The sequence below is a fragment of the Muscardinus avellanarius genome, assembly GCF_963383645.1.
Source record: "Muscardinus avellanarius genome assembly, chromosome: 13".
Classification (NCBI taxonomy): domain Eukaryota; kingdom Metazoa; phylum Chordata; class Mammalia; order Rodentia; family Gliridae; genus Muscardinus; species Muscardinus avellanarius.
In genome coordinates, this window is record NC_137799.1 from 23095167 (window position 1) to 23239345 (window position 144179).

General features: G+C 45.6%; 1 protein-coding gene across 1 annotated transcript; it reads right to left on the minus strand.

The window, feature by feature from the left end:
• Nucleotides 1–3275: 3275 nt before the first annotated feature.
• On the minus strand, nucleotides 3276–120294 carry SNX30 (sorting nexin family member 30; the record flags this gene model as incomplete). Its single annotated transcript, XM_080709366.1, has 9 exons — nucleotides 3276–3335; nucleotides 6121–6273; nucleotides 22743–22829; nucleotides 35829–36028; nucleotides 37705–37900; nucleotides 40868–41026; nucleotides 52880–52990; nucleotides 64574–64765; nucleotides 120139–120294. 9 exons carry the CDS (start codon nucleotides 120292–120294, stop codon nucleotides 3276–3278), a joined length of 1314 nt encoding a protein of 437 aa, XP_080565492.1.
• Nucleotides 120295–144179: the final 23885 nt, after the last annotated feature.

Genomic DNA, 144179 nt, shown 5'->3' on the forward strand with positions numbered 1-144179 from the left:
CTGGTGAGTTCAAGAACAGCCTGGTAAAATACAGAGCTCCCCACCCACACTTTTTAAGTTCACCAGAAATCATTACTGAGCCATAGCAAAAGATGAATCCAATCCCAAACTGGGCAGAGTAGAGTGACCCTTCATTTCAGAGCAGCGACTCCTTGCTTTGAGCTGTGATCCCCCCACACTGATGAAGAAGTACGTCTACAGCCGCTACAAGTCATGGCTGGGCTTTCTTCAACATCATTTGCATCTCTACAATCTGCCCATTTCCTAGAAAGTCTCTCCTCTGCCTTCACCTGGACTCCTACCCTGGATGAAGGATACCTTTCTCTTTGCTGAACCTGGGTGGTTTCTAAAGACAGACAACTTTCCATTCCACTGCTCTATGCTCAAGCCTCAGACCTTGTCTGTGTCGGTCTTCCTGAAGCAAAGAACAGTCTCAAACAAAAATCTCACGGACAGTAAGTAAAAGAGAGGAGTCCTTGATCTCAGAACTGCAATTCTGCGGACTCAAGAGGGATGGGTGATGAGGCCTATCTGAGATAGTCTTTGGCACAAAAGTCTTGAAGTCGTGCTTCTCATAGTGAATCTCCTTTATGCCTGCCCAAGTCAAAAAGGCCAATGCTTGGGGTCGCTGAGCCCGAGGGCAGGAGGGAGCCACAAGAGTAATGGAGAGCTGGAGAACATCCTACACTGCTTACTGCCCCTTCCACCTGGGCCAGGCCCCTCACCTTGTCAGACGCCACCCTGAAGACTGGGACAAGAGTCCCTTCTTGGGAAGGACCATCCTTCCATGGAAGTCTGTAATGCACATGGGTTTTCCTGGCTCTGCTATCAACAGCATACCTGAAGGATGGGACATTTGTGATGCTGAAGCTCTTTCTGGTGTTTAAAAGCATAGCGGCATAACATGGGGACCAAATAAATGGAGCAAGACAAAAGTCTGGTGTCTGAATCCCTTCAGAGCCAGTCCTCTGCCTTCCACAAAACAGGAATTGACTGTGGGTCCCACCCCCTCCCCACTTCTCCCAGAGAACAACCTGCTGGGTTTTTTTTTGGGGGGGGGTTGTTTTGTTTGTTTTGTAGGGGGAGTATTTGGTTTTTATTTTTTTAAGGATTGCCATCTTTCCCAAGTGACCATTACACAGGAATGACTCTGGGCTTTGGCAACTATCAGGTTGTCAGATTCTAGTTTCCCTGAAACTCTTTCCACAATTCTTTCTAAGCATTCATCACCCTGGACATATTTAAAATGCACATTCTATGAAGCAAAGCTTCATGTGTTCCAAAGATGAGTGTTCACTGCTGGGTCAGTCTGGTGTCTTTTGCCAGATATCAACAGGAGGCTGTCAAATACTTGAGGCACACCCCGATTCCACCAGCATACCATCAGGTTGGCCCCAGACATCCATAACCACACCAATACGATGGTTTAGAGGTAGAATGAAATACTGAATCACCGGAGATGGTGAAAGATGGATTGTTCTTACCATTCTGCTTCAATGAGTCATTTCATGATTCTATTTGTACCAGATTCTACTTGTAAAATTCTATTTGTACCAAACTGGAAATTCACATCAAAGGATTTTCATAGATGGAGCTTAGCAGTATAGACAAGTACCGTCTCATGTACAAATTACCATTTCAACTGCGACTTTGTCAGACATGATGAAACAGAACCACACTGTTCTATGCTGCCCAACTGTGGCCCCAACAGAATCCCAGCCGTGGCCGAGACAAGGTCATCTCTGCGGTGAGAGTGGAATGAAGTGACTTCACGTGCTGTGCACTGACCGGCATCTGCAGGTTAACTTGCACATGGAGCAGTGTCTGGACTGCTCCATTTAAAAAGCAAAAAACAAACTACCGCTTAGTTGAAGCTCAGATTTATAGGTTTATAAAGATGAGCCACAGGTGAAAGAACACAAATATATGTAGCTGGTTTTCAGGAGGGGAAAAAATGAGTTGGAAGATAAATCCTTTGACTGTTGGTTTTGTGGTGATTTTGAAAAGTAAACTTGGTAATAGTTTGAAATGAAGGCTTTACACACAGCCAGGCATCCCAAGGAATTTGGTTGCAAACTGAGATTTCAGCATAGCTAGAAGTAAAGAGCTGGCTGTTAAACTTGTCATCTTTGAAGCCCCTGCAGAATTGGCCCCATGGAGTAATGGCCGGCACTCTGGACTCTGAGGCCCGCAGGTGCTGACCTTTCTTCCTGACCAAGAAATGTTAAGGGTTAAAGCACTTTATGTGGAACATTCACAATGAGTATCATAACAATACAACATACCAGCCCTGTCCCCAAAACGTCGCCTGGACACTCCGCAGACATGGTAGGAAATGTTAAGCTAGGTGTTTTTGGTGAGGTAACAGCAAATTGCACAAAGCAGACGCTGAAGGTGGGACTCGGTGCACGCCCACCGATCTCAACAACAGGGGAGACAGGAGATGCTTCCTGACGTCTACTCCTGACAGAGATGACGATTAACAAGCAAAACAAGGTCGAAGACCTTCACAGAAGAAAAAAAATGCACCTTTTTTTCATTTTACACAAAAAGTTTCTAATCTATTGCATTCTGATATCAAAAGCAGGACTGGGGAGCACTCCCCTCCCCTTCCCGAGGCATCTCGTAAGGATGGGACGCTGGCCTGCTCACTCAGGCCTGGGTGCAGACAGACACTGATTGCAATGGCCCTGAACCAGAAGCAAGACACGAGTCACTCAGCACGAGCAGCAGCAGGCCGCACTCACGGCTACAGGCCACTGTAATTAAGGACTTTCCGTGGAGGTACTGACACCTCCTCTCGGCCGAGGCAAGTCCCTGCCCACAAAGGCGACCGCAGAGCCGCATGTCCCCACGGCAAGCCACCGCGGTCTTTCCTTCAATGTCTCCTTCACGTCCTTGAAAACAGGACCCGGGTTCTCTCCTGTGACAGGCCACTCGCTGCCCCAAAGGAGGAAAGTGTCACGAGACATCACCACGGCAGCTGTGGGTGCTGGGTCCCCCGGGGTCAAGTCTTCGTAGTGTTCATTGAGTGAGATCCTTCACAATATGGAGGTATGCTTCTTTTGCTGAGAGATGATTATATCCTCACAGACTCCACCAAGGAATAAATACTAACTGAAAATAACTGTAGGGTGAAGGGGGGCAGGAGAAAAAACACAAACGAGAGGTGCTTCTGCGTTGTTTCCGAGGCCACCTCTCGGGCACTGCAGGGACATTCCAGTACAGGGCGCCGGGCCCTGTGTGGGCAGAAGAGTCTCTATCCGAGAAGGAACCTACTTGGCCTCCTGTTTGTCCTGCAGAAGTGGAATAATCGACTCCCACGCCATGAGGCACTGAAATGACAACAGGCAGAGTTTCAGCATTGAGTTTCGGATGTCACGGTCAGCGTCTTCATCCTGATCTGAGCTACCCTTTCATTGTCAGTCCTGCTGGGTCACCTTCGCCTAATGACGCCTGTAAGTGTTATTCGTAACTGGTATCAACAGGGGAGGTAACAGGTGTTTGTTTGGAATGAGTCACCCCCGTCTTTATGGAAGACAGCGGTGTGCCTAGTAGGCTTCTATGCATTCATGATGGTGCATGAAGGAAATGGACTCATTGGTTTCCCTTGAAAAAGCAAAAAAGAAACCAGGCAGAAAGCCTTAAGGAGTCCCTACATTCTTGGCATGATGAAGACGCTATTCCAGGTATGGATGGTGCTTGCACCAGTGCACAGTTCACTGCTAGAATTGGCTGGCCACCTCAGCTGAGTGCTGGGAGACCTGCTCTTCTTCACCAAACTAGATTTGCTTGTTTGGGCCACTCCTGAATCTCCCAAAAGGGAAAATGGGGGAAAGAAACCCAACAATTGAATTTTATAATGTCTAAACACTGTTGTGTATTTTACATTTCTTATCACCAGTCCTCACAACATCTCCATGAGGTAGGCGTCTTATTTATTACACATGCACACAGCTGTTTCATAGATGAGGAAAATGAAACTTGGTAAAATCACTGGCCTAAGACGCACAGCTCACATGTGGCAGTGTGTACGGCTCATGATTCTAACATGATGCTCATTCCATGATGTCAATTCCTTGTGCCAGGCCAAGAAGGTAGCAGACTCAGGCACTAGCCGCTGAGTTCAGGCTGCTCAGCAGAAATGATCCCGCCTTTGAGCAGTCTCACACAAAAGGAAGGACGGGTCCATTGCACCGGCCATTTCTTAGAAGGAGCCCAGGCTGAAGGAGGGCTTTGTGCTATGTCATCTGGGGAGAGGTTCCCAGGAGGTGGGAGGAGAGAGGCATCCTTAGGTCAAGCAGGAAACAAGAGTGGTGAAACTGCCCCATGATTCCTTCCTTGGTGACTCTGAGGGTAGAGAAGATGCCAGGCTGGGAAGCCTGACCTAGAGAAGGAAGGCCAAGGGTCCTGAAGGAGCTTGCTTCCCATGAGGCACCGGGAGTGTGGTCGGGGCATTCCAGACCCTACTTTCTCTAGGCCATCCCCTCAAGATCTGGAAGGGTCCCTAACTTTTGTTTCAGTCCCCAAATGTGCCAAGCTCTTTCCTACATTGGGAACCTTGCAAATATCATTCCCTTTACCTGGAATACCCAATCCAAGGCTCACAATAAATTTCCAGGTCAGCCTCACCTGCCAGCTCCATCTGCTCCTTCCTCCCCTGGTCTGAAGGGTACTCCCTACTACTTTTTCCTTTTTCTTTAGAGCATTTAATTGACTCTTGGTTGTGGGATTTTCTTTTCTTTTCTTTTCTTTCTTTCTTTCTTTTTTTTTTTTTTTTTTTTTTTTTGAGTGTGTGGTACTGAGAATGGAACCCAGGGGCATTCTACCTCCAAGCTATATCCCCAGCCCTATTATTCTTTATTTTGAAATAGGGTCTCACTGAGTTGCAAAGGGCTTCACTAAGTAGCGGATTCTTTTATTAATGCATATCCAACAATAGACTCAGTGTGCCTTAAGGGCACCAGCTCTGCTATTTATCAATTTTGTATATACAGTTCCTTGCACACAGCAAGTACATAAAAAGTATTTGTCAAATATATATTGGAGCCAAGACATGGCCCCAAGGTGATCATGGTGGGTCATGGGAATGAGGTGATATGCTGGAATACCAATGGTGGTAATACTGGGAAGATACAGACATAAGACCAGGGATTGAGTCCTGGGGCTGGGGCTTGGGGGATGCTGGAACTTATTCCCACGAAGAGTGATGGAGACCTAGGACCTGGTTAGTCTTAGAGTAGTGCGAAGGCCCTTCAACAGCAGAGAGGTGAGTAGGTCAAGGAAGGAAGTAACATCTTGTGAATGCCTACCATGTGCTGTGTGTGTCCTAGGTACCCACACGTGCTCTATATAACTGTATTTTCAAAATCATTTTAAGGGGAAGGACCAGTCCCATTTTATACACAAAGAAACAGAGGCACAGAGAGACACCTTACCTAACAGTGCAGTGAGCAAAGGAACAAGCCCTCGACTTTGTATGGGACCTTTCTATGGGCAGGCGAGGCTATTCCCGAGGGCACAGGACCACTACTCCAAGGCTGGCAGTGGACCCATCATATCTACAATCCTGGCCCATCACCCACAGGCTGTGTCACTTTGGGAACAGAGTTTGGTGGTACTGGGGAATGAACCCAGAGTCATTCTAACTCTGAGCTATATCCCCAACCCTATTTTATTTTTCCATTCTGAAACAGGATCTCACTAAGTTATTAAGAACCTCACAGAGTTGCAGAGGCTCTCCTTGAACCTGTGATCCTCCTGTTTCAGCCTCCCAAGTACTGGTATAATAGGCGTGTGCCACCATGACAGACCTTGGGCAGAATTTTTAAAATCTTGTCGAGCCTTGGTCTCCTGAGCTTTAAACTGAGAGTACTTGTATAAACCCTCTTGACAGTGTGATGGTAAGGATTAAACGCAAGGAAATGACAGGAGGCATCCACCCAGCACCTGCCCAGAATCACAGCCAGCACAGATGGGTGAGCACACGCCGGGGAGCTAAGGGCAAGCAGACAGAATAGAGGAAGAATGGGGCCAGGTGGGGTCCCTGCTTCTGGGTTTCTGGCAGGCCCTTGGGAAGGCTGCGGCTGTTAGAAGCCATAGTCTTGCTGGGCCACTCACCTTCTCGTAGTACTGGATGTTCTTGTCAGCCAGCCCCATGAGCAGCTGCCTGAAGTCCTGTCTCTTGTTGTTCTGCCACCGCTCCATGTCGGCCTTCAGGTCGGCGTTGAAGCACTCCATCCGGTCCTGACACTTCTCCACGTCGGCCGGCACCTGGAACAGGAGGCACACGTGGGGCTCTGTACGTGGTACTGGCTTCCCCCGCCCTGAGCTCCTCGGCTCGTGCATTCGTGGAAGGCCAGAGTGCCTCAGTAGAGCGTCATGGGCACGCTCTCTCCTCTGGAGGCGTCTACTTGAAAGCAGAGACCTGAGGTTCTCGGGTGTAAGGAGGAACCCTGAGAAGGAGCTGCCTAATCCAAGTCATCAAACCCATTCAAGCACAGCAGAGACTCGTGGGGACCCTATTTACACACAGGAAGAGACACCTGCAATTCAGAGTCAGGTGTCTTTGGTTCTTTTCAGGACTCATCGATCCATATTTTTAAAATGTACGCAGACTTTGCATACACACAGCAGTGTAGGGTACTGCCCTGCTCTTCTCCTGTGTCCCTCCCAGGGTACTGCCCTGCTCTTCTCCTGTGTCCCTCCCTCCTAAAACTAAAACTAAAAGTCGGTCTGTCCAGATCACTTGAACTACTCATTACTAATGGTGTTTGGTAGTGCCCTTCTTCATTAATCTGAGAATTAACCACAATAAGGTAACAGCTTGCTGGCTTCCTAAGCTGATTCCCACACTATAAATAAGCTGTAAACTTGTTTCTGCTTTTCTATATAGCTGATTAAAAAAATGAGAAATTACAGTTAGATTAAGTCTGAGAAAATGGGAAGGGACCTGTGTGTATATAAAGATTCTGAAATACACAGGAGATGATGTTATGTTCTTAAATAGGTTCAGAAAACATCCTCAAAAGGGAACTATGGCCAGGCACAGTGGCGCGCGCTTGTAATCCCTGCGCTTGGGAGGCGGAGACAGGAGGATGGCGCAGGTTCGAAGCCAGCCACACTGGCTTAAGAGACTGTTTCCAAATTAAAAAAAAAAAAAAAGGTCTGGGAGTATAGCCCGGAGGTAGAAGGGCTTCCAGGAACCCCAGTAACAACAAACAAAAAAAAAGGGAACTATGTCATGTGAATGTCACAGCTTTCACTTTGCTTTGGTGGCATCCATCCACAGAGAAGCCTCCTGGTCACAGTGGTTCCCAATATGCAAAGCTGACTTTTCCCTCCTTACTCAACATGATGGGCCCTCATGGATCAACGTGTTCAAAGCTTGCTTGCTTATTTTGTATGTGGTATTAGAAATTGAACCCAGGGACATTCTACCTCTGAACTACACCCCCAGCCCTATTTTTTATTTATTTTTATTATTATTGTTTTTTTGGTGGTTCTGGGGCTCCTGGAAACACTTCTACCTCCGGGCTACACTCCCAGACCTATTTTTTATATTTTTATTTGGAAACAGGGTCTCTTAAGTCAGCAAGGCTGGCTCCGAACCTGTGCAATCCCAATCCTCCTGTCTCCACTTCCCAAGCGTGTGTCACCATGCCCAGCTCCTATTTTTTTTTTTTTTTAAGATAGAATGCTGCTGGGCATGGTGGCGCACGCTTGTAATCCCCACGCTTGGGAGGCGGAGACAGGAGGATCGCACAGGTTCAAAGCCAGACTCAGCTACTGAGTGAGGCTCTCAGCAACTTAGTGAGACCCTGTTTCCAAGTAAAACATAAAATAGGTCTGGGAGTATAGCTCGGAGGTAGAAAGCCTCTGGGTTCCACCCCCAGTACCAAAAAAAAAAAAAAAAAAAAAAAAGATAGGATGCTAAGGGTCTTGCTAAGTTGCTGAGACTAGCCTTGGACTTTCAATTCTCCTTCTCAGCCTCCCAAGTACTAAGATTACTAGCATGCACCACTACGCTCAGCTCCAAAGCTTATGATTTTGATAACACATTCCATGCTTGGGACTGAAGAATAGGAAGGTGCTTAAGTCTCAACAGGCACATTTTGTCTCCAGTTGCCTACAGTCTAGTTGAGAAGACAAGGAACTAGCTGCTAAGGTGAGAAGTCAGGCGTACTTTCACCTCACGCTGAGGAGGTGCTGACATGGAGTCCAACCTGGGTGAAGGGCCCGGCTTGCTCGAGGACAGAGCCCTGAGGTGACCCTTTCAAGATTTCAGCAGCAGGACATGTGCCGATGGAGGAGAGGGCACTCGGGTGAGAGTACCTACAAGTGGCAAAGATGAAAAGACACGCCCAGACCCACCCAGGGAGCGGCTTACCACCAGCCCAGTGTGCACAACGGGAATATCAGAGGGGACTTGATGCAGTGAGACAGGGTAGGGATTAGAGGATGGGAAGCCGGGAACTCTTCCTCAAGGCCAGGTTTTTTTTGGCCCATTTAACTCATGTTCCCTTCTGGAGAACAGAAAAGGCCTGTACTTGCCCCAGCTGTAGCTGATAGCGCTAAACCGAACCATCGAGGGTTAAATTCCTCATCTACCACTCATCACATGTGTGGCTTTGGACCTCTCTGCTCAGCCTCTTTTTTTTTTTTTTTTTTGGATAATAATACTGTCTACCTTATAAGGTTGCTGTGAGGTCAAATGAGAGAATACTTATAAATCACCTGGTGCCTGGCATATATGAACCATGCCATAAACGCTGTTGATTTATCTCAGAGACTCTATCATTTGCACAGTTCTGCACGTCAAGAACATCTTATTGAGCTTTATTCTGGATTGCACAATAAAGGGTTTTTTTTTTTTCAGAATTATAAGTTATATTGTTAAATATTTTCTTGCAATCTTTAGCCACCCTTTGCCCATGCGACCCCACCCTGAGGTTTCTCCAGACATTAGAGATGAGTCAACACTGTGTGTTGGCATGAGTTTATGCTGGGCACCCTGGAACCAGGGCGGTGGCCATAACACCGGAAGGGGGAGGGTGAAATTGAGGGAGGTTAAATCAAGCTGCGGGGGACAACTGAGATTTGGAAACCAACTGCTCATGCGAAGTAAAATACAAGGAGTCCAAAAGGAGCCTGCAGCTTCTAGTCTGGATGGCCAGGATGATAACAGTGCCATCCAGGAGCTCAGGACAGGCCCAGAGAGCAGAGCAAGGAGGGCGCTGGACCCCTGGGAAAGGAGAGGCTTCCCTCCACAAGGAGGCTGAGATGACTGGAAACCAAGCAAAGGACCCAACGACCCAATTTAAAAACGGATTAAGGACTTGAACAAACAGTCCACCTGAAAAAATGCTCAACATCAATAGTCATGAGGACAACCCAGGTCAAAATGATAACAAGATACCACCTCACAGTCTTAGGATGTCTACTATCAAAGTAACAGAAAATAACAGGCGTTGGCAGCAACATGGGAGAACAGGAAGCCTTATGCACATTAGTAGAAATATCAAATGATACTGCCATTATGGAGAACAGTATGGAGGCTTCTCAATTAAAAATGAAGTTACCATGTGATGCTGCTGGATTCTACTTCAGGGTATATATCCAAAACAACTGAAAGCAAATTCTCAAAGAGATAGCTATACCAAGTATGGTGATGCATGCCTGTAATCTCAGTACTTGGGAGGCTGAGACAGGAGGATTGCAGGTTAGTGGCCAAATTCAGCAACTTATTGAGGCCCTCTGCAACTTAGTAAGACCTTGTTTCATAATTTAAAATAAAATAGGGCTGAAGGTGTAGCTCAGAGGCAGAATGCCCATGAGTTCAATCACCAGTAACACACACACACACACACACACACACACACACACACACACACACACGATATTCATGTTCATACCATCATTATTCAAAATAGTCAAAGGGACCAGGCATGGTGGTGTACCCCTGTAATCTCAGTTCTTAGGAGGCTGAGATAGGACAATCGCAGGTTCAAGGATAGCCTCAGCAAGTAGTAAGACACTCATCAACCTAGTGATACCCTGTTTCAAAATAAATAGGGTTGGGGGTATAACTTGGAGGTAGAATGCCCCTGGGTTCATTTCCCATTAGTACACACACAATAAATAAATAAATAAATAAATAAATAAATAAATGTAAAAATAAAAAATAAAATAGGGCTCAGGTGTAGCTTAGAGGTAGAATGTATCTGGATTCTATCCTCAGTACCACTCTCCCTCCAAAAAAGTCAAAGGGTGGAAGCAGCCCAATGGATAAACAAAATATGGTCCTGTATATACAATAGGGTATTATTCCTTAAAAAGGAAGGAAATTACCGCACATGCTACAACATGGATGAACCCTGAAGACATTATACTAAGTAAAACAAGCCAGTCACAGGACAATACCGCATTACTGCATGATTCCATTTACATGAGGTACTTAATAGTCAACGGAACCGAGAAGCTTACATTTGTAGAAGGCACTAAGGATTCTGAAAAGATCACTGAGAAAGCTGAGCACGGCAGTGGTGGACAAAACACACAGAGCAGAGAACTAGGGATGGAGGGAGTCAGAGGGAACCAGGGACAGGGTGAGCTGTCTCAAGCAACAAGCTTGCGAGGCCACCTGCTGTCATGGAGAACTGCTGGCAGCTGATACTCAGGCCTGCATTCTTCTTGCATTGGTTTCTCTCCGGACAGCATCTCTGTGACAATCAACTTATGACTAGTAACAGCCGCCGTTCCTTCTTCTCTCAGTTCTCACTGGGGGACTAAGCGATTGCTGGAATCAGGCTTCCTGTCTGGAGAATCTTGAGATGTTAACGTCTGGTGCTAATGGTTGTCAGATGGTTCTTATCACAAGGCACCAAGACAAAAAGATGATTCACCATCTAGGACCTCAAGAGACAAGATCTTCCAAATTGAAGGCATGATCATGAGGTTCCCGCTACAGAATGCGGGTTGTTGGAGGGCTGGGAAAGCCTGGGGTGGGAGAGGACTGTGTGGCTTCTGAGAGCAGATATATATGGTTTTTTTTTTTTTTTTTAGTTTGAACCCAGGGGCACTCTACTCTGAGCTACATCCCCAGACCTATTTTTTTAATCTTTATTTATTTATTTATTTATTTTTTGGTGGTACTGGAAGCCCTTCTACCTCCGGGCTACACTCCCAGACCTATTTTTACATTTTCATTTTTGGAAACAGGGTCTCCTAAGCCAGCGCGCACGGCTGGCTTCGAACCTGCGCGATCCTCCTGTCTCCACCTCCCAAGCGCGGGGATTACAAGCGTGCGCCACCACGCCCGGCCTAAGTAACTGAGGCTGTCCATAAACTTCGATCCTCCCATCTCAGCCTCCCAAGCACTGAGATTACAAGCATACACCATCACTCCCAACTTCAATATTCATTTGTGACTTCCGGGAAGATGGCGACCGAGAAAAGCGGGGCTTAAGAGTCCCGCTAACAACCAATCTCCATTACCACAAAATCAGCGCCTTTCATAGCCAGAAAACACCATCACCAGAGAAACAAAAAAATCACCAGGCTCCAGAGAGAAAGCGGACTGAGAACAGAGCTCAGAGCCACAGAGGAGATACACCGGCCCTACGCCCGAGGACGTGGCAGCAGCGCCATACTGCCGGCGGCAGCGGCGAATTCACCCGACGGCTACAGCAAGCTGAGGTGAGCCGCTGCGGAACAGCCAGGCGGGATCTTTCGGCGCAGGGAGCATCTAAAGCTCCCAGTGGCTGAGCTCAGCACACGCTGCAGGGACTCAGTGTGGAACTCAAAACCAGAGAAGAAAAAATACGCCAGCCTCACGGCCGAGAGCATAGCAGCGGCGCCATATTTCCACCGGCGGCAGCAGCAGCAAATTCACCGAGTCCAGTACAGCTACATCCACGAACTCAAGAACAGTGAGTCAAATTGTGGGCCACAGAGGAGAAATCCCAGTACTGTACTCCCTGGGACTTGACCCAGTGGGGGAGTGGCGGTGGCAGAGATATCACACCATAGGAGAACGTGCAACCTGGCACCCCCCCATAGTCTAAAGCAGCCTCTATCGACTCCCTGGGTTGGAGACTCTGTGATACAACCCAGTAAAGGAGTAGTGGGGTCAGAGATACTACAGACTCGAGATCCAGAGCACCTTAAGCGAAGTCATAGTGACCCAAGGGAAGAACCCAGAGAAGGCACAAACTTCCGAAATCATGGGAAAGAGGAATAACACTGGAGCAATGAATGCCCACAACCCCACAAAATCAGAACCTGATAAAACAGAAAATCAGAGATTTATAGAAGATCAAATCAGGAAAATAACTGTAGAAATAATAGAGGTGCTTCAAAAAGAATTCAGAGAGAGCCAAAAAGAGATAAAGGATGCAATTAATGAAGTAAAGGCCTCAATTCAAAGCACGAACAACCGATTAGACCACATGGAGAACAGAATCTCGCTCTTAGAAGATGATCATTCCAAAAATGAACGCATAGTTTCTAATCTAGAAAAAAATATCCAACAGCAGGAATCTGACATTGAAGAAATATGGGCCCATTTTAAGAGAGCTAACCTAAGAATAATTGGAATAGAGGAGGGAAAAGAAAGTGAAACCAAAGGGATCAACAATCTCTTCAAGGAAGTAATAGCAGAAAATTTTCCAAACATAGAGCAAGAGGTTGATACACAGGTCCAGGAAACTTATAGAACTCCCTTTAGACAGGATCGGAGAAGAGGATCCCCACGCCACATAATTGTCAAAATGACCAATGTGGAAGCCAAGCAGAGAATCTTAAAGGCAATAAAAACAAAGGGCCAAGTGACATTCAGAGGCAAACCAATTAGAATCACTCCAGACTTCCCAAACCAAGTCATGAGAGCCAGAAGGGCTTGGAGTAACATATTCCAAACTCTGAAAGAAAACAACTTCCAGCCAAAAATTTCCTACCCAGCAAAACTTTCTATCAAAATAGATGGAGAAATAAGAAGCTTCCATGACAAACAGAAACTGAAGGAATTTATGTCTTCAAAACCAGCGCTAGAAAAAATACTCAAAGAGATTAACTACAAAGAAGAAATAGGTAACACACACCAGAACCAGAGAAACAAGAGTTTCCATCCAACAGACAACTAAGATTGGTTATCTGTGGAGATTCATTATTTATGTTAGTCTTTTACCTATCTCTAAATTGTATTGTTTGCCTTTATTGTTGTTAATTTTTAGGATGTCTAGTTGGAATATTAATATACCTTCAGATATAGCATTTGGAAATATTTTATCCCATTCTATTAGTAACTTTTAACTCTGTTTACATTGTCTTTGGATATACAATATTTTTTTTATTTTTTAGGGAGTTTGTATGCTCTTCTGTTGCCTATGCCATTGAAATCATATCCAAGAAATCACTGCCAATTTCAATGTTGTGAGGTTTTATGACTCAGATTTTTTTCTAAAAGTTTATAGTCTTAAGATTTATATTTAGGTCTTTTATCTATTTTGAGTTAATATTTGTACATGGGATTAGGTAAGGGTCCAATTTTATTCTTTTCCATGTAAGTATCATTTTTCAACAATATTTAGTTAAAAGATTATTATTTCCATCACCAAATGTTCGTGGAAACCTTGTCAAAAATAACTTGACAATATAGGGAAGAATTTAGCTCTAGGCTTTTATTTAACTCCAATGGTTTATATATCTGCCTTTAGAACAGTACTGCACTGTTTCAATTATTGTAGCTTTATATGGTTTGAAATCAGAAAATATATATCTTCTAGCTTTGTTCTTTTTCAAGATCGTTGTGGGTATCTAGAGTCCATATTCCATATTAGGATAGATTTTTTTTCTGAAAAATAAATATATAAATATATGATAGTTTCACCTAAAAAAATAGAAAAAAAATATTCTCTGGTAAGAAAGAAAGCAAAAAGAAATATTGAAATGTTATCTTTAAGTCATCAAAAGCTTGGTATCAAACAAATGAAACTGTTACGTGAAATTATCATTTTTAATTTTGGATAAATTGCTATAATACTAGATGTCAACCACTAAGCCAAGCATGGGAAGGAGGGATGGGGAGGGAATGGGTGGGGATCGGGTAGGGGCTGACTGGGCGATGTGTGCATGTATGTCTACAAAAGTTTGTATCCCACTATGATGTATGAATACAGTGCACCAATAAAAAAAATTAATTAATTATAAAATATTCATTTGTACGTATATATTTTAGCTCTTTCCACATGTGAGGTATTTCCAATCTTCACATATAAATCTCTAATTTCCTTATTTTGAAGCTAGGCTAGGGATATCACGTTATCTGTTCCCATGATGTCTGTACGTTAATAAAATCCCCAAGACTATACAAGACAGACAAAAACCCTAAGACCTAGGGCAAAGGGGAGCTCAGGATTTCTGTGGGACAAGTCCCAGGACCGAGCGCAGCTCTGGTCTAAGATGGCGGTCTCCTCAGCCAGCGGCTCTGAGTGAGCAGTGGTTGGAGCTCGATTTGGTGCATCCGGTGTGGCCTCTGGTCACCACCAGCCCCAAGCAACTCATCAGTTTATCCCGGGGTGTCATGCAAACATTGCCCATTTCTATGTGAGCAGTGAGGTGGAGAAAGAAGTTGAGACAGCCCTGAGACAGGGTAAAAAAACAAACTTCAGAGTGAGAAGGTGAGAAGGAGAGAGAAGCAAGTGCCTAAGATGAGTCAAGGGAAGATACAATGGAACTGGACAGCAGGGTGCTCATCTGCACCACGGCCAGAAGAAGCTGGGAGACACAGATACCGAGGTCCCAAGAGAAGGTCCACGGTCCCTCTCCTGGTCCCTCCCGCATTCCTCTCTACACGCTTACAGAAGCCAGAGCCCTCCCTAAACCAAGCGAGGACTGCTGGAGCCCAGGTATAAGGGGGAAAGGATGCCAGCCCCACCGTTGGTTAGCTTCAGCACACGGCTAATTCCCCCAAGTCCTGGCTCTTCATCTGTAAAATGGGAATGACCATGCTGACAGAAAGCAGGAATTAAAGACGATAAAGGAGGAAGACAGAGCCCTGCCCTCCCATGGCTGGGCATGTCTGGCTTCCTAACTTGGGCTGAGACCTGGCTGCTATGGCAAGAACTGGGAACAACAAGAGTCTCTCTCTCCTTGCTGGCCAGATGCGTCTGGAAGTGACAGGCACCCTTGCTTAGCTCTCCATCCATAGAAACTCCAGATTAAAAAGTGTTCCTGTTGGCACCTGAGAACTAGAGTTCTTGCTATCTGCCATGTCTTCTCCATTGCACAATATTAGCCATCAGGTGGTTCTAAGTGTATAGTTTGTTTTATTTTTGTTTTTGTTTTTGAAATAGGGTTTATGTTGCCCAGGCTGTCCTCAAATGCCTGGGCTCAACTGATCCTCCTGCCGCTGCCTCCCGAGTAGTTTGAAGGTGCACAGCTTTCAAGAAGTTTGTCCAAGTGAGCCCAATTCTGACTTTCCTTCCTCACTCTGCTCAACCTGGGAATCAATGCATCTTTTTTTCCAACCCCATTCATCTGCATTCAGCCCTGCCCTCCAATGCCATGCCCACTTGCCTCCCCATGACACATCTTCTCATCCCCATGTTGATGGACAGGGCCACACATGGGTCAGAGCCTCAAATAGCCCCTTCTTGCTTTATTTTTCAACTTTTGAAGGTGATTATAAAAAAACTTTAGAGCCTCTCCTGGCATCCTTTGTTGGTTCTTTATTTTTTATTAATGATACATAAACACATTAGTACTGAAAAGCACCAATGCAAACTAGAGAAGAATATGAAAGTTCCCTCCACGGCTTACCCTTACTGTTCATACTAAGTTATGTGTTCCTCCAGTCCAATTTTATATGCAATTCCTCTGTCCCTCCTTGTCTCCTGTATTAAGAACTATGGTATCCTCTCAAGTTTCCAGAGAGAGTCAAATCCTAAGATGTACACAAGTCTGTAGCCAGCCCCCTCCTAAGGGCCTATAATTTTTTTAACTTCAAAATTAAAATGAGGAGCCAGGTGTGGTGGTGCACACTAGTACTTGGGAGGCTGAAACGAAAGGATTGTAAGATCATGGGCCAGCCTCAACAACTTAGAGAGAACCTCTTCAACTTAGGAAGACCCTGTTTCAAAATTTAAAAATAAACCAGGTGTGGTGGCACACACTTGTAATCCCAGCACTTGGGAGGCTGAGGCAGGAGGATTGCAGCCAGCCTCAGCAACTTAGTGAGGCCTTCAGCAAAGCAGTGAGACTCTGTTTCAAAATAAAAAATAAAATTGGGCTGGGAGTATAGCTTGGAAATAGAATGTCTCTGGGCTCCAAACCCAGGAAAACTAAATCTTAATACCCTAAATGAGGAAGGGGCGTGTTTGTGTGCTTTACAACTAAGTCTACACAATGCACAGCTCCATTTGCCTGAGACTAAATCACCTCAAGGTCTACTGAGTTTTCTCAAGCCTAACTGTCAAGCAAGACTTTACAGTTTATGCTTCTTCTCTTTCCCTCAGCTTTAGCAGCCCGTCACCACTGCCCTTGGCAAGCTTTGAGAAGCCACAGGGCTCCCAGATCAGTGTTTGGAGCATGAGGTTCCCTCCTTCCTAAAATTTCTTCCTCCTAGGACAATCACACCTGCTTGGAATTTGAGACTTGGTTGGGGTGACCCCGAAGGCCACTTCCTTCTTCTGGGTTAGAGAAAAGTGATCCCGTTTCAATGCCACTTTGTGGTTTTACAAAAATCAACCTTCCTTCGTACTCTGAGGAGGCAACTTTTTCAAGATTTCAGTTCAAGACGAGAGAAGCCCCTGGACCGCCTCAGACCTTCTATTAATATGCCCAGACTCAGGGCCCCTCATCCCCTGTATCCCTGCCGCAGACCTGTGATCACTGGAGCTCCTGCCATCAGTTACCCACAGAACTGGCAGAGTACTTAGAAAAGAGTCAACCCTAGCCCACTTCCTGATGCCTTGGCTTTTACCTCATCAATACCAGCTCTGGTTTCCTGAACTCAAAACCACATCAAGCAGAGTGTAGCAAAGCCCAGGCTGCTATCCTCCAGCTGATGGGCTGTCGGGGGTGGGGGGATATGGGATCTGGGAGGGTGAGAAGCCTGGAAATTGTGAGGGCACATGGAAACGTCTAAAACATCGTGGTCTGAAAATGCAAACAATAATAACAAAAATACAAGATTTTTTGGTGGTGGTGCACATCTGTAATCCCAGTACTTAGGAGACAGAGACAAAAGAAACACTGGTTCAAGGACAGCCTCAGCAACTTAGCGAGACTCTGTTAAAAAAATAAAAATGCCACCATGCTGGACATAGTGGCTCACGCTTGTAATATCAGCATCTGGGAGGCTGAGACAGAAGGATCACTGTTTACAGACAGCCTCGGCTACTTAGTGAGGCTCTTTGCAACTCAGTGAGACCCTGTTTCAAAATAAAGAATAAAAAATAGGGCTAAGGGTGTGGATCAGAGGTAGAATGCCCCTGGGTTCCATCCCCAGTACCTCAAAATAATAATAATGATAAAAATAAAAAATAAAAATATAAAAGGCTAAGGGTGTAGAATGCCCTTGTGTTTAATTCCCAGTACCAATCCTCCCTCACCTCAAATGTAGGTGGCAACGATGCCCACTAGCATCCCTACTGGAGCTACCTAGAGCTAGTAGGAGTAGCAAAGGCTCATCTGCTCCTAGATCAGATACCATACAGAGCACTTTATATCATCACAATCATTTTGTATAAGGGACAACTGAGACCCACAAAGGCTAATGTGCAAACTGGTCCAAGCTGGGGGACAGATCTTTGAATGCAGAGACATCTAATTTTACATCCTTTTCTCTTTTTACCACGCCAACTCAGTTGGACAGACTGCCAACTGAGCCCTCCTCTGCCCACCCAGGTAGCTGATACCCCAGAGCCAACAGATGCACAATTTTTAAGACAACACTCACTGGTACACCAGTAACTCTTTCATAAGTAACACCCATAACTCTTCCATAAGTAACATTTGGCATAGCTCAACATCCCTCTAGAAAGCAGGAAGATAAAGACAGCCTACCGATGGTATACAAAGAAAATACAGATGTGGGTGGGACCTATTATGGCCATTGGCTGGAAAGAAAACCTTCCCTTCTTAGGAGAATTTGTGTGGCTGAGGGAATGAGCCATATGGGTAAGAAATCAGCACTGGAGGGAGAAGCTAAGTTTCTCACACCAGCAAGAATACAAGACCCAGGAGTTTCCACGGCTGGGCTGGGTGGTCCATGGACTGCCCCTCAGCCTGAGAGACAGCAAGAGGGGGCACAGCCTTGACTTAATCAAGCCCATTATTCCTTGGAAAGGAGTATGTCCAGGATAGGGCTGAACATATTACACCAGCCTCCAAAAGATCTCGCATTCAGTGCTGAACACATACAAACCTTGAGAGAACTGTGTCACCTGTACAAGCATGATCCTGGGTTTCTAAACTAGGCCAGCAGCGGGACTTGCTGGCTCTCCTGCCCCCCCCCCCGCCGCCAGAGAAAGTGGTATCAAGATCTCTTAAATCTTGTGTAATTGACAAATAAGGACTATATATATTCAAAGGGAATGATTTGATGTGTATATGCATTATGTGATAATTATCATAATCGTTAAGAAATATTCATCACCACCTATTGTGTGGATTAGATCTCCAGAACATGTTTTGTGTTTGAAACTGGGACTCATTCTGCTGCCCAGGCTTGTCTTGAACTCCTGGGCTTCAAGTGATCCTCCTGCCTCAGCCTCCCAACTGGGACCACAGGCTCATGCCACCACATGCAGTTGAACATGCTCTTTTATATTTTTTTAATGGTACTAGAGATTGAATCCAAGGGCATTCTACCTCTAAGCTACACCCCAAACCCATTTTCTTGCTATACTGTCAAGGCTGGACTTGAACTTGCAATACTTCTATTTCAGCCTCCCAAGTACTAAAATCGTAGGCATATGCCCCCACACCTGGCCACCTTACCAATGAAGGTTTGTACCTTTTGACCAACATGTCCCTGGCAAACCCCATTCTACTGTTACAAGGCCAACTTTTAAAATTCCACATATAAGTGAGATCATACAGTACTTGTCTTTTTGTGATGTCTATCTCATTATTTGGGAATACATTGTGAAAAGGAAACACTTTAAATATAGAAATAGAGCATTCCATGTCATTACTTTCAATGACACCGAGACACGGGCTGGCTCAGCAGATGGCCCCAACCAAGTTCAGAGCATCGCAGGGACAGCTAGATAGAAACTGGCTGGCAGGACCAGCAGCTGGGCACAGAGGACAGCTGTGTGCCACTGCATTTTCACAGAGCCCCCCGCATGGAGGGTGGGGAAAGGACAACACAGGCTGCAGCAAAAGGAGGAAAAGGGAGAGTCCTAGCCACCCGCCCTGGGCCAGTGAGGAGAGTCCCCATCGTATCTGTGCTTTGCATTAAGATGTGGGTGGCCTTCACGCTCAGGTGCAGATCACTGTGGGGGGCACACACATCAACCCGACTAACATGCAGTATATGCCTGCTGTACACAGCACATCATCTGTATCACATGCCTGCTGTACACGGTACATTACATGAAGAGACACTGGGTATCAAAGAAGCTGGGCGATTTAGTGAGCTGCTTTGTAACTCAATTCCTTACTCGTGAAATGTGGGGAAAACAATGCCTTTCCCTTACACCACAAGACCAGTGTTCTGGTGACCATGTGACATAATTATATAAGAAAAGAAGGACAGAAAACCAGGAGTGCTATTTCTGAGGTTTGGGTTTCAAATCCCCAAGCTGGTTCCTTTCCAGGTATGTCTCAGCATAGTAGCAAGAGCTGAGACAGAGGAAGGACAGAGGAGTGTGTGTGGGGGGGTCTATGTCAGACTGTTTCCCGAAGACTCAGATCCCCACTATTATCTTTTAAATAACATTCTCTATCCCCATCTCTTCTTTGAAAACAAACACACCTTCCAATTACAAATAAAAAAAGAAGCAGAAGGGTCTACGGTCACACTGAAGGGTGCAATCCTGGCTCCACCAGCTATGGCATCTTGGTCTCGGTTGACTCATCTCTCCACTGGGAATAAAAGTACCTAAACCAACACGACCGCTGTGTGGAATAAACGAGATTTTATAAACTAGGTGTGGTGGCGCATTAGAAGGACTGCAGGTTCGAGGATAGCCTTGGCAAGTAGTGAGACTCTCATCAACCTAGCAAGATCTTGTTTCAAAATAAAAATAAAAATTGAGGTGGGGATGTAGCTTTGTGCTAGAATGCCCCTGGGTTTAATTCCCAATACCACACCAAAAAAAGTAAAATAAATAAATAAATGAGGGTATGTGTGTGCGTGCGTGCATGCGTGTGTGTGTGTGTGTGTGTGTGTGTGTGTGTGTGTGTCTAGCTTAGCAAACTGTAAAGCACTTGCACATGGGCTATTCTCACTCTTGTTTATCATTTGAATGAAGAGAAAAACATCAAATGGAAGACCCAAACAACAAATTGTGATCCTTCATCTCGAGCCAGAGGCGGCAGACACAAGTGAGACCAGAGCCTCTCCACCTCTGTGGGGTGAAGGACTACTTTTTGTTGGCTTTTTCCTCCTCAATCCAACCCAACTGCAGCCCTACTATGCACATCTAGCAGGCAGCATGCCCACTTTCCACACCAGACCGACAACACACATCTGAAAACACACATCTGAAGTGTGTGACATGACCTGGCGCACTGGGCCTGCCACACTGTCAGAGCGCTGCCAGTGTTTACACTCTCTCTCAGCTCTGGGCCTTTCCCATCATGGGTCAGTATGAGCTTGTGGGCTCCTGTGTGAACCTCACTTTTAAAGTACTGATCTCGCCGGGCGTGGTGGCGCACGCTTGTAATCCCCGCGCTTGGGAGGCAGAGACAGGAAGATCACGCAGGTTCGAAGCCAGCTGCGCGCGCTGGCTTAGGAGACCCTGTTTCCAAATAAAAATGTAAAAATAGGTCTGGGAGTGTAGCTAGAAGGGCTTCCAGGAACCCCAGTACCACCACCACCACCAAAAAAAAAAAAAAGTACTTGCAGATACCAGCTACAGCCACGCCCTCTCGGTATCTACATGTAAATTATTCATGCAGTCCATAGGCAGAATCTCAAAGTGAGAAATAGCCCTGAGAGAAGGTGTGCTCGCTGGCCAAAAGCATTCTCCACTCTTAGATATTCTTTCATAACTATTATTCTTTTAATAATGATTCTTTTAACTCTCCACATGAATTGCTCCGGTGGTGTAAGATCAGGACTGTGAGAGAAACTGAGTCCGTGGAAAATAAAATTTCTGGTAATTTGTCCAAACCTCTAAATGTCCTTGGCTTTGTTCAGATGGTAAAGAACTTAGTTAGAGATTAGATGCAGTGGTAGCATTCCAGTCAGTAATTACAAACGCAGATTTCCTCTCAATCTTTGACCTTCAACCTAATCAATAACTAACCTAGAGGGGGAGGCGACCCAATGCCTCTATTTACCTCTCTTTGTGATCCTGCCCAGATACGGGAAGACAAACGTTGGGTGTAACATCAAAGCAACCCAGTTTATGAGCAACTAATACTGCCCGATACAATGGAGCTGAAGGCTAGGAAGATTCTTGACCTTTACACCCAGTATGAGCCCTGCCTGAGATGGGAGAGGCGCCACGTGGCCAAAGAAAGGATATTGCAAAGGGTCTGAGAAAGGAATATGGATTAATTTTAAGATAAATAGGTTTCTAATAAGCCTATCGTCTGGGGAAAAGTGTTTCACAGCTAAGGAAGTATATCTGACAACTAAATCTAAAAACTACATGGTATTTTTGGTGTTTGTCTGCCAAATTGTGTTGTGAGTTTGCTTAAGCTTTCAGATTTTAGAAAGTAAGACGGCAACACCTGAGAAAACTCTATCACATCCACCTGAATCACCACATCTCCCCATGCCTGCCATACGGACTGAGCCCAAAAGATGGAAAGTTCCAAGAAAGTTCAAGAAGATTCCCCGAGAGGCCTCCAAGCCTTGGGCGTGCCCATTTCTTCTGGGAGATTACCCTTTGGAACTGCTTGTCTGCAAGATCCGGGAGAAGATCCAGAGTTAATCTCTTGAAAGCCGAAAGCCCAGACCAGTTTTTTTTTTACCTTTGTTTACGTGTTATTCACTATTGTTTCACAGTGATTGCATTCACCTCCTTTTCTCTTATTATTAACTTTACTGGTGAAGGGTATAAATTTTTCGGGGTTCTTGTAATAAAGTGTCATTAGCTCAAGAAGCTCTTGTCCATATCAGATTCTTTCCAGAAAGCGCCGCCAGTAGGAACTTAAGGAAATTTAGTTCCTAGAAGGGAAAGAATCGCTGCAGATAAGAGGCTGCAGTACGTCACCCTATCCTTCCCCATCTTTTCTGAGATTCTCGATCGCGAGTGGACTCGCGCCCCATTTAGACTGAGCAAGGTTTGCGGCAAGTACTGATCTCAACAGTCCTTCCCTCTCTCCACACTGCCATTTTAGAGTGAGGAACTGCCAATAAATGGCTGCAAGTATTTTTATTTTTTAAATCTCAGGAAATAGCAGAAAACTTCACCCCAAGTGCCCATTAGGAGATCTCAAAAGAGGAAACAAAAATAATGGCGCTGACCAACTCAGTCACAGATCTGAAGAAGAGAATGACTGAGCGCCAGCAGGGAGACTGCACCTTCCAGCCTGGCCCTTGCAGGGACTCCCCTGACCTTGGGGCGATCTTCCTTCCTCAGTGCCACGGCTTCCAGTCTGGCTTCATACTCCGCTTGAACTTGGTCCCTCTTCTTCAGCACATTCTGTGGGAGGCATAGAGGAGAAGATTGTAACGTGGAGTCCACAGAGGGGCCCCCAACACCCCAGCAGTAGACTCTTTACCCCAGCCCTCCCCAAATCACAGCACCCCATGGCCCAGCCACGAGCTCCAGGACAGTCTGCTCATGGTAAACTACAGCATGACACGTGACCCCGATTCTAGAGGAAGCAGGAGAAAGGGAGAAGAAAGGATGGAACTCCACAGACAGAGCCAGCTGAGAGCCAGCTCTGCTGATGCCAAAGGTGAGAGCAGTCTGGGGAAGGGTCAGCAGGGGAGACGGCGTCCACCTATCACCATGCTCCACTACTGTGCTGACAGGAGGACCAGCCTCACTGCGCAGAGGCTCGGCCCTGTGGAAGAACACAGCTTCACGGGTGACTGTGGGAAGCTCTCAGAACTCAATGGAAAAGTCTATGTCAATCTTATTCTTAGCATTCATTTATTTTAATAGACAAAAATAGCAGAGATTCATTGTGTGCGACATATTATTTCAAGATATGTATGACTAAAATAAGCTATTTAAAATATGCGCTACCTCAATTACTTAACTTTTCTGTGTGATAAAAACACTTAAAATCAGCCGGGCGTGGTGGCGCGCGGAGGATTGCGCAGGTTCAAAGCCAGCCTCAGCTACTTAGTGAGGCTCTCAGCAACTTAGTGAGACCCTGTTTCCAAATAAAGTATAAAATAGATCTGGGAGTATAGCCTGGAGGTAGAAAATCCCCTGGGTTCCACCTCCAATGCCACACACACACACACACACACAAAAAAAAAAAAAAAAAAAAAAAAAACCCAGAAAATCACCAAATAACCTAATGATACACCTCAAGGACTTAGAAAAGCAGGAACAGTCTAATCCCAAAGCCAGTAGAAAAGCAGAAGATAATTAAAATCAGAAAATCAGAGCATAAATCAATAAAATGAATAGTTTAAAAAATATAAAGGATTAACAAAACTAAAAGCTGGTTCTTTGAAAAGACCAATGGAACAGAATAGAAGATACATTAACATGTCCACACATTTATAGCCAATTGATTTTCAACAAATGCCAGACACATAATGGAGAAAAGAGAACCTTTTCAACAAATGGTATTGGGAAAACTGGTTATCCATCTGTAAAGGAACTCTTCTCACCCTGCACAGAAGTCAACTCAAGATGGACAAAAGACCTGAAAGTTAGACCAGAGACAGTGAAGATACAAGAGGATGGCATATGTCCAACACTCCAGCACAAGCTCAGGCAGAAACCTTGTCAACAAGATCCCTAAGGCTCAGGAATTAAAACAAGAATTAATAAGTTGGATGGCATTAAAGTACAAAATTTCGCCGGGCGTGGTGGTGCACGCTTGTAATCCCCGCGCTTGGGAGGCGGAGACAGGAGGATCGCGCAGGTTCGAAGCCAGCTGTGCTGGCTTAAGAGACCCTGTTTCCAAAATTAAAAATAGGTCTGGGAGTGTAGCCCGGAGGTAGAAGGGCTTCCAGGAACCCCAGTACCACAAAAAAAAGTACAAAATTTCTGCACATCAAAGAAAACCATTAAGAGTCTAAAGAGAAAGCCTATGGAATGGGATATCTTTGCCAGTTATCCTTCTGATAGAGGACTAATATCTAGAATATACAAAGAACTTAAAAGATTTTAAACTAAAACAAACAAACAAACAAATAACCCAATCAAGAAACGGGCATCTGAGTTGAATAGACACTTCACAAAAGAAGAGCTACAAACGGCCAACAGATCCATGAAGAAGGGTTCAACATCATTAGTAATAAAGGAGATGCAAATCAAAACTACACAGATTCCATCTAACCTCAATCTGAATGGCAATCATCAAGAAGTCAAATAACAATAAATTTTGGTGAAGGTATGGAGAAACTAGAATTCTTTCTATACTGTTGTTGCGATTGCAAACTAGTTCAGCTGCTATGGAGATTAGTGTGCAGATTACTCAGAATACTGGAAAGGGATCCACCATCTTATACAGCTATACAACTCCTAGATCTCTTTCAAAGGAGCCAAAATCAGAGAAAAACAGTAATAGATCCATACTCATGCTTATAGCAAGCAGCACAATTCGCAATAACCAAATTTAAAAACCAATCTGGGTGTCCATCAACAGATGAATAGATTATAAAATTATGGGAAATACACACAATGGAATTCTACTCGGCAATAAAGAACAAAATTATGTTATTTGAAAGGAAATGGAAGGACCTGGTGAACATTAATTGAGATGAGCCATTCACAGAAGGGTCGTATGTTCTCTCTAATATGTGCAGGCTAGGGAGAACTGGGATACAAGAGGGACTCCAGATAATGGAGAAGAATTCAGTGGAGCCAGGGAGGTGGGCTAAGGGAAGAGGAGGAGGACTGAGGTTCATTAATGGAAATACGACCATCGACTGTGTGCACATATGTGACTATAGCAACATCAATCTCAATACTTTGTGTTGGGAAGGGGATAAATGTGGAGGTGGGGGACACCCAGTGCTGTGTGCGTGTATGTCACTGTCAAGACACATTATGATGTGGGACTATAATGCCCCAATAAAAAGTATATTATAAAAAAATAAAAATGTGTTTTACAAAGGAGGTTTTTTTCTCTTCTTTCTGGTAAAATCACAAATGGCTAACCATGACTGATAAGAACATTTCTCCTCGCTAACTCCGAAGTCATGTAAAACATGGACTGTCGACCCAAGGGAAAGAGAGACACAAAGCTACCCACTGGGGCGATGAGACAGCGAGGGGGATGTCCTCCTCCACACCCCAAGCCACATTCTTACCCAGACTATGCACTTCCCTTCAGAGGCCACTGCACACTTTACTGGAAAAGGCACACATATCCAGTCCAGCTCTTCAAAGAACAGAGTGACATCCGCTGTTGGTGGGCAAGAGTCTCCTAACCACAGCCAGGAGGGCTCTTTAGACAATGCCTTGGCACGTGGCCAGCACAGTGTGGGGCTTTCTGTCCCTTGTTCTACTTCACTTCATCCTGCTGAGGTTGCCAAGGTCCCTGGGGAAAGCAGACAGCAACCCCGAATAGCTAAAACAGTCCAAATGTGTCTCCTCTCCCCACCTCCCAAAAGTGGTAAGGGGGCCTCAAGATACACACACAATGCCTTCCTCCATACTCTGAGTCACCCGCCTCGGCCTCTGCTGCCCTGACCTCCTCTGGAGTGGACACAATGCCACCCTCTACTGCCGGCTGACCAGAGGTCAGAGCTAACGTCCCTGTGACCATGCACAGCATAAAAGGTTTACGACAACCCTGCAAAGGCGAAGGCCACTGCCTGTTTTCCAGACATAAAGGCTTGGTACAGTGACAAGGGCACGACCTGGTTAAGGTGACACTGCTGGCTGACTCGTCCAGGCGCCTCCTGCTACATTCCAGCTTAGGGTTTCACAATCTGAGCATAACACAGCCATGATAAAGGATGGGAGGCAAGCTTTGAAAGGAGACAAACGATTCAAGGCAGCCATCCCTGTGGGGAGCGCCTCCGCACGCTGCTGGCTGCAGTCCAAGAGGATGGGCCTCCCACCCCCAAAATGAGCTCTCCTCATAATACCGGTCAGACCAGCCTACGACAGAGATGGTGCCAAGCCTCCAACTGGGTGAAAGGCCCAAACAGGAGAGCTCTGGGTCTTATAGAGAAGACCCTCCATCTTCTAGAGTTTCTTTTAGATGAGCAAATAAGGAGGTCTAACTGGGAGTGATGGGAGATAGGGAAGAGAGAAATTCCTAATGTATGTGATGTATATTCACAAACATATCAAAGTCAATCACTCAGCATTCGGGAGGCTGAGACAGGAGGATCGCGGTTCCAGGACAGCCTCAGCTACTTTGTGAGGCCCTCTGCAACTCAGTGAGACCCTGTTTCAAAATAAAGAATTAAATAAAATAGGGCTGGGGGTGTGACTCGGAGGTAGAATGCCCCTAGGTTCCATCCCCAGTACTGGAAAAAAAAAAAAAAAGTCAATCACTAAGCCAAACATGAGAAGGAAGGAATGAAGAGGGAATGAGGTGGGAATTGGGGAAGGGCTAAATAAGTGATGTGTGCATGTATGCCTCTACCATCTTGTACCCCATTAAGATGTATGACTACAGTACACCAATAAAAAATTTTAAAAAAATAACAGCTGGCCGTGGTGGCACATGCTTGTAATCCCCGCACTTGGGAGGCAGAGACAGGAGGATCACGCAGGTCTGAAGCCAGCCGTGCTGACTAAAGAGACCCTGTTTTCAAATAAAAATATAAAAATAGGTCTGGGAGTGTACCCCGGAGGTAGAAGGGCTTTCAGGAACCCCAGTACCACCAAAAATTTAAAAAAAAAAGAGAGAGAGAGAGAGAGGACCCTCCATCACAGAAGGACAATCACGAGACATTTCCCTAAGCCTCGTGGCACCTTACAGGAAACACAGACTTTAAGGGAGCAAAAGGATGGAGTTTGTGGAGATGCTCCCTCTTTCCTCAGCCTTCCTCGCTGCTTCTTCCCCTAAAGCATCTTCACTCATCTGTCTGGGCTGAGGGGGCAGCAGAGAATGACGCGTGAAACGCCTGGCTTGTAAAGACAGTTCTGTGCCGGGAGGCAGTGGGCAACGAGCAAGCAATACACACAGCACAAGTAGTTCTGGGCATCAAGAAGGAAAACCCAAAGAAGAAAAGTGGCTGTAAAAACCCACAGTGCGGAGTTCAGGAAGGGCCTCCCACTCACAAGTGCCTTTTCATTAGAGACCTGGGATAAACTCCTCTCGGACATGACGTTTTTTAAGGTAGAGCATTTCACCATGATTTCAAGTGGTCCTAGTAACCTGGAACTTCCCTCTTTCTCTTTGAAGAAGAGAGACAAATGGCTCAGTCTCTTTAACAAATGCATTGCATGGAAAAATAGATAGATGAAAAGATATTTTAAAATATTTAAGAAACCTATACATGTACAGCTCTTATTTGGATCCTGCCTGGAAGTGAATATTAAAAAAAAAAAAAGTGTCTGAGATAGTTGGGGAAACAGTGTCTGAGACAGCTTGAGCACTAACTGGATATAAAACCATGGTAGGAAAGTGATTTTTGTTTTTATAGATGTGATGTAAAAGTGTTTCCTTTTCCTTGTTAAAAGTACACTCGCATTTCAGCCAGGCGTGGTGGCGTACGCTTGTAATCCCGGCATTCGGGAGGCTGAGACCGGAGGATCGCGGTTCGTGGCCAGCCTCAGCTACTTAGTGAGGCCCTCTGCAAGTCAGTGAGAGCTGGTTTCAAAATAAAGAATAAAAAATAGGGCAGGGGGTGTAGCTCAGAGGGCGAATGCCCCTGGGTTCCGTCCCCAGACACACACACACACACACAAAGTACACTCACATTTCAAAGTTACCTGCTAAATATTTTTGTATGAAATGACATGATGTCAAGGATTTGCCCTAAAATAATCAAGGGAGAAGGATCTTGGGCATGGTGGGAGCAGAGGGCATGATGGGTCGTGAGTGGAAGCTGGCTGGAGTATGTGGGGGCCTGCTGGACTCTTATTCAACTTTGAGCATGTCTGAATTTTTCTACAATAAAAAGGTTAAACAATGGAAACATAATACCTGTCATCCAAAATGTTTACAGCAAGCTAATAAGAGCCACTAGGAGGCCTATAACTATGTCACTCATAACAGATTCATGGCACACAGCCTTTACCCCACAATGACAAAGCTGTCTGGAAGGGTCAGATCACAGGTGCGTTCTGCGGCTTGGCCCTCAGCATTGCCACTGGATTTCTTCCAGGAAAACACCCTATGGGCAGTATCTACAGGAAAGCTTAATAGTCCTTCCCCAGAGCTCATGCCATGTCTTCCCCTGGCAGGGCTGTGGGCTCACACCTCAGGGAGGGGGAAAGCAGCCCAGAGTCAGCTCAGGCAGAAGGTCAGCTGCTGAGGAACCACCTCAAGTCCTCCACGTTCACAGGCCTCCACTCTGTGTAGGAGGGACATGGGCTGCAGGGCTGGGAGAGCAGGTAAGGCAGCAGGACAGCCAGAGGCAGGCAGCCGTGGTGTGCCCGGGGCTGACAACCTCCAGGACCCAACAGCAATTTGTGTAGAATAATGAGTGTCCAGGAACAAAGAAAGAAGCTCAAGTGAGAATCAGACCAAAGCACCCAACGCAGCCCAGTGGCCTATTTAGGTTGACTCTAGGAAGGGATCTTCCCATTGGGAAAGGGCACGGCTGGGTCCTGGGCCGTCACGATTTCGGAATAAATGATGGAGTTCAGGCTGCCCCTCTAGACACGCTCTTTTTACACATCCACTTCCACTGAAAACTGGGGCCACCTGTGAGTCCAATGTTCTTATTTTTTAAGACCTTCAAGATCATTGTGCTTATTTCATATCCTGGTTCTTCTCATTTTCACCTTAAAATGCAAGAAATCAGCACCTCAATCTATAATTACTGTTGTTCAGGAAGAGGACTTTTTTCTTGACAATTCAACCTTGGTGGGGTAAGTGGGGTGGCTCCATTTCAGCCTATCAAAACTGGCAATTTCCCTGTGGTTTGGCTCACTAGCTCCACCTGGTGGTTCCTGAGAGGTGGGCCAGCTAGGGGAGGCTGACAGACGCACGTGTGTTTCGGCGTCTTTGCATTGGCTTGTCCCTCTGCCTAAGATGCTCCCTCCCTACCCCCACCCCCAACTCTTCCGTGCCAATCAAGTTTCTGGAAGCCATCGAAAACATCTCTAACTCAAAGATAAACTTTGTCACTGAGCCAAAACTTCTGTGTTCAAATCTCACAGCTGAACTTGCATTTTATTAAGTCCACTGGTCACTGTTTATCAGGCCCTTTCTCCTTAGAGAATTTTTTAGAGAACCTTAGAGAACCACTCTTTCTCAGGAGAGAGAGAGACAGAGAGAGAAAGAGTGTGTGTGTGTGTGTGTGTGTGTGTGTGTGTGTGTGTGTGTGTGTGTGTTTATACTGGGGACTAAATCCCAGGGGTTTTCTACCTCTGAGCCACAACCCTAGTCCTATTTTGTCTTTTATTTTGAAACAAGGTCTCACTAAGTTACTGAGGTCCTCCCTATGTTGCTAAGGCTGGCCTTACACCTGTGATCCTCCTGTCTCAGCCTCCCAAGCACCAGGATTGCAGGCATGCACCACACGCCTAGCTTACTTGTTCTTCCTTTTAACTGAGTGCGGGCCAGCTAAAAATCATCGTGCCTCTGGGCATGGGCCTGGACTTTCTACTCACCTCCATTTCATCTCCCCATGTGGTCTCCCTCAGTCTCATGGATTTAAAACCCATTCATACATAAATGGCTCCCAAGTTTCTATTCCTATACTGAACTATAACTTGCAACTCCTCCACTGTTATCACGAAAAAGCATTTTTGAACTTAATATGGACAGAACAACTTGATTCCCAATTGCCCAATCTTCCTCCCAGACCCTCATGCCAATACCTCAATTCAAATACTAAGTCCAAACCTCAATCCCCCCCCCACCCCTTTTTGTTGTACTGGAGACAGAACCCAGGGACGTTCTACCTCTGAGCTAGACTCCGAGCTGGTTTTTGTATTCTTTATTTTGAAACAAGATCTTACTGAGTTGCAAAGGGCCTCACTAAGTAGCTGAGGCTGGCTACAAACCCAGATCCTCCTGTCTCAGCCTCCCAAACGCTGGGATTACAAGCATGAGCCACCACGCCCGGCTCTCCTCTCTTTCTTACTTCATACCAACCTCTTATGTCCTATTGTCCTAAATATGGGACACTTAGAAAAACAAAGCAATTAAATGAAGCAATTTTATAGGTGTCCTATAAAGTTTTGTATGTTTTTGTAGGTGTCCTATATATATAAGACAATGGGACATAATAGATTAAGACAGCAACAAGTCTATTTGGTCCTGCATCCAAAATATGCCCCCAATCTATCTGCTTCTCTAGCGCCACTCAGCTCCACCACGCGTGGCTCCGTGACCACCTCCCAAATGGTCTCTCCACCTCCACTCTTACTCTCTACCATCGGGTCTGTACTACAGCTCTAAGTTACCTCCTGAAAGTAAAAGTCCTGCCATTCCCTGCAGAAAACCCAATGGTTTCCCTCCTATTTCTCAGGATAACATCCAGACTCTTACCAACTGTGGCCTTGACCCCAACCTCTGACTTTACCAGTTTACCACCCGTTTCCAAGCTCCCCACTTACAGTAGCCTTTCAGATCTGCAAAGACACCAAGTCCATGTCTGCCTTAGCACCTGTGCATTGGCTGTTGCGCTGCCTAGCATGCCCCATCCCTGGATCTTGCAAGGTTAACTCCTCCGAGCCATTCAATCCTTAGCCAAGGACACCTTCTCCACGTGGCAGCCCACGCCCTCTCAGCCCAGCTGTTCACCCAGACCTCTCAGATTAGCATACTTTTTAACTTACAGATAAATATGATGTGTGACATTCAAGTTATAGATTTGTAAATGTTCTGAATTCACTGACTGAATGCAATTAAATACTTGCAAACTACCTTCAACAGACAAGGCAGTTTGGAAGTAAGATGCTCCTTAAATAAAGCATCTCTACCTCTTGGCCTGGGTAAAATGACCCCAGTACTCAAAAGGCACTGCTGGGGTGCTGGGCGTGGTGGCACATGCCTGTAAGCCCAGTACTTGGGAGACTGAGACAAGAGGATCATGGGCTCAAGGGCAGCCTAAGCAACTTAGCAAGACTGTTTCCATGTTAAAAAAAGAAAGGACTGAGGGTGTAGCTCCGAGGTAGAATGCCCTTACACACACACACACACACACACACACACACACACGTCTACAAGCTATGAAATTCCATACAAGGGCTCACATTCTGGTGTCTGCAGGGTGTTTAACTTGACACTCCTCCCGCTCAGGCTCCCAACACTGACTCTCCACGCGTCCTTGGAATACAGGCCCTCAGCCATCTCTCGAGGACAAGCTGTTCTCAGTGTTTATCGCCTGAAAAGTCTCCCTGCTCTGTTTGTCCATGTGGCCAGGCAATGACCCCACTTTTTATATGCTCTCTCAGACTCCAAGGGGAAGAGAAGGTAGCCAGCCACAACTGTACTGAAAGAGAGGCCACTGGAGACCAGCCTCAGGAAGCCAGCGATCACCCAGGGTACTCTAGGTGAGCAGTGACCACAGAGCTCCTGGGGGACTGTCACTAGGAAGCTTTACCTGCAGGTTCTGTGTCTTCATCTATAAAGTGAACGGTTTGGACAGTATAATCCCAAGGGCCCTTTCAAACTCAGAGAGGAGGCCCAGCCACAGCCCTGTTAGGACAGGGCTCCCAGGAGCCACAGTCTCCTCCCCCAGGAAGAGATCAACCCTCAACTAGCCAAATTCCTAAAACAGAGCCCACTGATTTCAAATGAAATACTCTGGTTCACCCAAAGCCAAGATAAAAGAAGTAGACTTATGAAATACCACACCAATGGCTCTCACCAAAACATCTCCAGGACAGTCCTGAAGCCCATCCAGCAGGTGTGGAGGGCACGGCATGCCCAGGCCTCAGCAAGCCTGCCCTTCCAACTGTAGTTCTCACAATAGCAAGGTCTGTCTCATTATGTTGAGAAAATCAGAACATTATTTTGAAAATGGAGGTCAAGTGGAGTGCCTCATGCCTGTAATTCCAGCTCCTTGGGAGGCAAAGGCACCAGGATCAAAAGCTTCAGGCCAGCCTGGGCCACTTAGTGAGCCCGTCTCAAAAATAAAATATAAGGGCTGGGGGTATATCTCAGTGAGAGGCTTGCCTGGCATGTGTGAAGCCAGTATGGAAGGAGGGAGTTTCCTGGAGGAATAAAAGTAGTTCTGTGTGTGAAAAGTGAGAAATTTCCCAGGTTGGCCTCAAATTTACAATCTTCCTGCCTCAACTTCCAGTCACTGGGATTATAGGTGTGTACCACCACACCTGACTACAATTCAAAAAAATGAAGAATTTTGGGGGCCCTGGGGGTAAGAGGAGCTACTGGGGATTGAACCCAGGGGTGTTCAATGTCCAAGTTATATCCCCAGCCCTTTTTATTTTCTTATTTTGAAACAGGGTCTTGATAGGTTCTTGAGAATCTCGCTAAATTGTTGCAAAGACACCAAGTTCATGTCTGCCTGGACTCAAACCTGTGATCATCCTGTCTCAGCCTCCCAAGTACTAGGATTACAGACATGTGCCACCACACCCAACTGTAGTTAATGGTTCTTACAGAGCCACAGTGTTCCAAAGTAGGAGAGCCCCTGAAGACACTGCCAGTGCCTCAGTGACTCTAGTCCTGGGCACGCGACCCCAGACACTCCCTCATGCGGTCTAGGTGTGGCTGTCAAGTGCTCTGGAGAGATGTCTTTCTGTTCTTAAGAGCAGCAGCAGGTGGCTTCTTTTCTTACTAAGTGCCTTAGCTCAGCACACCATGGGGCAGAGTTCAGGTTTCTGGGAAGGCCAGCCACCCCTTTCTCTACCATGCCCTTCCCCAGACACCCCTGGGTACCATCACCTTCTCCCTGCCTCATCAACTGGCTATGAACTTCTCAGGCCCAGGAAACAAGAAACCCAGTGCACATGACTCTCAGCTGGGGTGAAGAAAGAGAGCAAAGAAATGTTTCTTTGATGTCCACCTTCAATTACTCACAGTCTATGTCTCACAGTGTAATAAAGTTTTAATAAAGATGCCAGATAAATCTTTGCTAAATGGCGAGTTCTGCTTCAAGTACAAATATAAATTAAGTACGAACATACTTGCCACACGTAAGAAAAAAGTAATTAGCTAGGCGTGGTGGCACACGCTTGTAATCCCAGTACGTGAGACAGGAGGATCGCACAGGTTCGAAGCCAGCCTCAGCTACCTAGTGAGGCTCTCAGCAACTTAGTGAGACCCTGTTTCCAAATAAAACAGGTCTGGGAGTGTAGCCTGAAGGAAGAAAGCCCCTGGGTTCCATCCCAGTACCACCAAAAAAAAAAAAAAAAAGTAATTAGCACTATAATATGGTAACACCCTACATGCACTAGGGGTCATTTTGATAAAGGATGAGTCTATATGATACAAATTCAAGAACACCCACCCCCAAGGATTATAAAAATTTATTTTTTCACAAAAACAGACTTTATTAATTTCAGAAGTAAAGTAAAATATTGTGGCTCCTTTTAAGCAAGTCAGAATGCCCTTCTATACTTGTTTCAGCCACAGGATTAAAAATGCAAGTGTGTATATCTCAGTTTTTTAAAACAAAGCAATGTTAGTAGAGGAGAAGGATCTGTGAATTTGGAGCCAGGCATTTTGGGTATTTGGCCTCAGTTTCAATAATTACTTTGAGCTTTATCCTCTCACCATTTCTACCCTACAGATAAGGAATTTCAGACCATTTTCTTGACCACTGTGAGATTCAGACACAAGCCTATCCTTGAAAGTATTTTATTAGCAGCTTCATAGGGCATATATGAGACTGTGTCTCATCCTACCAGGAACAGCTTCTCCACCGTTTGCAATTCAGCATGCATCAAGAGCCTTACACTATTCCTACCTGATGGGACGAGACAGGAGCAAAATGTCATGTCTGCGGTGTTTGCCAGACTAGTCTCTCTGCTCTTGTGTACCCTTAACATTTTCCATAATAAATTTTTACTTCTCTTCTCAAGCTATAGAATATTTTCATAATTCTGTGATTTTTCTGGTTTTCTGTTTTTACAACCAGCGGACTTGACACACTGCTCACTAGACTTGCATCAGTCCCTAGAAGGTCATGCTGAACAGGATATCCTCGCTCTACCCCACAAACAGATAATTCAGGTTTCCTTTGGAAGTAGAAAGGGGGCTACTCGGAGTTCCGGACGCTCAACACTTAGTTGCAGAGGTGTTGAGCCTCTCCTTCTGCACTCTACCCTCCTCTGCGTATCACTGGAGATAGAAATCTTTTGCCTTCATATTTCCTCCGTCTCCTCTCATCCACTGCTGCCAGAACAAAGCCATTCTGATTCTTATTCTTTTTGTATTTCACCTCTCTCTCCCTCTTTCTTTAAAAACTTTCACCAAGCGTGGTGGCACACGCTTGAAATCCTATTTCTTGGGAGGCTGTGACAGGAGGGTTGCAGGTTTGCAGCCTCAGCAACTTCGTGAGGTACTCTGCAACTTAGCGAGAACCTGTTTCACAATAAAAAATAAATAAATAAATAAAATTGGGCTGGGGGTATAACTCAGAGGTAGAATGCCCCTGAGGTTCAATCCTCAGTAATCCACAAAAATAAAATAAAAACTTGCACGATCATATCACTTTTGTTTTTCAATTTCGCAAGGGTCTGCTCTGGGTTGCTTCTCTTTTCATTCCTCTGTAGGCAATTAGCTTGTCGTTTTCATAAGAAGACTGTGTCTTTAGCTTTAGAAGATTTTCATCTCTATTGTTTCTCAGTCAGGAACTCTTCTCAGTCTGATTCTGAGCCTTTGGGATTAATACCTATGTTTCTTACATTTCTTTCACACTTTTGATATTCTTGCATTTTTATTTTACCTTCCAACTAATTTTTTATTGTTATTTATCTTATTAAGGTTTCCCCAGTGTCATCTTCCAATTTAACCACTTGATTTTACTGTATTAATCCTATATCAACTCTGAAGAGCTCTAATTGTCTAGTCTTTTTTCCATAGCGTTCTGTTCTTGCTTAGTAGCTGTGTTATCTTTTTGAACTCTTAGCGTATGCTATTAAGAATTTCTCAGGCTGGGAATGTAGCTCAGTGGCAAAACATTCACCTAGCAGGTACAAGTGCCTGGGTTCAATCCCCAATGCTGCAAAAGGTAAAAGAAGATCATTTCTCCCAAATTATTGTTTTTTCCATTTACTTCACATACTCGGTTCACCATGTGATCTATTTATAGGTCCGTGATGTCAGTCCACATGACTGATTGCGACCACCTAGGATAAAGGGACTTGTACCACATGCAAACGGGCAACAATCCATTACGTTTTTTGATAATGACTATTACAAAGGAAGCACCTAAGTGAACAAGAAGCAAGCTGGTTTACCTTCATGGAGTCGGAGTATAAAATATATTCCCTGAGCACAGGTAGAAAGTCCTCTGTCATGTCATCCGTCAGCTCTTCCAAGGCTGTAGAACAGTTCCCGATGCAAGCGGACACTCCCTCCAGGGGCTCAGCCAGCTCCCCTTCCAGGGCGCTCCACGTAGAGTACACAGGCCCGTATTCTCTCAGCTCTACGAGGTATTCTAAGGGCAAGAGAAATCAATTTTGATCTGGCTGGGCAGCAATCACTGGTATTCCTGACTTAGTAATCCCCACAGCCAAGAGCTCTCCATCCTGAGATGTGTTTCCCTAGCCGCTCACCCACCCGAGCTCACTCTGCTATAAGCCCAACACTGCTGCTTTTAACATAATGTTTTAAGACCTCTAGAAACCGATGTTACACATCGATATCAGGACATCTGGGCCAAGGCCAGGCGTGGTGGCGCACACTTGTAATCCCTGTGCTTGGGAGGCAGAGACAGGAGGATCGCGCAGGTTCGAAGCCAGCCTCACGGGCTGGCTTAGGAGACCCTGTTTCCGAATAAAAATGTAAAAATAGGTCTGGGAGTGTAGATCGGAGGTAGAAAGGCTTCCAGGAACCCCAGTACCACCAAAAACAAACAAACAAACAAACAAACAAACAAACAAAAACAACATCTGGGCCTCTAGATAACCAGACCCATAATCCCTTATGAAGAAAAATGGTAGGAGCCACATCCTTCAAACATCTTCATATATATATATATATATATATATATATATCCATTCACCTACCTATACTGTGAAGTAGCAATCTTTTGGGGGGGCTTGGGGGGAGTGGAACTGGGATTGAACCCAGGGCATTCTACCACTGAGTAACACCTCCAGCCTATTTTATTTTGAAATAGGGTTTTGCTAGGTTGTTAAAGAGTCTCGGTATGTTGCTGAGGCTGGCTGTGAACCTTGGGAAGCAATCCAGCTTCCCAAGTACTAGGATTGCAGGTGTGCAACACCACACCTGGTTTTGAAGCAGTATTTTAACTGGCAATGAGGACAGACTTTCACATAGGTTCAGGGTTTGTTTGTTTGTTTGTTTATTTTTGTGGTACTGGGGATGGAACCCAGGAGTTCCAAGCTACATCCCCAGCCCTATTTTTTTATTATTTATTTTGAAACAGAGTCTCACTGAGTTGCCAAGGGCCTCACTAAGTAGCTGAGGCTGTCCACAAACCGTGATCCTCCTGTTTCAGCTGAGTGTTTATAAAGAAAAAGAAAAAATAAAGAGTCAGTCACAATGAGAAAACAATGGAATTTTAGAAAACATTTTGCTGAAAGATATCTGGTCTTCCATGGGCTGACTCATTCAGTGGTCATCCCAACACCTCATTCCCATCTGAATTTATTCCACATGGTATAGGTGTGGGTGGTACTGATATCATTTCTGCAGGTCCCACTGGATACTACCAGTGGGGAAATGATGCGAGACACACAGGAAAAGAAATAAATGTTGATTGTTTTTCTCTCCCATACAAAGAAAATATTCCCCTTCGCTTGTCATTAGAGAAGAATATCTCTGCCATTGTTTAAAGACCAATGAATGGGACCCACGGAAAAATCCTTTCCAACATGGCTGATGCATCAGGTGGCCGTTAACCAGGAGGCTGAAAAGCAGTTGTCTGGCAGGGTTTTAAGCAAACACAAGGTAAGATGCAGGACAAAGGATGAGGTGCAAAATTACATCCCAGTCACAACTGGCCCTGTGCTCCCTGTCTTTGTTTGTTTTGCACGTAAACTATGGCCTCGTTCTACACTGCAGTACTCCGACAGCTTGAGTCTGCTCTGCACGTACGAATGCCACCCCTGGCACGTGGTCCCTGGGCACCATCAACACAGAGCGCACCTATTTCTTCTTTGATGATCCGCTGGGCTATTCGATCAATGGTTCCCAGTTTGAGTGCGAAGGTGTCTAAGTATTCACCGATGGCTGCGAACTCGAGAGGCCGACTTCTCAGCTTGTAGCCGCCAGTGACGTGCTTGACCGACTCGCCGACTCTGGTCAGTAACGCCATCCCCTGCTTCTTGTAGGCGTTCAGGTCCTAAGGATGGCACAGGGACACAGAGCAGGACTCACTCCCACAGCCAGGACTGGGTGAGCAGCTCTGAGAGGCAGCCCCTTTTTGTAAACAGAAGACTGAGACGACAAAGAGCTGAACCAGAGAAGAGCGGGGATTCTGAGCCTCGTTTGATTCATTTATTTATACCCCATCTAAAGCCGCCTAGGAGAGCCGAGAGCAGGGAGCAGTGACGGACAAGGACTGACGCTCTGAACTGCACCGCACTTTAACCTAAGTTTCTTGTTGGTCCAGGCAAAAATGGGAAGTACGTTGAAGCTTAGAGTCCTTCATATCTAAATTTAAAAAGCAGATTCACCTGCCAGGCAAGACAAACTTCTTCCTATCACTAAACGGTAAGAGGAATATACACTATCTTTAGGCTGTAAAATGCTTTTATAGAAAATGCTGCTGTCTGTTTCTCATATCTGTCTGTTATACAAGCAGAATTAATACTGAACTAGGGTTAGAATATATTCTGGTTAAAGGTACCTCTCTCCTGCATTCACGCACATGAAGAGGTTTTTTTTTTTTTTTGGTATTACTGGAGATTGAACTTCTGAGTATTCTACCTCTGAACTATACTCTAGACCTTTTTTTTTTTAAAAAAAAACAGGACCTCAGTAAGTTGCAAACGGCCTCATTAAGTTGCTGAAGCTGGCCATGAACCTGAGATCCTCCTGTCTCAGCCTCCCAAGTACTGGGATTACAAGGGTGCTGCCATGTTCAGTTTGAAGTAGGATTTTGATTGAAACATTGAAAGAACTATACATTGTGTGTGTGTATGCATGTGTGTGGGGGTACTGGGTACTGAACCTAACTAAGGGAACTCTACCACTGAACTACACCCCCAGCCCTTTTTATTTTTTATTTCTTATTTTGAGACAGTGTCTCTCTAAGTTTCCCAGGCTGGCCTCAAACCTGTGATCCTCTTGTCTCAGCCTCCCAAGTACTGGGATTTAAGGAGTGCGCCACCACACCCAGAGACCTTACACACTTTTTAAAGCCTCTTTATACTGCTTGACTCATAAATAAACACTCCCCCCACCAACACACACATTGTAGGACCAAAGCGGAGCCATGACAGGCTTCATCCATACAGCAAACACGCTAGGCCTAAGGTTCAGTTCCCCAGGAATACAACTGACACTTAAGTGCCAGATTTGTCACCTGGGTCAGGATGAAAAACTCCCAACCAACCCCAGGAGGCACGAACCAAATGGGAGGCACCAAGTATCCTGCCCATTGCTTGTGATGACAGCAGCAAAAATTCCTCTTGGTCTAAAGATAGCTCCTTTGTAAATCACAGCCCGAGTGACTGAAATGTATAAAACTGCCTTGGAACAAAGACTCGGGTCCTTGTCAAGACTCCAATGTGTTGGATGAGACTCAGACCCAGCTCGAGCTAGTTCCCCAATAAACCCCTTCCTATTGTTTGCATTATTGTGTGTGGTGGTGGTCTATGTCACCCTGGGGTCCCGGGCTTTGAGTATAACAACATACCCTCCACAACCTTTCCCACTTATTCTTTATACCGATTCCTAATGACCAGGGGTCCAAGCAGCCCTACTTCTTTCTCCTTTGTGCAAAAGAGAAGATAGCTAAAGGACTCTCTGAACAATGGCCCTGCAACTTGAGTGACAAGGTGAATCGCCTTTTGGAGAACAGGAGGAACTTTACTTAGAATACAGTGTGAAAGAACTATACCTGAGGGGTTACTTCACCAGGAAATACTTGTAAAAGTGCACAATCTGTACCTGTGGGAGAAAAGGCTTGGTGGGGGTTGGGGGGGATAATGAATGGGATTTTATCAACAAGGCTAAATGCCAAAGGAGGTTAAAAAACAAAAGGAAAGGACTTTGCCAGGTGGTTTCCACTGAGTAAAGAGTTAAACCCTCTCAAAATCCTTAAACATCTACTGATGTTATCTACAAATATTTCACCGTTTTGAAATTTTGATAAAGAAAATGGGCAGTGCGTGGATCTCAGTGTCATTGCCACTTGAAGTGCTCTGCATGCGCCCCAGACACGGGAACATGACACCCAAAGCTCAGCCCAGGGCCGGGGAGGAGGCTGGCATGCGCATCTTGAGAGGAGAGCCCCCGGGCTTTCTGGCCCATTCTTCCAAAAAGGGAAAGACAGAGAAGAGCCAGTGAGCAGCTGCCTGTGGTGGACACACAGGTTGCTCAGTGTGGTGAGCTCCAACCGCACTCTGGAAAGCGCCCGGAAAACACACACAGCTAACAGGAACAGGGGTGCGGGCAAGCAGCGACTGGGCAGTACGGCAGAGGAGAGCGTGGCCTCAGGAGCCCACGGACCTGACATCAAGTCCTCGTGATGCCACTTGGACAAAGACGAACACTCTGAACTCCAGGGTCCTTGTCTGTAGAGTAGGGCTGTGAGTAATTACTTCTAGGGTTCCTGTTAGGAACACCTTAACCAAATTCAATAAATACACTTTCCCTCTTGTGCCCACTAATGGTAAGGCTGGCCTAGCCCAGTACTAACCACCCAGAAGTGTTTAAGGAAACACTTATCTCTGCTTTAGGCAAGTAAAAAATATTCTAACTTCCCCTGCCATTGCAAGGAGGTGAAGAGGATGGCTTCCTACTGAATTCAAACACACAAACCATGCTAATACAAAGTGCACGCCTCCAAAAAAGAAAAGAGCGATTATGTGAAACCTACTGCAGAGAACCATTCATGCAGGTGGCTGGTGAGAGATCAAGACAGATTTTATGAAAGGCATGTCTATAATCCCACTACTTGGGAGGCTGAGGCAGAAGGATTGCAGGTTTGAGGCCAGCCTCAACAACTTAGCAAGATCCTGTTTCAAAATCAAAATAAAATAGGGCTGGGGTATAGCTCAGAGGTAGAATACCCCTGGGTTCAATCCCCGGCACCACCATGAATGATAATTTGGGGAAGGAATATACAAAATTCTGTCTTTACCTTAGCAGTAAGAAAAACATTGAAGTGTTCATTGAAAGAGAGCACAGGATGATCCGTGATTCTTTTTAGGAATTTATCCAAAGCTTTTCTTCTGGTCTCCACAAACTCTTCTGAAAAACGATCCACGACACCTTTTACCACAAACTTTTCAGGAAGTGGCTATGGAAACATGGAGAAAAATATCACAGTGAATGGTGAGACGGTGTAAGGAAAAACCACCAGGCTAGCAAATAACTCCTACTGCCCATCAGTCCAAGTGCACTGCAGAAGTGCTCAGATTTTTCTGTAATCACCAGTATAAAGATTTCTGGAAAATATAGATGGAGAGAATCACAACTGCCCTGTTAACTGTGTAATGCAGGGAATACAACACTATATCACAGCCCCTGAAATATAGCGAGGTCAACACTTATCTAGTAAATGGAATACTACGGTCAGCTTTACACTGCTCATGCACAGATGGTGTCATGGGAAAGCTGCAACAAGATAAAAAGATACTCTAAGGAAAGAAGACAGGCAACCCTGACCACACACCAAAATAACACCTAAATATCTTAAGATTCTACACCCACACCAAAGGGTAAAAGAATTTAGTGAGTATCCCAGCGTGGTGGCGCACACTTGTAATCCCCGCGCTTGGGAGGCTGAGACAGGAGGATCGCACAGGTTCGAAGCCAGCCTCAGCTATTTAGCGAGGCCCTCAGCAACTTAGTGAGACCCTGTTTCCAAATAAAGTATAAAATAGGGTTGTGGGTATAGCCCAGAGGTAGAAAAGCCTCTGGGTTCCACCCCCAGTACCATAAAATAAAATAAAATAAAATAAAATAAAATAAAATAAAATAAACTTAGTGAATGAAGAAATAAGTATCCAAACGCACATACCTGAAAATAATTTTGCCAAGACAGCATTTTTTGTTCTAGGTTTACACTCAAAATGTAATTTCTTTCACTCTCCTTCTGAAATTTCCCTATCATACTTTAGTCCGATGCGACGGGCAACTTAAAACTATGCCCACCAAGGGATCTTTGAGCTTTAATCTACTTCCATAGAATCCTGTACCAATGATCTGATTAAAGGTCTTCTTCCTTACTACTACCACACGGGGAAATATAACTGCTATGCACAATTTTTGAATGTTTGAGTTTGGAAAAGTTAAAAAGAGAATTTGTGCTTAAAAGAATGAGCAAGTTATCTGATAGATACTTCTCCCAAGAAGATACATAGTGGGCAAAGAGCACATGAAAAACTGTTCACCGTCACCATGAGATACCACTTGCTATCCAACAGGATAGGGAATGCTCTGTTGGAGAGCATTTGCTTCCCACATGCAAAGCCCTGGGTTCACTATAAAAAAAAGTGTTGATGAAGACGGAAGAAATTAGAACCCTTCCACATAACCGACCATGTGACGACTCGCCCACCTCCTCTCCTAACCGTGCACACGTGGCTGGTATACAGCTTTCTGGCACCACGCCAATAGCGAAGACTCAGGTATATGTCTCTTGGGGGCATACGCAAGTCTCTCTAGAGAATAAACCACAACGAGGATGGCCACGTCAAGGAGCGTGTGCTTTCTTAGTTCTATCCAGACAATCATATGCTTTTTCCTTAATATGGTCAGTGGTTAATTCACATACGTTTCTAATGCTAAACCCATCTGGCAGTTCAAGTTCAAAGTGGGAGATTAAATATAAACACTTAAGTCTGAAATATCCTCAAACCCCATAAAATGGCAACCAAGAGTTTTTTTGTTTTGGGAGTGTGTGTGTGTGTGTGTGTGTGTGTGTGTGTGTGTGTGTGGTAATGGGGATGGAACCCGAGGACATCCTACCTCCCAGCCCTATTTTTTATTCTTTATTTTGAAACAGGGTCTCACTGAGTTGCAAAGGGTCTCACTAAGTAGCTGAGGCTGTCCACAAACTGATCCTTCTGGCTGAGCCTCTCAAATGCTGGGATTACAAGTGTGCACCACCATGCCAGGCTAAGAGGTTTTTCTTTTTTTTTCTTTAAAGTTATAAGCCCTTGAAGACAAAAATAAGTAAGTAAGTAAGTAAGTAAGTAAGTAAGTAAGGAAGGAAGGAAGGAAGGAAGGAAGGACGGACGGACGGACGGACGGACAGACTGGTGGACTTAGCCAATCCCCAAAGTAAAATAGAATGACACTTGGAATGGAAAAGCCAAGATGTACCTTAGCTGTAAAACTCAGAACTATGAAAAGATTTACAGCTTGGTAACACCAGAAGCCCTGGAAATGAAGAGCTGGGGAACGAGGGACTGGACGCCTTGACTGGAAAGAGCTTTAGAGGCCCGTGTGTTCCCATCTCAAGTGTGAAGACTCCGCTGCCTTGCTTCCTGACTCATCTTCTACCTCTGCCGCCTACGAGTTGGCCAAACTCTATAACATCTTGGCACCTGTTTCCTCATCTATAAACAAAAGTCCAGGTGACCAAAGCACCAACCTTAAAGGGTGGTGTTGTAAGGATTAAATTAGTTAACATGCTGAAACATGCTTTGAATGATTCCCACCACAGAGAAACACTTCCTAAAGTCTGGATGATTTTATTGTAGCAGGAACAGTAGCTTCAGGGACACCCAGTGTACATTAAACATGTTTCAAAATAAAATATGGCTGGGGGTGTGCCTGGAAGGTAGAATGCCTCTGGGTTCAATCCCAAGAACCACAAAAATGAAAAAAGAAAAGGAAGGAAGGGAGGGAGGGAGGGAGGAAGGATGGAGGGAAGGAAGGAAGGAAATCAGGCATGGCTGTCCTGTAGGCTAACTGCTTCATTCTGGTCAGTTCTTCTCCCACTTCCTTAGGCAGCCACTCTAATTCCCCAACTTTTCATTCTAAGCAGATCGCCATCTCTCTGAAGCAGGAAGCAGGTGTCAGAGCATCACATGGAAATGTCACTTCTCCATAGACACCCCTCTACTGGACGCCTCCCTCGCCCCACTCCTCAGGTCCCCGTGGACAGCATGGCCTTCCACACTGCTGAAACGTGTTTCATCTGTGTCCCTGAAGCATGAGTTCACTGAGATACACCTGCCAGCAACTAATTATACCTCTCCTCTCTGTATCTTCAGTATCTCCTGCTCATCCAGTCTCAGTCTTAAGAGCCTACAAAAATACGGTCAGTTCTCTACCTGAAAAAACAAACAAACAAAAAATCCAACCACCCCTCGACCATGCATCTTCTCCACTCTCCTTCCTGTCTTTTTATGTTTTTTAAAAGAACCACTTGACATTCACTCTTCCCACTCATCTCTCAACCCCCAGGCTTCCTCCCACCACAAAGCAAAACTGGCTTCAGTACTGCCTTCAACACCACATCTCTCTGCCCCGTCCCCACCCCGTGCAAAACTGCTCTTTCGGATGACTACCATGACGTTCTAACTACCAAACCTAAATACCAAACTTCTGTTCTTAAGCCACGAGTGTGTTCACCGAAGTCTCACTTACTTCTGCTGAATAGGAAGGGGACCTCATGAGCTAGTAAGTGGTTCGGGGGCCTCATTTCCCCAACAGATGACTCCTGAAATAGTTGCCCATTCTTCAGATTTAATACACTGAATGTATACTTAATGAGCGTACTATTTAAAGAAACCCTACGGTGAATCCTTCTGCAAACAGAACAATGCTCCTGTAATAAGCATTATTATTCCCAAGCATATATGGCTTTGGAAACTTGTTTCTTCTGCCCTTAATGGGACACACCAGCTCTCAGCCTCGCAGTTATTTTCCAGGTTGTTTCACCCACAAGAATCTGGGTTGCTGATGAAATCAAGTGCATGCATAACCTGTATGTGAGACTGTGAAGAGCTCAGCGCAGCTCTAAGCACACAGCTGATGCCCAACGAGTACTAGGTTATTCTTTATTACTTTGCAAACATTGAGAACAGAAGCAGAAAGGAGAATAGAATATAGAGTAGAAATTTCATCTATCTTTTAGGCCAAGATGTTTTCAAAATTACTCTGGGATACCACTTCACAACTACCAGGATGGTTATTTAAAAAATAGAAAATACATGTTGGCAAATATATTTTTTTAAAAAAACTAGATCCTCGCACATTGCTGGTGGGAATACAAAATGGTACAGCCACCGTGGAAAACATTTGGACAGTTCCTCAAAAAATTAAACATAGAACTGCCATATGATCCGGCAATTCCATTTTACAGTATATAGCCAAGATAACAAGCAGCAAGTGTTCAAACAAAATCTTGTATATAACGAATGTGCATAGCAGCATTATTCGTAATAGTTGAGCTAGGGAAGGGGGTACAGGGAGTGATTGTCTAATGTGACTGGGATCGTTTTTTGGGGTGATGAAAATATTCTAGATTAAATAGTGGTGATGGTTGTGCAACATTATAAATGTACTTAAAGCCATTAAACTATACATTTTTAAATGACTAACATGGTGAATTTTATGTTATACAAATCATTCATTCACTTATTTTTCTGATTCTGGGGACTGAATCAAGGGACATTCTCCCTCTGAGCTACACCTCTAGCCCTATTTTATTTTGAAACAGGATCTTGGTAAGTTACTGAGCACTGGCCTTGAACCTATAGTCCTCTTGTTTCAGCATCCCCAAAGTACTGGGATTATAGGGCTGTGCCATCTGGACACCTGGCTTACCTCCATTTGTTACTGTGTTGGTGGAAGCAGACATCAGAGAGAGGAGACGATGCTACAGTGCTGGCTTGAACACAGAAAGAGGCCACAAGCCAAGCAATGCCGGTAGCCCCTAAGAGCTGGAAACGGCAAGTGCACAAATTCTCCCTGGAGACTCGAGAAGGAACGCAGCCCGGGCCTGCACCTTGAGACTGATTTTGAACTTTTTACCTACAGAGTGTTAGCTAAATAAATATCTATTGTTTAAGCCACTTGTTCAAAATATCACTTGGGATGGGGGCAAGACAGTGAATAGAAATGAAACGAGACGGGTGATACAGCAGTGAGCTGCACAGTGGGGTCTGTTATGCCCTCTCTCACTACTTGCATATATTTGTTCTTTTCCCCGATGAAAAGAACCAATTTGTTGTTGTTGTTTCTTCTGTTTTATTTTTTGCTTTTGGTGCTGAGAATCGAACCCAGAGGCATTCTATCTCTGAATTAAACCCACCCCCACACACACACTTTTTGCAGTACTGGGATGAAACCCAGGGCATTGTATCTCCCAGCTACATCCCCAGCCCTATTGTTTAGTCTCTTTATTTTTGAAACCAGGTCTGACTGAGTTGCAAAGGGCCTCACTAAGTAGCTGAGGCTGTCCGCAACCCATGATCCTCTGGTCTCTGCCTCCCAAATGCTGGGATTACAAGTGCCACCACACCTGGCTCCCTTTTTTTTATTTTGAAAGAGGGTTTCATTAAGCTACCATGTGCTGGCTTTGAACCTGCAATTTGACTGCCTCGGCCTCCCAAGACCAGGATTACAGGTATGTGCCACACTTCCTAATGAAAACTTCTTAAAAAAAACTATGTGAATAAATCAGGCATGGTAGCACATACCTGTAATCCCAGGAGGAATGCCAGTTTGAAAACAGCCTCAGCAATTTAGTAAAGCTTTCAACTTATTTTATTTTTACTTAAAAAAGAAAATAGGACTGAGGTTATAGCTTGGAAATAGAATGCCTCTGGGTTCAATCCCCAGTAACACACACACACACACACACACACACACACGCACGCACGCACACACACGCACATGCACATGCACACACACATGCACACACATACACACATGCACACACATACACACATGCGCACACACACGTGCGCACGCACACGCACACTCACACACACACACACACACACATCAGGTGTGGTGGTGTACACTTGCAATCCCAGTACTTGGGAGACAAAGAGGAGGATCGCAGGTTCACATCCAGCCTCAGGTACTTAATGAGACACTGCAATTTAGCAAGACCCTGTTTCAAAAATAAAGACTAAAGCCGGGCGTGGTGGCGCACGCTTGTAATCCCTGCGCTTGGGAGGCGGAGACAGGAGGATCACGCTGGTTCGAAGCCAGCCTCGCTGGCTTAAGAGACTCTGTTTCCACATAAAAATGTTAAAAAATAGGTCTGGGAGTGTAGCCCGTGGGAGTGTATCCCGGAGGTAGAAGGGCTTCCAGGAACCCCAGTACCACCAAAAAAAAAAAAAAAAAGACTAAAAAATAAGGATTGGGGTGTATCAGGAAATTTGACACAGGGGGGGGGTCACAATTTTGAGGCCAGCCAGGCCAGACACTTGTAATCCCCACGCTTGGGAGGCCAAGGCAGGAGGATCACGCAGGTTCGAAGCCAGCCATGCTGGCTTAAGAGACCCTGTTTCCAAATAAAAATATAAAAATAGGTCTGGGAGTGTAGCCCAGAGGTAGAAGGGCTTCCAGGAACCCCAGTACCACCAAAAAAAAAAAAAAAAATTGAGGCCAGCCTGGACAATTTAGCAAGACCCTGTCTCAAAGATAAAAAAAAAAAAAATTAAAAGGGCTGGGAGCTGGGTGTGGTGGCACACACTTGTAATCCCAGTACTTAAGGGGCTGAGACAAGAGGATCACAGGTTCGAGGATAGCCTTAATAAGAAGTGAGACTCCCGTCAACCTAGTGAGACTGTTTCAAAGTAAAAATAGAAAATAAGACTGGAGATATAGCTCAGAGGTAGAATGTCCCCAGGCTCAATCCCTAGTACTACAAAATAAAAAAATAAATAAATAAAAATAGGGCTGGTGGTGTAGCTTGGAGGTAGAATTCCCTTGAGTTCAATCTGAAGCACCAAAAGAGAAAAAAGGGAGGAGGGGTGCTGGTATGTAGGGGATGTAGTTTAGTGAAAGAATGCTTGTCTAGCAGGCATTAAATCCTGGGTTTAAAAGCCAGCACAAGAAAGGCAGAGACAGAGAGAGATAGGGAGAAAGGATAAAAGAAAGAAAAAAGAACACTGAAGGAAAAAGAGTCACAATAAAGACTTGCCAGTGGCTCCAACTATTACATAATAAAAACACAGCAAACGGCCTTAATGAGATGACAAACACACTCCACACGCTTTAGTTTCAAGATGGCATTTTAAGCACATATGGTACTTTTTTCTGCTTTAAGAATTCCAGAGGAACAAAGTAATATAAAAAGAAGATAAATCTGTCACAGCCCCATGAAACATAAAGGGTGCTGTTCTGGGCTGAAGGTGCGGCTCGGTGGTAGAAGGCGTACTTAGCATGTGCAAGGCCCTGGGTCCAATCCTCAGCTCCAAAGTGGGAGGCACTGTTCAACAGGCCAGCGTTTGTTAAGACAAAGTAGAAAAGATTGGATTGAGAGAAAATCCAATCAATATAAACCATCTTGAAATTCTACTCAGGCAAAGGAAAGGTGGGTCTAGGAAGCAGAGCGTTGGGTTTCTAGTAGAGTCCAACAGCAACTAAGTTCAGAGCCACAGGGACTGGAAACAGGGCAGGTTACGGCAGCCCTGGGGAAGGTGGCCAGAGCCACGGCTGTGCGGGGTCACTCGCAACCTCACACGGCTGCAGCGAAGCTCAGGCACAGGGGGATTTTACCTCCATGCTCTTAGCAACATAAGCAGGACTGGGAAGCTCAGTAATTCTCATAGATGACTTAGAATGGCAAAAACAAAAACCCGGAACTCATCGCCATTCCCACAAATATCCTAAATCATTCAAAAAGAAGTTTTGAAAGTGATAGCCGAGGTTTCATTCTGGGGTGACAGTAAGGTTCTAAAGCTGATTTGCTGGTTGCACAACCCTAGACATATTAAAAGCCTGTGAACTGGCTGTTTATTTAATTATGGTATTAGGGGTTGAACCCAGTGGCATTTACCTCCAACCTACACCCCCAGGGTGTTTTGGTTTTTTTTTCATGTTTTATTTTGAAATAGCTGTTGAGGCTGGCTTCAAACCATCAGTCTCAGCCTCCCAAGTTCTGAGACTATAGGCATGTGCCACCCTACCTGGCTGCAAGGTAATTTTAAATGAGTGAGTCCATCTGACAATAGTTCCAAGGGCATGTGTCCTTTGTCTACATTATAGCCCCTCGCCCCACCCTCTGAACGTCCCCTAAGTCATTTACCCGGCCTAGGAAAAAGATGAACACAAAGCTGATGCTTAATAACAAATAGAATTCTCCTGGGGCGCAAAGTGGCTGTAAAATTATTTTTGGGAGCCAGGAACGGTGGCACATGCTTGTAATCCCAGTACTTGGGAGGCTGAGAGAGGAGGACCACAAGGTCAAAGCCAGCCTCAGCAATTTAGGGAGGCTGTCAACAACTTAGTGAGACCTTGTTTCTAAATAAATAAAAAGGGCTGGGGATGTAACTCAGAGGTAGAATGCCTCTCAGTTCAATCCTGAATACCACCAAAAAATACACACACACACACACACACACACACACACACACACACACGGAGGAGAAAAAAAAAAAGATTTGTTTCAAATTTAAATCAGAGATGCAGGCCTGCATGGTGGCACATGCTTGTAATTCCAGCATTTAAGAGGCTGAAACCAGAGGACCATGGTTCGCAGACAGCCTCAGCTACTTAGTGAGGCCCTTCACAACTCAGTGAGGCCCTGTTTCAAAAAATAAAAATACTAAAAAATTGGACTGGAGGTGTAGTACAGAGGTACAATGCCCCTGGGTTCCATCCCCAGTACCACAAAAGAATAAAAAAATAAATAAATCAAAGATGCTCTCTTAAATTGCCTTTTACTTCAGCTGCATATCAAGAATTTATGAAGAAGCTGGGTGTGGTGACACACACTTGTGATCCCAGTACTTGGGAGACTGAGACAGGAGTATTTCAGGTTCGAGGTCAGCCTCAGCTACTTAGTGAGGCCCTCAGCTACTTAGACCCTGTTTCAAAATAAAGATTAACATAGGTCTGGGAGTATAGCTCAGAGGTAGAATGACCCAGGTTCCATCCCCAGTACCGCAAAAAAAAAAAAAGAATTTATGAAGAAACTTAAGTCTCTGCCTGCTTCTAAGTACCTCCCTACTCCCATTTCTACTCAGAGCATAATAAATCGTACTTAAGGATGCCCTAGATCCACTCAGGCATCCTGGAGACCTCCATCTGCTGGAGCTAGCTTCAGGGTTCAGGCAAGTGCCGCCCGGCTTCACCAGCAGGTGTCGCTCTCTAGCCTTGAGCCTCAAGCACCAAACCTCAAACCCTGTAGCTGCCAGGAGGGGGAGCAGAGGGGCTCTCTACGTGCAGACACTTCCTTCCTAGTATTACTCAGTATGGAGAGGAAGAAAAGAGTAACCGTAAAGAGAAGGAACAGAAGGAGCTCGTGCTCAGGTGACCTGGAGTGACCTCAGGTCAGGTGATGGCGGTTAATAACAGAGATACAGTGATAAGAAAGATACTTTACCTCTGTGGTTTTCTCTCCAAAACACATTGCTCCAGTCTAAACCAGGAGAAACACATCTGACAAATGTCAACTGACGGACGGCCTACAAAATACCTTGCCAGTGCGCCTCAAAACCGTCAAGGTCACAAAAAACACACGGACAGCCCAAATGTGAACTGTCACAAGTAAAGAGAACCAAGGGGGCACGACTACAAAATGTCATGTGTCGTCCTGTACGGGGACCTGGGAATGGGAAAATGACCCTACGCCAAACCACACATATCAGAATGAAGTACTCGCAGTGAATAACATTCATTGGACAATAACCGTGAAGATGACAAGCTCAGAAATGTGTCCTAGGAATGGAAAATGTTAGTGGTCTGCAAAACTTGGTGTGGAATGCACAAGCACTGTCTGCTACCTTTACAATAATTTTCTAATTCTAATATGGTTCTAAAATAAATTTTTTATTTATTGTGTGTGTGTGTGTGTGTGTGTGTGTGTGTGTGTGTGTGTGTGTGTGTATAGCAGTGGGAACTGAACCCAGGGGCATTTTACCTCTGAGCTACACCCTCAGCCCTACTTTTTTTTTTATTCTTTATTTTAAAACAGGGTCTTACTAAGTTGAGGAGGGCCTCACTAAGTAGCTAAAGCTGGCATGAACCTGCAATCCTCCTGTCTCAGCCTGAGTACTGGGATGACAAGCTTGTGCCACCATGCCTGGCAATTTTATTTCAAAATATTATTCTTGAGCTGCCAACTTTGCCATATTAAGATTCAATTTTAAGAAAAAATTCCAAGTATTTAAAAATGACTGTAAACTTTTTTTGGTGCGGTGCTATTATGTGATAGTACTAGGGACTGAACTCAGGGGCATCCTACTTCCAAGCTACACCCCCCAGTCCTATTTTATTTTTAATTTGAAACGGTCTCACTAGGTTGCTGAGTCTCACTACTTGCTGAAGCTGTCCTTGAACCTACAAGCCTTCTGTCTCAGCCTTCCAAGTACTGGGATTCCAGGTGTGTGCAACCACTCCTGGCTCAGGCACATTTTTAATTGGTCAGAAGGCAGAAAGGAAAACCTCAGGCTTGGTGAGCAGAGAAGACATGTGACAAGAAAGAAGAAAATTTCCCTGGGAAAGAATGGAGTCCCAGGGAGTCCCATCACGTCTGTCCCAGCACTAGCAACATGGCTCTTTCCACCTTGAAAACCAAGATACTGCAGTAGGTTCGTGACATATACAGCCTCTGCCAAACACAGAGGGGAAGAAGGCTGGAAGATACAGTGGTAACAGAATAACTGGTAATGCCAGGAGTTATCCAAACAAGGTTTTTGCTGACAGATAAATGACCTCTCTGAAGAGTTTTATGACTCAAGGTGCTCTGAAGCCCTCAAAATTCCAAGAAATAAATGGGGTTTAAATAGTTATTATTTCCTGAGGAGAAACTCCCGTGGAGCCAGGAGGTGGTCTAGGGAAAGGAGGGAGGGAAAAGGGAGGATCAACGAAGGAATCATTTCCATCAACCTATGGGAGAACATCAATGTCAATCTCAACACCCAGTGTGGGGAAGGTGGGGAGGACGGGGAGGGAGCCGGGGAAAGCCCACCGAGTGCAGGAGCATGTACGTCTCTACCACTGTGAACCGCATTAGGAAATGAGACTGCAATGCACCAATAAATCGATAAAAATAAAAATAAATAAATAGTTATTATTTCTACATTCTTAAAATGTTGTCAGAAATACGTAATATGTACAGTGATTTATGGGGGGGGGGGGAATTAGAGGTTGAGCCCAGGGCATTCTACCAAGCTATACCTCTAGACCTTTTTTTTGTTTTGTTTTGTTTTGAAACAGGGTCTTGTCAGGTTGCTGAGAGCCTTGCTATGTTGCTGAGGCTGTCTTTGAACCCGCAATCCTCCTGTCTCAGTCTCCCATGTACTGGAATTACAGGCATGCACCGCCATGCCCTGCTCCGTGTTTTGGCTTTTCAGGGGCTTTGGGAAGTTTTTGTTTGGGGCAGTGCCGGGTATTCGAACCCAGGGCCTCATGCAGACTAGGCAATTTATTGGTCTCTGAAATTTTATTTGCTCTGGTTCTGTAAAAACATAATGCTATAAACAGATAAATATTATGCTGCATCAATAATTGAGGTTAGGTGGTTTTTCTTGTTTGTTTTATAAATTTAAAAACTGTGGTTGAAATGAATTGTGTGCTAGATTCCTGAGTTGCCCATGTCCAAAGAAAGCCCAGCCAGCCAATCTGAGAAGGCACCATCCCTCACCCGGTGGCTGCTCTCCAAACCTCATAAACAGTGTCTACTGAGGGGGAAGGAGACACCTGGGGTACGACTTACACTTCCAAACCTCGACTTTTAAAGAGGCAGCGAGTGAAAACTAACACTCTTCATCCCTCAAATAATCAGCACAGTGAAAGTGAGAACCTATCCCACCCACCCAAGGAACTGGTGCGCTGCTCAGAAAAAAAAGCCAGAAACCAAAACCCAAAGGCGAACATACTCTGCCTGCTGTCTGACTTAACCTGACGGGTGAGTCTGGTATACAACACGCTGCCTGCGAACCGCACCCGGAGGAGCAAGGCCGAGTGAGCGTCCCGGGAGAAGGGGGCAGAGCGGTAAGGAGGCACTACCTACGGGAATGAGATGAGTGGGCTGCGACTCTTCCAGTTTGCTCCTCAACCAGTCAAAATCCTGGTATCTTCGCCGAACGGAATATTCTGGCAAGTCAAACTCCACCCGAGTGCTCTGAAAATAAGAAGAGAATGGAAAAAAATGAGCATAAGGGAATAGTCGCATATCTTGGCTGAAAGGAAGGAAAAAAAGCCCTCTTAGGATAACCACACAGGGCAGGAGCACACTTTCCTTCCCCGACCTCGCAGCCAAGTGGCACTTTACCAACACGCAACCACCGGCCTGGACGAGGCCCGGCCAGAAGCTCCAGGGGCTAGGATGAAACTGTCAGGTTTTCGGGTTTCTTGTTTTTGTTTTTCCTACGGTCAGAAAATGGAATTCAACTATCCCTCAGAATTGTTTAGAACATTTGATTCATTTCCTCCACGTTTAACTGAGAATTTCTAATTTCTTTTCACAGAATAATTCCACTTAGGGTATTGCTACCGAATCCAAATCCGTGGAAAGAAATTACATCTCCACGTTCTGCTAAGTATGCTGACAAGCTCTGTCAAAGGCAGAGCGGAAATAAACAAAAAGGCGAGATAACGAACCATTGCTCATTTAGGAGGCAGGTTCAACGAAAATAGAAAAGGTTTTGCTTAATCTGCCATATTCTGCCAGAACCATGACCCTGAAAGTACATTGTATTTTAAAGGCATAAGAAAGTATCTAGAAGAAAATAATCACATCGTAACACAGTGCTAGCCTGGATGGTGGAGCACACCTGTAAGCCCACTATTCGGGAGGCTGAGACAAGAAGATCCCAGGTTGGAGGCTAGCGTGTAACTTAGTGAGACCTTGTTTCAAAATAAAAAACAAAACAAGGCTGTGGTTTAGCTAGGTACTAGAACACACTAGTAAAAAGCATACACAAACACAATGTAATGGAGAAAAATATTAATAACTTTATCCCCTTTTTTGCAGTACTAGGGATGGAACCCAAGAGCATTCTACCTCCAAGCTACACCCCCAGCTCTATTTTTTATTTTTTATTTTGAAACAGGGTCTCACTGAGTTTCAAAGGGCCTCACTAAGTCATAGCTGAGGCTGTCTGCAAACCGAGATCCTCCTGTCTCAGCCTCCCAAATGCTGGGATTACAAGTGTGCGCCACCACACCCTGCTTACTTTATCCCCTTTCTGAAATGTGATTGCAGCACTTTTAATAATCAAGCTACTGTTAAACAAAATTAAGCTGACTTATACCAAAACAAGAATTTTGCTTATTAATTAAAATCTTGTCTCAAATAACGCCACTTTTTCTGTAGGAGGGTCCAAATGGTGACTAATCTCTGGAGGTAAAGTACAAGATAAAAATGATTCACACTACATTTTATAAATTCACTCTTTCTAGCCAAAAGTCTGTTTTAATACAAGACACCAAGAAAATTTCAAAAACACATATGGAAGAGTCATCCACCACAGAAAAAGCTGTGAAAGCTTTGGAGTTGAAAATTACGATCTCATCCTCCCCAGAAACTGTGCTCACAGTCCAAGCAAGGCAGTGAGGGCTCCAGCTTGGACTGACCCCCAACTAACTCTTTCTGCCTCATCTCTCCTTGTCAAAGCCCCATCCACGCACCACACAAACCCGTGAAACCCAACCTCACCCCAGGGAGAGCCACTCAGCTTAGCTATTTGTAAGTTTTTAGAAGACTCCCCAAAGGAACTGGAATTGCAGGACTGGGGCAGGGGGAGGAAGAAAATGTTTAAATCCAAAGAACAAGTGCTGCTGATGGCTTTTCAGGCACAGCATGATAGAAACGTGGGGGACAGGCTGCCTGAGTCCCCGAGGGGCACCTGGGAAGAACTCTACTGCATTGTCCCAGCACCACACCAGGTCTCTCAGATGCCAGCAAGCCTCCGCAAGCCTCCGCAAGCCTCAGTTTCCCCCACAATAAGGAGAGACCTGAGAACTAAAAAGGGCATTCTTTAAGACCTCTCCCAGTCCACAGGCTCCAGCAGAGGACCCACTGAGAGCTGCAAATTTCAGTCATGAAAGGTGGATTCTGGAAGATGACCTGGACTGAAGGCAGCTCCCCCTGCCCTCTTAAATGTTACGTGATCACCTGACCATTTCGCTCTCTTAGGCTTTTCAAACTCATTCCATAAATTATAGTTTCTATAACATTTCTACTCTAACTCTGAAATTAATACATGGTAATTACAAGATGTAACATGATAAAACACAACTTTCAGCCGGGTGTGGTGGTGCACGCTCGTAATCCCAGTACTTGGGAGGCTGAGACAGGAGGATCTGGGTTTGCGGTCAGCCTTGGCTAAGTTAGAGAGGCCTTCTGCAACTTCTCAAGACCCTGTTTCAAAATAAAGAATTAAAAAAAATAGGGGTGAGGGTGTAATTCGGAGGTAGAATGCCCCTGGGTCCAATCCCCACTACCAAAACAAAACCCACAACTTTATTTTGGGGCAACCAATTTCACATCCGGGAAACTGCCCCCCCTTCTACTTCTATTTACTCAGGCTAAATATACTATTTTTTCTTTCTAATTTGTTTTTGTGGTACTGGAGACTAAATCCAAGGTCATCCTTCCTCCAAGCTACACCCCCAGCCTTATTTTTCGTCCTTTATTTCAAAACAGAATCTCAATAAGTTATGAGGGCCTCACTAAGTAGCTGAGGCTGGCCGTGAACCTGGGATCCTCCTGTCTCAGCGTCCTCAAGTACTGGGATCATAGGACTGTGCCGTCACACCTAATTTATATGTTTCATTAACTTCAGAAAAGGATAGCAAAAAGTTTTAAAAAAGAACCATAATCCTCTAAATTAAAATTAATACCAAGGTTTATATCTTCCCATATTTTTCTATTCATATTCATCCAGTTAAGTCATTTTCTGTCAGTTAAGTCATTTTCTTTTTTTTTTTTTTTTTTTTTTTTTTTTTTGGTGGTACTGGGGTTCCTGGAAGCCCTTCTACCTCCGGGCTACACTCCCAGACCTATTTTTACATTTTCATTTTTGAAAACAGGGTCTCCTAAGCCAGCGCGTGCAGCTGGCTTCGAACCTGCGCGATCCTCCTGTCTCCGCCTCCCAAGCGCAGGGGATTACAAGCGTGTGCCACCACGCCTGGCAGTTAAGTCATTTTCTGACTCACTTTACTACCTCTTGGACATGTTTCTATGTTAGTAAATTCAGGTCTACATAAACATTGTTAACACATACAAGCTGGGTATGGTGGCGCACACCTGTAATCCCATACTTGGGAGGCTGAGATAGGAGTATCGCAGGTTTTAAGGACAGCCTCAGTAAGTAATGTGACTCTAACCAACCTAGCAAGACCCTGTTTTGAAATTATCAATAAAATAGGGCTGGGGGGTGTAGCTCAGAGGTAGAATGCCTCTTGGCTCGATCCCCAGTAACACACATACACACACACACACACACACACACACACACACACACACACACACAGAGTTTCATTGAATGGCTAGACTATAATTAAATCTCAACTTGTCTCCAATTTTTCAACCAATAAGCAATGTTTATTGATTGGGCACGATGGTGCACATCTATAATCTCAGTACTTGGGTGGCTGACAGGAGGATCATAGCTTAGAAGCAAACCTCAGTAACTTAATGAGTCTCTCAGAAACTTCGTGAGACCTTTTTTCCAGATAAAAAATAAAATGGGGCTGGGGCACAGCCCGGAGGTAGAATGCCCCTGGGTTGCATCCCCATTCCATTTTTAACTAACAAACTGCTTCCAAAAATAAAGCAATTTCTAAGCCCAGTGTGGCGGCACATGCTTGTAATCCCGGTACTCGGGAGGCTGAGACAGGAGGATCACAGGTTCGTGGCCAGCCTCAGTAGTTTATGAGGCCATCTGCAGCTTAATGAGACCCTGTTTCAAAATAAAGAACAAAAAAAAAAAAATTGGGCTGGGGATGGAATTCAGAGGTAGAATGCTGTGGGCTCAAGGTCCAGTACCACAAAAAATAATAATAGTAATATAAAATAAAAATTAAAAAGCAATTTTTATTCTTACCACAAATTCTCAGGAACTAATTATCTTTGATGGTTATATCTCTGAAAAGTAACATATCACCTTTCTTTGATTTCTCTTTCTTTAATGACTATAAGCCTGAAAATCCTTTCAAATGTTTGTTGGTCTACTTTTTTTTTCTTTTGTCAAGATTCTCATTCATTTTCTCTCTCTCTCTCTCTCTCTCTCTCTCTCTCTCTCTCTCTCTCTCTCAGGTACTAGGGATGGAACCCCGAGGCATTCTGCTACACCCTCAGCCCTATTTTTTATTCTTTATTTTGAAACAGGGTTTCACTGAGTTGCAAAGGGCCTCACTAAATAGCTGAGGCTGGCCATGAACCACGATCCTCTGGTCTCAGCCTCCAAAATGCTGGGATTACAAGCATGTGCCATCATGCCTGGCTTCTCTTTTTTTTAATTGTGAGACTAAATGGTTTCTGATACTGAATTTTCAGTTGCATGAGCAATTTCATCCTACCACCCCTTTTTGGTATAGGGGAGTGTACTGTGGGTTGAACCCAGGGCCACTCTACCTCAAAGCTATACATCTCAGTACATCCCAGAGTCTGGCCTATAACCTGCAATCCTCCTGTCTCCGCCGACCAAGTACTGGGATGAAAGGCATGTGCCACCATGCCCAGCTTTTTTTCCTTTGAGGTAGCTGCTGTGGTGTCATCAATCAGAAGGCCACCCCCACTGCAAGCTTGTAAGCACATTCACCTGCAACCTCTGTTTATGGTTTTCTTTTATACTTATGTGTTTAGGCACTGTTATTATACTGCTAGGAATTTACCATTGGAAAATAATTTTTCTTTTGGTACTGGGGATGGAACTCCAGGGACATTCTCCCTCCGAATGGGCATGCTACACCTCTAGCCCTATTTTTAATTTTTCATTTTGAAACAGGGTCTCACTGAATTGCAAAGGGCCTCACTAAGTAGATAAGGCTGTCCTCAAACCACAATCCTCCTGTCTCAGCCTCCCAAATGCTGGGATTATAAGCATGCATCACCATGACTGGCAGAAAATGAGCAGGCACCTGTAGTCCTAGCTCCTCAGGAGGCCAGGGCAGGAGGATTGCATGAGCCCAGGAATTCAAGACCAGTCAGGGCAACATAGCAAGACTATGACAGACAGACAAAAACTTGTCAGGGATACTCGATAGGACCAAAGAAGAATCCACAGAGGGTGCCAGTGCTCAGCCTCCAGCACTGTAAACATGAGTATTCTTCATGCAGACATTTTTCTTTAGTTACCTATTCTTAGACCTCATCTCAAAATAAAAACCAGCAAATATAATTGTATAATGAGCTACATTACAATATTAATAACAAAGGAATCAAAGCAACCTAAATGTTCAACAAGAAAAAATTATGGCATATTTATTCTGTGGTTGTCAGTAGTTACGTCTATAAGATATTTTTAATGACAAAAAATGCTTCAGTAGTGTGTGTGTGTGTGTGTGTGTGTGTGTGTGTGTGTGTGTTACTGGGGATTAAACCTAAGGACCTTCTATCCACCTCTGAGCTACACCCCCAGCCCTATTTCTTTTTTTTCTTTTCTTTTTCTTTCCTTCTTTCTTTCTTTTCTTTTCTTTTCTTTTTTTTTCTTTCTTTTTTTTTTTTGTGGTACTGAGGGTGGAACCCAGGCCCACTTCAAACCCTTCCCTCGCCCTGAGTGGAAGACCTCATCATTTATTCCCAGAGAAAACTGCAGCTATCTACAAAGAACCCCTCAACTTCCTGCCATGAAAAGAACTTCCCTTCTTTTTCCAGAAACAATGTGAAGTGTGCCTCCCCGGCTGGCAGCCAGGCCTCCACTTGTGCTCTGAATACTTTCTCTTTGTACCTCCCGGAGTTCCCATCCTACTCTCCAATATCCAGCCTAATGTCCCTCTCTCTACTCAAGCTGCCCACTTGGAACTGAAGTTTCCTTCATTCTTTAAAAAGCACACACACAAGCCAGGCGTGGTAGCACACACCTATAATCTCAGGATTTGGTAGGCCGAGACAGGAAGACCGAAGCTTTGAGATCAGCCTCAACAACTTAGCCAGGCCCTCAACAACATGGTAAGACCCTGTTTCAAAATAAAAAATCAATGCCGAGCATGGTGACACATGCTTGTAATTCCCGTGCTTGGGAGGCAGAGACAGGCAGATCGCGCAGGTTTGAAGCCAGCCTTGCTGGCTTAAGACACCCTGTTTCCAAATAAAAAATATAAAAATAGGTCTGGGAGTGTATCCCGGAGGTAGAAGAGTTCCATCCCTAGAACCACCAAAAGATAAATAAATAAATAAATAAATAAATAAATAAATAAATAAATAAATAAATAGGACTGGGGGATATAACTCAGAAGTATAATGTCCCTGGATTTAATCCCCAGTACAAACACACACACACACACACACACACACACACACACACACACACAGCCTCTCCCACCTCGAGTCCACACTTCACCCCTACTCTAGCTACTGCTCTTGCTCTGTGCTTTATTCTTGCTTCACCGCCACACTACCAACATTCATCTCGTCTCTTGCTTACATCTCCTTCACTCTAACCCACTCTGGACCGGGTGTTGCCTCACCACACCAATGAAACTGCTCTTACCACGGGCATCCGTGACCTCATCTTTAAATCTAACATCCACTTTGTGATCCTTACATACACCCTGAACTCTGGGCGGCATTTGTATTCTCCTGTCCACTGAGCCATCTGAAAAGACGAGCTAGTCAGAGGACAAGAGCTGGTGATGACTGTCAGGCTGACGGAGTTAAAAAGTAAGTTTCTAAGGAATTAAAAACCTTCTGTGTTTCCACAATCTCAAGTCTACTTCTACAACAACCGTTTCAACAGCTGGGCCATCTTATCGGTGCCCGTGCTGGGTGAGAGCCATCCTACTCTGGTAAAGCATGTCCTCCGGGACTGTAGAACACAGTGATTTAGGGAATGAACTCTGGAACCAGACACTCAAGCTCTCGTCCCACCACATATTAGTAACATGTCTTTCAGCAATTTCCTTAATGTCTCTTGTGTCTCAATTTAATTTGTAAAGTAAGAACAGTACCAGTATTTATTGCACTGAGTACAGAAATTTATAAAACACTTAAAGAACTTAGCACAAAATAAACGATGGTATAACCATCCAAAAGAATGCCACTGTAGTCTTATAAACAATGGCATGGACATTTGCTTGCTGGTACGTACTAACAAAAAAAGATACCTGCAATGTCTTAAAGTGACTTGGTCACATTCAAAATACTTGCTTTTAACCAGGCGTGGTGGCACATGCTTGTAATCCCAGCATTTAGAAGGCTGAGACTGGAGGATCGTGGACAGCCTCAGCCACTTAGGCCCTCTGTAACTTAGTGAGACCCTATTTCAAAATAAAGAATAAAAAATAGGGCAGGGGATATAGCTCAGAGGTAGAATACCCCTGGGTTCCATCCCCAGACATGCAAAAAAAAAAAAAAAAAAAAAAACACTTGCTTTTATAAAAGAATAGAGAAAAACAGTACAGATCATTATCAATCATTATCAATGATCATTCCTGGCTCCCGAGCTTATAGGGATTATTTCAATTTATTGCTTTAGCTTTTGTACATATTCTAACTTTCCTACAATGAACATATATAAAATATTTTTACATAAAATAAACAGCTTCTATTGCAAAAAAAGTATAGCACATAGAAAGTGTCCAATAATTAGCTATTATAATAATGTTACTTTCTAGGAGTCCAGAGAGGAAAAAAGCCAGGAGCTGCCTGCCCTGAGAAGACCTAGGTTGGCTTCCACCGCTGGTGGCATTGGGTGGAGCCCTCTCTGCCTGCACCAGATCTCAGCCTTAGGCTCATGTCTGCTCAGGCAAATAAAGGTCTGTACTCTGTCCAGCTACAGCCATCAGGAATCTGACTTAGGACTGGGGAGTCGAAGCCTCAAAGTAAAAAAGCAAACATTTGTACAACCTCATTCCCTAACCATCAACTTTGCCTGAGGACCTCAGTAGAAGTACAAGTCCTAGGACAGGACTACACGTGGGACCCTGTGTCCCAGTGTGCCCTCCCTTTCACCACCCCCATGCCCCTACATATCCTTTAACGCAGCTTTCAGGAAGAAGGCTCCAAATGCAGCACCAAGATAAAAAAAAAAAAAAAAAAAGCCTGGTGCTGCTTTTAGAAACAGGAAAGGCAGACAACTCTGGAACCAGAAGTGGGAAAGAAGAGATGGTAAGGAGAGAAGTCCCCAACAGGTTCATCCTGAGACGCTGGTGCTCCAGCCTCATGAATGTGGGGCGGGAACATGGAAAAACTTCAGACATTCTCTCACTTACAGAAAACCAAATAATCCCAAGAGAAGAGAAATAAGAACATGAAAGGAAGGGGTAAGGGAGGAAGGGAAAAGAAGCCGAGGAAAGACTGGTGAGGTTTTAGCAGGTGCATGGGCCCAGGACTCAGTCAACAGAAGTCCTGTGGGGTTTGCTTTCTCAGGGGAGGTGGGGGGTGGGGGGCAGGTGAGCTGCAGAGCAGGGAACTGAAACGTCCCGTCCCGCAGGCAAGCATCGCTGTGCCAGCCAGCTAGTCACCTTGTCACCTGGGCGCTTACAGCACCAATTCCAGAAAAACAGGTTTTGCATTTCACTGACTACAGGGTAAAAAGTAAGTGCACCCTGGGGGAAAAAAATAAATGAAAATAATTCCTGGAAATATGTATACCAACCCAAGACCTCTGAGGAAAAAATACACATGCAGGTGCCTGTCTAGGGTGGCGATCAGGGAAGACACATGTGAAGAGAAAGATCTTCAAGTGTGAATGAGGTGAGAAAAGACAGAGCAGTAGCTTCAAACGACTGAGAGCCAGACGGGCATGGTGGCATTCGCTCATAATCCCAGCATTCGGGAGCCTGAGACAGGAGGATCGTGGTTCACGGACAGCCTCAGCTACAACATAGTGAGGCCCTTTGCAATTCAGTGAGACCCTGTTTCAAAATAAAGAATAAAAAATAAAGCTGGAGTATGGCTTGGAGGTAGAATGTCCCTGGGTTTTATCCTCAGTACCACAAAAATAAAGAATAAAGAATAAAAATTAGGGCTGGGGGTGTAGTTCAGAGGTAGAATGCCCCTGGGTTCCATCCCCAGTATTGAAAAAAAAAAAAAAAACTGAGAGCAGGCACGGTGGTGCACACCTGTAATCCCAGTACTTGGGAGGCTGAGACAAGAAGATCACAGGTTTACATCCAGTCTCAGCAACTTACTGAGACTCTGTTTCAAATAAAAAATAAAAAAAAATAGGACTGGGCTATCACTCAAAGGTAGGATCTCTTGGGTTTAATCCCTAGTACAAAAAAAAAAAACACCTTTTTTTAAAGAAGGGCTTTAGTATCCCAGAGAAAAGATGTTGTATAATCACTGCATAAATAATTGGCTAGTGACTGAAAGAACATAAGGGCCTTGGAAAATGGAAGGAGAAGTGAATACATTAAAATATAAATAGTATATATTCCAACAGTCCCTGTGTGTGTGTAAGACAAGGGTCAGAAGGACACATACAAGTTTTAGCAGTTGCTTCTTTTGAAAAGAACATCTAAGTGGGAAGGACCATGGAAGACTCACAGTTTTCTGCTCTGTAGCTGGTCTTTAGCATTCTTTGTTTGGTTTTTTTTTATTATGATATATTTCTATTACTAAATAATCTTTTAAAATAATCCAAGTACTTGGGAGGCTAAGACCACATGATTGCAGATTTGAGGACAACTTCAGCAACTTAGCAAGACCCTATTTCAAAATAAAGAAAAATAAAAAGGACTAGGGGTATAGCTGGGAGGTAGAATGCCCCTAGGTCCAATCCCTAGTACCAAAAAAATTTTAAAGAAAATGTAGATATGTGTGTGGGTGCGTATGCATGTGTGTGGTTTTTATATGTATGTGTGTGTGTGATATTTTCGTCCAATAAAAGATGAAGAAGCAAAAATCTGAGTGTATTTCATTCTGTTTTTCTTTACAAAGAATTTAAACAGGCTCAAAACCTACTAAACTTTCACAATGAAAAAGAAATTTTCTTCTACAATGAGAAAAAAAGCATAAACAGAGAAAACTGTGTGTCCAGGTCTCACCAGCCATAAGGCCAACTCCGCCTACGAGAACTTCTGAGACCACTGGTAAATCTTTCTGCATTATGATTTGTGGCAGAGGAAATACCAAGAAATAGGAACATTTCCTGACTAAAGCACTTTTTTATTTCAAAACACAAACCAATAATGTGAATTTCCTCTCTAATAAAGTAGATAATCTGGAACAGGGGTTTGCAACTAGGGAGCAATTTTGTTTCCCAGAGAACAGCTGGCAATGTTTGGAGATATTTTTGGTTGTCGCAACTAGGGTTTTTTCTTTTGGGGGTTGGGGGGCTGAGGGAGATGCTGCCAGTATCTAGTGGCTGGAGGACAGAGATGCTGCTAACATCCCACAATGTGACAGCTCCCCACTGTAACAACAAAGTATTATAAGTCTAAAATTTCTCTACCACTAGAGTCAAGCAATCCTGCTCTAAGCCTAAATTTTTAGTTCTATTTCAAATATTCAAAATTAATTTTCAGAAGCAAAAACAGTAATACAAGGCCCGGGGTACAGCTCAATGGTAGAGGGATTGCCTAGTAGGTGCAGGGGCCTAGGTGTTCAATCCCCACCACACACACACACACACACACACACACACACACACACACACACACACTTTCTCTTTCTCTCTCTCTCTCTCTCTCTCTCTCTCTCTCTCTGTAATGTTATTCCTTTATGGGTGTACATCATATTATGTAAAGACGATGGGTTTAAAAATTAAAATGTAGCCAGGTGTGGTGAAACACCCTTATAATTCTAGTACTTGGGAGGCAGAGACAGGAAGATTGCAGGTTCGAACCTAATTAATCAAGTGAGACCCTGTTTCAAAATAAAAGTAAAATAGGAATGGGAGATATACCTCAGAGGTAGAATGCCTCTGGGTTTGCCCCTCAGTACCACAAAATTAATTAACTGATTAGCTAGTTTATTAAAATGCAGACCTTATAAATACAAGTTAGAAATCTTACTTAACAATTCCCTAGCCTTGAACAAATTACTCAAACTTTCTAGTTTAGTTTCCTCATCTGCAAAGCTGTAACTAAAAAAGAAAGACCTCTTAGGATTTCTGTGAAAATCAAATCTCTGTCCACTACCTGACTGGAAGATAGTGAAAAATTAATAAATATCAGTTCTAATCTTCTAATTCCTTGTTCCCCATTAACCTCAATTAGGCCAAATTACAATTAGGTCCCATGACAGAAATCTAGGTTGATACAAAAATTAGTAAATTTCAAGAGTAAGGAGGTATGAACATGTTAAATAGCATCATGAGAGAAACCAAGGGAGAGTATAGGGATGAACTGTTTTACTTAGAAGTCTTGAGTCACGATTTCTGCTTCATCTTAAGGTTTAAAAAAAAGAAAACTACCATGTGCATATAATCCTCCTATTTTTAATGCACCCACTCTCTCCAAAAGCCACACCACAACTGCAGTTAAGGTAAATGAAGCTGACAAAGGACAAGTTAAAACAAAGACAGCAGTCACGGAGGCAGGACCCCAAGCTTCCAGACCATGAATCCGGCACTGTAAAAACAAAGAGACCTACCTTGGTGGTGATCCTATAGGTGATGTAGGTCTCCATGGTACACACGTGCTTCTTGGGGTCATCAACTGTGACGAAGAGATCTCTGGTCTCACCATCAAGGTCATCGTCAAGTTGAAGTCTATTTAGAAGGGAAGACGAAGACGCCGGACTCGAGGTGCCTGCTGGAGTACCGCCATTGGGCAGGATGAGATCCTGAAAGAAGAAAAGGGTTGCCTTTAACAAACATATCAAAGTCAATCACGAAGCCAAACATGAAAAGGAGGGAGGGGGAGGAAATGGGATAAAAATTGGGTAAGGGCTAAGTGGGTGATGTGTGTAGGTATGCCTCTACCATCTTGTACTCCATTAAAATGAATGACTACAATGCACCAATAAAAAAGGAAGTTAAAACACCAGGCGTAGTGGTGCATGCTTGTAATCCCAATACTTGGGAGGCTGAGACAGGAGAATCGCACAGGTACAAAGCCAGCCTCAGCTACTTAGTGAGACACTGTTTCCAAATAAAAATATAAAATAGGTCTGGGAGTGTAGCCTGGAGGTAGAAGGCCCCTGGGTTCCATCGCCAGTTCCAAAAACGTTTTTTAATTTAAAAAATAAAAAATAAGCCGGGCATGGTGGCGCACACTTGTAGCTCCAGCATTTAGGAGGCTAAGACCAGAGGATCACAGTTCGCAGACAGCCTCAGCTACTTAGTGAGGCCCTCTGCAACTCAGTGAGACTCACTTTCAAAATAAAGAATAAAAGCCAGGCGTGGTGGCACATGCTTGTAATCCCTGCGCTTGGGAGGCAGAGACAGGAGGATCGCGCTGGCTTAAGAGACCCTGTTTCCAAATAAAAAAGTATAAAATAGGTCTGGGAGTGTAGCCCGGAGGTAGAAGGGTTTCCAGTACCACCAAAAACAAAAAAAATAAATGGGTAGGTGAGACTATAAATGATAACAGGTGCCCAAGGATGATTGCTGAAGATGGTGCTTACAAGCTCATCATGCAATCTGCCTTCCTTTTTGTCTGATGAGTTTTCCATTCCTGGGTATCTTTCCAAAAGAACTGAAATCAGAATCCTATAGTGATATGCATACCCATGTTCACAGCAGCACAATTCACAATAGCAAGGCATAGAACCAACCTAGGTCTCCATCAACAGATGAATGGATTACAAAATTATGGGAAATACACACAAAGGAATTCTACTCCGCAATAAAAAAGAACAAAATTACATCATTTGCAGGCAGATGGATGGAACTGGAGAACCTTATATTGAGTGAGATCAGCCAGTCACAGAAAGCGAAGGGGCATACGTTTTCTCTCACATGTGGAAGCTAAGGACTGACTGGGGTACCAGAGGGACTTCAGGTAAAGGAGGAGAGACCCCAGTGGAGCACAGAGGGGGTCGAGGGAAGGTGGGGGTTAATGAAGGAAAATCTCCCATTGATGTTACGTACATGTAAGAAACGATGAGTGCCAGTTCCAATATCATGCATCTACAGGGAGGGGAGGGGAGGGGTTGGGGAAGCTCGCCAAGTGCTGTGTGCATATACGTCTCTCTCACTCTGAACTTCATTATGATGTGGGACTGCAATGTGCCAACAAAGGTACATTGAAAAAATTCCACAATAAAAAACAAAGGGAAGAGAGTTTGTCAGAAAGCCAAATGCCAGGGGAAAAAGGAAAGATTTTTAAAAATGATAAATCTCATTCCATTTATGCCTTAGAAGGCAAACCTAAAGCTATCTGAATAAAGGATGTCCTCACGATACTCAAAATAGTCTGTGAAATTTAAAGGCCCAGTGTTACAGCTACCCTTTGGGGTTTTATGGTCTAATAACAGAACAGAGCCCTGTCTCTAGTAGATGTGGAGCCTCTGACTGTCACCTTGGAATCACTGAGGCTGGTGGAGGGACCCCAGGGAGAAGGCCCTGGAGGCCTGTGGCTGGGGGCCTGGGCTGCCCCCTCCCCATACGCTCTCCTCCTGGAGCTCAGCGGCTAGGATGTGACCTAGACCCCAGGTGAGCCGCATACAGCCAAGCGGAGGTCAACAGGCAGCCATATCCGTGAGCTCAGCACATCACAGGCATGTGGGAGGAGGGAGGGGATCAGAGAAAAGCTCGGCCTGTGTCACAACAGGAGAGTAGCAAGAGGCACACAGAAAAGGCACCTTCCTGTGTCTCCACCTCCATCAACCACACATCGCTTAATCACAAAAGTAAGCAACATTCAAAATATTTGTAATTACTGAAAGGGGTCATCGACGCAGCAGGGCCATGGCTTCCCCTCCCTGTGCTCCTGCTCCAGCAGAGCACCTGGGCGGCCACGCTGGGCGCTGCCGGGACAGCGGGGCCCCATGTGGGCAGCCACCGGCCCCTTTGGTCCCATACGGCAGGCAGCAGCATGCCCAGCATCTGGGATATGGCAGGGGACATCATCTTCTGTGGCACTCTTGAGATAACCATCGTGTCTCTGTCATTTGAGTAAATATTTAACCGCTGACCCAGGGCAAGACCAGTGCTAGGCCACCCTGACCCTCAACGCTAGGGTGCCAGGCCTCAGAGCAGCTGTCGGTGGCTAAACACTGCACGAAGGAGGAAAGTTAAAACCTTTGGTCAGATAAACTACCATCAGCTCAGACGGTGGTTTTCTGCCCGTCTGGCCAAGACTGCTGTAGCAGCCCGGCTTCTCACCGCCCCCTGAGCCACCCCAGCCACACACTCTTTATTTTCATTTTTTATGAGGTTGTTTCCAAATATTATATAGGAATCCACCAAATGCTCTGTCCTCCTAAGCCTTCCTCGACCCGTCCCTAGCAGAATCTACCCCAATACTTTGAAGGTATCTACATTGAAACAGCTTTTAGTTTTAACTATTTTATTTACACTTCCAACTATTCACAAGCACCGAGACCATAGTGGCTGTGACTGTGCCTGGTTCAGGTATGTGTGTGTGTGTGTGTGTGTGTGTGTGTGTGTGTGTGTGCATACACCTGTGTGATTATCTGCTGCCCTGGCAACTTCAGCCAATAGCCTTCCAGACACCTCCCATATAAAGGTTTGAAATGTCTGGGCAGGACAGGGTGGACGGGGAGAGTCAGTCCGTGGATCTTGTCACACACTCGGGACTCTCCTGCCGAGGACATGGCGGCGATCCCTGGAGCGCTCCTGTGGCCTGTACTCCCCCGGGGCGACGCTGCCACCCCCTAGTACTGGCGGGTGTGCACACGGCCTTCAGTTCTCATTCCATCATGCCTTATGACAGCCTCGTGAGACCAGCGCAATAGATGTTTACTGATGAGGAAGCAGGCTTGAATAGATTAAGTAACTTGCCTAAATGTAGAGACGCTAGTATTTGCCATGCCAAAGCCTGACTCAGGGTTCTGGTTCCTGGTTTCTTGCAAGCTGAATACCCTCTGGGGGGGGGGGGGGGTTCCTGCTCTACACTGCCCTTCATCTCAAGCCTTGGTCGAGAATCCTCCTGGGTGAACATGAAGCTGCTGTGTTTAAAGCCAGTCAGGGAAAGCCAACTGGTTTTGTTACGGTTTCGGGAAGGTGTTTTGTTTTCTTTTCATACTAAGGATCAAACCCAGGGACTTGCTACCCCTGAACGACACTTACAGCTCCTTTTATTTTTTATTTTGAAACAGAATCTCACTAAGTTGCTAAGGATGGCCTGAAAGGTGTGATCCTCCTGTCTCAGCCTCCCAAGTACTGGGATTACAGGCATGTGCCACCAGGCCCGGCTAGGATCCTTAGGGTCCTAAAATCAAGTTTATTCCAAAATGACTCTCCTAAAGATTTTGTCTTCATGAGAAATAAAAGCAGAGGGGAAACATGAAACTCTTCAGGGAAGAGGCAAGGAGTCAGGTGAACTGAGCGGCCAGGTGTCCCCGCTCACGGGGCTCCTTGAGCGCAGCCCTGGGAGATCTGGACTCTGGGGCGGGTACGGCCTGGGGAAGCACCTTTGAGAATGATAAGAATTACAGAACCCAGGAGGTGAGGGAATCCCCGGTGCCACACAAAGGACTCCCGCCTTTTATTTTGGTGATGCTGTAGTGAGCTCTCTAAACCCTAGCTGTGGGCATGCGTGTCCCACACCCTCTGAACTTCATTATGATGTGTGGTCACAATGCACCAAAAAAATATATTAACTTTTTAATATAAAAAATATAAATTAAGCCAAGTGTGGTGGCACACGCTTGTACTTCCAGCATTTGGGAGGCTCGAAGACAGCCTCAGCTACTTAGAGGCCCTTTGCAACTCAGTGAGACCCTGTTTCCAAATAAAAAACAAAAAATAGGGCTGGAGGTGTAGCTCAGAGGTAGAATGCCCCTGGCTTCCATCCCCAGTATCGCAAAAAAAAAAGTACACATAAAATTAAATAATAAATATATATATATATATATCCATGTATTTAAACATAGTACTCCCTTGCTCAAAACTCTCACAGACACCCCTTGACATTCATAAGGAAGTCCAGAGTTCCTCAGACATGACTGGCCCTCCCCTCCCTCCACCGCATGGCCACCACTCACCCTGTCTCGTCCACTGGTCTTCCTGTCGCCCCTGCACTGCCCGGCTCGTTTGTCCTCAGGGCCTTCGTACTTGCTGCTCCCCTACCCAGGACTTTCCTCTCACCCACATCCTGGGGTGGCTGGCTCCTCTCTCCAAACAGATTTCTGCTCAAATGAACCTACTCTACTCTGCTTTCTTCACCAGGACTTAACACTACTGAAAATGTATTATACAGCTGTGGATTGATAGCCTAACTCCCCAGTGATCTGTACATGCCATAAAAACTGGGCACCATACTTCCCCCAGCACATACTAAGTCCTCTAAAGTAATTGGTAAATAAGAGTCTTAGAAAGAGCCTCATCCAACTTCTTGACAATAGGAGATTTCTCGCTAAATGTCTGCAAAACGACGACAGGACTGGGATAAGCCCGAGCCGCACGGCCCGGCTGCACACCAGCCTCACGATCTACTAACTAGCAGAACCACCTGAGAAGTGCTCAATCTCTCTCTGCCTCCGTTTCCTCATTTATAAAATGGGCATAATGGGCCGGGGTGCGGTGGCATTCACCTGTAACCCTGTACTTGAGAGATGAAGACAGAAAGGTCGTGGGTTCAAGGTCAGCCTCGGCAAGTTGTGAGACCCTCGTCAACCTAGTGAGACCCTGTTTTAAAATAAAAATAAAAACAGGCCTGGGGGTATAGCTCAGAGGCGGACTGCCCCTGAGTTCAACCCCCAGCATCGCAAAATAAAAAGAAGTTGATGTCTCTGTTAAGCATTCTTCCATCCCCTCATATACTATGGGCCTGGGTTCACAGTAAAAAATAATAACTTTAATTAGTTTACTCTAGCAAGAGATACCTAGAATTGCCCTTGTGGAGAGTTCCAGCTGATGCATAAGTGAAAGTATCCACTACAAAATGCCGACCTTACCTCTAGGTTTCACAGGACATTTCTTCCCTGCCCCCTCCCCACTTCAACCCTAGGAAGGCAGACTGAGAGCTGGGTTGCTCTGGAAACCCCACCGGAGCCAGGCACGGTGGTGCACGATGGCAATCCCAGCACTCGGGAGGCTGACACAGAGCATCCCAGGTTTGTGTCCAGCCTCAGCAACTCCGTGAGGTCCACAGCAACTTAGTGAGACCCTGTTTCAAAATAAATAATAAAATGAGGCTGGGGTGAAGCTCAGAGGTAGAATGCCCCTGGCTGGGTTCAATACTCAGTATAGAAAGAAGAAAACAAACTCCCTACCGACTCAAAGAATTTCAGTTTTAAGGTCCACTATTGGGCGGGGCCTGGTGACACACATCTGTAATCCTAGAACTTAGGAGGCTGAGACAGGAGGATCATAGGTTTGAGAACGGCCTCGGCAATTTAGGAAGACCCTCAGTAACTTAGTGAGACCCTGTTTCAAAATAAAAAATAGGGCTGGGGCTGGGGATATAACTCAGAGGTAGAACGACTGGGAGTTCAGTCCCCAGTACCTCCCCACACACACACACACACACAAAGATCCACCACTGCGGTCAAGGAGCCACAAGATACAGTAACTAACACAAACCACTAACAAAATTCTATATTACGTTAAACACATGGTTAATGAAAACAGAGTGTATTAGGGACCAATATGGATATAATATAAATGAGTCGTGCTAAAATAAATCAAGTTTCTCTTTTTAATACTCTTGGATAAAGGTGGGCAACTTGGTCACCTCATTTTCCAAGAGATCGATGGAGCCTCTCAGGTGTCTTCAAGCCGAGGGGAGAACGAGGCTCTTGGCGCCAGCGCCTCGCTGGTCTTAATTCGCCCCCCTTGTGCCAGGCTCACGGCACACGCCTGAAGAGTGGCGGTACCCTACGCACACCAAGCCAAACACTCCTGATTGCTGATTCTGCTGCAAAGTTACATTTAAACACACTTTGGAGAATAAGCCCAAAAGGAAAAAGCTCAAAAAACGTTCTGTTCAAAGATGCTCATAACAGAACCAAGAACACAATGAAACCTGGAAAAATCCCAAAGGCTCAATAACCAGGAAATGACCGTGTTTACATTAAAAGACAGAATGCTATGCACTCATTTAGAAATGGTAAGTCTAGACTTCTAGATAAACCAGCAAGTCGGCCAGCGGCCTTTGCTTGCTCCCTCTTTATCCTCCAGAGAGACACTAACTTCAGAGCGGGAAAGAAATAAGCAGCGGGGAAAATCAAAAACAAGAAAAGCAGTGGCTGGAGTCACTGGAAACTAGGAAAGGGTTCATCCAAACTCCAAGCTTCTAAGAGTTTCTACTGTGTGTAGCGGAGACACAACTCAAAAAGAAACCAAGAGGCACCTTCAACCCAAGTCACTGAGCTTAGAGTTTTCAAGGCTAAGAAGTAGAAAATGTCCCAAATCCCCTCACAGGCACCCTAATTTGCAAGTGCAGTTGTCAAGTGGAAGGGGAAGTGGAAGACCTGACTGACGTGGGATAATAGGACCCCCAGGTTTCTAGCTGCTGTGCATAAAGGATGCCAAGCACAGGCAGACACCCTGACCGAGGACCACCAGCAGGGGGCACCCTGCCCACGGGGCTTCGTCTAGACCCAAGGTGCAGGGATGCAGGATAACCGTCAGAGGAACAAAGGCATCTGGATCCGCTGCTCTGGAAATGTCCAACAAGCACAGAACAGGCGAGGCTGCAAATGCGGGAGGGCGCTCACCCTGACAGCCTTCCTTCCTCCTCCTCCCCTGCTGAAAGACCGCGCAACCAGTAACAATTTAAAGACCCCCGCAACATGGAGTAGAAGCAGAGGCGATCCAGGCTTCCACTGGTCCCGACAGGAAGCTAGTCACAGGGCTATGTTACTGCCTCAACAGATGCGAGAAGACAAAACCCAGAAGAAATAAACAGTGTGTGTATGCCTCCACCATCTTGCACTCCATTAAAATGTATGACTACAATGCACCAATAAAAAGTTAAAAAAGAAACACAAACGCCTAAGTCTACATTACCTCATTACTCAGACCCAAGAGCACAGAAACATGAAGCAAGAGCACAAAGTCCTCAGAGCAGACAAGCAGGCAGCACCTGGAAAAGCGTCAGCCCGTGAGACCCAGCGCTGCAGAGCACGTCCACTGTGTGCCCAGAGCCAGGGGGGAGAGGGGAAACCCAAGTCTACACTGGGAAGAGTAAACGCTATGCAGATGTGCCACGCACCTGTAACCCCAGCACTTGAGAGGCTAACTGGGAGGATTGCAGGTTCAGGACTAGTGAGCAATAACTTAGCAAGATGCTGTTTAAAAAATAAATAAATGAAAAGGGCTCAGGGACAGAACACGCATGGGTACAATGTACCACCAAAAACGAAAGGAAAAAAAAAAGATGTGTAAATAACTACACCAAAAAATGCGGAAATCTGTATGAGCTAAATAAATATGTAGACAAACTGAAATTAAATAGAGGTAGAAAGCCTGAAGATAAATAGCCACAGAAGTGAGTTGGAGAACCTCCAACCGAAAGGTAAACTTGGCCCCAAAGAGTTTACAGTTGAATCTAATGAACCTTCAAGAAGCAAGTCCTACTTCATTCAAATATTCTAAGATACGTACTTTTTAAATGGAGAAACTTTTCAAATCACTTTGTGAAGGCTACCTAATATCTAATATCAAATTAGGATTTTAAAAGCCGGGCATGGTGGTGCATGCCTATAATCACAGGACTTGCGAGGCTGAGACAAGAGGATCACAGGTTCAGGACCACCTTCAGCAAGTAGATTCTCATCAACCTATTGGGATCGTATTTCAAAATGAAATAAAATAGGGCTGGGGCTGCAGCCCAGAGGTAGAATGTTCCTGGGTCCAATCCCCAGTACCACCCAAAAAAAAAAGGATAAAAAATGAAATTAGATTTAGGTATAAATCTCATTAATAAAGTAATAGTTAATGGTACATTAAAAATAATTGTTAAAAGAACATATCAAGATCAAGTCAAAGATATTCCAGGAAAGCAAAAAATAATTTAACATTAGGAAGTTCATTAATGCAATTTATTACATTAACTGATTGTATATATAATCACCTTTGAAGACAACCATATCCACAACTACCAAAATGTTTAATGGTATCATTCATTGGTAAGTAGCTTTCTATTAAAATCACTGAGTAAAATTAAGGATTTGTGCTGGGCATGGTGGTACACGCTTGTAATTCCAGCATTCAGGAGGTGAAGACCAGAGGATCATGCTTCAGGAACAGCCTCAGCTACTTAGCAAGGCCCTTCACAATTCAGTGAGTCTCAGCTACTTAGTGAGACCCTTCACAATTCAGTAAGATCCTGTTTCAAAAACTATAAAGACTAAAAAATAGGGCCAGGGGTGTAGCTCAGAGGTAGAGTGCCCCTGGGTTCCATCCCCAGTACCAATAAATAAATAAATAAATAAATAAATAAATAAATAAATAAATATTTACAAAAGAAAAGTTTTTAAATGTTTGGGTTTTGTTTGTCTGTGTGTGTGTGTGGTACTGGGGATGGAACCCAGGGGTATTCTACCTCCAAGCTACACCCCCAGTCCTGTTTTATTTTTTACTTTGAAAGAGGGTTTCACTAAGTTGCTGGGGTTGGTCTCAAACTTGCAATCCTCCTGTCTCAGCCTCCCAAGTACTGGGATTCCAGGCATGTGCCACCACATCCAGTTAAAGAGTATATATCAGAAAATATCAGCCATGAACCCTAATCACATTATTCTAAATGAAAGAAACCAGACACATAAGGCCACACATTATACGATTTCATTTATATGAAATGTCAGAAAGGCAAATCCTTAGAGACAAAAGGCAGACTTTTGGTTGCCAGGGGATGGAAGGAGGGGGAAACGGGGAAAGATAACTTAATGAGGATGGGATTTCTTTTAGGGATGAAAAACACATCCTGGAGGGCTGGGGAGATGACGCAGTGGTGCAGCCCTTTCTTGCCTGGTGAATGCCCAGCACCACACACACACACAACACACACCCCTCTGGAATTAGATAATGTTTACACAACCCAGTGCATATACTAAATATCACTCAGCTACATACTCTTAAATGGTGATTTTCACAGAATGAAAAATTTTATCTCAATAACGATCATCAAAAGCAGGCAACAGTGTGAAACTCCAGAGCATATCTACTGAGTTCAGAAACAAGACCCTGATGCCTCGTATCTGCCATTATTCAAAGTCTCTGGAGACGGTAGGTAATGACGATGCATGAAGGCGCCCTTGGACATACGCAGTGCCGTGCCACAACGCTGCCCAGAGACAGGTCGGGTCTCCCCAAATTAACCTAAAAACGAATACACTCATTGGGGTAAAATGCCTTTAATGCATTTTATAATGATAAATGCAAAAGGCAGCAGACACAGACTACATGCTTCAGTGAATCAACGTCTGCCACGATTAACCCGCCTCCATCGGAGGACTGCACACTTTGCTGTAGCCAAGTGACTCCCACGGGAGGCTCGGCCGCCGCTGCCTCTGCACTTGGCCCCGTGGCCTGGTCTGGTCAGCGCCCGTGACTGAGCAAACACACACGGAGGTGGCAGTGGCGGAGGCGCTATGGGCCTTTGCGTGTTTCCAGCTGGTCATGTGCTCTCCTCTCTGCCTTAAAACTAGCAACTAGCACACCCCAAATAGAGCGACTCCTTCAGACCGGGACGACAGAACGGGATGACCTGTTGGAAAGAGCCAGCAGAGGGGACTCGACAGCCACTGACATACAACAACAGAAGCTGATGTTTGTTGCAAACCTTCACGTTTTTTAGAGTTATTACCATAGCAAAGATGACTAGTACATGCAATTAAAAGTCTACATCATTCTTTTTTTTCTTGGTGGTACTGGGGATGGAACCCAGGGGCTTTCTACCTCCAGGCTACACTCCCAGACCATTTTATACTTTATTTGGAAACAGGGTCTCACTAAGTTGCTGAGAGCCTCACTAAGTAGCTGAGGCTGGCTTCGAACCTGTGCGGTCCTCCTGTCTCAGCCTCCCAAGCATAGGGATTACAAGCGCATGCCACCACACCCGACTTATCACTTCTAAAATCCAGGTAGGAAACATTGATAAAAGTAGAATTTTAAGATGCAGAAATTTACTTCCCCTCCACCCCCCAAGAGTTGTGTGCACACACACACATGCAGTACTTGGAAATAAACCCAGGGACATTCTACTTCTGAGCTACACCCCTAGCCTTACTTTTAATTTCTTAGTTTGAAACAGAGTCTCACTAAGTGGCGGAGGGCCTCACTAAGTTCTGAGGTTGTCTGCAAACCTGCAATCCTCCTGTCTCAGTGTCCCAAGTACTGGGATTACGAGCACACACCACCACACCTGGTTCTGGAGAGTTATTTAAATGTGCCTTCTAGTATGTCCCAAGTTCTGGGACCTTACTTGCTTATTAATAAGTTAACCCCCCCTCAACCTGACCCAGAATCCCCATGTCAAAAAGTCTCCAAAACTTCTTTTTTTTTTTTTTTTTTGAGGGTTTGGGGATGGAACCCAGAGGCATTTGACCTCCGAACTACTCCCGCTGCCCAGTTTTTTTTTTTTTTCCTTTGTTTTGAAACAGGGTCTCACTGAGTTGCAGAGGGCCTCACTAAGTAGCTGAGGCTGTCCGCGAACCGCGATCCTCCTGTCTCAGCCTCTCGAATGCTGGGATTACAAGCGTGTGCCACCACGCCCGGCTCGACATCTGTGTTTAAACAACTCAGTTTGGTCAGAGATACAAGCACAAACGCTAAGGATGCGATGACGCACTTTGGTTATAAGAAAGCTCCACTCACTGAAGGAGGCAACCAAAGGCCACTGAGGCAACCCCAGCAGAAGCTGAGCACGTGCCGACGAAACAAGGCTGGAGGAGAGTGGGCTGGACGTTCAGGGCTGAGGGATGCCCACCCTACAGGAGAGAGGCCGGCCCCAGCTCGCGCCTCGCTGAGTGGCAAGTAAGGCCCGAGGCACGAAGACCCCGCCTCTGCTGCTGGTCGAGCACATGCACGCCACCTGAGGTCCAGGCAGCCCGCTGCTTGGGGTCAGGCTAAATCTCCTAAAAAGGCAGAGGTCCAAGAAGACGACATCCTCCAAACTGCTCCTGCCTGCCTGCCTCAACTCTGGGCTCAGGGTCCTGCCAGCTGAAAACCCGTCACGCTAGGACATCCATGCCTCTGCTGACATTTCTGCCCCCACATCACACAGGGTTTGGGGTGTAGAACCCCTCAGGGGTCATCCGAGTTCTTTTATCCAAAAGGCTTAGAAGTGACATGCATGAGGTCACTCAAGTGGTGTGGGAGGAGCCCTGGGTCTCTAGTGGAGGGCTGTGCTCCTGCACCGCAATCCAGGCCCTCCTTCTTCTACCTTAGGTGGGAAGAAGGGCTCCGAATGAGCCCTTCATAATTCTAGTTCCTTTCCTACCCTTTGCCCAACGCTTACTCATTCATTCATTCATTCATTCTGGTACTGGGGATTCAACCTAAGGGCATTCTACCTCCGAGCTAGATAACCCCCAACCCTTTTCATACTTAATTTTTGTTTCTGAATTAGGGTCTTACTAGGTTGCTGAAAGTCTCACTACGTTACTAAGGCTGTTCTAGAACCTGCGATCCTCCTGTCTCAGCTTCCCAAGTACTGGAATTATAGGCATGAGCCACCATGCTCTGCTTATCCAACACTTAACTATACCGGTCATTCATCTTATAAAACCCAGTCCCACTTCACACATTTCCGCGCTGTATCCTCTGGCACACTGCTACACACACGGAACATGCTCAGTGTTTAATGAAACAAATCAGGTACCTAAGGAAAGTTCAAAGGAAAGGGCCTTCTGGATTTTCAGAACAAGATTGGGAGCAGCAATACACCATACAGAGCTATGTTCCTGGTGACCAAATACTTGTTGATTAATCATCACCCCAGACCAAACCCTCTCGAGGCAAAACCACTCAAGTGAGGAACAGAACCAACCGCAGGTGCCAAGTGGTTCCCGTGAAGTAAGCTCCGATGCTCACGCTTCTCCTGTGGTTAGAAAGGCCTGCGGCTTTAGCAAGACTAAAAGCGTCCTTGCCTCAGACTTTAGAAACTCACTACTCTGCTACAACACGGACTGCTTTGGAATCCACAGAGACCCGAAAGCCAAAAACTATGTGCCACGTTTTGTGTATACACGTGAAAATGTGAATCCCCCTTGGGAGAGAACCTATCATTATACCGTCTCAAAAATACCTATTCTAAACTGCCCCAGCTAGAAAAGAAACAGGAATACATCTCACCTTCCACTGGATACCCAAACCTGAATGCCCTCTAGGAGATTACCGTCACACTCAATGATTTGTGGCAAATAAACCCTACACTTTTGGGGGTGAGATGTCCTTTGACACACACCCCAAACCTAAAACTAACCAGAAATAAGAGTACACTAAACTGGAAGGAAAGGTCTGACTGTATTCAATTAAATCACACTTCCTTTAAAAAAAAAAAAAAGTCTCACTTCATTTCTCTCTCCTAGCACAGAGTAGACAAGATTCTCTCGGTCCTGGTTCTGAGGTATTAGACGATGCTGCGTTGATTTGCTTGTTGATTTGTTTGTTTGTTTTGGTGGCGCTAGGGATCAAACCCAGGGCCCTGCACATGAGAGGCAAGCGTGGTAACACAAAGCTACACCCCAGCCCTCAGACCTGCATCTCACCACGAAGGAGCTGTGGAATTCCTCAAGGCCTGAGACAGAATCCCCACGGCATCTTTAGAGGCACAGGGCTGGTACCTGGCCGCTCCAGATCTAGTTCCCACATTCCCACTCAGGATGACTGTGGCTGATTCCACTTCATCTCCATATTTAACACAGACACTGAAAAAGAAAAGCTGCTCAACCAAGAGCTTGGTCGCAGTCAAAACATCATAGAATAAAAGATAAAGCAGGAGTCATTCTAAACCAAAATCACTCAAAAGAGTTTTCACAACTAACCAACCACATAAGGACAGTAGAAAAAAAGCCAGGAAGGATTGACAAAAGAAAAGAGCCTTCAAGTCAACACGGTGGAGTACCACGTGATAATGTTTTGGTCAACAACTCATCACACGTGCAATGGGGTCCTCTGAGATCACAATGAAGCTGCAATATTCTTACTGCCTGCAGTGGGTTTGTATTTTAAGCTAGTGTTATTACAAAGGAGTCAAAAGGTTTTTTTAAAGCTTATAAAGTTAAAAAAAAGTTGCATTAAGCCGGGCGTGGTGGCGCACGCCTGTAATCCCTGCGCTTGGGAGATAGAGACAGGAAGATCGCTCAGGTTCGAAGCCAGCCTCGCTGGCGTAAGAGACCCTTGTTTCCTAATAAAAATATAAAAAAATAGGTGTCTGGGAGTGTAGCCCGGAGGTAGAAGGGTTTCCAGGAACCCCAGTACCCAAAAAAAAAAAAAAAAAAAAAGTTGCATTAAGCTGGGAGTGATAGCATATACCTATAATCCCAGTACTTGGGAGAATGAGACAGGAGGATCACAGGATCAAGGCCAGCTTCAGCAATGATGAAACCCTTAGCAATTTAGACCTGTTTCAAAAAAAAAAAAAAAAAAAAAGGTGTGAGGGGGTGTAGTGTAGCTTGGAGGTAGAATGCCTCTGAGTTCAATCCCCAGTATCAAAAAAAAAAAAGTTACACTAAGCAAAGGTTCATTTATTATTGAAGAAATGAATTTTGTGCATGTGTATGTGCATGGTACCAGGGATTGAACTCAGGGGCATTCTATCTCCAAGCTAAACCCCCAGCCTGATTTTTTTTTTTTTTTTTAAGGAGCCGGGCGTGGTGGCACACGCTTGTAATCCCCGCGCTTGGGAGGCAGAGACAGGAGGATCGCGCAGGTTCGAAGCCAGCCGCACGCGCTGGCTTAGGAGACCCTGTTTCCATATAAAAATGTAAAAATAGGTCTGTGAGTGTAGCCCGGAGGTAGAAGGGCTTCCAGGAACCCCAGTACCACCAAAAAAAAACAACAACAACAATAAAAAAAAGGAGCTCCCTAAGTTGATAAGGGCCTTGCTAAGTTGTTGAGGATGGCCTCAAACTTGTGTTCCTCCTGTCTTGGCCTTCCAAGAACTGGGAGGAAAAAAAAAAAAAAAATATATATATATATATATATATATATATATATATATATATATATATATGTGTGTGTGTGTGTTTTATATATATATATTTATATTTATATATATATATATATATATTTTTTTTTTTACAAATGTAGTGTAGTCTGAGTGAGGAGGTAGAAAGGAAATAGGCAGATAGGGAAGAGGCCTCTGTAGAAAAAAAAACTTAATTTCCTGAGGGGCGAGGAATACTAATTAACTTCCAAGGCTCCTAAGAGATCAGCTATTCCAAGGTTCAGAGATAAGAAGGACCAGAGCTTCACAAAACCATCTGTTTACTAATCAACAAACCCAGGAGACATCACTGGAGCAAGGCTGACACCTCTACTAAAAGGAGACCCCTCAAAGGACATGCAAATGACACTCCTACTGAAAGGAGACCCCTCAAAGGACATGCAAATACCCTATGCAGATTTTAAGAACTGCCTCCCAAACTCCAACCAACAGAGGACATGCAGAGATATATAAAACCCTAGAGCAGTCACCAGGATGGTTACCCACCCTGGGAACCCCTCACCGTTGGGGAGCTTCTCTCTCTCTTGCAGGTTGCGTTAGCTTTGAGAGAAAGCGGAGTGCAATTGAAGGCACTTGGCCCAGGCTACACTTGGGTAGTGACCTGAAGGCCTCTGCTGGACATCAAGGCCGACCAGGGCCCCTAGGGGTGACCTGTACTTCCTTTCTGGCAGATCGCGTGGACTTTGGGAGAAAGCAATTTGCAACTGAAGGCAGTTGGCCTGGGCTACACTCGGGTAGTGACCTGAAGGCAGCTGCTGGACATCGAAAGTTCTAACAGCCCTTAGGGGTGTTCAGCCACTTTTCCCAGTTCCTTGCTGCTTCCAATAAACTTTTTACTCTCCTTCCTGTGGTCTGCGGGTGTCATTCTTCGCTCACCACAGACAAGAATCCAGTAAGGAAACACCGAGTTTCTTCTCAAGAAACTCCGTTTCATCTTAAGGAAACGCCGGGTTTCTTCTCAAGAAACCCCGTTTCATGAGTGTAGCACTCCTATCTACAGTAGTGTACAGAAATGCCTCTGGGCTTCCCACTCACTCCTCACTCACCTCTCACTCACCCAGAACAACTTCCAGCCCTGCATGCTCTATTCGCGATGAGAGCCTTATACAAGTCATCACTTTTTATCTTTTATACCATATTTTTACTGTTCCTTTTATATATATATTTGAAGTACTAGGGATGGAACTCAGGACCTTTCTACCTCTGGGCTATACTCCCAGACTTATTTTATATTTTATTTGTAAACAGGGTCTCACTAAGTTGCTGAGAGCCTCACTCAGTAGCTGAGGCTGGCTTTGAACCTGTGTGATCCTCCTGTCTCAGCCTCCCAAATGCTGGGATTACAAGCATGCATGAACATGCCCGGATTCTGAAATCCTTATTTCTGACAACATAGAGATAGCAGGAAAACAGAGAAAGATGAAGGAATAAAGTCAAGGAATGAACGAGGGAGAAAAACTCTTACCGCCTCATTTGTCTCTAAACTATGAGGTGTAAAACCAGACCCGAAGGGAGAGAGCAGCAGCAGCTCTGGGCCACTCGACTGCCCCAGGGCAGGCTGGGGCCTGGGATGGCAGGGATCAATCACACCAAGGACTGCTGAAGGTGGCTTTATTTACAATTTACATATGATGGAGGAAAAGGTCATCTGTCAAACTAAAGAATATATATGCACATATAATCTACTTTTTAAAGGCAATTGTAGAGGAAGGCGCTGATAGATCATAGGAGAACTGACTCGCCTCAAAGCCTCTCCTGGGTATAGCTGCTGTCTGACAAAATTTAGCCAAAACATTACCTTCCTAAAACATACATAATTAAACATGATTTAAGCACCTTTCTTCAAGCAATGAGATACTTGATTACGCCTCTATGAAATGGCAGAGGGAGAGGAACGGAATAATTATTGCTCCCTGTTTACTCCACAGACCACAGTGTAGGTGTTTTCCAACACACGGGAGTTTTAAGTGGCCTAATTACCAGGGTGCAATACTCCCCCAAACCACAAATTAGAGGATATGGAAGCAAAACCTATTCATACGCATATTCACCCAAACACCAAGTTCTCACTGGCTGCAGGTGCTGTTCCAAACAGGAGGCTGAGAGGGAATCTACTGGAAGAAGCAGTCAGGGAACTCTGGGGATGGAGGGGCAAGATGAGGTAATGATAAACACAGGAATAAACAGAAATCTGCCATGCCCGAGCCCAGAACCCAGAGTAACTGCTCTCCCAGGAAGGCCTCAAAGAAAACATGGGACCTTTGTAGGATGGCAGAAAGTGACATTTAAATTCCACCTCTCCAGCTGGGCATGGTGGTGCACACTTGTAATCCCAGTATTTGAGAGGCTGAGATAAGAGGATAGCAGATATGCAGCCAGCCTCAGCAACTTAGTGAGATCCTGTTTCCAAATAAGAAATAAAATCAGGCTGGTAGTGTAGGTTGGAGGTAGAATGCCTCTGCCTCTGGGTTCAATCCCCAGTACCAAAATAAATAAGTATAAAAAAAAAAAAAAAAGGGCTAGGGGTATAGCTCAGAGGTAGAAAGCCCTACCAAAAAAAAGAAAATCTAGCTCTCCTACCAACTCTGAAGTGGTAAGAAAACTCCTCAAAGTCACCAACGTTGGCTGGCAAGGCCCGCTATTCCAGCGAGGCTGCACAGAGATTCCTAAGAATCCAAGATCCTATAAGAAAAGGGAAAAGCCACTCCGTGGAAGAGAAAGGCGTTCCTGGCACAGAGCCCCGAATCTGCAAAGCTGCCAGGGGATGGAGCTGGACGTGGTGGCACACACTTGTAATCCAGTACTTGGGAGGCTGAGACAGGAGGATCACAGGTTCGCGGCCAGCCTCAGCTACTTAGAGACCCTTTATTTTGAGATCCTGTTTCAAAATAAAGCATAAAAGTTGGGAGAGGGGTGTGGCTCAGAGATAGAATGCTCATGGATTTAATCCCCAGTAATACACACACACACACACACACACACACACACACACACACACCTACCTTTTTAAGATCTTTAAGATCAGGGATCTTAAAAAACAAGTTTAAAAATTAGAGAAATGGCCGGGCGTGGTGGCGCAGGCTTGTAATCCTCGCGCTTGGGAGGTGGAGACAGGAGGATGGCGCAGGTTCAAAGCCAGCCGCGCTGGCTTAAGAGACCCTGTTTCCAAATAAAAAGTATAAAATAGGTCTGGGAGTGTAGCCCGGAGGTAGAAGGGCTTCCAGGAACCCCAGTGCCACCAAAAAAAAAAAAAAAAATTAGAGAATTGCTCCACAGCTTCAGAGGCAATGGCTAATCTTTTTTTATCTTTATTTATTTATTTTTTTTCCTTTTGACAGTCCTGGGAATCAAACCTGGGCCTTGCACATCCTAGGCAAGCTCTCTACCGCTGAGCCCAATGGCTAAGCTGTGAAGCAGGAGAGCAGCGACCACTCATCAAGTATTACAGAAAAGACCTTGGGGAAAGCATGCAGGAGTGAAGCCGACAGCGCAGGCGCTATGAGGGGGCAGCCGGGAGCCGCTGCAGCCGACAGCACACAGCGCCCCACCCTGGGGACCTGGGCTGGGTGGGAGCAGCCAGGAGAGGAAGGATGCGAAGCGGCCTCAACTCTCAGGTCAGGCGACCTGGGATACTCTAATGAACGCTTCCCAGGCAGGAAAAACAGTCTGGCCAAAGCGGGAGGAATCATGTTTCAGACACAGGTGAAGTAGAGGATTAGAAACTGCTGGAGGGCCAGCTACATCAAGTAAACCCAAGTTCCACAGCCCCACACACTGCCGGCGGTGCCATCCTTAGGACGAGAGGATCCCCTGAGACAACCACGTCAGCAGAGGCCTGGACCAGGCTCACGGGGCGTCTGACATTCTCTCATCCCCTTGCATCATCTGTTTCAGGGATGCCTGATTCAGGCCATTTCCCACCGTCACACACTGGCAGCCCTCCCCACGAGGACTCGCATGGGTGATCTTGACCACAGTTCATTTGAGAAGGCCAGATGCACAAATAGCCCGCAGACTGTCATCACACCTGGCCCTGACACCAGGCCAGGGAGTTCTCAGGGACATCTGAACCCAACCTTGGCAGAGAGCAAAAGGTGGCCAGTTGAGCTCCCAGGAGCCTGTGCTATGAGGTGACTCAAAAACAAAAACACAGCAAAACCTGGAGATAGGAAGCAAATGCTTGGTATTAAGAAAGATTACTGAGCCGGGCGTGGTGGCGCATGCTTGTAATCCCTGCGCTTGGGAGGCTGAGACAGGAGGACCGCGCGGGTTTGAAGTCATCCTCAGCTACTTAGTGAGGCTTTCAGCAACTTAGTGAGACCCTGTTTCCAAATAAAATATAAAAAAGGTCTGGAAGTATAGTCTGGAGGTAGAAAGCCTCTGGGTTCCACCCCCAGTACCACCAAAAAAAAAAAAAAAAAAAAAAAAGCCGGGCGTGGTGGCGCACGCTTGTAATCCCAGCATTCAGGAGGCTGAGACCTGGAGGATCGCGGTTCACGGACAGCCTCAGCTACTTAGTGAAGCCCTCTGCAACTCAGTGAGACCCAGTTTCAAAATAAAGAATAAAAAATAGGGCAGGGGGTGTAGCTCGGAGGTCAAATGCCCCTAGGTTCCATCTCCAGACCCGCAAAAAAAAAATAAATAAATTTAAAAAAAAGAAAGAAAGAAAGATTAGATTGGGAGACAAAATGCATACTCCCCACAGCAATCTACACCTACAGCTATAAGCCAAGGGAAAGGAAGATGAAGAAATTAAGTGTGCTCATACCTTCTGCCAGGCACTGTGCAAGCAAGCCTCTTCACACACTGGATCTGACTTAGCCCTTAAAATTACATGAAACAGGGAGCCAGGCGTGGTGGGCATGCTTGTAATCCCAGCATTTGGGAGGAGGATCGCGGTTCGTGGACAGCCTCAGCTACTTAGTGAGGCTCTTTGCAACTCAGTGAGACCCAGTTTCAAAATGAAGAATAAAAAATAGGGCTGGGCCAGGCATGGTGGCACATACTTGTAATCCCTGCACTTGGGAGGCAGAGACAGGAGGCTCGCACGTGTTTGAAGCCAGCCTCAGCTACTTACTGAGGCTCTCAGCAACTTAGTGAGACCCTGTTTCCAAATAAAATATAAAAAAAAGGTCTGGGAGTACAGCCCTGAGGTAGAAAGCCTCTGGATTCCATCCCCAGTACCACCAAAAAAAAAAAAAAAAAAAAAAAAAAGGGCTGGGGATGTAGCTTGGGGATGTAGCTCGGAGGTAGAATGCCTCTAGGTTCCATCCCCAGTACCACAAAAAAAAAAAAAAAAAAAAAAAAATATATATATATATATATATATATATATATATATGGAGAGAATCTATTATCTCTGATGAACTAAGAGGTTAGGAACCAATAGTATTAGAAGATGGTCCCACAGTTACTCGTCAGTGAGAAGCAGAGGCACCAGGAACCAGCCTCCGGATCAAAGGCCAGTTCCCTACCATCTGCCTCACACACCAGAGGACTTCATTAAACAGGCACCTGCTGGACAAGAAGCTCCAACTACACCACATCCCCCTGCACTGGCGGAGCCTGGAGAAGTGCCTGCTCATGAACGGTCCCTCAGAGGTGCTCCTGAAAACAGTGCAATCCCTAGCCAGGCTGGGATGTAGCTTAGACATGGAACGCCCCTGGTTCAATAAGATACATAGACAGACAGAAAAAAAACAGGAAAAAAGAGGAGGAGGAGGAGGAGGAGGAGGAGGAGGAGGAGGAGGAGGAGGAGGAGGAGGAGGAGGAAAGGAAAGAGTCCCAGTCCACCAGTGTCAGAGTAATCAATCAGGCCACATCTCCTCTCGAGATTTGAAGAGCTAGCCAGCTCCAGAGAAGATCCAATGTAAAGTGCCAGAAACCATGAACAAACAGTTCCATTTGGCCCTCATCAACCCCTATGGACTCCAAACGCATAAAACAAGACCCTCACTGTCGTCTGCACTTAGAAGCAACCCGGTGGTCAGATGCGTCACTCTTGGGCATATCAGGCGTGCAGGCTCAGGGTTGATGTGGGTGGCAGGGGGCTCTCATCCCCAGGGAGCTCTGGGTAACACAGATCTCGTCCAAAGGGCCAAATGACTCACCCTGTCACCCCCTAGATGGATGGAACTGATCTGAGTTTTAATATATGAGAACTGGAGAACTTCACATAGGAAGAGAGGACAGATTATTCAGAAAGTGTTTGATTATTTAGAGAGGATAAAACAGGTAATAGCCTTCTCTTATACAAAAATACATGTCAATATAAACAAGAAACAGAGCCCAATGCAAAAACGAACAACAATGTAAATACATCCAATAAACAGTTGTTCAACATCAATAATAAGCAACATGAAAATGAAAACATATCTCGCTCCAAATAAGCAAAGATTAAAAAATCTACCTGACTCCAAAGCCACTGTACCACACTAAAAACATATGTAGAAATGCGTTGCGGTGGCACACGTCTGCAATCCCAATACCTGGGGCAAGGCGTGAGGTAGGAGGATCACAGGTCGAGGTCAGCCTCAGCAACTTGGACCCTGCCTCAAAAAATAAAGTAAAATAAAATAGGGCTGGAGGTGTAGTGTAGAGGTAGAATGACTCTGGACTCGATCCCCAATACCATACACAAAATGTATAGGACAACGCCACCAAATTAAATGGCCTTTTCAGAGCCCTGTTCAGAGCCCCAAGCTCAAGGACTCTGCAAAGGAGCAGGGAGGCTGTAGGCTGGACGGCCATGCTCTGGTTAAAGGACTCTGACAAGCCTCTATCTGAGCTAAGGCGAAGCCGCTGGTAATAGAACTGATGCCCCTGATGCCCCTTCTTCAATCTCCAGCCTTGCCCATGCCATGCCTACGCGTCACCGATGCCCAGGTCAAGGACAAAGATTCAAAATACATGACTGTACTCATTTGTTTTCAATGACCCAAGCACTTTTCCTCTGTCAGTTGTGACTCACAGCAGATGGTAATGTTTATATCTACTGAATTTCATCTTACTATGACACTCTAGCCCCAAGAAAGCAGACAGCCCTCAAAATCACCCAAGGTGGCGCAGGACGCGGTGGCTGTCAGCCAAATGCGGTGCTGCAGCGAGGAAGGAACGTTTGTGGCTCTGTGCATGACGGTGTTACGACGCCAAGAGAGGGCCCCCAAGCGCAGGCTCAAGATCCCAGCGCTAGGAAGGCTGACTCAGGAGGATGCCAAGATGCTCGGCGTGCTCAGCAGAGCCTCTCACTGAGTTAACTTCTCCAACTCTAGCTCCTGCTTGCCCTTCCCTACCCTTCAAAACTGCGCATAGCCGCCTTCTATGTGCACATTTGAGCCATGAACTGGGAAGGAAAGATTAAGGAACAGGAGGAGAAATGAGTGATGGAGAATGGGGAGGGGCCAAGAAAAGATGCCCAAAGTGAAGCTGATGGGGCCTGCTCTCCCATCAGCCCGACCCAGCCCACCCACCACCCCTACGGAGATACCCAAGCTTCCCTCTAAGATGCTCTGGACACAGGCCAGCGAGGGCCCTCACAGGCAGGGCCAGGCCTCGCCTTGCGGCATCTGAAGGCAGACCCTCCTGTGCCACCTGGTCTCGTGCGTGACAGCAGCACCCGGTTACCTGGCAACCCCCCAGGTGCCACAAGTTCTCACCCACCTTTACATAGGTGCTTCCTCTCCCCAGAGACCTCGTTCCTCCTGTTCACCCAGACAATGCACATTTTTTCTTCCAGGCTCAGCTCCAAGGACACCCCAGGTAAAAGAAAATGCCTTCCCTCAGCCCAGTCTGGTGGAGCATGCTTGTAATCCCAGTACTTGGGAGGCTGAGACAGGAGGATCACAGGTTCATGGCCAGCCTCAGCTACTTAATGAGGCCCTGTTTCCAAATAATAAAATAAAACGGGGCTGGGGATGTAGCTCAGAGGTTGAATGCCCCTGGGTTCAATCCCCCAAATAAAAAATTAAAAAAAAGATTCCTTCCTTCTCACACACCACCCCACCTGCCAGCACTTGTCCAGTCTGCACTTAAACACCTCTACAGAGTTCTTATCGTGCCCAAATTTAGTCTTTCAGTCACTTTCCATCTGCTTGGTCACAGCAGCTTATCTACCTGGCCCTGTGGAACAGGAGGTATGAGGAAGCCTGGACCAACCCTTATCTCCATCCAGCATGGCCTTGGGGCAGTTCCCCCTGCCCCAGTACTAGAGATGGAACCCAGGGGCATTCTGTATCCGAGCTACACCCCCAACCCAATTTTTTATTATTTATTTTGAAACAGGTCTTGCTGAGTTGCAAAGGGCCTCAATAAGTAGCTGAAGCTGTCGGCAAACCACGGTCCTCTAGTCTCAGCCTCCCCAATCCTGGGATTACAAGCGTGCGCCACCACAACTGGCTCAGTTTGTATTTTTACATTCCTATTTGTTTATGTGTATGTTTGGTACTGGGGACTGAACCTAGGGGCATTCTACCTCTGAGCTACACCCCTATCTCTTTTTTAAATTTTTTATTTTGAAACAGGGTCTCGATAGGTTGCTGAGATGGTCTTTGAACCTGTGATCCTCCTGTCTCAGCTTCCCAAGTACTAAGATTATACCTGTGGGCCACTGCTCCTGGCTGTATTTTTAAAAACATAAACACAAAGCCGGGCGTGGCAGCGCACCGCTTGTAAGCCCTGAGCTTGGGAGGTGGAGACAGAAGGATTATGCAGGTTCGAAGCAAGCCTTGCTGGCTTAAGAGACCCTGTTTCCAAATAAAATATAAAATAGGTCTGGGAGTGTAGCCCGGAGTAGAAGGGTTTCCAGGAACCCCAGTACCACCAAAAACAAAAAACAAACAAAAAAAACACCACAACAACATCTCTACCCCACAAGCCTTATCTATCGAGTGACCTAGCCACTTCTTCTCAACAGATGGAGTCCACCAGTCCACCCTATTTGGGCGGGCCCTCCAACTGCTCTGTACATCAAAGAAGTGATTTCAAGCCAGTGCTGGGCACAACCTGCCCAAGGCCCAGAACGTCCCGTTTCCTGACTCTCGGGGTGCTCAGCCCTGGGACCTGCCCTGCAGGCACCCATGCCCCACCTGAGGAGCACAGGCCACTGGTGATCCCCCCGCGGGCACTGCGGCCCACCGCCAGCCACGCGTCATCCTGGGCAAGCATCCCAGCGGGCCTTCAGTGGATGGCAGTCCCAGCCAAGACCTGACTCCAACTGCGTGGGACCCCCTCTTCCTTGCCCACAAAACCTGAGGCCCATCAGCCTGCAGAACCGTGAGATGATCATAAATCTGTGTTTAACCTACTTAGTTTGGGAACGGCCTAGTAAGCAACAGTATATAACCAAAACAGTGTCTAACTGGCAAAGAGGTAAACCGTGAAAGAACAGTGAAAATTAGCTATGATGTGAAGTCTGGCACATGGCAAACACTCAAGTTAATAGCTGCTGCTAGTGTGTGTGTGTGTGTGTGTGTGTGTGTGTGTGTGTGTGTGTGTATCAAATGCAGGGACATTCTAAGGGTATTCTCTAAGCTATATCCTCAGACCTATTTTATTTTATTTTTTTGAAACAGGACCTCACTAGGTTGCTGAGATTCTAACTCTTTTGCTGAACTTGCTATCCTCCTGTCTTGGCCTCCCAAGTACTGGGGTTATAGGTGTAAGGCACAAAGCCTGGATCTTCTATTATTAAAATTCCATGAAAGGGCCAGGCATGGTGCCATAGGCTTGTAATCCCAGCATTTGGGGGGCTGAGAGAAGAGGATCACAGGTTTGAGGCCAGCCTCAGCAACTTAGCAAGACCCTTAACAACCTAGTAAGACTCTGTTTCAAAATAAAAATAAATTTTTTTAAATGGCTGGGGGTATAGCTCAAAGGTAGAATGCCCCTGGGTCCCAACACCAAAAAGGAAAAAAAAATATGTGAAAGGGGGACAAAACTAGGGGAGAACCTGGCTCAAGAGGCCATTGCTCCCGCCGGCGAGAGCCAATGAGATACCGCGTCCGTGGGGATGGCGGCTGAGCTGCGTTTGACGCTCATGTTTCTTCAAGTTCCAGGGAAACGACAGAAGAAATACAAACAGAAGAATTAACCCGCAGAAAAGCCAGAAAACGGGGGTGGATGCCATCAATCAATAAGAAATTCTGAGGAATTTCTGGAAGAGATTCAGCAGACAGGATCAAATTCACAGAAACATCGAATTGAGCCCAAGCTAAAAACCAAACCCTAAATGGGCCACAAGGGGGAAAGATGGATATGGCGAAAGACAGGTTTTTTTTTTTTTTTTTTGGTGTGTGTGTGTGTGTGTGTGTGTGTGTGTGTGTGTGTCTGGGGATGGAACCCAGAGGCATTTGACCTCCGAGCTACATCCCCTGCCCTATTTTTTATTCTTTAACAGGGTCTCACCAAGTTGCAGAGGGCCTCACTAAGTAGCTGAGGGTGTCCGCGAACCGCGATCCTCCAGTCTCAGCCTCCCGAATGCTGGAATTACAAGCGTGCGCCACCAGGGTTTCCCATACAGAGCCTGGGGACCCCAAATCCAGAGACGACAGTGATGGAGAGCAGAAGACAGCACTGGGAAGGGCGGTGGCGGGGCTCGAGGGCTGGGAGTGCTAAATTGCTAATACCAGTCAGTTGAAGAAAGAAAACAGGAAGGGTATTTTGGGAAGAGCTGTGAAATTGACCATCTGCAGGGAAACTCTTTTCACACTTCCTCGGTAGAGAGGGGTCCATCAGCCACGTCCAGCAGGAACCAAGGCCAAGCTCCAGTCCTCCCCCTTCCCCCACGGCACCCCACACTCCCTGCCGGGTCCCCACAGCCGGCGCCCAGGCTGACGGGAGCCTCGGAGCAGAGGATGGAAGAACGATGCGCCCTGCACGCAGGGTCTGCTGTGTAAGGCACACCAGCGGGGGTTTGGTTCCCCCTTAACTTACGCACACAATACAGCATATTGAGAAGTCAATCAGGATAGAGGTTCAGTCAAGAAAGAAGACATGAGGCTGGGGGTGCAGCTCAGTGGTCGAGAACACACGCTCATCATGCACAAGGCCCTGGGTTTAATCCCCAGCACGGAAGGGGAAAAAAAGGGCATAAAAGGAAAGAAGACGTCATTTAACAGAGACCTGATGTTTCTGTCAACGAACCAGGTGTGGTGGTGCACACCTGTAATCCCAGCGCTTGGGAGCCTGAGACGGGAGGATCATAAGTTCTAGGACACCCTCAGCAACTTAGCAAGACCCTCGGGAACCTAACGAGACCCCCTGTTTCAAAACAAAAAAACTAAAAACTAAAAAGGGCTAGGAGTATAGCTCAGAGGTACAATGTCCCTGGCTCTATCTCCAGTACCACAAAAAAAAATTATAAGCAGAAACATCAATTTTATAAAAATTAGCCACAATTGTGAAATCAAATTTAGGAACATATAAATAATACCCAGAAGGGAAGTAAAAGCAAGTCCAAAGGCCCCTTCTTGCTCTAGAGAGTTATATATACTAACTAAATTTGCCTATGGTAGAAAAATATAATTGTAAACGCTCAAGCAGAAACAGGAAATAGAGCCATAGAGAAAAATAAAACTGAGCACTCAAGGCAAACTTGATTAATTAAACCCAAATGAGGAGGTGGAGAAAAGGGAGAGAAAAGAAAGCAAAATGAACAGAAAATAAAGAACTCAAAATCCCATGTAAAACATTAGCAAGTTGAACCTACGACCAAGCAGGATTTATCCTAAGTATAAATGGAAGCACAGTTCAATATTAAGAATAAACTAAGCTGGGTGTGGAAGGACACACCTATAACCCCAGCATCAGAAGGCTGAGACTGGAGGATCCCAGGCTTGAGGCCAGTGCCGGTAACTCTGTGCAATCCTCAGCAACTTACCAATTTTATTATTTAATTTAAATTTTTATTTTATTATTTAATTTAAAAAATAAAAAGGACTGGGGGTGTAGCTTGGAAGTAGATTGCCCTGGGGTCCAATCCCTAGTAGCACCCCCCTGTAAAGAAACTAGTAGCAAACATTATATATAATATAATGGGAATAACTCAGCTGGGTGTGACGGCGTGCTTGGGAGGCTGAGACAGGAGAATCACACTGGTTTGAAGCCAGCCTCAGCTACTTAGTGAGGCTCTCAGCAACTAATAGGGCTAGAGTATAGCCCAGAGCTAGAAAGCCTCTGGGTTCCCACCCCCAGTACCACCAAAAAAAAAAAAAAAAAAAAGGAAAACAATATCTCAATATCTTCCCTTTACAAGGAACAAGAATACCTTCATTGTTTTAAGAATTCCAAAGGTCTAGGCCAAGGCAATTTTAAAATTTCTAGCTTTTAAAAGAAAGTTTTAAAAATTGCAACCTCTGAGTCTCTTGTATTTTCTAAGTAGACAATAAAATTATTCAAATGTATTAAGAATTCAATAAGATGGCTAGAATCAAACTAAAATTCAAAAACACAGAGCTTTCCTGCAAATTGGCAGCAACCAAGGAGAAGCTGCAAAGCACACAATTTTGGTGTTACACCTTCATCTTTTAATCTTGGGGAACAAGAAAAGAAACTGAAAAGCCCTGAGCTCTCACGGTCTGTCCAAAGGGGATTTAGCCAGAAGCTACCTAGCACATTACCCGGCACTTGATAAATATTTGATGGATAAATGAATGGAACATGAACTTCCTGATTAAGTCTACTTTCTCTCATCTATTTCCTCTGGGGGAAAAAATTCTTTTCTTGCCAGTTGAAATAACCCTTTCCTCTCAAGGTTTAGCTCGCATGGCTGAAAGATTTCTCCTCTGCTTTTCAATATCATGATGTTGAATGAGCCAAGGGTAGTTTACTCTTATTCACGGAAGATGAAAATCAAATAAAGGAGAGGAAATGTAATCAGATCATAGGTAATGTAAATATAACAATTAACAATTAGGTCATTGTGAATATTAATTACAGGGTGGTTGTTGTTGTTGGTGGTGGTGGTAGTGGTGGTGGTGGTGGTGTGTGTATGTGTTACTGGGGATTGAACTCCAGGGCCATTCTACCTCTAAGCTACCCCCCAGCCCCTTTTTGTCGTCGTCGTCGTCGTCATCGTCGTCGTCGTTGTTGTTGTTGAAATCGGGTCCTGCTATGTTGCTGAGAGTCTCACTACGTTGCTGAGGCTGTCCTCAAAGCTGTGATCTTCTTGTCACAGCCTCCTAAGTACTAGTATTACAGGATTACAGGCAGGGGCCACCTCACCAGGCTGTTTGTTTTTTAAAGCTATCTAAAATTTGGCCTTGAAACCAAAGTATCCTAGAACTGACTCAGGATATTCTTCCCCACAGTTTATAGACTTTTTCTTAGATACCGGGCCTACTTCCTCTTCCTCTCATGTAATATTTGCATGGGGGAGGGAAGAAAGGGAAAGAAGTAAGAGGCAAGCCTGGGGATTGAGCTCAGGGGTGTTCAGCTACTAAGCTATATCCCCAACTCTTTTATTTTTTATTTTGAGACAGGGTATCACTAAGTTGCCAGGTGGGCACTTCTGTGATCCTCCTGCCTCAGCTTCCCAGGTCGCTAGGATTATAGGCTGCACCATGGAGTGCACCAGGCTATGCATTCAATTTTTATAATAATCTTCCACTATACAACCATGCTATTCTGGAAAGCATTTCTTTTTTCTTTTCTTTCATCTCGTACTTGTTGGCTGTTCAGGGTACCTGATATATTGCAAGATGTACCTGTTCCTACTATCAGAATCTATCAATAACAGGCAAAGAATCCTCTACAGACATCTAAAATATGTTGTTCACATGAGTCATAAGAATCACTTTGACTTTTGAAAACTTTTTTTCACTATTTTGACTTTTGAAAACTGCCTTTGGACCCTATTCTAAATACACTCATTGGGTTACTAGGACAACCTTATGAGATAGGTTATTAGTTTACGACCCCGTTTTATTGATGGGACATCAGAGGTTCAGAATGACAAGAGCTGCAGAGGACAGAAGTGGCTTGCCAGTCAGTGCGTGATTCCATCAGGCCTCCCTGGGCTGGCTCTCAAGGGGCCATTCTTCCGCCTCCTCAGCTCCAATTGCCTTGGACCTACACTGCTCTCAGTAACCTCTCTAAAGTGACAGTCCTAAACTTCTACAAACTGTATACTGCCTTATTTTGGAACAAACACTTGATAACAGATATACTTAATTCATTTGGCCACTGGCAACATTGATTCTCACGAAACAAAGTCTCTACCAACTTACAGCAATATTGTGAACCTATAGTTGGATCAGGATTTCCTCAACATAATTTAAACACAAAGAAAGCTTCAAGTGGAAAGTGTTACATTTTGTTTGTTGTAAATTAAGAGGCAAATAAGCCAAGGTCAACACTTAAAAACACATAAACACATTCATCTATGTGGTACCAACACTGGTCCACCCTGAAATGCAAATACTGTTTCTACATTTATAATCTTGGAACGCTTACAAAGTGTCTTTTGTAAATATTACACTTTTTACTCACACTCAGCACTGGATACAGTAAGGTCTAAGAGAATAAGAATGATTAGAGGGGAAAAAACAACAGTGGCTACTTGTTCTGCTGTCTGGCTGAAAGTGGAAAAATGACCAATTTGCTCAAAGCATGCACTCGAGGCAGGCTTAGAAACCTGCGTGCAGACTCACAATTGTGCCACAACCCCACACCTGGACCTCATTCCATCCAAAAGTTAACAGTGTCTAGTCTAGAAGGCAATATTTTCTGGGTTACTCACAAAACTTCAGGATGCCCTAGAAAACCATTCCAGGCCTTTGAGCACACTGGGAGTGAAAGCAAGCCAATCACACCATCTTAGAAACAGCTATCCAGCCAGGCGTGGTGGCGCGCACTTGTAATCCCAGGATTCGGGAGGCTGAGACAGGAGGATCGCGGTTCGCGGACAGTCTCAGCTACTTAGTAAGGCCCTTTGCAACTCAGTGAGACCCTGTTTCAAAATAAAGAATAAAAAATAGAACCGGGGGTGTAGCTTGGAGGTGTAAGCCCCTGGGTTCCATCCCCCATACTGTAAATTAAAAAAAGAAAAAAAAAAAGGAAAGAAAGAAAGAGCTATCAGTCAAGTGACTAATACAACCACCTCACAGAATATTCTTCATTCTCACCTGTTCAAAAGTTGACTACCTCTCTCTGGGCAGAAGCTATAATGCAACCAGACTAGCCCCTAAGAGGATTATGTGCTGCTATGAGGTTAATTAAGAAACAAGTCACTGGGCAGAAAACATGGCCTTCTCCTTCACAGAGACAGGGGACGTCCAGGTAGGCCTGTGCCAAGAAGGACAGAGGCAAGAACAGGACGTGAGGGTCCAACAAAGTCTGAACAACTGTGACTCATGGGAGGTTCTGTTCCTCCACCATGACCTGGGCCAGAAGAGAAAAGCATTTCTCAACCCAGGACAAAAAGATATTTCCTGTGGGGCGTGGGGGTGCACACCTGTAATCCCAGTACTCGGGAGGCTGAGACAGGAGCATCGCAGGCTTGCGGCCAGCTTCAGCAATTTAGCGAGGCCCTATTTCAAAATAAAAAATAAAACAGGGCTAGGGTTTAGCTAAGAGGGAGAATACCAGTGAGTTCAATCCCCAGTGCCACCAAAGAAAAGTAAGTGATAAAATAGGTACTTCACAGAATTGACTGACTATATGGAGAAAAGGTAAGACTCATGATATTTAATCAGACAGATTATAAACTACCAAAAGAACATTATCTTTTATTGCCTTACTTAGAACTTAGCCCTATCTCTCTTGGATTTTGGGCAGTTAGGACTCAATTTCCTACCAAGGGCAAGACACAAACATCTACCCAACAGCAATGTTGGGGAGATCGCCCCCCCCCCTTTGAAACATGATGAGAACTTGGGGTTTATTAGTCTGGTTTTTTTCTTTATAATCAATATCAACCATTGCTAACCAAATTAGAAAGCTAGAGAGCCAGGTGTGGGGGTGCACCGGTGTAATCCCAGTACTTGGGAGGCTGACACACGAGGATCACAAATCCAAAGCCAGCCTCGGCAACTTAGTGAGGCGTTCAGCAACCTAGTAAAACCCTGTTTCCAAATAAAAATAAAATTTGGCTGGGGGTATAGCTTGGAAGTAGAATGCCTCTGGGTTCAATCCCCAGGAAAGAGAGTGAGCGAGCAAGAGAGAGCAAAGAGTGAGAAAGAGAGAGAAAGACAGATAGATGGAGGGAGGGAGGGAGGGAAGGAGAAAGAGAGAGAGAGAGAGAGAGAGAGAGACAGACAGACAGACAGACAGACAGACAGACTTCTTTCCCCCTAATATAATCAACCTCAAAGAGAGAAAGACCACACTCTCAAAGGTCAGAAAATGTCCCTTCTGAGACGCAGTGTTATACCCTTCCAATGACAGAACAGACATTTCCATGTGTATCCATACATACATATAAATGACAGTAGACTATACACTGTATATTGTTAATATATTTGTCATTGTTGTATATCAGTATATACAGGGCTACTATCTTTTTTTTTTTTTTTTTTTTTTTGGTGGAACTGGGGATTGTACCCAGAGACATTCTATCTCTGAGCTATGACCCCAGTCCTATTTTTTATTCTTTATTTTAAAAGAGGATCTCACTAAGTTACAAAGGTACTCACCAAGTAGCTGAGGCTGGCCATGAACCTGCGATCCTCCTGTCTCAGGCTCCCAAGTACTGCGATTACAAGCATCCCCCACCACGCCCGACTTGCCATATTCTTCTTAATACTGCCCTTCAAAAATCACCATAATTTGTACCAGCATTTGGGAGGCTGAGACAGGAGGATCATGATTTGCAGACAACCTCAACTAAGTGAGACCCTTTGCATGTCAGTGAGACCCTGTTTCAAAATAAAGAATAAAAAATAGGGCTGGGGATGTAGCTTGAAGGTAGAATGCCCCTGGGTTCCATCCCCAGTACCTCCAAAAACAAAAACACCATAGTTTGTAAAAAACAACTCCATGCTGATGGTCACTCAGGCCGTATTGCTGATCGAATATTTCAACAAATATCTTTGTACACATATCATTTAGTACAGGCACATTATCTGTGTACCTGCCCCATCCTAGGTTTTGTTAATACACTGAAATTACCTCAAAAAGCAAACCAAAAAAAACCCTTGAGCTCAAGGCATTTATAGTACAATACAGAAGACAGTAAACAAAATATGTCTGGGGGTTAGTAAAGGAGGAGAAGTAGGCAAGAAGGGTATCACTGCTACAGCAGTCCTCTTCCTCATCGGTGGAGTTTACATCCAGTGAATACCTGAAACCACGGGAACTTACCACATTTTTCCTCTACATACACCACTAGGATAATGTTTAACTTATAAATAAGACACAGTAAGAGATTAACAATATTTAGTGAAAATAAAAATTTTAACAATATGCTATAATAAAATTGCCACCATCACTATTTGGGGGCTTTTTTTTTTTAAACTGGGGATTGAACCCTGGAGAATTCTAGCTTCAAGCTATACCCCAGCCCTTTTTTTTTTTTTTTTTTTTTTTTTTTTTGGTGGTACTGGGGTTCCTGGAAGCCCTTCTACCTCCGGGCTACACTCCCAGACCTATTTTTGCATTTTTATTTGGAAACAGGGTCTCCTAAGCCAGCGCGCGGGGCTAGCTTCGAACCTGCGTGATCCTCCTGTTTCTGCCTCCCAAGCGCGGGGATTACAAGCGTGCGCCACCACGCCCGGCAGCCCTTTTTATTTTAAAGCAGGATCTCACAAAATTGCTGAGGCTGGAGCCAGGTATGGTGGTGCGCACTTGTAATCCTAGTACTTGGAAGGCTGAGACAGGAGGATAACAGGTTCACAGCCAGCCCCAGCTACTTAGTGAGGCCTCCACAGCTCAGTGAGACCCTGTTTCCAAATAAAGAATAAAAAATAGAACTGGAAGTGTATCTCAGAGGTAGAATGCCCCTGGATTCAATCCCCAGTAACATACACACACACACACACACACACACACACACACACACATTGCTAAGGCTGGCATGAAACCTGTGATCCTCCTGTCTCAGACTCCCAAGTACTGGGATTACAGACATGTACCACAGCACCTAACTTGGGGCCATTCTTAAGTAAAATAAGGGTTACTTGAACCTGAGCTCTGCAGCACCACACCAGTAGGTTTGATAACCTAGACAGCTCCCCAGGAACTAAGGAAAAACATACACAGAACGGATACACAAGCTGAAGGATGACTCATGTCCCGGATGGGGCAGAGTAGAGTGTGAGATTTCATCATGCTACTCAGAATGGTATGCTGCTTCAAACTTATGAATTGTGTGTTTCTGATATTTCCATTTAATATTTTAGTCCATGGGTAACTAAAACCTCAGAAAGCAAAACTGTGAATACGGTTTTGTAGTCTGTGAATAGAGAATACAGGGAAGTCTGCTGTAGTTTATAAATTGTGGTTTAGGGAGGCCCATGTGATAAGGTGACATCTAGAGGCTCAAATGAAATAAAAGAATAAGGCTGGATGCTGTCTGGAGACGGAGAACCTGCCAAGCCAAGGGAACAGCAGATGCAAAGGCCTGGGGCCTGGAGTGAATAGTGGGTGAAGGATGGAGAAGCAGGAAGGAGGGCGCCTGCGAGGCCCAGGGGGGATTGCAAGGGAACTGCAAAGTCTCTGAGTGGTTTTGAGCAAAGGCAAGGATAGGTCCTGGTGTGAGGTGGGTACGCTGGAAGCAGGAAGACTAGACTACTACGGTAACAATAACCCAGGCAAGCCAAGGATGACCGATCAGACTCTACATACATTTCAAAAGAACTCCGTCAATAGCTGGGTGAGGTGGCACATGCCTATGATCCCAGTACTTGTGAGGCGGAGACAGGAGGACCACAGGTTCAAAGCCAGGCCCAGCAACTTAGTGAGGCCCTCAGCAACTTAGGAAGACCTTGTTTCAAAATCAAAAGGGCTGGGGGTGCAGCTCAGAGGTAGTGGCAAAGGAAAGGCAAGGACTTGTTGATGGATTGGTTTAGACTGAGAGAGAGATAAGGATAGTTCCAAGGGTATTCAAGGTTTTTAGTTTTCATTGGCCTAAGAAACTAGAAAAATGGAGGTGGTAATTTCTGAGGCAAGAAAAACTAGAAGTGGTTTCCCCATCTCCACGGTGATGAGGAATGAGGAGCAGTTTGGACAGGCTAGCTTGAGATGCCCGTGAGAAATGCAGGTCTAGACGTCAAGACAGCAGCGGAAGATAGAAATCTGGGCCTCAGGAAACAGGGTTTTAGCATGCAGTCAACGGCACACAGGTGATATTTAGAGCTGTGAAGATGGATACGATTGCTTAGGGGCATCACGCACATGAAGGGAGGCCAGGTCAGAACTGAGGGGTGCAGCACCCCAATATCTAGAGGCTAGAGGAACCCGCAAAGGAGGACTAAGAAGCCATGGCCAGTCAGGGGCCGGAGGACCAAAAGAGAGCAGAATCCCAGATCAGGTCTTCCATGTGTGCGACGGTGGCAACTGGTCCATCAAGCAACAGAGATACACTGGCTGAGCCCTCGGGACGACTGTGTGGGAAGCAGCCGCACCTGCGGCAGGGGAGGCCCCTGACGGCAGCAATGATGCGCAGGGCAAGGGCTTTGCCCAACAGTGAGGGGCATCGGTGAGCGCCGCGTGCCCCACGAGGCCCAGGAGAAGGATGAGAAGACAATGGCTCAATAGAGACGTGCACAGTGGTGCTGACTGGGGGTGGAGGACGGCCTCTCCTTTCCCACGCTAGTTTACCAGTAGCATAGATATGAATGGAAAGAATTTTATTAACTAGAAATACAAATGATTTTTTTTTTTTTTTTTTGCAGTTCTGGCGATGGAACCCAGGGGCATTCTACCTCCAAGATATACCCTCAGCCCTAATTTTTATTCTTTATTCTGAAACATGGTTTCATTGAGTTGCAAAGGGCCTCACTAAGTAGCTGAGGCTGTCCGTAAATCACAATCTTCCTGTCTCAGCCTCCCTAATGCCGGGATTACAAACCTGTGGGATTACAAACCTGCGCCACCACGCCCGGCTCACAAATTGACAATCTTGATAGGTGTCGTCAAATTGACTTCACGGTGTCGACACCATTCGTCACACTGAGACTTCACTTTCAAGGCAAGGATGAAGGGAGAAAGCTGAAGGCACGCGTTTCTGATTGAAAAGTGTGGACTTCAGAGTTCCTGTAAGGTGTTAAGAGTTTGGATCTGGAACATCCACCCGGAAAAGCTCCTGTGTTGGCGATGCAGCAAGGTTCAGAGACGGGCAAGACTAGAGGAGGTGGGCCGCCCCGGCCATGGCGGTGAGGGCTGTATGTGTCCCAGCCCCTCTCCTTCTCACTTTCTGCTTCTGGCCACCAAGAGCTGAGCAACTTCCCTCGGCCACGCCCTGTGCCATAGTGTCCCTCTGCCTTGGAGCCGGCTGACCATGGACTGAACCTCTGAAACCATGAGCTGAAGGAAGCCTTTCTCCTTGCTAAGTTGTTCTTGCCAGGTGTTTTTGGTCACTGTGATGAAAAAGCAGGTAAGTGGCTGCAATCATGGCTGCCCATTCAAATTATCTGGAGAATTTTAGAAAACAAAATCCATGGGTCATCCTCTTAGATCCAAAGTTCCTGAGCTAGTGTCCAGGCATCAGTGTTGACTCAGAGATCCTAAGATGACCCAGATGCGGAGCCAGGACTGATAACTGTGTTCTGAGGTCGGGCTTGTAAATTTCTAGCATGCATACGAATCACTGAGGGATCATGTCAAAGTGCAGATTCTGACTCCATAGATCTGAAATTAGGCCTGAGACTCTACAATTGCAACAATCTCCGCGGTGAAGCCAATGCCCTATTAGCAGGGTTTTAAGACAATACAGTAACCTCCCTTGTTCACATTTCGGTTACTTGTTATCAAAAGCAATCCGATAAACATTACAGTACAGTAAGACATTCTGAGAAAGAGAAACCACATTCATATAACTTTTACTACAGTATATTGTTATAATTTTTTTATTTATTGGCGCATTGTAGTCATACATCTTAATGGAGTACAAGATGGTGGAGGCACACATGTACATATCACTCAATTAGCCCTTACCCAATTCCTGCCCCATTTCCTCCCCCTCCCTCCTTCTCATGTTTGATATGTTTGTTAATGTACATCATGTACATTAAGAAATGTCCCTCTTCCCCTCCCACCCCCCTCAGTTAGATCGCCTTATTTGCACATCTATACTATCTCCTTCATCTAGTTCCTCCTATGACCCACTTTCTCCCTGGCTTCCACATATTAGGTGAACATCCGATTTATTTTTTGTGAATGACTAATTTCACTTAGCAAAATGTTCTCCAGTTCAATCCATTTCCCTGTAAATGATGTAATTGTATTTTTCTTTATGGCTGAGTAAAATTCCATTGTGTACATATCCCATTGTTTTGTAATCCATTCATCTGTTGATGGACATCTTGACTGGTTCCATAGTTTGGCAATGGTGGATTGTGCAGCTATGAACATAGATACGCATGCATTAGTTTGGTAGTTTGGTTTCCATTCTTTTGGGTAGATACCCAAAAAGTGGTATCGCTGGATCATATGGTAAATTCATTCCCATTCCTCTGAGGATACTCTATACTGTTTTCCAAAGTGGTTGTACTAATTTACAATCCCACCAACAATGTACTAGAGTTCCCACTTCTCCACATCTTCACCAGCAGTTATTGTTGTGTTTGGGGGTTTTGTTATTGTTGTTGTGTTTTTGTTTTGGGATTTTTTTGCTTTTTTGTTTTCTTTTGTTTTGTTTTTGGTGGTACTGGGGGTGGAATCCAGGGGCTTTCTACCTCTGGGCTATACTCCCAGACCTAATATATATATATATATATATATATTTTTTTTTTTTTTTTTTTTTTTTTTTTGGTGATACTGGGGTTCCTGGAAGCCCTTCTACCTCCGGGCTACACTCCCAGACCTATTTTATATTTTTGAAACAGGGTCTCTTACGCCAGCACGGCTGGCTTCGAACCTGCGCGATCCTCCTGTCTCTGCCTCCCAAGAGCAGGGATTACAAGCGTGCACCACCACGCCCGGCTATTTTATATTTTATTTTGAAACAGGGTCTAAGTTGCTGAGAGCCTCACTCAGTAGCTGAGGCTGGCTTCAAACCTGTGTGATCCTCCTGTCTCAGCCTCCCAAACGCGGAGATTACAAGCGTGCGCCACCATGCTCGGCGTTGTGTTTTGAATGGTTGCCACTCTAGTTGGAGTTAGGTGAAATCTCAGGGTAGTTTTGATTTGGATCTCTCTGAATGGTAACGATGTTGAGCATTTTTTCAGGCACTTATTGGCCATCTGAATTTCTTTTTTCATGAAGTGTCTATTTAGTTCACTTGCCCATTTTTTTATTGGATTACTTGTTTTTTGGTGGGTTTTTTTGTTTTTGGTTTTGGTTTTGGTTTTTTGCAATCCTAGGAATGGAGCCCAGGGGCATTTATCTCCAAGTTACATCCCAGCCCTATTTTTTATTCTTTATTTTGAAACAGGGTCTCAATGAGTTGCAGAGGGCCTCATTAAGAAGCTGAGGCTGTCCACAAACTGCGATCCTCCCATCTCAGCCTCCCAAATGCTGGGATTACGAGTGTGCACCACCACGCTCGGCTGATTGGGTTATTTATAATTATTTTATTTTATTATTAGTTATTGTTGTCCATCTTTTACTCTGCCTCATTTAAAACTTAAAAGCTTATCATAGGTACATGTGTATAAGAAAAAGCATAGTATAAAAGGGTTTGGGCCTATCCATGTTTTAGGCATCCATCAGGGATCTTGGGACTGGACCCCCACAGATGACAGGGGATAAATGTACTAGAAGGCAGAAAGAAATGCACTGGAGGAGACAAGCTTAGCAAAACTGAGCAAGCAAAAAATCCTACGCCATGCCAGGCAGCTCATGAGGAAAGCACGTGACAGGTTCATGACTTCCTAAGAGGGAGCACTCAGGCCATGGCTGCGGAAGGCGTGGAGTCCCCCAGGTCTCCACAGAGGGCAGTGGCAGGCGCAGACAGTTCTCAGAGGAGGGGACTCTGGTGACAGTGCTCAGAACAGACTGGACAGGAGAGGGGGCCTGGCTGAAGAAACAGGGAAGCCAGTTAGATGACCACAGACTTTGGGCGGGTATTGACTGTAACAAGAGAAATGGAAATGTGAAAAGCAGTGACGCTTATGCAGGAAGGGGATTCACAGAGAGGGGAAGAGAGGAATGGCTTTTAAATACTCTTCCCAGAGAGTGATTATCAGATACTAAAAGCAAAAAAACATAGAAAAACATGGGCAGATGAGTTTGGAACTAGAAATGAAGTTGTGAGAACCCTACGCCCCGCCGTTGTGCTGAAGCCCATCCAGATATGCTCCATAAGAAAGGAGCAAAGGACAGGAACTGACTGGGTGAGTGCACAGAACTTAAAAGGGAAGAGAAGAGGCTGCAGCCACACAGAGGCGGACCAGGGAGAACCAAGTAAGAATCAAACAGTCAATTTTTTATTTGTATTAGGGGATTCGACCTTCAAGCTACACCTTCAGCCCTTTTCATTATTTTTTATTTTGAAACAGGGTCTTGCTAAGTTGCTGAGACTGGCTTCAAACCTGTGCTTCCTATCTCAGCCTTCCAAGTACTGGCATTCCAGGCACGTGTCACCACACCCGGCCACTGAATATTTATTACAGGCAGTAGGGTGGGGGAAACAGCTGTAAACAGAAGAGAGCCTGAGAAAGGGCAGAGAATAAGAAATAAAAATGGAGGGGGATGGTTGATGGTATCAATCAAGGAAAGTGAGCACTGAACCAGAAGTCTAGAAACCTGGGTCCTAACCCCAGCTCTGCCAGGAGCTAACTGGGTGACTCTAATCTGACACATCCCATCTCTGTCTGGGCAACAGTTTCCTCAACTGAAAAAAATAAAATAAAATGGCCTCGGTGTAGATGACCTCTGAGGCCTCCTAATGACCCCCCATGGCCTCCTAGCTCTGGCGGCCTAGGATTCTAGAGCAGAGAAACAGCATCGGGGCTTTTCATGGCCTGAGCAATGGGTTAGGCCTGGGCCGTGCAGGGATGATGTCCCGGCAAGAGGAGACAGATGGTGAGGCAGATGGAAGCAGTGCAGGGACCGCTCATCTCAGGGGCCCCGGCGCTGAGGCGGGGCGCGAGCAGGCGGCCTCGGAAAGCTCCTCTAAGGAGGCAGACAGGTAGTGTGAAAAAAGAGGCCAAAAACGGCTAGAAACTGAGAGGAGATGAGGGGAGATTTACAGGCCAAGAATAGTAGAGGTTAGTCTGAACGCTGCATTCCATATAACCAATGCAATCTGGGAAGAAGAGGCAGGGGAATGGGCGATTTTAGCAAGAGCTTGTCTCAAATAAAATATGCAAAAAGGGCTCAGAGGGTCTTGTGCCTAGCATTTCCAAGTGTCTTTGCGAGTCCCTGAGATCAATCTCCAGTGCTGCAAAAGAAAAATAAAGAAGGAAATGTAACATTGTCAACATAGCCAATGCCACCCTGAGCCAGGCACAGGGGTGCACACCTTGGAATCCGGGACCTGGAGGCTGAGGCAGGAGGAATGCAGGTTCAAGGACAGCACAGAGTGACTTGGATAGAACCTGTTTAGAAGTAAAACAGTAACAATAATGAGAGCTGGGAATGTAGCTCAGTGGTAGACATCACCTGGGTTCAATCTCCAGCACCAGGGTGGGAGGGAGGGAGAGAGAGAGGAGAGGAGAGGAGAGGAGAGGAGAGGAGAGGAGAGGAGAGAGGCAAGAGGGGGGGTAGAGAGAGGGGAGAGAGAGATAAGAGAGAGGAGAGAAAGAGAGAGAGGAGAGAGAAGAAGAGAGGAGAGGAGAGGAGAGGAGAGGAGAGGAGAGGAGAGGAGAGGAGAGGAGAGGAGAGGAGAGAAGGGAGGAAAGAGAGGGGAGAGGGAGAGAGGGAGGAACTGTCTTGAAGTTGTACAGGCTCAAGTTCAAACCTCGGCCTCACTCTCTTCCAGCTCTGTAACCTTGAACAACTTCCTTTACCTCAAAGCCTATTTCCCCAGCTGTCAAAAAGGAATGAGATAGTAGCTACATGATAGGGTAGTACACTGAAATAATGCAGGAAAGCTCCATGGATGTCAGGGCTCTGTAACCTGTTAGCAGCAATCACAGACGTACACATGACTATCACCTGGGGGAAGGTGAGGATAACTGAGGGAGCTTAAGTCAGATGACCTTGATGCAGAAGAGACAAGAACAAAGGGAAAAGAAGAGCAGAAGCGACAGCTACGGATGACAAGCAGTGGCGAGCGCATACTGAACACGAAGGGCTGGGCCCAGGGGAGACCACGTTAAGTTTTTCTACAAACAGGGAATGTTAAACAAGGATGGTGATGCCAGGGGATGCTGCAGTCCAGGCGAGCACAGATAACCTCAGCAAGTAATGAGACTCATCAAACCCAGGAAGACCCTGTTTCAAAATAAAAATAAAACAGGACTGGGACAGAGGGTGGCTTGGAGGTAGGATGCCTCTGGGTTTAATCCCCAGTACCACCAAAACAACAACAACACACACACACACACACACACACACACACACACATCTTTGAGGAAAGAACAAAATGTCCAAGTCCCCTGTGCAATTGCTGATGCAAGTCATGAAACAAATGATGCAGAGGACGCTGCCCTGCTGCACTTCTGCGGCGGAGATGCTGATGCCAGCAGGTAGCAAGCCCAGTGCCTCAGAACCACCTCCGTCTCCTCCACAGTCCTGAGGTGCGAGCTTCATCCTCGCGATAGAACAGCTAAGCCAAGGCCATATGTATGCTAATCACAGTAAAATGTTGTTTATATTTTATCATTTACAAATAGTGTGGGCTACTAGGATTGAACCTAAGGGCATTCTACATCTGAGCCACACCTCCAGCCTTATTTTTTATTCTTTATTCTGAAAAAGGATCTAAGTTGCAGAGGGCCTAAGTAACAGGCTGTCCAAGAACCAGCGATCCTCCTGTCTCAGCCTCCCAAGTACTGGGATTACAAGCGTGCACCACCATGCCTGGCATAAATATTGTTTATATAGCTGAGACCTGACCTGTGACAAAATAATGGCATGTTTAGAATTTATCTAATTCCCAAGGAACATAATGCCTTACAAAGGCACTCAAAGTCTGGTAGAAGACACTTAGCCTCGCACTTCAAGTATTAACATAATAAGGTGGGTGAGATATATGTACATATATATACAGATATATAGATATACACATATGTATATATATACATATATACATATATATACATATATACATATGTATATCTATATATCTGTATATATGTGAAATAAGTCAGCTTTAAAAGTATATACAACTTCCATGGGGACAGGGCAGTCCTGTCAACAAGTATTGGGAAAACAGCTCACCCACATGCAAAAGACTGATGTTGGATCCTTGTCTTACACCATACACAAAAATTAACTCTAAAAACAAAAAGACCTAAACCCTTAGGACCTCAAACTATAAAGTCCTACAGTTGTCATTTAACAGGTATATAGTTTCAGTTTTGCAAAATGAAAGAGTTCTAGAAATCTGTTTCACAATAATGTGAATATACTTAACACTACTGAACTGAACACTTAAAAATGGTTAAGATGAGCCGAGCCTGGTGGGCACTTGCCTATAATCGCAGGAGGATCGCAGATTCAAGGCCAGCCTCAGCAACTTAGTGACACCTGTTTCAAAATTTAAAAAATAAGCCGGGCGTGCTGGCGCACGCTTGTAATCCCCACACTTGGGAGGCAGAGACAGGAGGATCGTGCAGGTTCGAAGCCAGCCTTAGCTACTTAGTGAGGCTCTCAGCAATTTAGTGAGAGCCTGTTTCTAAATAAATTATAAAATAGGGCTGAGGGTATAGCCCAGAGGTAGAAAGCCCCTGGATTCCATCCTCAGTATCAAAAAAAGAAAAAAGCCACTGTAATGGCACAAGCTTGTAATCCTATTGCTTGGGAGGCTGAGACAGGAAGATCTCACAGGTTCAGTCACCGTTAGCAACTTAGTGAGACCCTGTTTCAAAATAAAGAATAAAAAAATAGGAATGGGAGTGTATCTCAGAGGTAGAATGCTTCTGGATTCAGTCCCCAATGCCATAAATAAATAAATAATAAATAAATAAGTCAAGGCACTAAAACCATCTTATTGTACATTCATTTATTTACTCACCTTTGTGATGTAGGGGATTGAACCTGGGGCAATTCTACCTCTGAGCTACATCCCCAGACTTTTTATTATTTCTTTATTTTGTTTTGTTTTGAAACAAGGTCTCACCAAGTTGCTGTGGCTGTCCTCCCAAGTACTGGGATTGCAGGCCTGCACTTCTAAGACACCACCACCACTGAGCACCGGCATACAAAGCTGAGTATCCCTTATGTGAAATGTCTGGGACCAGAAGTATTACAGATTTGGGAGATGCTTCAGATTTTGGAATATTTGCATAGAGTTTACTTAGTAAAATCCTTAATCCAACAAATTCAAAACCTGAAATGCTCAGAACTCTAAAAAGTTAAAAGTTCCATATTTCAGAGCATTTTGGACTTCAAATTTTCAGATTTGGGATCTCAATCTGCAGCGATTACTATCCCCAAAACACTTTTTTAAACACTCAAGATTCACAAAAGCCAGACATGGTGGCGCACTCTTGTAATCCCAGCATTTGGGAGGCCGAGACAGGAGGATCGCGGTTCGCAGACAGCCTCAGCTACTTAGTGAGGCCCTGTGCGACTCAGTGAGACCCTGTTTCAAAATAAAGAATAAAAATAGGGCAGGGGATGTAGCTTAGAGATAGAAAGCCCCTGGCTTCCATTTCCAATACCGCAAAAAAATAAATAAATAAAATTCACAACAACCCTGTAAAATATTCCAGCTTTTATATGGGGAAATGAAGACATTAAAAGGGGAAGTAAAAACCAAGTGCAGTGGTTCATGCCCACAATCCCAGTACTGGGAAGCCTGACAGGAGGATCACAGGTTCAAGGCCAACTATAGCACTGTAGTGAGACTCTCAGCAACCTAGTGAGACCCTGTTTCAAAATAAAAAATAAAATAGGGTTGGAAGGTGTATCTTGGAGGTAATATACCCCTGAGTTTTTTTTTTTTTAATAAATTTTAAAAGGGGAAGGTGGTCTAAACCATGCGTGGTGGATCACAGGTTCACGGCCAGCCTCAGCTACTTAGTGAGACCCTCCACAAACTTAGTGAGATGCTGTTTCAAAATAAAGAATAAAAAATAGGGCTGGGGATGTAGCTCTGAGGTAGAATGCCCCTGGATTCAATCCCCAGTACCACCAAAATAAAAGAAAACAAATAAAGAATAAAAATAGAGCTGGGAGTGTAGCTCAGAGGTAGGATGCTCTGGGTTCCATACCCAGTGCTGCACAAAAAACGGGGGAAGGGTGGTGATTGGAATTGTAACTTGGAGGCAGAACGCCTGGGTTCAACCCCCAATACCAAAACAAAACAAATAATTAAAAAAAAAGGTCAAGTAATTTGCCACAAAGGCCACAGAGGTACTAAATACATCCAGCCCTCTTCACATTTACTGCAAACATCTGCTGATGTGTCTCCTTCACTGGACCACGAAGCTCTCAAGGGAAAGGCCATTTTTCATCTTTCTCTACACCCAGCATTGAGCACAGAGCCAGGCATGGGGCAGGTGCTCAAGAGATGGGGCACTGAAAGGTCCCTGCACTCCAGGCACCCGAGGGCTCTCAAATAGGGGCCTAAAGCACCTCCATACACCTCCTCCCTGCTCTCACTTGCTCTCTCTCTTCTCTCTCTCTCTCTTTCTCTCTCTCTCTCTCTCTCTCTCTCTCTCTCTCACACACACACACACACACACACACACCCTCTTACATAAATTCACACAAATGGCATTAATTCATTAATTCCTGACCCCTGCTCTGGCAGCCAAAAAGCACAATTCTGTGAGGCTAGGTAGACACGAGACAGTCTATGACCCCTGTGATAGTTAATAAACGAGCTCAATTGCTCCTGCATGAATCAGAGCCCCTTGTTTGTGAATCCTGCCCTGAGAGGCTCATGGCAGGATGGGACACCTGCCCTCATCCCAGTGGCCTCCACTAAAGCTCCGTGCTGCCGCTCCGACACCCTGCCCTCCTTCTGTCATCAGTGTCCACTCTGTTAAACTCTGACTAGACTTCTTCATCTTCTCTGTCTGCCTCTACCAGGATTACACACCTACTTCATAAGGAAAAAATTATAAAATGTGGCCCAGCAGGCTTTCAACAGAGGACAATCTCTGTCCTCAAATCCTCACTTTTCTTTCTTTTTTTTTTTTTTTTTTTTTTTTTTTTTTTTGGTGGTACTGGGGTTGCTGGAAACCCTTCTACCTCCGGGGTATACTCCCAGACACCTATTTTTTATATTTTTATTTGGAAACAGGGTCTCTTAGGCCAGCGAGGCTGGCTTCAAACCTATGCGATCCTCCTGTCTCCGGCTCCCAAGTGCGGGGATTATAAGCATGCACCACTACACCCGGCCAAATCCTCACTTTTTAAAACCGTGTTCCAGCCGGGCGTGATGGCCCACGCTTGTAATTCCAGCATTTGGGAGGCTGAGACAGGAGGATCGCGGTTTGTGGCCAGCTGCAGCTACTGAGTGAGGCCCTTTGCAGCTCAGAGAGATCCTGTTTCAAAATAAAGAATAAAAAATAGGGCTGGGGGTATACCTCAGAGGTAAAATGCTCCTGGGTTTCATCCCCAGTACTGCAAAATAAATAGATAAAACCGTGTTCTAGTCATCAGGCCACGTCATTCACACACTTCCTTCCTAGTGTGTGCCGCCCCTCATCAGCGAGGGCACATTCAGCATCAGTCGCCTGGACTAGGAAACCAGCCACCCATCACACCAAAGCCAGCCATCAACACATTGCCTGCCCTTTCTTCTCCCAGGCAGCAGCTCCAAGCTCGGCCAGGCTATGCCCTCCCTACCATTCCCACAGCCCTTCTATCCCATCCCAAGCACTGACCACATACTTCCCTGCTCAAAACCCCTCCAAGGCTAACTACTGCCCAGAGGAAAGAAGCTAACCTCCACTGGCAGCATCCAGAGCCCTCTCTGTCCCCTCCTGCCCGGTCTTCCCACGTCCTCCAATCCCCACTGTGAGATGCTCAAAGGCCCTCCTCACAGAGCCCCACCCGACCCTCTCCCCAGAGCTCAGGCCTCTCCATCCCCGCGTCCCCAGACCTCAAGGACCTGGTGAAGACACAGCCTCTGCATCTCACCTGCTCTGGTCTGCAGCCCTTCTCCTCAACAGTGGGGCTCATCAACACGGACTAAACACCCCCGTGAACACTCCCAAAGTGGAACTCAATTCCCACTTTGTAACGTAAGGTCAGTGTGCTAGTCAACCCCCACCCCACACACACACACATTTAAATTAACAAACCAAACAGAAAGTCATGTCAACGAGAAGCCAATTATTATCACCCATAACCAGGAAGCCATGGCACAGCTGGTAGCAGAATGCAAATCATCTTGTCCCCTTCCTCCCCCAGTCTACTGCCCTCTCTGACTTTAGAGTGAGTGAGTGTGTATGTGTGTGTGTGTGTGTGTGTGTGTGTGTGTGTTAATGGGGATTGAACCCAGGGGCATTCTAACACTAAGCTACATCCCAAGCCCTATTCATTCATTAATTTATTTACTTACTTATTTTGTGTGCAGTACTGGGGATTGAACCCAGGGGCACTCTACCTCCAAGCTACACCCCAACCCTTTTTTCATGTCTTATTTTTGTTTTGTTTTGTCTTGAAACAAGGTCTCACTAGGTTGCTGAGGCTGCCCCTGAACCTGTGATCCTTCTGTCTCAGCCTACCCAAGTAGCGAGATAAAAGGTGTACACCACCACACCTGGCTTCGGGCTTCATTCTTAAGCAAGCGCTCTCCACCTCGTGGCCAACAACTGTTCACAATCTGATAGAAGAGTTTCCCCCCAGCACCCATGAGACAAATCTCAAGAAAGACAGACTGGCTCTGCCAGGGCCGCGTGTCCACCAAGGACGATATTTGGGCCAGTGGGAGATGAAGAAAGACCAGAAAGCAGGATGAGGGGAGAGAAGCAAGCCTCTTCTCCCTCCAGTTCCAGCGTGCCCCTCTCTGTGTGCTTCTTCTCCAGGGCTCCCTCCCTCTGGGGTCCCAGCCCTTGCAGAGGAGCCCTGCCACCATGCTAGTTCCCACAGAAGCTCCTGGTTCGGAAACCACTTCTCCGGCGACTCTCCAGCCCTGCGATGGCAGCAGCTTCCTGCTGCTGCTGCTGCTGCTCCTGGGTTGCCTCACCTGCCCTCGGTGACATCTCATGTTCTCCAGCACCTACATGACTAATTCCCTGCACTATAGCCTCTCCGTTTGAAGTGCCTTCAGTGGTTTTTATTCCCTGATTGCATCACAACAGAAACTGACAGAGAATAGACAAAAATGTACAAAGAAAATCTGGAGAGTACCATACCAAGGAAAAGTAACAACCACCTTCCACTTCTTAAAGGCTCACTCTGCATCAGGCACTACTCTGAAATCGCACTGGCTCTGCAAACCAACCCAGTCATGTGGGTACTTCTGTTACTCTCGTTTTATGGGTGATGAAACTGAGGCTCAGAGGGGTTGAGTAGTTTGCAGTTACCCAGACTGGAAGTGGTGGAGCTGAGATTCAAACCCAGACAACTTGGCTGCAGAGAGCACACTCTAAAACAGGAAGAATGCTGCCTACCAAGAGGACAGGTGAGACCAAGGATGGGGAGCACCCACTGGTGGGGGTCCCTGACGGGCAAAGACAAAGCCCAGACAGCTGGAGCTGAGGAGTGAGCCAGGGGTCACCACGCAGAGACAGAAGAGCAGCCCTTCCTGTCAACGCTGGTGCAGACAAGTCAAACTGGGCGCCAGATGGAGGGAAAGTGGGCAAACAGCAGAGTTTTCTTCACTCACTCTGAGGGTGTTTAAATACAGATGAGAATGAGCTTGATGAGAGACAGAATGTCAGATGTGTGTCACTACAGAGAAACACCTGCGCCAACTGTATAAAGAGAGAAGGTTTAAGAGCCAGGCGTGGTGGTGCACGCTTGCAATCCCAGCATTTGGGAAGCTGAGACAGGAAGATCCGGGTTCGCAGAGGCTGTCTGCTACTTAGTGTGGCCCTTTGTGACTCAGACCCTTTTTCAAAATAAAGAATAAAAAACTAGGGCTGGGGGTGTAGCTCGGAGGTAGAATTCCCCTGGGTTCCACTCCCAGTACCACAAAGAGAGAGAGAGGGAGAGAGGGAGGGGGAGAGGGAGAAGGCTTAGGCTGGCCATGTAAGTCAGTGGTAGAGTGTACACTTAGCATGCATAAGGCAAAAAGCAAAGGTGAATGGTGGTGGTTTAAGAGCAAGCACTCACATCCCAGGCCAGGAAGCAGAGACTGGAGTCCCAGCAGGCCTCCTGAGCTGAGGCTCCCCCACCAGGTCCTACCTCTTAGCCATCTGCAGCACCTCCCAGCACCACCACCCTGGAGACCAAGTTCCCAACATATGAACCTTTGGGGAGGGGGCCACAAACCATGCTGAAACAGTAACCCAGGGAGTCTGCAGACTTAGGAGTTAAGGATCTATTTTTTAGGGTCTGGGGACAGAACCCAGGGGCATTTGACCTCCAAGCTACACTTCTGTCGTCTTCTTTCTTTCTTTCTTTCTTTCTTTCTTTCTTTCTTTCGAAACAGGATCTCACTAAGTTGCAGAGGGCCTCACTAAGTAGCTGAAGCTGTCTGCAAACCATGATCTTCTGGTCTCAGCCTCCCAAATGCTGGGATTACAAGTGTGCACCACCACGCCTGACATTAGGAGTTAAGAATCTTCATGAAGAAACAGGGTGGGCTCTACCCAGCATCAGCCTTAGCAGCTCTTCTACAAGAACAAGGGATGTCAGGCGTGGTGGCACACGCTTGTAATCCCCGTGCTTGGGAGGTGGAGACAGGAGGATTGCGCAGGTTGGAAGCTAGCCTCTCTGGCTTAAGAGACCCTATTTCCAAATAAAAATATAAAATAGGTCTGGGAGTGTCGCCCGGAGGTAGAAGGGTTTCCAGGAACCACAGTACCACTAAAAAAAAAAAAAAAAAAAAAAAAAAGAACAAGGGGCAAGAAAGAAAAGATGGCTAGGAAGTCAGATTAGTTTGTGACTTGGTGAACAGAAGTTCTTTTCTGCAGGCTTCTATCTTCTCTAAGGTGTCTGGTTGGGAGTGTGGGGTAGAAGGTGGAAGGTAAGAGGAACAGAAGAAGCCTGGCCTCTGTGCAGACGGCCCCTCTGCAGGGGTAGTGGGAGGAGCACCCAGCATCACCAGCAGCAGCACCGGGGCCCCTGCTGGGGTTGGGGTTGGAAGAACCTGCAACCTTATGCTGGAAGCAAATGCTGGAGGTGCTCCACACCCAGGGTATAGGTCAGAGATGTGAATACAAGTGATCCAGGTTGGGTGTAGGAGGAGGAAGGCGAGGAAACTGAGTGAAGGAAGGCAGCAGGACGGCTGATGAGAGACTGAGGGACAGAGTGGGAAACTAGAGGTGAGGATGGGCAGGATCGGTTGTTACTGATTCAGAGACCAGAAAGACAGCCAAGTAAGGCAGGAGATGACAGGGTCTGGGCAGAAAAGGGAGCGCTTGTGCACCGTGAGTGGGAATACAGATTGGTACAGCTGTATGCAAATGGAATGAACTACCAGATGACCCAGCAATCCCTTTTCTGTACCCAAATCCGACGAAGTCATCACCGGGTAAAGATACCTACGCTCCCGTGTCCACTGAGGCACTGTGACGACAGCCCAGATACAGAAACAGCCTATGTGTCCATCGACAGATGAATGGATAAAGAAACTGTGGCTATGTACACGTGGAAAGTTATTCAGCCATAAAAACAGCAACATCTTGCCGTTTGCCACAATGTGGAAGTGCCTGGAGAACATTATGTGGAATGAAGTCAGCCAGACACAGAAAAGTATTGCATGATCTCACATATATGTAGAATCTAAGAAGCAGAGTTCAAACATACAGAGATAAAAGTCAAAACAATGGCACCCAAGAGCAGGGAGGAAATGGGAGGTGTGGGTCAGAGGATACAACATAGCAGATATATAAGATGAACACGTCTAGAGATCTAATGTATGACATAGGATTATAACTAATAATTGTAGTATATTTGGGACTCATACTAAATAAGTAGATTTTAGCAGCTCTTGCCACAAAAAAAGAGATTAACTAAGTGAGATAAAAGATATGTTAATTTATCCAGGCATGGTAGCCCACACTTGTAATCCCAGCATTTCAGAGACTGAGACAGGAGGATCACGGTTCGTGGACAGCCTCAGCTACTACTTAGGCCCTTAGCAATTCAGTGAGACCCTGTTTCAAAATAGAGAGTAAAAAATAGGGCTGAGGGTATAGCTCAGAGGTAGAATGCCCCCGAGTTCCATCCTCAGCACCACAAAAGAAAAAAAACAAACATAAGTTAATTTGACAGCTGGGCATGGTGGTGCACGCTTGTAATCCCAGTACTTGGGAGGCTGAGACAGGAAGATCACAGGTTCACAGCCAGGCTCAGCTCCTTAACGAGGCCCTCTACAACTCAGTGAGACCCTGTTTTAAAATAAAGAACAAAATCTCAGAGGTAGAATGCCCCTGGGTTCCATCCCAAGTACTGCAAAAAAAAAAAAAAAAAGTTTAAGATATCTCATGGCCTCATTTCAGAGCTGGGGTAGTTCTAGGTATTAAAAGGAAGAGTGTGGTCACAGACAGGGCAGATGAACTGTAAAATGACAAAGGTGACTGGAGGTAACCAGGTTAAGGAACTGATTATTCTGGAGATGTGGGCAGATTAGCCGTGTGAGTAGTTAAGTCCCCACTAAAATAAGGATTGTTTTGTTTTGGTTTTTGGGGTGTGTGTGTGTGGTTTTGTTTTGTTTGTTTTGCGGGTCTGGGATTGGAACCCAGGGGCATTCGACCTCCGAGCTACACCCCCTGCCCTATTTTTTATTCTTTATTTTGAAACAGGGTCTCACTGAGTTTCAGAGGGCCTCACTAAGTAGCTGAGGCTGTCCGCGAACTGCGATCCTCCGGTCTCAGCCTCCTGAATGCTGGGATTACAAGTGTGCGCCACCACACTCAGCTGTGGTTTTGTTTTAAAACAGGGTCTCACTAAGTTGCTGAGGCTGGTCGCGAACCTTCAATCCTGTCTCAGCCTCCTAAGTACTGAGATTACAAGCGTGCACCACCACACCTGGCACAAAAATATGATTTGAAAAGACAGGAAGATGATGTGTTAAATTGAGGTCTAAAGACTTTAATAAATGAGAATTAAAAGCAGTGAGGTTAGAAAATGACAGGGATAAACCGGGCGTGGTGCAGCACGCTTGTAATCCCAGCATTTGGGAGGCTGAGACAGGAGGATCGCAGTTCAGGTCAGCCTCAGCTACTTAGTGAGGCCCTTTGCAACTCGGTGAGATACTGTTTCAAGAATAAGAAATAGGGCTGGGAGTGTAGCTCGGAAATAGAATACCCCTGGGTTCCATCCCCAGTACCGCAAAAAAAAAAAAAAAAAAAGACAGGATATAATAGCTAAGTGGCAAAGTGATGGCCAGCACACACAAGACCGTAAGTTCGATCCCCAGCACCGCGTGAAAATAAGAAAAAAAAAAAATGGGAAGAAAAAGATAGTAGGTTTTTAGTGATCATTGCTTCCTATTTGTCCAACATGTACTTCTTCTTCTAATAACAGAAAAATCCTGATTTTACTTTGCTGTTGTTTTGTTTGCTTGGGGGATTTGTTTGTTTTGTTGTGCTGGGGATCGAACACATGGCTTCATGCACCTCACACTATGCAAGTATCCCACCCTAAGCTAGAACTCCACATCCTCGTTTCTTTTTTTTTTTTTTTTTTGGTACTAGAGATGGAACCCAGGGGCATTCTACCTCCCAGCTACACCCCAGCCCTATTTTTTATTTTTTATTCTTTATTTTGAAACAGTGTCTCACTGAGTTGCAAAGGGCCTCACTAAGTAACTGAGGCTGTCCTAGAACCGTGATCCTCCAGTCTCAGCCTCCCAAATGCTGGGATTACAAACGTGCACCACCACGCCCGGCCTGATTTTACTTTAGAAACCATCTGCTTCCTTCCCAAACACAGAGGGATTTCCAAAATATTAGTAGCATTCTATGTCATAATACAGGAAGTTAGAACATGAAGGTTCACTTTATTAATTTAACTCTACTGTCAAATTTTTATATAATTCATTTGTGTATTTCACTATTTTTTTAATCCCTCTTCTCGTTTCAGAGGTGAATCGCCTGATCCAGGTCTGAGCAATTTGAGTCACAAAGACGGGTTTAGGCACCTGACCTAGTCTAAGCCAAGGAGACACGAGCCCAAAGCTTTCGCTGGAATTATCAAGAAAAGAGGCACGCTTCACCTGCTGGGGCTGTTAAGCTTGTCAGTAGAACATACCCTCCACTACTTTGAAGGGGGTAAAAAGCTAGTACGGAAGAAAGCCAAGACAAGAGAGGGCAAGTAACTCATTCCCGGAATCATTTGAATACCTTGTTTCAGCCATTCCTGAAGCTAGAATAATTGGGTCTTTTCAACGGGAGCATTTTTCCCCCTCTAATCAGTTTGTTCTCAGTTTATATGCTTTTAAAAGAACCCTAATGAATTCAAGCCAGGAGTGGTGGCAGATGTCTGTAATCCCAATACTTGGGAGGCTGAAACTGGAGGCTCACAGGTCAGAGGCCAGCCACAGCAATTTAGCAAAGCCCTCGGGAACTTAGCCAGACCATTTCAAAATAAAATAATAGGACTGGAGGTGTAACCCAGAGATAGAATGCCCCTGGGTTCAATCCCCAAGGCCATAAAAATTAAAAGAATTCTAATGAATGCAATAGAAGAGCTAAATAAGGTATTCAATAGCCCGTGCGTTTCTTTAGCACAAATCCAACCATGCCCTCTTCCTGTGGCGGACCCCGTAATGCCTCCACCCGCCTGGCAGCAATGCCAGGCCCGTCACAATGCCGTCCCTCCTTCCCTTGGCTGTCCTGTGACTCCACAGCTCACTCTGCCCAGCCACACCTGCTGCTCCCCCGCTTCCTTCAAGTCTGCTCAATTTTCTGGTTCTCAGTAAGGTCTACCCCACCCCTTCCCCATGGTCAGTGATCCTGAAGCCCCCCCTCTGCTTTTTCTTCCTTCCACAGCATCTATTGGATAACGCAGCACACACGCTCCGAAATGTACCCCATGAGGGGAGGATCTTGGGCTGGCTTATTGGTCTCAAGTTCCTGGAACAGTGCCTGGATCATTGCAGGATTGTAGGCCCCAAATACTTTCTTCTTCCTTCTTTTCTTTCTTTCTTTCTTTCCTTTTTTTTTTTTTTTTTTTTTTTTTGTGTGTGTGTGTGTGTGTGATACTGGAGGTTGAACCCAGAGGCAATCTGCCTCTGAGCTACACCCCCAGCCCTTGTTTGTTTGCTTGTTTTAAACAGTGTGTCGCTAGATAGGAGAGCCTTCTTACTACTTGTTGAGGCTGTCCTCCAACTGCGATCTTCCTGTCTCAGCCTCCCAAGTACTAGGATTACAGGTGTGCACCACCACACCCACCTCTCAAATACTTTCTGGATGAACAAAAGAATGATATGAGCCTCAAAGGAGCAGTTTTTTAATAAAGGCAATGGAGAATGGAGGAAAAGGACCCTAAGATAAATGGAGTATAGGCAGAAAAGACACCTCCATTTTAAGGCTTCAGGGCAGTCTAGGTGACCAAAGTGGGCAGGGAGTCAGAGGAAGAGTTCTGTGAAGAGGGTGGGGATGTGGGAAGAGGTACTAACCACAGAACAAGCCTTGAGAGGGGTCAGGTATTCTGTCTGGGGAGGCACAGAGAAGTCAGAAGCTGAGTCAGAAGAGAAACAGCTCCAAGTACTTTCATTTGCAGATGAAAGTAAAAAAGGCCAAAGAGATCAAGTGATTTATTTACAATTTAAGTTGTGCTAAAAGGGCTGGTGGGTTTAGCTGGCATGGGGAGAATTAGTCCTAGCAACCCTTAGTAAACTGAAAGGACTCCTTCCATCCCCCACCCCACGGTTTCAAGGAGTCGAGACTTCTGTGGATGGAGCAGCCACCACACTTGGCCCTTCTGTCCCAAGGGACACCACAGAGACCATTCAGGGTCAGCTAGACCAAGATACAAGGCTTCCCAATTTAATGGCATCACGCTGAGCCACAGACAGCAATTCCCCTCTGCATGAAAACCCTGTCCTCAGCTCAGCCTGTCAACCCTTCACTCCCCCTGCCCAGAACTGACCCTGAATCCCTGTCATTCCAGATTACAAACCCGATGTCCAGGAGGCAAGAAGAAGGCATTTTGCCTTCCCAAGACCACAGCACTCAATTCTCCCACCTGTTCCCCAATGACCCCCACGCAGCCTCGGCAAGAGGATGCAGGGCAGAGGGAAGGCTTCCTTCCACCCTTCTGACTCACTCCCCCCTGTGGCTTGCTAGCGTCTCTCGACAGAAACTGGCCATAACACAAATGTATGCCAAGACTCAAGGAAAATGTTACCACAGTCAGAGAAAGAAATCACAACGCCTAGCCTCTTAGGAAAAGTGACTTTCTATAAATCAGGCCCTTGGGACTAGTGCCATTTAGATGATTCCCCACAGCTGTTAGGAGACTTATTAAATGCTCAATAATTAATAATAGTGCCTTCAAGACTGTCTCTCTCAAAGACCCGATCCTGTGAAGGAAGCCATCAGTAGTCAGACTTGGGCTTCACTTCTTGTCAACCCACCAGATCCGTGGTGGTCCTGAGCATGTGTCCTCCAAGGGCCTTTTAGTGAAGTGCTCACACTTCTGAATCAGGTATCGTCCAAGGGTAGCCCGCAAAGCAAATATTTATTCTATTTATTTACTTATTGATGTTCTGTACTGGGGATTGAACCCAAGAGCCTTTTTTTATTTTGAAACAGGGTTCCACTAGGTTGCTGAGACTGGCCTCAAATCTATACTCCTCCTGTCTTAGCCTCCCTAGTGCTCGAATTAAAGGCATATGCCACCCCACCTGCCTAGCAAATATTTAAAACATCGATGTGTAGTAGCCTGCCAAGATGGCCCCAATGACCTCCACCTCCTGGTATCCACTCCCTGGTATTCATACTCTCCCCCGGCATGGTACCAGCGTTGGCCTGTGTGACTCATAGCAAACGACAGGGGCTGGTCCGAAGACTGTATGGAGTCTCGGGCGCTCTTGGGACACTCTGGGGAAAACCAGCAACCATGTCAAACAGCCGCAGAGTCACCAGGCTTGCCAAGACCCACAGGAGTGAGCTAAGAGATGGACCTCCCCCAGTCCAGCCTTCAGATGAACGCAGGCTCCTCCTGAGAGACCTGAGTCAGGACGGCAGGTGAGTGCTCCCAGATTCCTGGCCCACATACTCTATTTTCCAGCGCTACGTTTTTGGAAAAATTTGTTACACAGCGATAGGTAACTGACTATTCAGAAGTGAGAAAACGACATGATTGAGAAGAAAGCCAGGCTTCACCTTAGTTCCTCTCCTACACAGAGCCACTGTAGACCAGTTTCTCTGTCCATAAAAAACAACAAAGTATTCATTTAGTCCTTCAACTTTGCCTAATTTCCTAACATGGGCAAGATATTTCCGAACTATTTACAAGCCTTCATATAGTCTATAATCTTCTATAAAAATGAAGGGAACCACAACTACACTACCCCGTCTTGAGCTGCGAGATCCATTGGTTCAGTTAGCCTAAGTTTTCTCGGATGCTTTACAAAGCCCTCCAGGTGGATCAGCCTCTCGCCCTTGCTATCTTGAGCGCTCAGGGTCCTGCCCGCCGAGAGGTCAGCAAGCTATGTCCTCCGTGCTCCGGTCCACTGTATCACACGCCTCCCATCCAAGAGGAGAAGAAAGTTAGGTCTCCTGATTCTATACTGGGACAAGAAGGATTTCATTCCGTTCTTTGCTAGGAGGAGGGCTTCTGATCACCGGTGCTGAGCACAATTTGAATTTCTGCAGTCAACGACGAAGAGGCGACCGGTACGGATAAGAATCACAGCTCCAGCGCCGGTGACAGCTGCAATGGCGCTGGGGGCGAGGGAGCTGCCCCTCCTTCCCCTCCGTGGACTCCGCAGTCCCTCGGAGCGGCGGGAGGGTGGTGTCACTCTAAGAAAATCAGGAGCTTCCCTCTGCACAAAGAAGGTCAAAGGGCGAGCTTTCTCTCCAGCGACCACAAAACCAGCCTCTGCCAAATCTAAACTGCGGTAGGCGAGCGAAGCCCCAGACAGAAAACCACACCGCGAGCGAGTCTCTGTCCCCCACCCCCGCCGCCTGGGGTCTGGGTCAGGTGACGCCCGGGGCAAATAGCAAACCTAAGCAAAGCTCACTCCCCACAGGTCGGGGGTGGGGGAGCGGCTCTCGCCCCCAGCCCGAGGCTGCCCCGTCCGACTCTTGCGTCTCTGCAGTCCCAGGAAACTAGAGGCGCTACAAGTTACTGGGCAGCTCGGCCAGCAGCAGGCACCTGGAGGAACTTGAGACCCCCACCCCAGGACACCGACGCCGAGCGCCGCGCACACGCCCCCGGCCCCACACGCAGGCAGGCCCCCTCCCCGCCAGCTGTCACAGCCCGAGCACTCGTCCCCGGCGCTCCCCGCTGCAGCCGCGACCCCACGGGGGCGGCAGAGGGCTCCGGCGGCGAGGGCACGCGAGCGCCCGGGAAGGGGCGCCAGGGTGGGTGCGGCCCGGCCCAGGACGGCTCGGGGTCCACCGTGCACCTCCCCCTCCCCCGCCGGGGCCCCCGAGGTGGAGGAGCCCCCCAGGCCCCAGCCCCGCGCCCCACCTTGTCACCGAAGCTGCGGGCCATCAGCAGGTCCGGGCTGGGCGTGCTGTCGCCGCCCACGGCCTCCTCGCTGCTGGAGCCGGCCAGCGGGTGCGGCATGTCGCGCAGGGAGTAGGGCCCCGAGGACTGCAGGGCCTTGGGGGGCCCGCCCGCCATGGCGCGCGCCGCCGGGGGCCCGCCGCCCGCCGCCGTGGTCTCCCCGCGCGCCGGGGCTCGGGGCCCTGCACCGGCCTGGGAGCAGCCGGCGCCCGCGGGCTCGCGCGGTCCTGCCTGCGGGGCTGGGCTGGGCTCTCCGCGCCGCGCCCCGGCTCCGCTCCCTAGCCCGCCGCCCGGCCGCAGCGCCACGCCGCCCCCCGCCCCGCCCCCGCGGCCGCGCGGGAGGAGGAGCCGGGGAGGGGCGGGGTCGGGGAGGGGGCGGAGCCACGGGAGGCTCCGCCCCCGCCGCCGGCCGGAAGTGCGCCCCCGCGCTCGGCGCGGTCCTCCGGGGTCCCGCTCGCCGCAGGGATCCGCCCAGCGGAGGCTGCGCGCCGCCCCCCAGTCAAGTTGACTTCGGAGGGAGGAAGGATGCTGGCGGCCCCCGTGCCATTCCGCCCGCATTTACCGATGCGCCCGCCCGCAGCCACGCCGGGGGCTACGGGCCTTGGGGACGCGCTCCTGAGTCAGGGTCTCTCTCTGGCCCCGAAGGCACACGCACAAATAACCCAGAACAGAATTCCGACGCCTATCCAGGGAGTAGCATAAAGGGTTATGAGGCTCAGAAGAAACTAGCAGGGAACTGAAGGAGAAAGTGCGGGGCAGGGAGGGGGGTTCTTCACATTTACGCTGAGATCTCCTGCTTCTAAGCTAAACTGGGTTTATGTAACATGAAATCTCCGAAAAGGGAGCATCTGTACATAAAGAGTGTATAGGCAGGTGTCCTGGCCTACGCCTGTGGTCCTAGTACGTGGGACATTGGGACGGGGGGGGGGGTGCGGGGGGGGTCACAGATTCCAGACCAACTCAAGCAATTTAGCAAGATGCACAGCAACTTATTGGGACTCGGTTTCAAAATAAATAAGATAGAGCTGGGATCTAACTGAGAGAGCACCCTGGGTTCAGTCCCTGGTACCAAAAAAAAAAACGAGAGAGAGAGAGAGAGAGAGCGCGCGCGAGAGAGAGCGCGCGCGCGCGCGCGAGTGCGTGCGTGTGCGTGCGTGTGTGTGTGTGTGTGTGTGTGTGTGTGTGTGTGTGTGTGTGCTGTAAATGATGTATGGCTTTTAAACACATTTGGGTCAAACAGCCTTTGGCAAGAACGGCTTGGTCCCAGTTATTTTTCATGCATCTGTGCTTCCCCCCCAGGCCTTTGGCCGAGCTAGAGTCTCAACTTCTTTGCCAGCATGGTGAAGAAAATCAAGGTTTACTTCTTTGGGTGTAAGTTCACCTCCAGTTTCCACCTTACCTGTCTCCGGAGCCATGTTTATTAGGCCAAGGAATTACAGGATCATCCATCCCCCTACCCACGTAATGAGTAGGATAAGGGAATACATGTTCACCAGCATCCATCCCCACACTCTTAGGTTTGCCCAGTTTTGCCTGCTAAACAGTGCCCATCTTTTCTTTTTTTTCTTTTTTTTTTCTTTTTTTTTTTTATTATGGTACTGGGGATGGAAGCCCTTCTACCTCTGGGCTACACTCCCAGACCTATTTTATATATTTTTTTGGAAACAGGGTCTCTTAAGCCAGCAAGGCTGGCTTCGAACCTGCGCCATCCTCCAGTCTCCGCCTCCCAAGCGCGGGGATTACTAGCCCGCGCCACCATGCCAGGCTCACAGTGCCCGTCTTGAAGTTGGGATTCTCTAAGGTCTCTACCACACTGTTTTCTCTAGAAACAAGTGGCAGAGAATGCAAAGTTGAAACAGACTCAGTGTATCAGTCATCCACTCACTGAGCTTCAAAGGCCCTCCCTTGCCAGGCATGGAGGAACATGCCTATAATCCCAGTACTTGGGAGTCTGAGACAGGAAGCTAGCAGGTTGGAGGCCAGCCTCAGCAACTCAGACCTTCAACAACTTATCAAGGCCCTGTTTCAAATTAAAGATAAAAAGGGCCAAATTAAAGATGGCAGTGGCATGCCCATGGGTTTAAAACACAGTTCAAAAAAAAAAGGTCGGGCATGGTGGCATATACTTGTAATCCCAGCATTCAGGAGGCTAAGACTGGAGGATCACTGTTCCCAGACAGCCTCAGTTACTTAGTGAGGCCCTCTGCAACTCAGTGAGACCCTGTTTTAAAATAAAGAATAAAAAATAGGGCAGGGAGTATAGCTCGAAGATCAAATGCCCCGGGGTTCCATCCCCAGAACCGCAAAAAAAAAAAAAAAAAAACTTCCCTTGTTTCCTCTGGTGCAATCCAAAGGGTCTCCAGCTGTCATCTGTTACCTCCCTTCTAGGGGTCTGCCTTGATGGAAAAAATAGGGCTCAGAGGACACTGGCGGCAATTTATAATACTGCATCTGCTTCATAGGCGTGCCAAGGTCCAGTCTTCTTGAAGTTGGAGTTGATACTCTTATATTCAAAAGCTGCTTATGTTAGCATTAAAATAATAGTGGTCCTCCTGCCTCTGCATTCTGAGCAGTAGCTCGGACTACATGCCTATCCCACCATACCTGGTGTCCAGATGTACTTTACAAAAAAAAAAAAACTGTCATGTAATGAACATAATATAACATTTAAAGATGCTTTGGCCAGGTGTGGTAGTGTATACTTGTAATCCCAATACTTGAGAGTCTGAGACAGGAGGATTGCAGGTTCACTGACAGCTCAGCAATCTAGTGAAGCCCTCCACAACTTAGTGAGACCATGCTTCAAAATAAAAATAATGTAAGCCAGGCGCGGTGGCGCACGCTTGTAATTCCAGCATTTGGGAGGCTGAGACCTGAGAATCACGGTTTGCAAACAGCCTCAGCTACTCAGTGAGGCGCTCCACAACTTAGTGAGACCCTGTTTCAAAATAAAAAATAGGGCTGGGGATGTAGCTCAGAGAGAGAATAGCCCTGGATTCCATCCCCAATACCACAATAAATAAATAAAGAAAGAAAGAAAGAAAGAGAATTAAAATAGGGCTGGGGTTGTAGTTCAGAGGTAGAATGCCCTTTGGTTCAATCCCCAGTACCACAATAAATAAACAAACAAATAAATAAATAGCACAGATATAATAAAAAATGGATGTTTTATAGATATTTAAAATATTTTTTTAATTTTTTTTTTTTTGTGGTACTGGGGGTAGAACCCAGACGCCTTCTACCTCTGGGCTATACTCCCAGACCTATTTTTTTTATATTTTTACTTGGAAACAGGGTCTCACTAAGTTGCTGAGATCCTCACTAAATAGCTGAGGCTGGCTTCAAACCTGTGTGATCCTCCTGTCTCCGCCTCCCAAGCGCGGGAATTACAAGCATGTGCCACCACGCCCAGCTAAAATGTATTTTTATTAAATGGTGTTATTCATGCCGGGCATGGTGGCGCATGCTTGTAATCCCCGCTCTTGGGAGGCGGAGACAGGAGGATCACACAGGTTCATAGTCAGCCACGCTGGCTTAAGAGACCCTGTTTCCAAATAAATAAAAAATGTAAAATAGGTCTGAGAGTGTAGCCTGGAGGTAGAAGGGCTTCCAGGAACCCCAGTACCACCAAAATAAATAAATAAATAAATAAATAGTGTTTGTTATTTATTTTAACAACCAGACTATCTTACCATTAAGGAGATCTTAGTTTATTCAGACCACAGAGCTTTCAGAGCAGGACACCAGGAAAAAGTAAAAAAGAGATCTACATTTGAATTTCTGCCTAATCACTACAAGTGGGTGACCATGACCAAGTTAACTAACCTCAACAAACCTGTTTCCTAAACCGAAGAAGGAGGCGATGGAGCAGGTCGTGATAAGTAAGAGGTGGTTTCAGAGTGAAAGAGTACTCTTTATGCCACGGTCCTAGCAAAAGGTTGGCCTCAAAGGGTATTCCCTATGTGTCAACCCAGGAAGTCCCTAGTTTTCAATTCTTTGAATACTTCAACAAAATTGGCACAGGTACAGCCGGGCGTGGTGGCGCACGCTTGCAATGCCAGCATTCGGGAGCCTGAGACAGGAGGATCGCAGTTTGCGGACGGCCTCAGCTACTTAGTGAGGCCCTCCACAACTTAGTGAGATCCTGTTTCAAAAGAATAAAAAATAGGGCAGGGGGTGTAGCTTGGAGGTGAATACCCCTGGGTTCCATCACCAGACCCGCAAAAAAAAAAAAAAAAAAAAAAAAAAAAATTGGCACAGGTATATTAAAATGTCTTGGGAATCATAATCTAGGGCTTCTATATTACAATTATACACTATGTTTAGAGTCTTATAGGTGTGTCACATCTGGGACAATGTGACAAAATGGGCTCATTCCCTTCCTTTCCCTTGGGTTTTCTCCATTATTATGAAATAACAGTTGTAGGATTTTCGTAATTGAACATGCTGCAACCAAAACTCCATATGATCAGTTTGAGTCAAAGTACTGTTTTTCTATGCTCCCACTTTATTATTATTATTATTTGGTGGTGCTGGGCTTCCTAGAAACACTTCTACTTCGGGGCTACACTCCCAGACCTATTTTTATATTTTTATTTGGAAACAGGGTCTGTTAAGCCAGCAAGACTGGCTTTGAACCTGCACGATCCTCTTGTCTTCGCCTCCCAAGCGTGCAACACCATGCCTGGCCTATGCTTCCACTTAAAAAAAAAAAAAAAATCCTAGCCGGGCGTGGTGGCGCACGCTTGTAATCCCAGCACTTGGGAGGCTGAGACAGGAGGATTGCATAGCTTCGAAGCCAGCCTCAGCTACTGAGTGAGGCTCTCAGCAACTTAGTGAGACCCTGTTTCCAAATATAAAATAAGTCTGGGAGTGCAGCCCGGGGGTAGAAAGCCCCTGGTTTCCACCCCCAGTACCAAAACAAAACAAAAAAATATCCTAAAAGGTCTTATAAAACATTTTCTTTATTTTCCAATTTCCTGGTTGGTCAGTAGCATTTGGCCACAATGAGCCAGTAGGTAGTCATCAAAACTAAAGAAAGTGAACTTGTATGGAAAATATTTTGGTAGAAAGCTTCCACCATTCAAATTTAGCCCAGGCCTGCCTGTTCATATTCACCGCTTCCTGTTACATTTCAGTGTCCTTGCGGTGGGAAGTTGTCACTGTAATAACAAAAAGTGTCCCAGAGTCTGTGACTGTTTCCACTAAAAGTTTTAAAAGCAACTTGGTACCAGGCGCCGTGGTGCACGCTTGTAATCTCATTACTTGGGAGGCTGAGACCAAAAAAAAAACAAAAAGCAACTTGGTGAGGAAGAACTATGAGATCATGAGAAGTTTCTTTTTTCTTTCTTTCTTTCTTTTTTTTTTTTTTTTTTTTTTTTTTTTGTGGCACTGGAGGTCGAACCCAGGAGCATTCTATCTCCAACCTACATCCCCAGTCCTAATTTTTCTTTTTATTTTGAAACAGAGTCTCACTATTTGCTGAGGCTGTCTTCGAACCTGTAATCCTTTTGTCTTAGCCACCCAGGTACTGGGATTACAAGCACGCACCATCTTGCCTGGCTAGAAATTTCTGTATCAGAGCAAAAGGCCCTTGTGTTGATTGGAATTTATAGGCAGAAGCCTGGATTTCTGGGGCTGAGCTCTGAGGAAGTAAGGGTGTGTATGGAAGAAATCCCCATTACCACCAGAACCCAAGAACATCGCAGAGGGACCTCCCCAAGCCCATCCACAAGGAATGGGAGGCACATAGACTGATCTCTTTTGAGAGACAGGGCCTTGGCCCAGAACCCAGTATGCTAGAACCCTTTAACCTCACCAGCAAGCCCATCCAGGCTGTGAGGATACCCAGACCTCGGAAACAAAGCAGTCCCAGTGAAGCGTTCTGTCATTCTCTCCCCTGGTACAGCGTGCGCTTAGGCCTCCTTCATGTTTGTGTTAGCCGCTTATCCTCCTCTGGTCTTTATACAATCATGGCTTTATTCTATATGGCATCCCAAACCCTGCCCCAGAATAACACCACCACTTCTGAAGTGGACGGCTGGTGAGGACAAAGGGGGTTTTCAGAGAGCATTCACAGTGACATGTAGCAAACACAGAAGGGCTGTCTCGAACAAGGGGGGCAACAGAGGAGGCGCAAACCCCAACAGAGGCAAAATTGTGTGGACGATTTATCAGTCGATGGGGTCCCGGGAAAGAAGCAAGGTCCAAGCCAGACGCAGTGGCACACGCTTGTAATCCCAGCATTTGGGAGGCTGACACAGGAGACTCGCGGTTTGCGGCCAGCCTCAGCTACTTAGTGAGGCCCTTTGCAACTCAGTGAGACCCTGTCTCAAAAATAAAAGAGAATAAAAGCCAGGTGTGGTGGTGCACACTTGTAATCCCAGCGCTTGGGAGGCTGAGACAGGAGGATTGCACAGGTTCGAAGCCAGCCTCAGCTACTTAGTGAGGCTCTCAGCAACTTAGTGAGACCCTGCTTCCAAATAAAGTATAAAATAGGTCTGGGAGTATAGCCCAGAGGTAGAAAGTATAGCTCGGAGGTAGAAAGCCCCTGGGTTCCACCCCAGTACCACCAAAAATAATAATAATGAAAGAGAATTTAAAAATAGGGCTGGGGACGTAGCTTGGAGGTACAATGTCCCTGGGTTCCATCCCCAGTACTGAAAAAGAAGAGGAAGAGGAGGAGGAGGAGGAAGAGGAGGAGGAGGAGGAGGAGGAGGAGGAGGAGGAGGAGGAAGAGGAGGAAGAGAATGAGGAGGAGGAGGAGGAGGAGGAGGAGGAGGAGGAGGAGGAGGAGCACCAGCAGCACCAGCAGCAGCAGCAAGGTCCACTTGAGGCCAGGCTCTGCAAACAAGAAGTTGGAATTTGCCCCAGAACCAGCAAAGGGGTTTGTGGATAAATGAGAGGACCGTTTTTATCTCCATTTCAAAGACTCCGGTGTCCTCCCAAGCACGGGGACCTTCATGCAGATCCAAGCCATAACACCCACTAAGTAGGCTTTTCATCCTAACCAAAGACTTACAAGAAGACACAATGTCAGGCTTTCTGGTGCTTGTCTGCAACATCTTCCCCGGCTCAACCTCTCTGATGGGTGGCCACAAAAAAGGAATAAAAGGCATCTAAAAGATGAACATTCACACATCATATGATCCAGCCGTGCCACCCCAGTACACAGTAGAGCTGCATATGTGCATCCAGCAGAAGATGGATCCAGGAATCGTCGCTGCAGTATGATGTGTAATAGCTCCACCTAGAAACAACCCTCATAGTACTTAGCAGTGAAGTGCGTAAGTAAGTGTGACATATTTGCAGAATAGAATGTTCATGGGGTGGGGGGTTAACTGGAGACTGGCCCCAAGGGAATTCTACCTCTGAGCTACACCCCCAGCCCTATTTTATTAATTAATTAATTCATTCATTCATTCATTCATTTATTGGTTGTTGTTGTTTTGCTTTTTTGTTTTTGTTTTTGCAGTACTGGGAGTGGAACCCAGGGGCATTCTAACTCCAAGCTACACTCCAGCCCTATTTTTTATTCTTTATTTTAAATCAGGGTCTTGCCGAGTTACAAAGGGCCTCACTAAGTAGCTGAGGCCGTCGGAGAACCATGATCCTCCTGTCTCAGCCTCCTAAGTGCTGGGATTACAGGAGTGCACCACCACCTAGCCTCTATTTATTTTTTTTTTTTTTCGAAACAAAGTCTTACTAAGTTGCTGAGGGCTTCGCTAAGTTGCTGAGGCTGGACTTAAATTTGCAGGTCCTCTCATTTGGACTTAAATCCTCCTGTCTCAGCCTTCCATGTACTGGGATAATAGATGTGTACCACCACACTGGGCTCCACAAGAAAATTATACAGCAGTAAGAATGAGGAACACATTGTGCATTAATCTCATCAACATGGCGAATGAAAGAAGCCAAATACAAAAAGAGTATCTACTCTATGCTTCCACTTAAGAGTCCTAGAAGTCAAAATAGTGTTACCTTTGTAGGGTATTTCTAGGGTACTGACAGTATTCTGTTTCTTGAACTGGGAGGTGATTCTTTGTAAAAATCCATCAGGTAGTAGATTTATGATTTGTGAACCTTTATGTTCTACTTTAATACAAGTTCATGTAGCTGCCGGGCGTGGTGGCGCACACTTGTAATCCCCGCGCTTTGGAGGCTGAGACAGGAGGATCACAAAGGTTTGAAGCCAGCCTCAGCTACTGAGTGAGGCTCTCAGCAACTTAGTGAGACCCTGTTTCCAAATAAAGTATAAAATAGGTCTGGGAGTATAGCCTGGAAGTAGAAAGCCCCTGAGTTCCACCCCCAGTACCATCAAAAAAAAGGGGGGCATTTAATCTGCAACCCTCACTTCATAATTGAGGAAGCTGAGGCCCATAAATACTAAGTCACTTAAGCTTGAGGTTCACCATTCGGTGCCCCTTCCCATTGGATGGGCACCGCGGAACGCTGGGGTCTGGGGAATGCCAGTTAAGATAAAGCCACGATGGCAACTAGGGGTGTAGTTGAGAGCTACCAGTGTGTACTTACCATGCACAAGGTTCAGTCTCCAGCACCCAGAAAGATAAAGCCTCAAGGCAAAGAAATAAGGAAGTAAGCAAAAAGAGAGAGAAGGTGCCAGGCCCTCCCGTCCCCGCAGCCGCGTTCTCCTTCGCTGCCTCTCTCACTTCCCTTTCCCGTGCGGGCATGTGTAGTCTGATGCCTGGAGCTGCTGCGATCTTCCTGTGGCGACAGGCAGAGAGGCACAGAGAGACATTTCTACTGAAGAGATCTGAGTAGCTAAATGGAAAAACCTGCGCCTTTGATGGCATCATTGAGCCACTGTAACTACCTCCAGACTATTTTTTTGTACTAGGGATTAAACCCAAAGGCATTCTACCTCTGAGCTGCCCCCAGCCCTGTTCTATTCTCTATTCTGAAACAGGTCTCAGTAAGTTGTAGAAGACCTCACTAAATTCCTATTTCAGCCTTCTAAGTACTGGGATTACAAGCATGATCACCATGCCTGGCTCTAACTCCACACTTCTTAAATAAAAGATAAACATCCTATTGGGTATGGTAGTACACGTCTGTAATCCCAGCTATGTAGGAGGCTGAAGGCAGGAGGATCAGCGTTTCCAGGCTAGCATGTGGTAACTCAGCCAGGCCCTCTTTTAACATAAAAAAAAAAAATTTAAAAGGGCTGGAGGCATAACTCAGAGGTAGAATACTCCTGGATCCAATCCCAGCACCACTAAATAAATATACCAATAAATAAGACAAACATCTCTATCGTCTTAGGCAGTTAATGGAGGTCCCAGGAACTTGCAGCTGAACTTACTCCTTGTGGGCTGAGAAGACAAGGAGTCTAAGGCCAGGAGGAGACCATCTAAGGAGAAGATTCACTGTGGGTGCAATGTTTAAAAAAAAAGCACCACCCTTCGGTAACATGCATTTTCAACAGGGGCAGTATCACCATGCCCAAAGGGATGAAAATTGCTTTTTAACATAGAAAGATAAAAGAAATCTTAGGTATAATACAATGGTTTGTGGCCCTCCAAAGTTCAGCCCTAGCTGACAAGATCTGATTCCTTAGTATTTAATTTTTCTTGTTAGAGAGAATTTAAGCCTAATTAACTCTTTTCCCTTAGTGGCAGTGATAAGGGAAAATCTTATAAAGATGCAGGGACACCCGGCATGGTGATGCACACTTAAAATCCCAGTACTTGTGAGATAGGAGGATCACAGGCTTGAAGCCAGCCTCAGCAGCTTAATGAGGCCCTCCACAACTTGATGGAACCCTGTTTCAAAATAAAGAATAAAACAGGCCGGGCGTGGTGGCGCACGATTGTAATCCCAGCTCTTGGGAGGCTGAGACAGGAGGATCCCACAGGTTCGAAGCCAGCCTCAGCTACTGAGTGAGGCTCTCAGCAACTTAGTGAGACCCGGTTCCAAATAAAATATAAAATATGTGATGCACACTTGTAATCACCACGCTTGGGAGGCGGAGTCAGGAGGATCACGCAGATTCGAAGCCAGCCTCGCTGGCTTAAGAGACCCTGTTTCCAAATAATATAAAATGGTCTGGGAGTGTAGCCTGGAGGTAGAAGGATATATATATATATAAAATATATTATATATACACACACACACATATGTATGTATGTATATATATGTATATATATATAAAATAAGTAATAAGTCTGGGGGTGTAGCTCAGAGGTAGAAAAGCCCCTGTGTCCCACCCCCAGTACCACACACACGAATAAAACAAGGCTGGGGATGTATCTTGGAGGTAGAATGCTCCTGGCCTCAATCCCCAGTACAAATAATAATTAATAATAATAATAATAATAATAATAATAATAATGCAGGAAAAGGGCTGGGAGTGTATTCAGTGTCTGAAAGCCTTCCTACCATGCACAAGACCCTGGGTTCCTTCCAAGCATGATTGTGGGGAGTGGGGGAAAGATGGAGGAAGCATTCTAAGTAGAAGTAGAATGATGTTCCGGATTCCTTCAGCAGAACTCCTGATTCTTCTCGGAGCCTCTGAATGCCTCTGACTTCCCAAGATCTCAGTCCCAGTTTCGACCACGGGGTAGCTCCAGCCAGGCCTCTTTGCCCCGTTCTAGTTTTGCAAGCCAGGCGATAAACGACTGCTCAGGCCCAGAGATTGGTCCTCACTATGCAACAGTCAGACCTCGGAGGGCAGGGCCTTGTCATTCTGCTTAACCTGCAGACAGTGGAGCAGGACGGTGCTGAGACCACACCAAGAAAAGTATACTCAGTTCCCAGGTCAGAATTCCAGGCGAGGTGACTTGCTAAAGGCAGGGCTTCCTGACACCCCACCTATATGAGGCAATGAGTTATGCTGGAGTTGCAGGATTCTCTGATTGGCAGGGTAGGGAGCTTGGTTCACCCTGGTTTCCCCTCAGGCTTCCTGTGATGTAGTAAGCAGAACACCATCGCCACCACTCCTGCAGAAAATAGGAGGCTCAGAAGCGGGCGTGGTGGCACACGCTTGTAATCCCAGTACTTGGGAGGCTGAGTCAGGAAGATTGCGGTTCACGGACAGCCTCAGCTACTTAGTAAGGCCCTTTGTAACTCAGTGAGACCTGGTTTCAAAAATAAAAGAGAAGCCGGGCATGGTGGCCCACACTTGTAATCCCTGCCCTTGGGAGGCTGAGACAGGAAGATCGCACAGGTTCGAAGTCAGCCTCAGCTACTTGGTGAGGCTCTCAGCAACTTAGTGAAACCCTGTTTCCAAATAAAATAGAAAATAGGTCTGGGAGTATAGCCTGGAGGTAGAAAGCCCCTGAGTTCCACCCCCAGTACCACCAAAAAAAAAAAAAAGAACAAAAATAAAAGAGAAGCCGGGCGTGGTGGCACACGCTTGTGATCCCAGCATTAGGAAGGCTGAGACCAGAGGATCACGGTTCACGGACAGCCTCAGCTACTTAGTGTGGTCCTCTATAACTCAGTGAAACCCGGTTTCAAAATAAAGAATAAAAAATAGAGCAGGGGGTGTAGCTCAGAGGTCGAATGCCCCTGGGTTCCACCCCCAGACCCACAAAATAAATAAATAAATAAGAATAAAAAATAGGTTTGGGGGTGTAGCTTGGAGGTAGAATACCCCCTGGGTTTCATCCCCAGTACTGCAAAGTAAATAAATAAATACAAATAAAAAATTGGGCTGGGGGTATAGCTCAGAGGTAGAATGCGCCAGGTTCAATCCCCACTACCACAAAAAGAAAAAAAGAAAAGAAAACAGGCAGCCGGGCATAGTGGTACATGCTTGTAATCCCAGCATTTGGGAGGCTGAGACTAGAGGATCGCAGTTCCTGGACAGCCTCAGCTACTTAGTGAGGCCCTCTGCAACTTAGTGAGACCCTGTTTCAAAAAAACCCCATAGGGCAAGGGGTATAGTTCAGAGATCAAATGCCCCTAGGTTCCATCCCGAGACCAAAAAAAAAAAAATAGGCTAAGGAAAAGGCTAAGGAAGCCGTGCCCACCACACGCTCGCCCATCTGCTATCCTTGGCCTGCTGAAATAGTAGCTATGAATTTAGGCCAATAAAGGCAAACTCCTAGAAACTGTTTCTGTTTGTTTGTTTTTTTGTTTGTTTGTTTGTTTGTTTTAATCTGATGGAACATTCGTTTCTCCACAATCGAAGCCAATCCTTTGCAAGGCTCCTTAAAGCTCCCTGTCCTAATCTAGGGTAAAGGCTCATTCAGCTCTCATTTTTTGGGCACATAGTGATTCTTGGCTTCTCCAGGTCAGCACCCTTATGAAGTTGTCGCTTCCCAAATTTACTTACTCGATAGCTTCGGGTCAAGGTAGAACCAAGTTCTTCCTGGGAAAAGCCACACACCAATCCCGAAGGGTGCGGGGTCTTAAGAGCAACTTAGCCTGAAGTTACAGCCAAGTTGTAGCTTCTCCTTGGCCACTGGCTTTCTGTGATCACTGCTATGAACTGAACACACTCTTCAGAACTGATGTCTGTGCTGCTGACTCTGTCAACCCATCAGCACCCCTGCTGCCCAGCACACCCTGCAGCGCCGACATCTGGGCACCTGGCCGGTACCTTCTGGGGATCAGAGAATTTAGGAGGACACCAGAAACTAACCCATGCCATTGCTCACTTGAGACAAAAGAATGTAGGTTAAATCACGTTGATATGATTACCAATAGCAGACAACACTTTTTTTTTTTTTTTTTTTTTTTTGGTGGTACTGGGGGTAGAACCCAGGGGATTTCTACCTCTGGGCTATCCTCCCAGACCTTTTTTTTAAATTGTATTTTCTTTGGAAACAGGGTCTCACTAAGTTGCTGAGAGCCTGAGTAAGTAGCTGAGGCTGGCTTTGAACCTGTGTGATCCTCCTGTCTCAGCCTCCCAAGCGCGGGGATTACAAGTGTGGGCCACCACGCCCAGCTGACAACTCTATTTTTTGGAGTTACTCTTATCTAGACAGAAAGGATAAAGCTACTCTTATCCCAGAGCAGAAAGATGATATGACTAATGACAGTCATCACAGGAATAAAAGACAGTCCCTTCAGCTGAGGCCCGGCAGGGCTTGGGCGAGTGGGGCAAGTGAAGGAGGCTGGAAGGGGTAGCTCCCACTGCAGCTCCAGCCTGGAGGGACAGGGAGAGATCGCGCAGAGCTGGGGAAAGGGAGCAGCCGAGATCAGCAAGCCAGAGGAAAGGGTCTAAGGGCCTCTGAAGCAAGAGGAGAGGAGGTAGTTACAAGAGCAAGTGTCGAAGGTCAAAAAAAGAGCCCGGGTTCACAAACCAGGAGCAGAAAGTCCAGAAGATAAGGCTGGTAGTCCTAAACAGAGTGTGTGTGTGTGTGTTGGGGGGGTTAATATAATTAAACTACTGCACCCGCTAGGGTAGGAGGCACAACATAGTCAGGACAGCCAGAACTGATGGGCTGGAAGGCTTCCCTAGCTAGTGGGGGTGGGGATTTGGTCAGAGGAAATGACTTCCCAGAATTCCATCCCGACCACCTATATAATTTGCTCAAATTAAACACTAGGTTGTAGACACAGGATGCTTGCTTGGCTTTGATAGATTCCCTCGGGAAGGATGTGGCTGACAATAATACTCGGCCCCCTCCCCTTTTAATTTAAACTTCTTATTTTAGAAAGCTCTTAGATTTCCAGAAGAGTTGCAGAGAAAGTATGGAGAGTTGTTGCATACTGCTCACCCAGTATCTCCTGCTGTTAATATATTTATTTATTTATTTATTTATTTATTTATTTATTTATTTATTTATTTATTGCAGTACTGGGGATGAGACCCAGAGGCATTCTACCTCCAAGCCACAACCCCAGCTCTATTTTTTTTTTTTTTTTTTTTTTTTTTTTGCAGTACTGGGGATGGAATCCAGGGGCATTCTACCCCTGAGTGACACCTCTAGCCTTAATTTTTTATTCTTAATTTTTGAAACAGAGTCTCACTGAGTTGCAAGGGGCCTCACTACGAAGCTGAGACTGTCCACAAACCCCGAACTCTGATCCTTCAGTCTTTGCCCAAATGCTGGGATTACAAACTGGGGCCACCAAGCCCAGCCTATTGTTTATTTTTTGAAACAGGTTCTTACTGAGTTGCAGAAGGCCTCACTAAATAGCTGAGGCTGTCCACGAACCACAATCCTCCTGTCTCAGCCTCCCAAAATGCTGGGATTACAAATGTGCACCACCATGTCCGGCTTCAGTCCTATATTTGTTTCTTTTTTTTCTACCTTCCTTCCTTCCTTCCTCTCTCTTTCTTTCTTTTTTCCATCCATCTTTCTTTTTTCCTCTTTCTTTCTTTCTTTCTTTCTTTTCTTTCTTTCTTTCTTTCTTTCTTTTCTTTCTTTCTTTCTTTCTTGAACTGGAGATTGAACCCAGGGGCATTCTACCTCTGAGCTAACCCCCAGCCCTATTTTTTTATTCTTTTTTTTTTTTTTTTAGCGGTACTGGGGATGGAACCCAGGGACATTCTACATCCGAGCTACACTCTCAGCCCGATTTTTTCTTTATTTTGAAACAGGGTCTCACTGAGTTGCAGAGGGCCTCACTAAGTAGCTGAGGCTGTCCACGAACCACAATCCTTCTGTCTCCGCCTCCCAAATGCTGGGATTACAAGCGTGTACCACCATGTCCGGCTTCAGTCCTATATTTATTTTTTTTCTTCCTTCCTTCCTTCCTTCCTTCCTTCCTTCCTTCCTTCCTTCCTTCCTCTCTTTCTTTTTTCTATCCATCTTTCTTTTTTCCTCTTTCTTTCTTTTCTTTCTTTCTTTCTTTCTTTCTTTCTTTCTTTCCTGAACTGGGGATTGAACCCAGGGGCATTCTACCTCTGAGCTAACCCCCAGCCCCATTTTTTAATTTAATTTTATTTTTTTAGCGGTACTGGGGATGGAACCCAGGGACATTCTACATCCGAGCTACACTCTCAGCCCGATTTTTTCTTTATTTTGAAACAGGGTCTCACTGAGTTGCAAAGGGCCTCCCTAAGTAGCTGAGGCTGTCCGCAAACACAAATTCTCCTGTCTCCGCCTCCCAAATGCTCGGATTACAGGCATGCACCACCACACCTGGCTTTATTCTTTATTTTGAAACAGAGTCTCACTGAGTCGCAGAGGGCCTCACCAAGTAGCTGAGGCTGTCTGAGAACCGTGATCCTCCTGTCTCAGCCTCCAGAATGCTGAGATTACAAGCATGTGCCACCACATCTTGCTGTTAATATTTTATATCATTATTATAGCACATTGGTCACAACTGAAGAGCCCACACTGGTACGCAGCTGCTAACTAACCTGCATCATGTATCCAGGCGGGACCCACTTCCCCCATGTTTCCTTCCTGAGTTAGAATCCCATCCAGGATGCCACATTACATTTTGTCACCAAGCCTCCTTAGCCTCCTCCGTTCCGTGGCAGTTTCTCAGACTTTCCTTGTTTAGGAAGACCTTGCCAGTCCTCGACTGTTTGTTTTGCAGTACTGGGGATTAAACCTAGGGGTGCTCTACCACTGAACTACACCCTCGAACCTTTGTGTGTTTCATTTTGAAACAGGGTCTTACTAAGTCACCCAGGCTGGCCTCGAATTTGCCATCTCCTGCTTCAGCTTCCCCAGTACTGGGATTATAGGAGTAGAAAACTGCACTCTGGAATTTGGAATTTGGTTTGGAATTTGGCTCGTTTTTTACCACTGCCGTTGGGACGCCATTTTCAACTCTTTATTTGAAAAGGAAAGTCATGTGGTTAAGACTGGTTTCCAAGCATCTTCTGAGCAAATAGGATATACCCTGTAGCAACCACAGGCGGCTGATGGGGACTTTGCCTTTTGCAGGGGCCCCTCCTCCCTGCTCCTGCCCTTTGGGCCTGATCTTACAGGCTTTTCTCCTCCCAAATTTGTTAAAAGAAAAACTTCTCTCTCATTAGATACATTTCTTACCAAAATCTAGTCAAGAAATGGAAGTCTACTTGGTTAATGGCTACAGAAGGATTGGTAACTAATATATTCCAAGCCGGGCTTCATGATATCTATAATCATAAGCACTTGGGAGACTGAGACAGGAGGACACGAGTTTAAGGACCACTCAAGCAATTTAGCAAGACCTGGTTTCAAAAGAAAAAATAAGGGGTGGTGAATTGGCTAGGACCCCCCCCCATGCCATTCTGGCATGGGGCTGTAACTATCTTCTGTATTTCTATATTTTTAATAAACTTCTTTAAATCTCCAGCAAGTGTCTGAGCTATGTATACTTCTCCTTAGCTCAGGTAAAAAACCCGTGGTTTTTCTGGTTTTTTTTTTGGGGGGGGGGTTGTTGTGGTTTGAGAGAAATTGTGTCCAGGACCCCAACAAGGGTCCCCGGGGACAGTTCCAAAACCATAACATTCCCACACTGTAACATATTTCACCGTAACACCAACCTACTTATTAGTTTTAATTTTTCTGTTCAACAAACTTTAGTTGAATAAGAAAAAGAGCCCATAGCACCATTTAAACTGTAACACTGGGGGTGTAGCTCAGAGGTAGAATGCCCCTGGGTTCCAGTACACACACAAAAAAAGACTAATCCGGCATGGTGGCACACACCTGCAATCCCAATTTCAGCTTTTTAGTGAGGCCCTCTAAAACTTAGTGAGACCCTGTTTCAAAATGAAGAAATAAAAATGGAGCTAGAGCCGGGCGTGGTGGCGTACGCTTGTAATCCCCGCGCTTAGGAGGCTGAGACAGGAGGATCGCACCGGTTCAAAGCCAGCCTCAGCTACTTAGTGAGGCTCTCAGCAACTTAGTGAGACCCTGTTTCCAAATAAAATATAAAATAGGTCTGGGAGTATAGCCTGGAGGTAGAAAGCCCCTGGTTTCCATCCCCAGTAGCACAATAAATAAATAAATAAATAAATAAATAAATAAATAAAAAATAAATAAAAGGGGCTGGAGGTGTAGCTCAGTGGTAGAATACTTCTGGGATCAAGCCCCAGTACCACACACACACACACACACACACACACACACACACACACACACAAAGAAAAAATATATTCCAGATCAATTAATGATGTGAATGTAAAAATAGAATGTTGGAAGGATATTTGCATAATTTTGGGGGAGAGGAGCAATTAAGCAATACTGAAAACTAGAAAACTAGAAGCTGTTAGAGATACTAAACTATAGGAAAATTAAGAAGATTTGATATTAATAATAGGATATGAAGCCAGCCGTGGTGGCGCACACTTGTAATCCCAGCCTTCGGGAGGCTGAGACCGGAGGACCACTGTCTGAGGACAGCCTCAGCTGCTTAGTGAGGCCCTCTGCAGCTCAGTGAGACCCTGATTCAAAGAATAAAGAATAAAACATAGGGCTGGGGGTGTAGCTCGGAGTTAGAATGCCCCTGGGTTCCATCCCCAGTACCGGAAAAAAAAAAAGAGTTTCTTCATAAACTATTTACAGTGTTATTTTCTATAGAGTATAGAAGATGATGAAGTCTTTCTTCTAGTATGGCTGATTGAAATTTGCTCTTTTTCACTAACAGTTTAGAAAGGCTTATATCAACTTCAAAATTTTTATACAGGCCTGTAATCCCAGTACTTGGGAGGCTGAGACAGGATTGGAGTTCGTGGCCAGCCTCAGATACTTGGTGAGGCCCTCCACAACTTAGTGAGACCTTGTTTCAAAATAAAGAATAAAAAATATGACTGAGGGTGTAGCTTGGAGGTAGAATGCTCCTGGGTTCAATCCCTAGTACCACAAAAAATAAAAATAAAAATTCATACATAATGCTGTGTTGAGATATGGATGGAGCTGGGCATGGTGACATACACCTGTAACACCAACGCTTGGGAGGCTGAGACAGGAGGAACTCAGGTTCAAGACCATCCTCAACAATTTAGCAAGGCCCTCAGCAACTTAGTGAGCCCATTTCAAAATAAAATGAAATAGGCTTGGATTATAACTCAGAGGTAGAATATCCTTGGGTTCAATCCTTAGACACACACACACACACACACACACACACACACACACACACACACTGGTCATAATCCCAATACTTGGAGGCTGAGACCTAGAGGATAGCAGCTTCTAGGCCAGACTTAGCAACTTGGCGAGGCACTTAACAATTTAATGAGACCCTGTTTCAAAATAAAAATAAAAGAGGGCTGGGAGTAGAGCTTAGAGATAGAATGTCCCTGGGTTTCCTCAGTAACACACACACACACACACACACACACACACACACAAACACACACACAATGCCAGATGGAGTTTGACATCCTTGGTGATCAGCTGTGTTGATAGCTTGTGCCCTTGATATGATGGGATGGGAATGACTCCTTACCTCCGTGGTATTCTTCCTAGAAACCCACTGTAGCCATGAGAAAAACATTCAACAAAACCAAATTGTAGGGCATTCCACAAAATATATGATGAGTAGGCCGGGCGTGGTGGCGCACACCTGTAATCCCCGCGCTTGGGAGGCTGAGACAGGAGGATCGCATGGGTTCGAAGCCAGCCTCAGCTACTTAGTGAGGCTCTCAGCAACTTAGTGAGACCCTGTTTCCAAATAAAATATAAAAAAAGGTCTGGGAGTATAGCCCGGAGGTGGTAGAAAGCCTCTGGGTTCCTCCCCCAGTACCACAAAAAAAAAATAAAAATTATATATATATATATAATATATAATAAAATATAAAATATAATATATATATATTATAATCCCAGCTACTCAGGAGGCTGAGGCAGGAGGATCATTGAATGTAAGAGTGTAAGACCTGCCTGGGCAACATAGCAAGACTCTGTCTCAAAAAAAACAACACACACACAAGAAACAGGGCTGGGGGTGTAGCATGGAGGTGGAATTGCTATGGGTTCAATCCCTAGTATCACACTAAAAAAAAAAAAAGCACCAGCCGGGCGTGGTGGCACACGCTTGTAATCCCCGCGCTTGGGAGGCGGAGACAGGAGGATCGCGCAGGTTCGAAGCCAGCCGCGCGCGCTGGCTTAGGAGACCCTGTTTCTAAATAAAAATATAAAAATAGGTCTGGGAGTGTAGCCCAGAGGTAGAAGGGCTTCCAGGAACCCCAGTACCACCACCAAAAAAAAAAAAAGCACCAACATCTAAGGATATGTGTGCAGACATATATTACAGCATTGTTTTTGGTTTGGTTTTGTTTAGTTGGCACTGGGGATTGAATTCAAAAGCATTCTACCTCCAAACTACACCCCTAGCCCAATATTTATTTCTTATTTGGAATCAGAGTCTCACTAGGTTGCTGAGAGCCTCGTTAAGTTGCTGGGGCTGGCTTTGAACCCGCCTCTTCCTTTCTCAGCCTCCCAAGTACTGAGATAAGAAGTATGCGCCCATGCTCAGCTTCATGTTTTGAATATAAAATATAATAGCATAATTCTGAATCACCTAGATGCCCATGATTTAACTGACCAGCAAATGGCTATCAGCTTCCTACATTCACATTGATTAAGATCAAGGAATTATCAAATATTTCAACTGTAATTTTCTTTATACTAATAACAAAAGAACAGCAACACATGTAACAGGCAAGCTCTTGCCCAGTCAAGCCTGTCCTGGGGATTGAACCCAGGGCATTCTGTCTCTGAATTACACCCCCAGTCCCTTTTACTCTTTGAAACAGAATCTTGATAAGTTTCTGAGGGTCTCAGTTCAGTTCATGAAGCTGACCTCCAGCCCAGGGGCATTCTACCTCCAAGCTACACCCTCAACCCTATTTTCTAATTTTTTAATTTTAATTTTTATTTATAAATTTATTGAGATTGAACCAAGGGGCATTTTACCTTCAAGCTACACCCCTAAGCCCTATTTTTTTTCTTTATTTAGAAACAGGGTCTCACTGAGTTACATAGGTCCTCACTAAGTAGCTAAGGCTGGCTGAGAACCTAAAATCCTCCTGCCTCAGCCTCCTAAGTACTTAGATTAGAAGCATGCACCACCACACCCAGTCCCCCCTATTTATTAAGTTGCAGAGGGCCTCACTAAGTAGCTGAGGCTGGCTGTGAACCTGCGATTCTCTTGTTTCAGCCTCCCAAGTAATGGGACTATAAGTATGCACCCATACCCAGCTTTCATTTCTATTTTGAGACAGCGTCTCACTAAATTGCTGAGGTTAGCCTCAAACCTGCAATCATCTGGTCTCAGTCTCTCCAGCAGTGAGATTACAGATTACAGGTATGTACTAGTATGCCCAGCCAATTTTTAAAAATTTATTTTATTTCATTTATGTTTTTTTATACTGGGGACTGGACCTATGGGTATTTTATCTCTGAGCTACACTCCCAGCCCTATTTTATTTTCATTTTGAAACAAGGTCTCACTAGGTTTATGAGAGTCCCACTACTTGCTAAGACTATCCTTGGACCTCTGGTCCTCCTGTCTCAGCCTCCCAAGTACTAGGATTACAAGCATGTACCATCATGCCTGGCTCCAATTTTTACTATTTTATTTTATTTTATTTTATTTTATTTTATTTTATTTTATTTTATTTTATTTTGCGGTACTGGGGATGGAACCCAGGGGCATTCTACCTCCAAAGTACACCCCCAGCCCTACTTTTTATTCTTTATTTTGAAACAGGGTCTCACTGAGTTACAAAGGGCCTCACTAAGTAGCGGAGGCTGTCTGCAAACCATGATCCTCATGCCTCATGTCTCAGCCTCCCACATTCACACTGCTTAAGATCAAGAAATTATCAAATATTTCAACTTTAATTTTCTTTATACTAATAACAAAAGAACAGCAACACGTGTAACAGTGTATGCCACCATGCTTTTTATTCTTTACTTTGAAACAGAGTCTCACTGAGTTGCAAAGGGCCTCTCTAAGTAGTAGCTGAGGCTGTCCATGAACCATGTCCCTCCTGTCTCAGCCTCCCAAATGCTGGGATTACAAGTGTGCGCCACCACGCCCGGCCTAATTTTCACCATTTTAAAGCAATATCTTAGCCATTATGATGGAACACACCTGTAATCCTAGTACTAGGGAAGCTGAAATAGGAAGATCACAGACTTAAGGCAGCCTCTGCAACTTAGTAAGACCCTCGGCAACTTAGTGGGACCCTCTTTCAAGATAAAATAAATTAAAAGGGCTAGGAGTATAGCTCAGAGGTAGAATACCCTTGGGTTTAATCCCAAGTCTAAAAAAACATTAAAAAAAAGAAAAGAAAAATATTTTGTCCCTTTATAACCAACTCGTGCTTCACTGGTGTTACGTATAAGCCTGTGTATATACAAACATAGCGGGAATATCAATTGTTTTACAAAACAGTGGCTGAAAAGTTCCCCAGCCACCAGTGCGACTGTTGTGAGCACTGCATTACTTAGGAAGCAGCTTCTTCTTTTTTTTTTTTTTTTTGTGGTACTAGAGATGGAACCCAGACACATACTACCTCCAAGCTACACCCACAGCCCTTTTTTAAATTTATTCTTTATTTTGAAACAGGGTCTCACTGAGTTGCAAAGGGCCTCACTAAGTAGCTGAGGCTATCCTCAAACCCAGGTCCTCCTGTCTCAGCCTCCCAAATGCTGGGATTACAAGCGTGCACCACCACGCCAGCAGCTTCTGAGTCATAGATAAGAGAGAAGCAAGGGCCTGAGCACGCAGGGACAACGACGGCTGGCTGGGCAGGAATCTACGGCAGTCATCGGATCTGCGAGGAGGTATTTGAAGTTAATGATTGGCCTTTTCTTTTACCTTAGAAGATCTGCTGTTCAGTTTTTTCTGTACTGAAAAGCAGGGTCCATTTCTGACATCCACAGAGGCATGACCTGTAAACCTCCACAGCATTCCAACCCAGCGCTCTTGTTTCAGGAACAAGCAGCAAAGCCGGGCGTGGTGGCGCACGGTTGTAATCCCACTCCGGAGGCTGAGACAGGAGGATCGCACGGGTTCGAAGCCAGCCTCAGCTACTTAGTGAGGCTCTCAGCAGCTTAGTGATACCCTGTTTCCAAATAAAGTATAAAATAGGTCTGGGAGTGTAGCCTGGAGGTAGAAAGCCTCTGGGTTTCATTCCCAGTACCACACACACACACACACACACACACACACACAAATTGGGCTGGGAGTGTAGGTCAGTGGTAGGATGCCTCTGGGTTCAATCCCCAGCACCACACACACACACACACACACACACACACACACACACACACACACACACCAGAATTTGCGGCAAGATTGCATGCCTATAGAACCTAGTACTTGGAAGGTTGAGACAGGAAGGTCACAGGTTCAAGGCCAGTGACTATGGTAACTTAGTGAGGTCATGTTTCAGAAATAAAAAGGGCGCTTGTAATTCTAGCATTTGGGAGGCTGAGACAGGAGGATCACGGTTCGAAGACAGCCTCAGCTATATAGTGAGGCCCTCTGCAACTCAGTGAGACCCTGTTTCAAAATAAAGAATGAAAAATCAGAGCCAGGTGTGGTGGTGCACGCTTGTAATCCCAGCATTTGGGAGACTAAGAAAGGTGGATCACAATTCATGACCAGCCTCAGCTACTTAGTGAGGCTCTTTGCAACTCAGTGAGACCCTGTTTCAAAATAAAGAATAAAAAATAGGGCTGGGGCTGTAGCTCAGAGGTAAAATGCCTCTGGGTTCCATCCCAGTACTACAAAAAAAAAAAAAAATTGGGCTGGGGGTGAGCTCAGAGGTAGAATGCCTCTGGGTTCCATCCCCAGTACTGCAAATAATAATAATAATAATAATAATAATAATAATAAATTAATGTTAAAAAGGGCTTGGAGTGTGACTCGGGTAAAATGCCCCTGTGTTTAATCCCCAGTAATAGACACACACATGGTAGGAAAAGATGTGAAGTGTTCCATGGGTCCTGTATGGTGTGAGTCACAGGAGAGACGCTCAAGGTTTCAGGTCGTTCTTGTCAGTACCAAAAACAGAACCTATGTAACAAGAGGTCCTCTTGTTTGTTTGTTTGTTTGTGGTACTAAGGATGGAACCCAGGGGCATTCTATCTCTGAGCTATACCCCCAATATTTAGGAAACCGAGAAAGAAGGATCACAGGTTTGAGGACAGCCTCAGGAACTTAGTGAAACCCTGTTTCAAAATAAAAAATAAAATCAGTAGTCTGGGAGTATAGCAAAGAGGTAGAATACCCCTGGGTTCACTCCCAAGTACCAAATACATACATGCATACATACATCATACATACATACACAAGGATCTTGCTAAATTGCTATGCATTGGCCTGGAACCTGCAATCCTCTGTCTCAGCCTCCCAGGTACTGGGATTACAGGTGTGGGCTATCATGTCTAGTTTGCAGTCCTTTGAATAGAGAACACTGTTGGGGGAACTGAGTCACTATAAGGCACGCACACGCACTAGCAAACAATCCCAAAGAACTCCAAGCCATTGCCAAGGGCATCCTCTGCACCCAGGGAATAGTTGTGGAGTGTGCCAAAACAGGAACTGTCACAAAAACCCAATGTATTGACTAGAACTTAGCCATTTCATGGTCTCGTTTAAGATGTTAACCTAAATTATAAACAATTCTTAATTTTGAGACCTTATTTTGGAAATCTTGTAAAGGTAATTAATCTTCATATTCAGGCAAAGGATTTGTGTTGATTGACAGCTATTAGGAGTGGATTATAGAAAATTATCATCCTCATTGCTAATTAATAAAAGATTTCTCACTTGGCATGGGGGCACGTGCCTGTAATCCCACAGTACTTGGGAGGCAGAACCAGGAGGATCGCAGGTTCAAGACCAGCCTCATCAATTTAGTGAGGGCTTCAGCAACCTAGTGAGACCACATTTCAACACAAAAAGTAAAAAGGGTTAGCTTTGTATCTCGGAAGCAGAACGACCCTGGGTTCGTACACACACACACACACACACACACACACACACACACACACTATATGAGCGGCAGCAAGGGAGATTGACATTTTATTAATTCAAAGCTACAGTACTACTTTTAAGTACTAGATGGCAGGATTCAGAGCAAAACCTCCTTTTACTTATTTATTTTTTTATTGTTGTGTTGG